At 31.2% G+C, this 112962-nt stretch overlaps 1 protein-coding gene across 1 annotated transcript; it reads right to left on the bottom strand.

Moving 5' to 3' along the window:
• Positions 1 to 2443: 2443 nt before the first annotated feature.
• Antp (homeotic protein antennapedia) lies at positions 2444 to 63593 on the bottom strand. Its single transcript, XM_088235809.1, has 2 exons — positions 62688 to 63593; positions 2444 to 3156 (listed from the first exon to the last, which is right to left on the bottom strand). Exons 1-2 carry the CDS (start codon positions 63355 to 63357, stop codon positions 2906 to 2908), a joined length of 921 nt encoding a protein of 306 aa, XP_088091935.1. The 5' UTR covers positions 63358 to 63593; the 3' UTR covers positions 2444 to 2905.
• Positions 63594 to 112962: the final 49369 nt, after the last annotated feature.

A 112962-nucleotide genomic window follows, 5' to 3' on the forward strand; every position in this document is an offset into this window, starting at 1 on the left:
TGATACATTTTGTCGATAGCTCATAATTCTCAAGTTGAACTATTTCTATTGAAAAAAGTTTTTTGTATACATTTAATTACTATTGAATTGAACGATTTATTGCATTTCATGTTTACTGTGTGATTATGGTAATGTAAAATAAAAAGAGTTTTTTTTTACAATTATATTTTATTTATTTTATTTTATTTATTTATACGACAATATCATATAGGTATTTATAATCTTATTAAAATTAATTATATATATGCAAGTATAAATATTTTTTAAATCGACAGGGTAAAGAAACCAACCTTGAGGTAAATCATTCATTAAAATTAAGAGAAAAAATACATTTTACAGCCTTTTAATATGTAAATACGAATCAAATGAAAAACAGGTATCTATTTTTTTTGTTTTTTTAAATTGAAATTTTGTTTTTGTTTTTTACAGTTAAGTTTAGTACGGATGTCACTATGAAAATGATTATTTTAAAAATTAGCTTGGATAAATTGAAAAAAAAATGATAGCTGTTTTTCACATCAAATCGGTACAGCTGAAAGTAATAACAATACGAATAAATAACTAAACCTAAAAAATGATTTTAGTTCATGTACGTATTAAAAAAATGAAATTAAAGACAATTATCAAATCAACAGCGATTTTCTATACAAAAATATTTTTATTTGAATTGAGTTACAATAATTATGGTTTAAGTTAAGTTAATAAAACTGATTCTTTTACGTATTTTCGTTTCCTTACATTATTCATTTAAATACAAATTATTGATCACACAAAATGGAGTAATCTAACTTTGGTATACATGTAGGTAGTATTTTTTAGTATATCAGCGCACAACTCGAAAATTACGTATTTCGTTTATCTTAATTTATTATCATGGTGTCAGAATATGTATATAAAAATGTATTTCATATATTCTCAAAGAAATTTTAATTTATGACTACTCTCAATGTTTCCGTAGATGTATATAAATACTATGTATTAGATCTAGGGCGAGAAAAGCCCACACAACGGACGCTAAGGCTAAAAACAAATGTACAATTTTATAAAGTACAAAACGTTTGAACTTTTCACTGACCTGACAAACGGTTGTTCTTAGTCCAAATCTTCGTCTTCTCGGTACGCCATAAATCCCAACGATGGCACTTTTTCACAAATATTCTCTTCACAAGCACTGCGTCTTTTATTCACAGGGGATTCATGCGCACCTTTTTACTTAATTTCACTAACTGCAATGTTTTTTCACGCAAATACGACCGCAGAATTAATCGAGACCTTTACGCTGTAAACTATTTAACATTGCACTGCACTGGCCTCAAAATGTATAAAGTTTATAAATAGTGGTGGAAATTATAAGGAGCAAGTCGTAGATTCCAAAACATAATACATTCAAATCTTTACAATACAAATTATGTTTATTTAAGTACCTGTGTTTGGCTCAAACTTAGTTTTACTATTAAATTTAGAATAACGAACGCCTGGGAAAAAGATTACCATTTAAATTTGAATTATACTATTTTATAAAGTATCGTTTCCTGAACCAACGAAAATAGATAAAATTATTACTCGTTATTTGTAATTGCCAATCATTAGAAAATCTAGAAAATCAGAGCCTTACTACATTAAATAAATAGATGTACGTAATATGTACGTATGTATGGGTAATCGTGTAAATACGAATACCAGTACGCGTAGATCAGCGAAATTCGGACGAACAAAAGTGTTAGAATCTACTATCGTTTGGTTTTTAATACGATTTGGACGTAAGCGAATAACACGGTTTGCTACGCTAACGTATTATGAACTGCACTTTTTTCCAGAGGTTACTCGCGTAGTTACAAAAATCATACTAAAAAGATGACGAAAGCGATCATTTTCATTCGTTTGAATCGCGCTGGTTCCAGGCCGGTCTTATTATCTTAAGACAAACACAATTTTGCACGAATGCTTACCATTCGATTATGAAAAAATATTTTACAAAAAGACAAATTTATAATTACAATTATTTTGTAATAATTACATCGTAACTAAGGTAATCAATCGATAATTTGAAAAAAAAACTATAAATTAAATCTGTACAACTTTCTTCGTTCTATTAAAATTATGACGATAAATATATTAAATCAATATTTATTTATAATTAATTTGAAATTAGGTTTACGTAAGAGGTCATTACGGTTATTGTAGAGATATTCAATCGATGAATATTTATGATTTGAGAAAAAGGCCTTAAAAAAATTTAAGAAATCAAAAGAAGCGCGACCGCAAAACCCAACTGCTATTTACAAAGTGTAGGAACATTTCTCGAAAAACTAATTTTTTTATATTTTTCCATTTTTTATTTTATAAAATAAAAACGAGTAGACCTTTTATTAGAAAAGCCGAATAAAGAAATTTTACTTTACTGAACATTAAACTCATGTAAAATATTATATAATATGTATTATTTTGGTATTATTGGTATAAACTGGCGTTCTATTGATAACCAGGTGTATTCAAGGTTTATAATAAAGCGAGACTCGGTTCCGTGACGAATTGTGAACACGTTTTGGAGATTTTAATATGCTGAAATTTTGTTGATTAAAGAAGCCAGTTGCGAATTATTTGTTAAGAATTGTGTTTCTGGCTGAAAAATACAAGAGCAATTTTTAAAATTAGGAATGCATCGATACGCGTTTCTGATGATACGATATTATAGAAAAGTATCGGCGATATCGATACCGTTACGAATAGTGAATTTGAAAAGTGTTAAACACTAAAACATCGCCGATGTATCGATATCGGATGCATCGCTAATCGAATTATTTGATTGGTATGTAATTTGTGGGTATTGATGCTGAGATCACGTCACAACGCCGAGGGTCGCTCGATAAGTTAAATAAATAAATAGCTTGTTTTAATTATTTTCCTATTGCGGTGACGTCGGTGGTGTCATATTATCTGCGTCATCTCCACTTCCCGGTTCCCCTTTCGTCTTGTTCTCCTTCTTCCACTTCATCCTCCGGTTCTGGAACCAGATCTTGATCTGCCTCTCCGTGAGGCACAGCGCGTGCGCGATCTCTATCCTGCGCCTGCGCGTCAGGTAGCGGTTGAAGTGGAACTCCTTCTCCAGTTCCAGGGTCTGGTAACGGGTGTAGGTCTGCCGGCCTCTCTTCCTTTCTGTAAAAAAAGAAAGAAATTTCAATTTAGTCGAGTGAAATAGGTAAAATTTTAAAAACATGTATCGAATTATGAGTTTCAGAAAGAAAAAAACCAACATGCAACATTTTAAAACGGGTAACGAAGAAAAAATACACATAATGTAGGGCATAAAAATCTTAGAATAGGTACTAGTATACCCTTCAGAACCAGTTTTAATCAATCAGTTTGTATCATAATAGTAAAACAAAGGCTAGACAATTATGATAGACGTCAATAAGGTCGATAAAAATAAATGAAATAGCATGTATAGACCAAAAGATGATAAATTTGGTTTCATTGCATCTATTACATAAATGCACAGAGAATTTTCAAGATGTATAATAAAAACTTAGATCGATCACACATGAAAATGGCGTTATCAAATAAACCCTTTTTTTGTTGTAACTAAGCCGGGTACGACTTTTAATGAGATCATGCAAAATGGAGCTGCTGTCAGTTTAAACGCTGATTTCAAGATGGGATAAAATGGCTGGAGTTTACCAACACGCCGTGGTTAATTGAGGCCCAGGTTATCTCTCCCTCTGTTAAGGTCTGCAATAAACCACTCTCTGGTCCACTTACGCGGTATCGGGGACCCTTCTGAAGCAAATTCTATTCACCTCGAGTCGATTATTCAATGTCCATGAGAAGCACGGACCTCTACCCACCTCATATAAGTTCAATATTGTTTATTTATACATTTTTGCTACCGAACCCAATTAAAATAATTTCATCCGCCTACGCGCATTAGTCATTGCCTTCAACCGGGTCTTAGCCAGTTGCAATACTGGATAATATACAGCGTGTTAGAATATTATAATTCTTCATTGTTTGACTTCATGATTATCTGGCAATCATTTTAACAACAACATCAATATTTTCACCTTCTGTTCATCAATTGTCCTTAAAAAATGTGGATCCTTTTTAAAGCGTTATTTTTACTAAAGTGGTGTATTGAATAAACATTAGTGTTCATTATTTGGACGTACGATGAATCTTGCAATGCTGCCTTAAGATTCAAGACGGAAAATACTCCCCTAGGAAACATTTTTTTTGCTTGATGTATTCCATTATATAAAATTCAATTTTGTCATTTACTCTTTAAAGACCACGCTTGAAAAATATATTTGAAAAAATATCAAACAGTGCTGTGAAATCGCGCTACAGTAAGCAAAATATGAGATTTGAAATACAGGTATTAAAAAACATAGAGATATACTGTTAAATAACCTGTTTTCTATAATTTATAAAATTTATACTAGTATTATAAGTCATTTATTTTTTATAAAAATTTAAAAATATATATATTTAAAGAAATAAGAGAGATACAATATCACTATTACATCCCTGTTACTTATTTGACATCATGGCTAGACAAGAATTAATAATTTTCATTTCGCGTAAATGTTTTTTTAATACCGTTTCTTTGAAATGAATGAAAATTAAATCAATTTTATTGGCTTGAATATCGAAATAAACAATCATTAGTATTTTTTAAAGCAGTTTTCTCGGCTTTTATTTCAATATTTCCGTTGAAAGATGACAAAACTGATACTTCATTTTTTAAAATTGTTTGAAGGAGAACTTTGATGGGCTCTAAAAAAACGGAATTTTAGATAAGAAGCCTAGTTTAAGTGTAAGTAGATGTATTGGACATTTGTTCATATAGGATTTTGTTTTGAAAATACTGAAAAACCAGTTGATTTAAATATAACTTAATATGCCTAAAAAGATTTATCATATTTCGTCAGATTTTCATTCAAAAGATTTATATAATAAAAATGTGTAAATAAAAAACATAGAAAACAACATTTATGCAAACAAATACAAAAAATCATTTTTTGGAATTGATTCTTATTACATGTTTAGCATGACACCCTGTGTGTTAGAAAACGTCTGTTCGTTCACCAAATCATAATAAAAGATTCAAACTTTTTATTGCTATGATGAAAAATCGTAACGGGGTATCTTAATGTTCTAAGTCATTAATGTACCTACCTTATAACAGTGACGCTAATGTTCTACTTGTGTTGTTGGTTGTTTATGTAATTCAAGAACTTTTTTTGGCTATTATGGGAGAATAAGTGAGTATACATGCTTTTGGTACATTAACCTTTCTAAGGCCTTCAGCTGATGGGGTTCGGCCGTTATTGAATGAGTTTCACACTGCGATGGATGATTGGTAGAAAGAAAAAGTTGGAACGTTTTAGTTCCGCATGTAGATGAAATTCAATTTCGTACACACGGTATAAAATAACCCGCAGAAAAAAGTTGGAAAAAATATAAATGTAACTATTAATTTGTGTATTTACAGATAATAGATACCAGGACAATATTAGGCATAAGAAAATAGGGAACTGGATGGCTGAAAATAGACTAACACTTAACCCATCTAAAACGGAACAACTATGGATGGCTTCAGCCAGACGACATAATTTGATTCAGGATACGGCACTACCCGATGTAAGAAGTACCGTTTTACCCACCGTTAAACTACTGGGAGTCTTCTTTAATTCTGACCTTTCTCTTGACGCTCAAATTAGTAGAGCGATAAGTTCATGCTTTTTCCAGCTGAGACAGATTAAATGCATACGCAAAAATTTGCCAGTTGATGCCGCCCGTCAATTAATAAATGCGTTTGTAGTGTCTTGAGTCGATTATTGTAATGGTATCTATGCAGGTCTACCAATGAATAAAATGACTCGCTTACAGTCTGCATTGAATGCCGCAGCGAGACTTATTTTTGGAATCTCTAAGTTCAGCCATATCACTCCACTACTTCAGGAATTACACTGGCTACGTTTTCCACAGAGGGTGGAAAACAAACTCTGTCGGCTTATTTAAAAGTCACTGCACAACTCTGCTCAACTCTGCATTCCAGATGAACTAGCTGACAGACGTTTTACGCTTAGATCAGCTACATCTACGTCGAGAGGAAAAGTTATTATACCTCTACGCAAACAGCGCACTATATTCGGCGAACGCACATTTGCGGTCGCCGGCCCTACGGCATGGAATGCTCTCCCAGCAGAGGTCCAAAACTATGAGAGTGAAGTGATGTTTTGAAAGAAACTTAAAACCCACTTGTTCTCTAATTCATTTGAATGAATCCTCGGTATGTGGTGACAAAGTACATTGTTTTTCTTAAATTAAAAAATAAATTAAATTAAATTGATAACTTTACAAAATTACTTTGTAAAGCCCCCTTAAGGTATTATATTACGAAAATGGCGCTATATAAGTTATCCATAATAATATTAATAATAAAAAAGGTGGTTAGATTTCATGACTAGCATCAAAGTCCGAAAACGTACGCCGCAGTTTCCTATAACGAGGGTTGTGAGGGTGCAGCGATGGACCTGGCTTGAAAATTTGCTGCTTATGCCTGAAAAAAGCTTTCACTAAAGTCGCCTCATTTTCATACCTGCGCTTGCGGGCTCCAGCCGTCCCGAAAGACTGTCGATGACGACCTTTAGGCTTTATTCGGTAGAGCTAAGGGACGCGGGATTGATGTGAGAGGAGTCGAAAGTGCTCGATAGCGATAGGGTCTCAGAGAGGGGTTTGGTCCACATGCCCCACCTAAAAGCTGACGTGGAAAAAGAAAAAAGAATAGATGCCACAATGCTCGATTTTCCTTTCAGGACATTGGTAGAATAAAAAAAATAATTTCAATCTATGTTTCAAAAATGTTGACTGAACGATAATCTTTTTTTGTCCAGAGTAAGATGAATAAAGTTTGCACTCAGTTTATAAGTAAAAAAAAATATCACTTCAACAAAAGCATAAATTAATGTAGCGTCCGTCTCGCCATGAACAAATTTTATTTTTCTGATTTTCAAATCATTTAAAAAAGAAGTTCTTTTTTCTATGGTTAAAGAAAATTTATTGTAAAAGAAATTCAAATCGAAGAAAAAAACGTTTTTTTAAAATTATCTAGTATAATTTCGAACTAACCAGCGCTTGTAAGAAGTTTTGGACTTTTTTATCAAAATAATAACAATTATGCAATTTGAAAATAAAAATCTAAATCATGAATATTGTTTTACTATGTGCACATTATTGTGTATGTATGACTTCAGTTTTGCCGTGTAAAATATTTTTCTAAACATACGCGCATTAATAGAGAAATATTTATTTTAGGTAATCAATCGTCATATTGTATTTAACAAAGGTTACCATTCGCATGTAAATCACTGTGCTATCTTGATCAGAAGGTAAAATGTCTAAAAATGATAGGATATAATTAATTCACTAATAGCTTTTCATTTATTGCAGAAGTCAGATAAAGTAAATAATAATCGTTATTTTGATTTCAAATATCAATTTTACCATCATTATCTCCTTTACCGCACTCAGTGGTGCATATGACATCGCATTGGTAAACCAAATACAGTTAAGGTGACCAATCTTATGCTTCAGGTGCCAGCCAAGGTACAATGAAATATTGCGCTTAAAAAAACCTATGCAACAATTCACGACCATCCTGTCAGGAATCGGACCCAGGACTTTAAGAATGGTAGATGAATGCGTCAAACACTACACAAGGAGACAGACTTAGTTCCAGTCAGTTTCTTTATTCAGGATTTTTATCTGAGAAGCCATCGAGTCGAAAACATTCGTCCAGAGTTCTGGTTCTATTTCACACACAGAACTGTGTAACATCATCCACTTGGATGCAGAGAATTAATACTTTATACGAACAGGCGCCAATGACGCAGTTGGTTAAATAGCTAACCACAGTTAGTTAAAACATCCATCGACATTATTTCCTCACAAAAATGACAGAAATCGGTCCCAATACGATACATTTCATTTTATATATCCGGGTTCGATTCCCGCCAGTTACAAAAAAAAAAAATCTTGGAAAGATTTTTTTTCCCATTGATCTCGGTGTTATGGTGTATTATTAATAACTTTCTTCCATATCCTTCCATAAAAAAAAACACCAGAAAGTTATGACACTTCCATTTTTTATATTTTATTGACGAACTGAACTTATACAGTCAACAATGGTAAACACATTTTCTTTTTGAAAATCTTTAAAATTTTAATTGGTTCGAATTCCTTTTCTTTCTGATAAAAATACATAATTAAATTTGTAATGTTTTGCGTCACATTGAAATTAATCGAGAGATTTTGCGATAGTGTTCATTCCGCCTAACAAAAAAATACAATACAATGCACTTGCCAAAATCAACAGGAAATATATTAAATAAAGTGTATCGTATTGGGACGGGTTTCTGTCATTTAGAACATATTTTTGTGAGGAAATAATGCCGATGGATGTTTTTATTTTTAAATTCGTGAGTGATATTTCATTTAAACTTCAAAACTAACATCGTGTCGCAGTAAATTAATTTCTAGACAGTCATAAGGCGGTCGCTTTTCGGGAAGTTGAGCCAAGTAGGTTCATACATGACATACGTAGCTACATATTATTTGTACTTACGTACATGCACGAAAGCTGCTATTGCACACACCTACGTAACAGTGCATAAACCCAGACAGAAACATATGGCTGCCAACAAAAATAAAGATACCAACACATAAGAAAAACGAGAAATTTGTGCCTATATTCGGATTAAGCCAATCAACAGGCTTATAGGAATATATATTATATGATAACACTTAATCTAAACAATCTTATGATCTATTTACAGAGGTATAATTATGGTATAATCTAGGCGAACATAGTACCTAAGTGTGTCATCGCGAATCAGGAGTGACAACACCGCTTGCTTCTTGAATGCTTGCCTTCGCTGTAGGAACACATCGACAGTACCGTTTAATGAGATTTTGTTCACTGTTCTGAGGATCCTTGGCAGAGGAGAGAAGAATCCGATGTTGGTTTTATAATTAATTTCCCACATCAATTAAGTAACCATTAACCTTGCTTTTCATTGAACTATTTTTTCCCCATAATTATAATATATGGACGCAATAAGCATAATACATCAAACTATTATTGTACGTTGACTTGCATAACTGTATATCGACGCTGGAAAGGAAAAAGTTACCGATCGACATGTAGCAACATTACAGATAAGCCAATTTTTTATTTTTTTTTTAATTAAAAAAATCGTACGTATGTATTACTTTGGCGTGATTACTATGTAGAAAAGTTAAAATTTTAATTATGTTATTAAAATAAAAATAAAAATAAGAGATTCTTTATAAATTAAAAAAAAAATTCTTTATTTAGCTCTTTTGCAAATTTGCAACATGTCGCTTGGTAACTTCCTTTCCAGCGTCGATAAATATTTTGAGGTTGTCTAAATTTTTATAGACAAAGACTGGATTCAACTCCATGGGACCTGTTAATAATAGCATATTACAACAAATATGAAGATCAGTAATAAAGAAGTCTTTCGAAGCCTAAAAATGGTAAAATTGTAAATTTGTTTTCCGGCGTTCCTTAGTAGGTGAAATAATTCGATCAAATGAATCTCTTCATAACTATAAAGGTTTCAGCTTTTTAACTTTACTTTCATCAACAGATGGAAGAATCGAAGATATATGGATGTTCAAACATAGGCAAAATGGTGAATGTTACACAGTGTGTAAAGTGGCCACTTGAACCAACCAATGACAGGTCATAAGCCGTGTTGATGCCTGGACTTCTATATCACTTTCTCTTATATGTTCTTCATCTCTGTTGTAATATGTTAATATATTAGTACCTTCAGTCTGCTTCATCTTAAAATTCGTTTGAATATCCCGTAACGAGGCAAAACCAATTAAATATATTTAAATCCGTGTTCGATTTAAATATTAAGATTATAGTCCATGTTTTTCTACAAAATAAATGTAAACTCATTAAATAATTAATAATAATAATGGCTAATAAACATCCCCCGAAACTAGGCAGTAATTTTGATTAGATTTTTTAAATCCTTGAAAAATTACCCCTTTAAGCTATATAATAATATTTTATAGCATATATCTTTGACGGGAAATATCTTTTATCAGGAAAAAATGACGAAATCAGCTTCTGACATCACAGAGACCTGTGTAGATTTATTGTGACTTGTAAGGGCTCTAGTTTATAAATTATCCCTTCACAGACTATTTAAATTTGTACGCAGCATGGCCTAGTGATCAGCGTGTTTGCCTACCATGCGAGAGGTCTCGGGTTTCATTCCCGACATGTTTGTCGTGAAAATTTTTAATGAAAATGAGTTTTTTCGCTGGATTTTTTTTATAGTACTTGGGCTGGCTCCTGCGCGTCCTGGCGGTTGGTGTACCCGATGCACCATTAGAAACTGAAGGGGGACAATGAAGATGAACATACATATCAGTAGTTGAGAAAAAAATGTGGAAAAATTGATGAAAAATGGATGTTAAAACGCTGGCCGCATTGTGGATAAAACTTTGTGTAAAATGATTTTTAAACCAGCTCATGACAGGCAACAAGCTCTGTAAATACCTTAATTTCAAATTTAAATATCTATCAATAACTATTATGATCGACCGCTGAAAGTTTACTAGACAGTTATTTTTATTGAATTTTTCACACCATGTCCCAAAGTGACTAGCAACATTCTAACCGTAATTGAAGGTTAGCGAATAAAGTTAATAAATCATGTTGGCATTTAATTTCCCGTCTGTTCGATTAAGCAATCAGCCCATGCGTTTATTTTACAATTAAAATTTAGAACAAACAAATGACTTTTGAGGTTATATATAACAATAGATGCATTAAATGCATTCGTTTCAGAATGCACACCGACGATTTCGACTTTAGGTTTTCGCAATATTGTTACTTATATGTCCTTCAAATGAAATACTAAACAGTTGTAGTATTTTTACAAATATGACTTATTTTCATAAAGACACTTTTTTCAAAGAACTGACCCGCTAAGCCACTATTTTTAAGGTTAGTCAGCAGGTAGGAAAGAGAAGATATGAAAATAAGTTGTTTAAAATTAACCATAAAACTCAGACCAATTGAGAAAAATGTGTCTTAGATTTTTTTATTGCAACTGGCGGGAATCGAATCTACCAAGCCAGTTTTGCAGTTGGCCGTCTAACTACATGCGATATCAAATTAAAATTGAAAAATTTTTGAAAGTTGATTAGATTTTTCCGTTTAATTAATAACATTTCCGAAGAACCGCAAGCTTGGAAATTTGTGAGATAGAATTTTTGTAAAACAAGTTTTTTTCGCAATTTCAAATAAAACTATTTTTTCTGTAATAGCCACTTTTATCCGTATCATACAATGTACTTACTCTATTATGAATATCTAGATTTTAAAAATCTTTTTTACTGACAACAATTGAAATTAATAATTATTTATCTGTCATATTACATTTTTTAATAAAGTAGTACTAGTTGGGGTTTGAACTGTCAATAATTCAAATGTCAATAATTTGGCGAAAATACAATCAAACTGTCAGTAGGGTCGCACATTTTGCTGGAGGATGCGATTCTATAAAATGCTGCAAACGCCCAGTTACATTCCATCGGCAGCACTACTGACTAGTCCAACTCGTTAGCGTCCACGTCGCGAACCCTGTGCAATGGGATCACACTCATAGTGGTGTGATCGCAGCAGATAACGAGAGGATAAAAGGCGAGTTTTTGGCGCCTCAAAACCAAAACCAACCAGGTAGAAAAGGTAACCCCGACAGAAAAATTCACCAGAGAAGGCAACGGGAAACCACTCTGGTCATCTTTTCTGGTGAGTACATCAATAAGCAGTCGTCCTGGCTGCGAAATATAAAAGTAGCGCAGAACAGATACATATGCTTTCGCAGTAGTGATCGCCAACGTCGGGGGACCCGGCAAGGCACTAAAAGAAGAAGAATAAAGTAGAGTATCACGAACCCTCTCATATCTTAGCAAAACAATCAAAAGTATCTACGTATAATATAATACAGAAACAAAAATATTGAAACTTTATATCGAAATATTTAGGTTAATTTGCTGTGCCAGAATTTTTCAGCTAAAAATCTTATATGTATAAGTTCATATCTACTAGATTTTGTAAAGTTATTTTTAAGGAACGCATCCATTTAGCAATTGCTGTATTTCATCTGGACGTCCAATCTGAGTACTGCATATGTAAATTGTAGGGACATACAACATATTATAATATTTATGTACGTACAATAGATGCAGCGTCTGAGAAAACTATATTTAACCGGGCAGTAAGAAGGTACTTATAATTAATGGACTAAGCGGAGGCTTTCTCGTTTTTTGGACCGTGTTTATTATTAATCAAAGCTTCGGATAGACGTGTTTAAATTCCAGGTAGTGAGTTAGTTCCCGGCGCTAATGAAAACTAATAACTTGTCGTTTCGTACATGATATCTACACGATGTCGCCGCTTGTATCGTTAGTGTAGGACGTTTGGACCAAAGCAGGAGGATTGATATAGAATCATCCATTATCAAAGAGATCCTCGAGTGATTTTTAACCCAGACTATTCTACGGACATGCATAAAAAAAACAGGATTTTAAAAATACATTACGTAGATTATCTTCAAACGTGAACGGGTCTATTTAATTAATGATTGCAAGATATATTAATGTCTTAATCAGTTGGTCTGAGAGGTTAAAACTAACATATAGTATTTGAAATCTACAAAATGTGTCTACATATAAAAATACGCAACCTCTAGTTGTATGAATTTTGCTTGTATACATATAATTTCGATAGTGTGAATGTTTAATGATAATGAATACTTGTTGAACGCTATTTTTATGAATCAATATACACATTTAAAGAACACTATTATACGGTGGTTGTAATTATTCTGGCACTCTAATTATGAACAAACTTTTGAATTTCATAAGCAGTTAAATTGTTGTTTCATGTATTGTCACAATAAAATACATAAGTAGACGGATTGCGAGTTTTTACATACGTGTTTAAGTATATATGTGAAAGTATGAATGTGTATGTATATATGTGTAAATTTGTTCATACAATCTTGCTATTAAGTAAAAATTATTAAATCAGTGTACCCCCCCCCCCCGCACAAACCATGCATATATGTTTTTTTCTTCTGAAGAAAATATTCTGTTTTTTTATTGCAACTTATTAAAAAAATTATACAATAAATGCATTTGTTTTATAATAGATTAATTTCTTACTCAAGGGCAAAATGTCACATAAAAATCGGATTTTTAACATGTCTTAATAAATTACGCAAATCTCGTGATTTTTTTCTATGACGTATTGTTTTTTAAAAATAATAATATTTTTTGCAAGATTCGATTACACAGTACCAATTTTTATAAATTTTTTATAACTTCGCATCACGAGAATAAATAAATAATTTAAGTCAGACTAATGTAAAGTTAAATATTTGAGTATTTCATTTTAGTCTAAGATTATTTTAAACCATTTTAAACCATAATATGGTACAATATCAAACATTGAAATCATGTAGTGCAAAAAGGTTCATATCAAACGAATGATATACTAAATTGGATTCCTACATCCTGGTAACCGTTGCTTAAATTTTCTAGTTCTGCAGAGTGCCTGGTAATTTCCTTTATTCTGACGTCACAATTCATCATGGCGCTGCCACAGACACGTGACTGATGCAAGATGGCTGCGTAAAATGACAGATGACGAATGTGTCTATTTTAAATAAAAAAATACTGTAGATTGTAGCACCCCCCATGGTATGGGTTTCTATATAGATACTCCCATATGTACATGACCCAGGAAAGCGTCCCATGTTACCGAAAACCACACTTTTAATAAAGATGTCTCGATTTGTACACTACTGAAAGCTGACATAGATTACTACGTACGTATTTTTACTTGTGAATTTGAAACTTACTTGATAAGGAAAACATGGTGCCAACATTTGAAAACAATGTGTTACATCGAATACGATTGAATTTATTGAATTTTCAGATAAAGCATTTGGTGAATAGTATTTTCGCTAGAATAACGGTAAAAAATAATCAAAAACATTTTTAGATAAAAAGAGTGCATTTTTAAAATATAAACTCCGTTTCTCATTACCGTTTTTTTCATCCCTTTAGCCGCATCTTTAGTGCATAGGGTACAGTATTAGAATACTAAATATAGCATATTAGGCATTTGAAAAATACATTTATATATATTATCATTATATCTATATTTTTTGCTTCGAAATAGACGAGAAAATCTTACAAAGGCATGGCCTGTGCATGAGTACACATTATTAAATGAAATTATTAAAGGCTTCTGGAATAATATCTACGATAGATATTCTAAAAGATAAAACTGCTAATTTTAAAACATAAATGTTTGGTTATAAATATTATGGTTATTCATTAAAAAAGTAGCTATTTAAATCAGCTTTTATTTATTCATAGATTTAAAAAACAAAAATCAATCAAAACGATTAAAATAATCGATCTGTATTATATTATTTGAATTTTAAGAAATATAGATGACAACATTTTTAAAATTGTTTTTTTTTTGTTATTTATTTTTAGTCTATAAGTAGGGCACACATAAATATATTCTTACGTGTGTTCATATTTTTTTTTAGTATCGTTTGATTTATATATTAAATCAGGTAGCTTGAAAACGTTTTAAAGGTCGTGAGATATGCTTCACGTACGTGATTTCAAATGTATATAGTATGTAATAACGGTGAGTGAAAGAAAACTCATTCTCAAAGAATTACCGCCTCTGTCCAACCGCCGCACCGCTTTGGTACTTTACATTTCCACAATTTTTTTCTGGTATCAAACCCGTAGCGCCTCTGTTCGGCGGATAAATCAAACGTGGAACGAGTCAGCCAAAAATAATTAGGTGTCTCTCAAATCCTCGCGCAGTGATCAATTACTGGGCAGGGGCGGATTATGGAGCGGAGCGGGGGCGATGGGCAGAGCTTTGTATGATTACTTAAGTGTAATAATAGTAATTATAATTATAATCATGGAAGAAAATCATTATTCAACAGTTGCAATAAGTTAAATAGAAAATTTGAATAATACCGTTGATGTTTTACAATTAATTCGAAATTGATTTTCAAATACGATAATAATTTGTCGTTATCAAGTAACTCTTATAAACATTTCGGTTTTCGTCAATTAATTCATTATGTATTCATAATATTTAGATATTTCAATAGATATGAAGCTATTGAGAAAATTGAATACAGATTAAATTAAGCGATTTATTCAAATCTAAAATTTGCTACTGTAGCCATTAAAAAACGTTGCATTTTTACCTGCTAAATTTTGGCATCTTATCTGCTGAATTGTGGTATTTTTTGCTACTATATACAATACAATATTGTAGCATTTTTATTTGTTAAATTGTAGCATTTTTGCTGCAAAATTGTGGATTTTAGGCTGCTAAAATTTTTCTCTCTTATATTTCAGAAGGCAATTATGAAATTACACCCCTTGCTTAATTTCATTTGTTTGAAGAAATAAAAAAAATATGTCCGATCAAACATGGGTAGAATGGTGAATGTAACACAGTGTGTAAAGTGAGTGCTTAAACACGTTATTGCAAAAAGTCAGCCAATGACAATTCATAAGTCGTAAGCTCTGTAAATGACAAAACTCCCATATTCCCTTTTCAAAAATGTTAAATATTTATCTCAATGGAAAAATGATTTAAAATAAAATTAACTTTTGAATTTGGAAATATCAAAATTATGAAGGCCAAACAATAACAATTTGTTGGAGTGTTATTTTCGTTTCTTTTATTTCTGAGACTTAACTCGTTTTTCGAATATTTGATTCGTAACGTGTAATTATCAATCGAATATGAACGAAATGACTTATTTAACATCATCACGATTTTCTAAAGTCAGTTATTGATGATTACCTTACTACGTATATACTTAACTGCTATATATTTCACCTCACGAAGTAATTAATATGGAAGGAATTATTGGAAATTGCTTACCCTCGGGTTTAAGTACAAGTACAAAAAACCATATAACTAAAAATAAAAAAAAGTGTGAACTTTTTTTAAATAAACAAAAAAAGCGGCCTTATGATTTAGCTACAAAAAAAATAATATTTTAGGATCATTTTATTATAGTTGTAAATAACCATGTTAGAAAATTAGAAACAAGTTTTGGTAGAGCGGAATTCAAACTTCGGACCTCACGACTTGAAAGCTCAATGTCCGCCTTGTGATTGTCAGCGCGTTTACCTACCATTCAAGAGGTCTCGGGTTCGATTCGCGACACGGTTGATGAAAAATATTGATTTAATAAGGTGTTTTTACACTATGATATGCCATATTACCGGCCTGGCACCTGAAGCGAAATCTTACCATCATGCATAAAAATATCAAAATACGCTGCAGTTGGTGCTAATGCCTAATGCAGTGCCCTATGTGCCGTTTGATGCGAAAAGTAAACGATCGTTTTTGTGCTTTATCGCAATATTTTACAATAGACACAATAAAAAAGATTTTTTTGTCTAAACTACGAAAACATTGTTTTTTGTAGTAAAGATCAATGTAAATGCAAGCTGTGTCAAAGGCAAAGGGAATTTAAAAAATAGTTTTTCATTAACAACTCGTTAAAAATGGCAACCAAAATTTTAATGTTTTGGTAAAATATAAGAACGCAAATATTTCATTTTATTCAAAAAAAAACTTTTTTTTACAATTTGGCAGAAAACTTTACTTTTTGTATTACATATTTTCTGTGTTGATTTACGTCTTTCAAACCTAATTCAAAGTGCGTTTTTAAAGAAAATAATATTTTGGGATGAAGATGGATTGGCATGGTTTAGCATTGGCTCGAAGTCTTATTTGTTTATCGTGTTTATGCATACCATTATTTTATTGCCCATGTTTGTCTTTGCTCCATAGATTTATATTATTTTTGTACAGTTTCTTGTATACGTATACGTATACGTATGTAAATGTATGTTTCTTCATGTAATTGGCTTAGGCCGTATATATGTATGTTAAATAAAAATATTGCATTCGAAAATCTCATTCGTAAACGGATCCAGTGTAAGTTAGTATTTCTGTAACATAAGGTTTTTTATTTTTATTATAGATATAATACATCTGAATTCTGGTGGTTTAAGTACGTACCACATTGTTCAAGGTGATCTGAGAGAAGAGGCCTTCCTCTGTTATATAAACAAAAGTACACTTATGCAGATTTCCTATATTTATTTTTTCAATGCATAATTATGCTTAAGTTTTATTGACAACATTGAAAACTTTCACATGCAAGTTGCTGCTAATATTTATCGAGTTTTAAATAAAGTATTACAGTTGAAATTTTAAATAACATATATTTGAGTTTAATCCCTTAATATGTATTGAAAACCCTTATGTTTTATAATTTATTGACTTGCGTAGAAAAGGTATAATACATTATTTTATTTTATAAGATGATTCAACTAGATACATATTAGAAAACATACAATTTGAAGGTATTTGTCGACAATTTCACATGCATATAATATATCTTCAATATTGTATCAGTATATATAATACAATATTGTTATAATATTTATATAAGTGTACAATTCGGCCTCGTGGTGTAGTGGTCAGTACGTTAGCCTACCATGCAAGAGGTCTCGGGTTCGATTTACGACATGGTTGACACGAAATACTTATTTGAAATGGTATTTTTACACTACAATATTTCACAGCTCCTGGACTGGCACTTGGAGCGTAAGACTGATTATTTTACTTTCACGTAACAAAAATGATCCAGACACGGAGCGATTGGTGCACCAATGCAGTGCCTTATGTAGTATTAGGTGCGGACAGGGAGTAAAGTGTATAATACAATGAAAAATAAGTTGTACGAGTGAACTTATTGACTAAGATTTATTATCTTATGTCCCAATTGAAAAACAGCTATTCGTTTGAATTAATTAGGTTTTTTATTTTCTGTATGTATCTTTTTGATAAATTCTATTTATTGTATTACAGTACAAAATTCTTCTTTTGTTGGCTGGAAGATATTGCTTTTAGCAACAAGTCCTCCAAAGTACTTCTTTGTACTAGAAGTTTTAAATATTATCGAGTATTGAGGAGCGCCCTTGAGGTGATTTTCACAAAAATGGCGCTGTATAAATTATCCAAACATTATTATTATTATTTGTTGTATTTACTGTGGGCGCTCGGGCGCTTCACTGTACGTTTGTGGATATTTAGTACTTTGAATTAAAATGAACGTAATTTATGCAACAATTAGATTTTTTTATTAATACGTTTAAGAAATAATTAAAACATACAATTTATATTTAAAGCTCTGACTTTGTGGCAATTCTTTACTTAATCAAAATAAAACTCAATATATTTATAATATTATTTTTATTTTCTACTTAAGAACCTTGAATTATATAACTATATAAGGACATTCAATCCATATAATCTTCACATTCGTTTGAAAATGCCCTAACAAGGCAAAACAATTGTCCCGAAGTTTTTATTTTTATATGTTTATATTTGTAAAAATAAAATCAAGTGTTCAGTAGACTCAAATCAGTGATTGATTTCTAATTATAAGTTTAAATATGGAGTTCTACAAAATAAACACCAAATCAATCAATATGATAATATTAACTATTAAATTAAACCTGAGAAAGGAGGTTTATATATCTACAAACCCGGTCGGTAGCAAAAAACATTAAGTGGTTAAAAACACGATGTTTTTATTTTAATTTTAAAAATGTGAATGTTTTTATTTTGATTTAAAAAAATGTGTTTAAAACTGTTACAAAATTTTCCATTAACATGTTAGAAAATATAAAATTTAGAAACTAAATTCTAATGAAATCCTCTCGTATCGTCGTGTCAGCTTTATTTAAATTAAAAAACACAAGAATCTTCACCGTACCCTGCGCAAATATCGCGAGCAGCTTTGGCAGCTTTTCTCTATTCCCTCCATTGAAAGCAAACCCATTTTGAAGGCTCGTAAGCAAATAAAATAATGTATGTAAAGTAAAAGTAATCACAATATTTTGTGGAGTAGAGCTCATTTGTAAATTAGGACAAAAAACTGACACGACTAATGTTTTACACTTACATCTATTTTTATGCATACTCAAACTTTTTTATCTTTGGAATAGTTGAATTGAATATTTAGCTGTATGATTCCTTTCAATAAATAAATAAATATATTTCGCCTGGGGACTTCTAAAAAAATGGACGCTTCGTAATATTCTCTATATATTTTTAAAAGGAGGATTGATTTCTGGGTCAATCTTGTAAGGTCCGCCGTTTTCTAGTTGACTTGCCCTGTTTTAGTCGTGTAATCCATAACGCATACGAACACAAAGTCATAACAAAGACATCAAAGCATGACTCGTGTAGAAGACGGAGACATATTGCCTGGCATTGTGTTCGCCGCGGCGTGGTACAAACTTATAAATGAGAGTGTATTGGAGACAGGGACGCTCAACAAATCTGAATAGGGGAGGATTAAAAAAACATAAATTAAAAAAAAACGTGATCAGTCTTTAAAGTTAACAAAAATGATCAAGACACGCCACGGTTGGTGCATCAATGCAGTGTCCTATGCACCATTAAGTGCTCAACAAAAATAAATAATTATAATAATAAGTAGGTACCTATATGTTTGTACCAAATATGCCGAAAACATGACAGGCTGTGACTTTTTCTTGAAAAAAAAAGTGCAAATATTTAAGTTATGTTCGTACAAATACTTATCATTTCAGATAGACATTTAAATAGAAATAAATAATATTTCTAGGTTATTCGTTTTAATTAACATTTTCATGTCTCAACTTGCTATTCAATAATTGAATTATTCTTAAAAATACTAAATTCTTAAGTGCTTGGCCATAGTGCAGAGCGTTTGTGTTTGCGGCGCGGGCGCGAGCGAGGGACGCAGCGCAGGCCAGGTGCGCAAAATGGTGCGTACCTGATGCGCAAATGGTTTGTTGGTGGTTTGACTTCCCGCAAACCGAGTGGTCAAAATGCGCTCAGCGTCCACGTGCGGATACCTGGCCCAAACGCAAACGCTCTGCACTATTTATTTGTTTAATAAATATATTTTAAAAATCACGTACGGAAAATTAGAATCAAATATTCTACCTAAGCACTAAAGATAAGTCAAACAAGTGAAGTAGTGTGGCATAGAAGAATGCGATAGGATACGTTGCAGCAACATTACAATCCAATATTCTACTTGAGTACAAGTCAAAATTCTAATAACACAACTATCAATGTATAAAAAACAAGTTTTCATTCATAGTTATCCGGTCCAAAACAGAGCACCTACAAAACGAATCGCAGTTAGCCCCACGTCACTTTGACGTCACTCGGCATGTTCACCGAGTGCACTTCAGATATTGCGTACATGTACTCGTATGGCACGGTAACGTAAAACATACAGTTTGTCCCACGGAGCGCCGAACGTCTTGTTTTCAGGTAATTCAAAATATGCGTAATTTAAAGCATTTAATTGTAAATGATTTTTTCAACATTCCAGGAAAAATACTTATTACAATAATAATAATAATAATAATAATAGTAATGTTTGAATAATTTAAATAGCGCCATTTTTGTGAAAATCACCTCAAGGGCGCTGTACAATAAATAAATATCCCAACACGTTTTGCAGCTACAGAGCGCATGGACGGTTGGGATTCAAGTTCCTCGTCTCCAATTATGATATATTACAATTATGATATATATGAGCTAGATAACAGAACGTCTTGCAGCTATAGAGCGCATGGACAATAAGAAATCTAGCCCCTTTTTATATTTTTATTTTTAAAATTTTTATTTGACAATGAAGTTAAGAATTTAAGTGATATTTTAAAAACGAAATAAAAAGCAAATTTATAAAATTAGAATTTATATAACAACAAGTCTTGCAGCTAACGAGCGCATGGACGGTTGAAATTCTAGACCCCATTTACAAAATTTAGATATTTGATAACATTTACATAATATGATAAAAATAATATGATAGCTAACACAAAAAGTCTTACAGCTTCAAAACGCATTGACAAATGGAATTTCAACAACATAAGAATGATTTTGAAAATTGCAATAATAATACATTGAGCAAAGAACTAGTTAGTATGGCAATTAAGTGAACATGTAACAGCACAAAAAGTAAAATATAAAAAAACTTAACAAAGATAGCATTCTTTAACTTACAATACATCGAATATAGTTTTTTTTTTGCTTATTTAAAAAAAATAATTTTTAAAGAACTTCAAGAGACTCTGTTTCAAAATTTGGATGATTATGCAGTAACAGAACTATGTACCAACTTGTAAAAACAATTATACCTCGAATTCATTCATTAGACGTACCTGTAGAAATTATAACGGACTCAGTATTGATGTAGACATTTTTAACTGCACGTTGCATTTGTACAGAAAATTTCTTCATGGGGTCGATTATTTGGGATAGTTGCTGAATGTACATCTTGAGTGGTTTATGCTATGTATATGTGCCGCATGTAATGTATATGTTTGTGTATGTTTTATATGTGCGTTCATGTGTGTGCGTGGATGGCTCGGAGTGTGCATTCGGTATTTTTATTTATTTTAATTTATTACCTCTATGGAAAACGCAAATGTCAACAATTATCCTTTTTTCACTTAAAATTCTTATTTATTTTTTATTTTTTGTCACATTTAATGTTTATATCTTTTTAATTTATGAAAACTTAATTGGTCTTTTTATGTTAAAAAAATGTTGTTTTTAGTACTTATTTTGTATGACTGTATGTTTTCTAAATAAAATAAAATAAAATAAAATAAAAAAATAAAACAGGGCTGATAGTTTATGATCTGTAACTGATGGTTCATATTATGTAATATATTTACCGCTGACCGCGGGCCTTGATTTGTTCTCCCCCACATACGTCACAAGGCATTAGGAGCGGCCATTCATTCCAACGCACCCACCAACAGATTGAGATTTTTACCGAAAACGAACAAATGTAAAAAATGACTTCTCCGTCCATTGTTTGATTCTCACATAATTCCGTGCCGGATTTTAATAATGCCTTTTGTCGTTTTACATATAAAGTATGCATAGACACCCGATAGGGATGGTTCAGTGACGCGAATAAAAGTGACATTTACAGTATATTTTTCAATACAGAATAAGTAAATAATTTTCAAAATTAAGAGATAATTCTGGATCAGTTTGTGGTCCCGTGGTGTTGCGGACCAGAGCACCGAGGTTCGAAACCCAATCTACCCTAAAATTATTATCATTTAAACACCATGTTTACTAGTATGGAAGGGCTAGCTGTTCCTAGATGTTGCAATAAATATGGCAAAAAGACACTGCAATACAGTATACCTAAAATATTTCACATGTTACCAAACAATATTAAAAATACTGAGTTAAATACAGGAGTGAGACGCTTGCTCAAATTATGGTTAATAGAAAAAAGTGATAGTTTTTAATATTTGATAATGTAATATGTAATGTTTTTCAAGTTAAATTATTATTAATGTAGGTAAAGTGTAAACAATCGATGCAATTTATAAGAACCTGCTGACGAGTTGTATGTATGCAACTCAGCAGGACTTTAATTTAAGACTATTTTGTAAATAAAAAATATATATATACATATAATAGAAAAAACTCTTCGGTAATGGCCTCAAAACTAAAATATTTTGATAGACATAAAATCGCTTTATCTTTTTTTTTAAATATGGGTACCAGGCAGCTACGTGTACATGTTTTTAATATGCACTTTCTCCATTTAATAAAAAAAAAGTTTTGGATTTACGATATGTACGCACTTTTATATATAAAAAAATATATATCATTTAAAAAACATTGTTTATTAAGTGGCTGGCGCCGCGACGCAGTTGGTTAGAATAAAAGGAATATTGACATATTACATTATGTTTTGTTGAACGGCTAAAAATATTTACTATACGAATGTTGATGGATATGGAAAACAAAAAAAATCAACAAAGACATGGCATGACCTAATCCAACAAATACTTGAATATGTACATGCCAAAAGACGGAATAATCGGCGTGCATGACAAGACGTAACGAAGAGGAAGCGAGGAAAGTATGCAAAGACAGAATAATAAATATATTTATAAAGTTGGTTAATTTATAAAGCGTCATTTTTGTGAAAATCACCTCAAGGGCGCTATACAATAAATAAATATCCCAGCACGTCTTGCAGCTACAGAGCGCATGGACGGTAAGAAGTCTGGCCCCCATTTACACATTTTTAAAATTGACAAAGAAATTTAGTGTATTACTGAAATAAAAAAAAGTAAATAATAAAAACAGCGTAAGATTACAGCACGTTTGCAGCTACTAAGCGCATGGACGAGTGGAATTCTAGCAACTAAAAATGATATCAATTTTTTTTTTAAAGTAAACATACAGCATAGTAGTTAAATTGACAAGTGTACATGCCAAGTGGTAAGCAATAAGAAAACTAAATAAATAAAGCACTGTTTCAACATTATGCTTAACAAAATATTGATGATGTGGCGTGCGGAGAAACAGCGTAGGGGTTTGTTTGACGTGTAATGTTCATAACTGTAAAATATCTATTTTTAAAATAGATACAGTCAATTCTGCAGTATGGAATTATAGGCTGAGGAGGAGCTTATAGGACAAACTTAAAATCACTCTCTATTATTCAAAAAAAGATTGCAAAAATAATTCTTAAAAAGCCCAGAACTTACCCATCAAAACTAGTATTCGAAGAACTTAATATACCAACAATTGAAGAAATTTTTAATAAAGCCTCTATCTTACAAACTTTTAAAGAAAAAACAATTGAAGTGCAAAATTCAAGTAACTCTAGATTTTCTAATAATTTAATTTTGCACAGATGTAAAACAACAGCAGCGTTAAACCATTATACGTACATAGGTAAAAAAAACTTTAATTAACTTCCGGAAAACTTAAAATCTATAAAAAATTATTAAACTTTTAAAACTAAAATTAAAAAACATTTAAGACTCACCCCTTCCTAGACTCCATTACAAAGAATGTTTATTTTTTATCTTTAATTTACCTTGTTTATTTTTAATTTTAATTTTAATTTACTTTGTCTATAAAAAAAAAAAAAATGTGAAACGAACTCCCTCTCTAAACACAAGTATCTACTTTATTAGAGAGGTAGAAACGTTATATATAAGATGTTCTGTATATTTACCTATTTTGTATTTCAAAAATGTATTTTGTAAAAAAAAAAATATTCAATAAAAAAAATAAAAAAATGTGTATAAATTTGAAAGATTTTACGAGGCGTCAATGAACAAGGGGTGGAACACATAGATGCATATATAAATATTTTTTGTGTACAATAGAGCTAATGATTCTTTTTATAAAACATGATAAAAGAAATGGTCCTGCACATTATTGTATCTACAAACCAAACGTTTCAATCCGAATACAATAAAACTAATTGCATTTTAAAACACGACTTTTTGATTGAGACATTCAGTAAAGAATAGAAAAGTGTTGTAAAACAATTTTAAGGTTAATTTCGTTGATTTATAAACCATAAATAACAAAATTGCAACGTTTGCAAGCAACACGCAGAAAATATAAATTCACTAATTTTATGATTTTGGTGCGATTTTAATTGTTGAGTGAACGGCATTTTACAATAACGCATATACGAATATACATTTGTATGCAAGTAGAGAGTGCTATAAAATTTAGGAACATTTATTTAAACATTTTATAATATACAAGGTTTGATATTTTTAAATTAATTTTGAATTCCCGCGAAAACAGTTCATTGCATCGACCACTCCCCTACGTTACGATTCGGTTGAATTTGGAACTTTTTTGTGATCGTAAATAGTACATCGAATTATGAATCTTGACGTCACAATTGTAAAGGTCAAAAATGACGCGTTTTGTAGACAAATTTTTTGACAATCTTATTTTAGAAGTTATGTATGAAAACATTTTTGTCCAATATCCATTTAAACTTTAAAAATACAACCTTTTTTTTAAAATCCATTTGAAATATTTTTATCTGTATTCGCAGTAGGTATGTCATATTTTTTTATTACACAGAATGTTTGAATTTAGAATTGAAATTAGTAACAGATAGAGCCTTTGCACCTACCTAGATTGGTCCACATTGATTTTTGTGAACTTTAAGAGCTCAAACATTTATTGATGTAGGTGAGATTCATCTGACTAAATGATTAAAATAAACCGATGTACGAGTTGAAGAAATACGGAAGTTCAAATATGGACGGAATAATGTGTAAAACATAGTTTATAAAATGGCCACTTAAAACAGCCAACGTTTCATTTATATTTTTATTTTTATATTTTTATTTTCCTTTATTCAGGAAACATACAGTACAGTTACAAAGTTTAATATTTTACACAATTGGACTTAATTCTAATGGACCAGTGAAGTTTCCATATATTTATATTGAATACCGTTTAAATCGTTGTTTTGTTGCATTATGGATTATTTTAATTTACATTTTATGCTCATGTTAAAATTATTTTGATATTCTATTGATGTAAATATATTATTATTTTTTATGCTGGTTTATGTTTGCGATTGCATGATTTATATTTGATTAGTTTCAAAAGTATTTGATGTTACTTCTTGCATTTGGATTGCTATTTTTTAATTTTTTTACTATGTCATACATAATTATTGTTTATTTAAATGACTTTAATTTATGTTGCTGTTTATTATTATGGTTTAATATGGGCATAGTTTAAAACAGAATAATAGTTTAGTGAATATGTAAACATACAGACAGGTAACAAGCCCTGCAAGTGCCTAGATTTTCATATTCCTTTCTCGAAAGTGTTCTCCATCTCTGTTTTAAAACGTTTATCTGAACTTAAAAAAAAAACAAATATTCCCAAACCCAGAAAACAAAATATTGGAACAAAAACTTTTAAAAATATATTTTGTTATTTTCAAAAAAAAACATTATTGTACACCATTTTGTGAAAAGGACCTAAAGTATATTGTTATGGTATTTGTCACAATCAATATAGTGTAAAGTTTCCGCAAACCAAGTTTTGTAAAATTTCCATTGAAAATAAACGTAAAAATGGCATTTTTCAATAAAAAAATATAAAAGCGCCATCTATGAGTAATTAGATTCACATTTTCGTTTAGAATAACCTCAAATGAGTCTTTTTAGTGAAAAAAATCTAAGTGTCTTTATACGTTTAAAAATCATGAAGTTATAAATATGTTGATGTTATTTGTAGCTATGTAGAACGTGTAACATCTTGCGTTTGAGGGGTGGAAAAGAGGGTTCAAGGGATACAACATTAAGGGTACTAAAGTATGTGACAAAAAACAACACATGTTGGTAAACATCCCTAAATTAATCTCACGGGGATTGAAAATGAAATTCAGCTCACTGAAATGCTTCCATGAAGAATGTTGATGATAATTATTAAAATAATATAATAAATAAACAAACCGTGCAACTTCAACATGCATTTTAATTTTTCTGTGGTGCATAAAGCACTGCGTTGGTAATCCAACTGCAGCAACCATTTGTTTTACCTGTATAGTAAGGAGATATGTGAATAGTCTTACGCTATAAATCAATATTTTGAAACTAGATCCTCAAGCAATGTAGGCCAGTACTCGATGAAGTGAAATAATCTCCACTCAATTTCGTTTTCTGGATTTTTACTTGAGAGTAGCCATAGAGTTGGAAGTACTCGGAGAGTATGAATTGGGTACGGAAATAAATATTTATAAAAAATCTTAATATCATGTTTGTACGTTAACACATCAAAATAGGTAACCGCCACTTATTTAATATAATTTCTTGTTCGTCAATTATACTTTAAGTATAGTATAATTACGTAATTTATTTATTACTTTATTGCCAACATTTTGACTGACACGAGCTTTTTTTCGGATAATTAAACTCATAATTTCACGTCAACGTATCTGAATACATTAAGGCAACGATACAAAACTATATATGCCAATATGCATGATATTTTAAAGCAATTTACTTCATAATTACATGTACACAAATTTGCATATGGTGTAACGATTTTTTTTTCGTAATTTCAGATAAATCTGCATTTTTTATAATAAGCTTACACCATAATTCCACCTGCAAATTGTTATTTTTTTTGTATTTATTTTTATTTAAGAAAGTAAAACATAAACAGAAAAAATATAAAAGGAAAAATAATGAAACCCACTCAACCGTAAAACCGGCTTGTCAGCCGGTTTCTTATTTTGCCTTTACAAAGAAAAGCGCTAGAGAAATTATATAATTTTAAAAAGTAATATAAACATTATTAAAAACTAAAGCATACGTATTTTTACACAAAATGTATCTACAAAGAATTAAATAGATGATTGTTAACATAAAATAATAATCAATATAAAGCCTTGTTACATACGAGCCATTTAATTATTTTTTCCTTAAAAGTTTTATCTACATTTTCTTTTAAGAATTTAAATTTTTAGTAATAGTATAAAAAAGTGTTTTTTGGCCATATTTGTTAACATACCTCGGTACTTACAAGCTTTCACGTTGTGCTAGCCTTGTAATGCGTGTATGTAAAATTAAAAAAACTTTTAAATTTAATGCAAATAAGTTAAGGCTTCATAATTAATTCAAAATGTATACAAATCTCGCTGTTTGGAAAAATCAATTGTGTAATTTTAAAATAAAACACAAGATAGGTGTCTACATATTATTTTCACAAAACAAACAAATAAATGACAGCTTTTTTTAGGAATTTAACCTAAAAAATATAATTTACTTTTCACAAATTGACAAGGAATTCGTTCCTTATGATAATAATTTGAATACCTTTTACAATGCACGATTGATACCACTAGCACCCTCTAGGGTCCTTTTAATGAAACCAACAAACTTTATATTGTGTTTTTATAAACATTTTACTTGAAGTCGTGTATTTTAAGTATTTTATTAATAAGCATAAAATATATCATTTTCAAATATGTGTTAACAGAAATTTTATTGATATCTTGATTTAGCATCTTTTTAACACCCCACTCTTGCTTTTATTCCCATTTTCTTATTGAAAGCAAGTTATGATTTTTATTTTTTTATAAAAAACCTGTTGTCATTTAATTAAGGTATCTGTGTTATAACGGTTTTTTCCCATATAGGTACGGATTGAAAATAAAAAATAAGAAACACTTCATTTTATTGGTTCACTCAAAGAAATGGTCATTTAGAAACAAGCCCGTGAATGTAAACATTTTAACTGTATTCAAAGACAAATTATAATAAAAAAAATTATAAATATTTTATTAATAATTTTAATGGAATTACTTTATAATTTAGTAATACGTGTATGTTTATGTAATTAATAAATAAAACATATTTAGTCGGTACTTCAACTAATCCGTTAAATTTGTGGAAAATATAATTATTTCAAAAATTAAAAACAAGGGCCGAATCTTCTTTTTGGGGCGGTCCTTGTCAAAACCCATCTCAAACAGCTACACTCGCACACGTGTGGGTAATCATCATACTCGCCCGCGCGCGCGTGTGTGCGTGGAAGAGGATAGAACGCCGGGACGAGGAAGGGAGGGCTAAACAAGGGGAAGGCAACACCAGACAGTTATCTGATGAGGGTCAGACAAGACCCCTCTTATCTCTACTCTGCCTCTTCAAACTCCCAAGTTCTGAATCCGAAGGAAGCATTTTTTCCATTCAATTTTTTCGAGGTGTTTCTCCGCCTCTGATTCGTCAGAACCCCGGCGGATGACTAATTTAAAAATCATTAAAGATTTTTTCACGACCGGTTAATGTTCGTGGGCTGTACAAAAAACGCGAGATATATATGTAATTACATCTCTTATTTCACGAAAAAATTGCCTAATACGTTCGCCTATTCCAAAGTCGTTAATGAAAATATAGTAACGGAAAGGAACGGACAATCTAGTATATTACTATCATTAATCACACATATATCACTGTTCTTAATTTGGTAACTCTCTAACAATATAAAAAGTATTCGATAGTGTAATGGATTTATGCGTACTTTTACTAATTTTGATTACTTTTTGCCCACAATCAAGGACATAATTGACATCGTTTTAATATAATTGGCGGCCTCCGTGGTATAGTGGTCAAGACGCTTGACTCACGCACGGAAGGTTCCGGGTTCGATTCCCGGTGAGAACACAAAAATTAAAATGTGATTTTTTTCAAGCCTGGTTGTTCTGTAGTGTAATTCACCACTGTAATTGGGCCTCCTGGCCTGTTGTGGTGCAAAAAAAATGAAACGAAATGAAATGAAAATGAAATAATTTTAGTTTAACGCAAACCAAACATTTTTTTGTATAGTTTAAACTTATAGGGCCTTACTTATAAATCAGGTATAAAGTTAGGCTTGAGAATTTATTTATTTATTTGACACATTACATACATATTATTATTATGGTTAACTCATATAGCGCGTTCAGTTTGAGAAATTTATAAATACATGGACATATTGAATTTTTCAATTTTATCCAAAAGTTAAAACAAAGATTAACAAAATAAAAATATATTTAAAAAAATTAAAACTATACTATGAAGAGAGGAGAGAGGATGGGAAGGAAGGAAAAAGGATAAAGGAACAATTTAAATATTTAGATAGTGACATTTCAATCTTGACTTAAATGTAAATAAAGAAGTGGTCTCTAATATTAGTGGGTAGATTATTCCACAATCGAACGGCTACTACTGTGATTGAGGAGGCAAGAAAATAAGAGCGATGTCATAGTGAGTGTAATGAGAATAGTGGTAGAATGATGATGGTATAGCAAGAAGTATTCATTATAAACCTCGCATAGAGTTAAACTCGGTTTAAATCTGGGATAGCGACCATAGAAACTTATACCTGCACATTACGTGGTATAACGCTGGAATAAGCACGCGATCTGTAAAAAGTCATATTTTTCGGTAATCAAACGGATAGTTCGGTTTTTTTTTCAATTTTAAATAATTTCGAAGTCCTGCGACTTTCTCAATGCGATTCAAGTGATTTTTAATTATTTGTTTAAATAATATCTGAAATGTTATATGTTTGTATCATTGATTGTGTTTTTCTCCATGTTTGTTCTCGATTACACTGACAGTAGTCTCGATTTGACTTTGACGTTTGTTTGTGTTGTTATAAAAGTTACTGCGCACGCGCATATATCAGTGTTGACTGTTTAAAAAAATGAAGCATGAAACAACCTGTGAATTATTATTCCAGTTAATAAATATTTTTATAAGTAAGATTTTCGGTTATAAATAGTTAAACCGGGTATAGTTATTCTTAATATAAACCTGGTATAAGGAAATTTAAAGGTAAGGCCCTTTGTATATAATGCCGATTGTACATTGGTGGGGCTTATTGCCCAATGGCGATTTCTTCCAACCAACTAATAAAATAAAAGTTTTATTTTCAGAATTCAAATTGCTCAATATATTCAATAGAAAATTTTAAAAAATGCTAAAGATATATTTATAAAAATAGAAATAACTGTATTTGCATGTAAATTATCTTAAATCAATACTATTACTCAATGGGAATATGAAAAAAAAGAGGAAAGAAGGAGAAATTTAGGAAGAGAAAGGCCATGTTTTTTCAGACGTGATTTCAACAGAAATACTGTAATCTTTGATGGTGGATGGGAGATGATTCCACAGTCGAGCCGCATGGACACTATATGAATTAGAGAAGAAAGAAGAATTGTGGATGGGTATTAAGAGAGGGCTTTGAAAATTAGAACAAAGAGGTAAACCATAAATTGATAAGCGTTGAAATTTTTCACGCAAGTATATAGGATCGTTAGGACTATGAAATACATTAAAAAGAAGTGAGAGGGAGTGATGCTCTCTCCGCTGTCTAATTTTGAGCCATTTCAGTTGCTTAGATATTTATTTAAATTTTACTAATAAACGCTTAATTTATTTTTTGTTTTTTAAAATAATAATTGACTGTCTTGTATTTTCATTTGTTATTTTAAATACATATTAAATTGCATTTTTATATTTGAAATTCGTTTATAACCTCTGTGTACGTAAAAACCCTATGGTTGTTAATAAATAAATAGTAAAATGACAAAAAATATGACACTACGTAGGCATACTAGGTATATAGTATAATTGGACTTCGTCGGCCGTGGTCAGCGCGTTATCCTACCATGGAAGTGGTCTCGGGCTCGATTACCGACATGGTTGACATGAAATATTCATTTTTAAATGTGTTTTAAAAACTGGAATATTTTATAGCCATTGGAATATTTGGAATATATGGAATATATTGGAATATTTTATATATATTTTATAGCATCTGAACCGCAAGACTGATCATCTTACCTTCATGTATCAAACGTGATCAAGATATGCTGCGATTGGTATACCAATGCAGTGCCCTATGCACCATTGGTTGCAAAAAGAGAATTATTTTGATGATAATTATGAATTATGGTATGTATGTAAATAACGTTTTGAATAAAAAAATATATTCTGATACTTTAAAGTAAATAAATGATTTGGAAATACAATTTGATGTAAAATTTTATTTTTCCTGACGGGTGACTTACTTAAAAAACTAATGCTGATTAAAACTGACAGTGTTTTAAATTTATCGAAATGTTTGTTGACAAGAACTGGATTTAACCCCCTATCGAGAAATATAAAAATAAACATTTTCCCTCTAGCCCTTTCATATTCCCTTCTCATAAATATTCTCGATCAATTTTATATTATGTTATGAAAATTGGTTTTCAAATATTAATTCTGTAAGAGAGAAAATTTTAAGCTTATCAATAAATTATGTGACTTTAAAATAAACGTTGTTTAAAAAAAAAACTTTTCTCTGAAAAAAACACACAGACCAAATAACACTAAGTTGCAGTATTGTAAAAAGGAAAGTTTATTTGTATTTTACCGCTTGTAAAATTTTATTCTTGAGGACTCACCTCTTAATACCAGTAGTAATTAGAACTAAAGATAAACCGTGGCTAGGTAGGTTTTCTTAACATATAGAAATATTATTTGAAAGGGATATTAAGCAATTGAAAAGAGAATAATCTTGATTTGTGCTAAGGAAAATAATCCCATTACCGACACATTTTACATCTTTTAAATTTTGTTAAGATCATTATTTTTAACACTATCATACATATATATATTTTTGGCTATATGCTAATTCCGTTCTAAGTCAGAAGTGAGGCAAGAAAAACCTGTATTTTTTCATTTCGAAATAACTATTTATTTTTATTAATTCAACACTTTATATACATATACAATTTATAAACATATAAGAGCGGACATATTGCCTTAAGGAAATTTAAGTCAGAAGTGAGGCAAGAAAAACCTGTATTTTTTCATTTCGAAATAACTATTTATTTTTATTAATTCAACACTTTATATACATATACAATTTATAAACATATAAGAGCGGACATATTGCCTTAAGGAAATTTCTTCCTACCTACCCAAACCGTTTAGTTTGAGAAAATTACAAGTACATGGACATATTGAATCTGACAATTGTATCCTCCTCCCCCTTCCTTAATCTGCATAGAGTTTGTATTCCTTAGGAATATTTAAAATAACTTTCCTCTATGCGCAGCTGACAGAGAATCCCCTAGGACTGCTGCGGGTCGATGGTGGGCTTAAGAATCTCCCCTCAATGACAATTTTATACAAAAGTTAAAAACAAAGATTTACAAAATAAAAACCTAAAAAAATAAACACTTTACTATGCATATAAAAAAATAATACTATACTATGAAGAAAGGATAGGGAATAGGAAGGAAAGAAGAAGGAAAAAGGAACAATTTAAATATTTAGATTATGACATTTCAATCTTGACTTAAATGTAAATAAAGCAGTTCTATAATGTGAATGATCTACTTACAACTTACAACCACCTATTCGAAAATAGTTAACATTAAATGAAAGAAGTTTTATTTTTGTCTAATAAGAAAAATAATATTTGAAAATGGTATCAACTACCTATAAAATAATATGTTAATGAATCGAAATAGGTTAAAATAGCTTCTCATAATTTTCTTAATTTCAGGAGAATTTTCAGAATGTCGTAAACGACGATGTTAGTAAATGCGAACAGGATTCGAACTTTGGACTTCTTATCCGAAATTTGCGACACTATTACTTAGGTAAATAAAAAACACTATTTTATTTAAGTTTTTTTTTTTTTAGAAAAAGAAATTTTTGCGTTCTTATGATTTACCCAAATATTTAATTTTGAGGGCCAATTGTAAATAACTCACTATTAGAAAATGGAATCAAGTTGGGGTAGAGTGGGATTCGAACCACGGACCTTTGGTCCGTGAGTCCGAGACACTAGCCACGGGACCATAACCCGATAATTTAAAATGTAAAAAAATGAAAAACTTGTAATGTACATTGATAAAGCCTCAAATTACCCAAGAGAGTAAAGTATAATTGAACGTTGTTATGCAGAAAGCAGCCAGTTCACAGTTTAGAAAAAATGAGATATTAATATTATCGGGTGCAGTAAGGTCGATTCTATGTTCTGTTGAAAACAGCCAGACCGTTTTTAAACGAAAAACTGTATTTATTACATTTTGAAAATGGTGTCGACCACAAAAACGACCTTTCTCAATTTGCAGAAAACACCCACAGCACTAGTAAAATCTTATGGTACTTTAAAAATCATTAACACTGGTCAAATACATAATTAAATTCTTGCTTGTAATATAAAAAAAACTAATGTATTCATTGTTTATCGTTTGTCAAAGTCAAAAACATTCCAACCAATGCGTGGATTTGATTATTCATTCTTTTTACAAAGGTGCTATTATCTAAGTTACATTTTTCTATGGCATGCTGCTTTCTGGGTAACAACGTTCAATAATGATAAAAGATAAAAAAAAAGAGTGTAACATAAGACTCTTTGTAGAAGTAACATCCCTTAAATGTGTCCCTGACCGTGTTTTTTTTTATTTTTACGAAAACGGTTAGAGCTAGGAAAAAAATGACAATCATTGTAAAATGATCTACAAAACTGTACTCAGCGCATTTTGATAGGATGTGAGGGATCTTAAATATGACAAACCAACTTTCATCATTTAAAAAAAGTTATATTGAACCATTTTAATTTTTGGGAACGACCGAAGCTGTCACAGAATGGTCCTAAACCGTAATATTTTTTATGTATTTACCAACAAAACAAGACAAAATACTGCCGTCAGGTGAGATCATTGGTTCTCAATTACCATGTTACGGTGATCATACCCATCATGGATCCACCTCCTTTATAGTTAAATACAGTTGTCTTTAAAGATTTGAACACGCTCAAAAAAATATTTATTAAAATGACAGCGGTGATAGAAACCGCTACCTTTGTATAAATGCTCTCACAACGAGAACCGGTCCTGAAGATAAGAACATGGTTTAAAGATTACGGTGTCGGTGTCGGTGTGAGTAATTTGTACTGTCAGTGTTTGTACTCGATTATTGTTGACGCACACAACCACAAGCCGAAATGCGTAACGATGTATTGTACATTTTATTATTATTATACCAGATTTCACTACACTTAATACCATTGCTGCATGGCGCGTAAGTCACGACTCACGATTAAATAAAAAACTAGTTTTATTAATAGAAATCATTCGATGGTTCATTAACTTACAGGCAATAAAATTGTGATTATAACAGTAGCCAGCAAATTAATTTGCATTGTGATTTGGGAATTAATAACAATCTGCTATTTTTAATAATGGCCAATTTACACAGCGTTGTAAGTAATATGGAAATTTAATGCAACAGAGAGGGATAACTATTTTCAGAAAATAATATTGAAGTCTAGACATTTACAGGGCTTATGATTTGTCATTGGGTAATTTAAGTGGTCACTTTACACGCTGTGTAACATTTACCATTTTGCACATATTAACAGATTCGGGTAATGCCAAGTGGGTGAAATAATTCATTCGAAAAAAATTCACATATTAAGTTTTTGGCTTTTTACGTCACATAATTCAACAGATGCAATAGTTAATGAAATGTTGATGATTTAGCATAGGCAGAATGGTAAATGATTAAAAGTTTGTAAAGTGACCACTTAAACTAACCAATGAGAGATCAAGAGCCCTGTAAATGCACGGACTTTCATATCCCCTTCTCAAAAATGTTTTCCCTTTGTTGCAATAAATTTTAACTAAATAATCTTCGTAAATGCACGCATTGCAAAAAATGATTTTCATTTTAATTTTAACAGAATAACCGATTAAAAATTCACTCAGGAGCAAAAAAAATCAATGAGGTTAAATTTTAACAAACGTACCTACGTCTTTTTGTTTGATCACCGTAAATAAAAAACTAACCCACATGTTAGCTATGTGTAGTTCGGATTACCTACTTAAAAAGAAATTACATGCATACGCAGATGCCCAGAATGAATACTGTAGTAACTCCAAACTCCACCACCTACAGATTCTCATTAAAAACAGTCGTACTTAGGAAATAAAGCGTTTTAATTGCACAAGAAGTTTGGTAAGTTGCCTTAACCTATAAAATACATAAATCCATTTACTTTAGTTTGTACATAATGCTTTTATCCCTATGTGGGTGTTCTTTGCAGAACGCCTTAATTCCAAATGAATTATGTTCTTAAAAGTAGTCTACTTTATTTGCATTGTCACCGAGACGGATGACAAATCACAGAAATTAATTAATTACTTTGTCGTGTCAAGGAAAAACACGTTAATCTTTGGGAGGCATTAAATACATTTACTAAATGTTTCGTTGCGTGTTTTAGTTTTAAAAGTTAATACAAGACCTACAAAAATATAAGCGGTAATCTCCGTTATATCTACGAATTAAATAATTAAACAATACATAAGTATTCATGAACATTTTTATAAATTGTAAAATAAAAACTTAAGAATAAAAATTTAACGCTGCCTTCAATCTTCTATATTCAATAACTATTTTCCATTAATTTGATTTATACATTATTTTTATATATGTAACTTTTTTTACTTAGACTCTTCGTTTTTTTAGTTTTTGAAATTTGAAATGTTTGTTACCAATTAAAAAAATATATATTTATTAATTTTTATTTACTTTTTGTCATATATTTTTTTATATATTTTTTAATTTTAATTTTTTAAATTTTTAAACTTGTTTATTAACGTTTTAAGTATTTTATTTTTGTTATTTCTTTATTATTATTACAATGTAGTACTATTATTGTCATTATAATATATAATTATGGTGTATATATATATAATATCTGTATTATAAATGTAGCTTTAGAACAGGTATTTTTGTACCTAGTGAAGCTGCTAGGATTATTTTCTTGCAATTTAATTCAATGTTTTCAAATGGGTTGTGGTCCCGTGGCTAGTGTCCCGGACTCACGGTTCAAAGGTCCGGGGTTCAAATCGCGCTCTACCCCAACTTGATTCCCATTTCCTAATAGTGAGTTATTTACAACTCGTTGAAAATGGCCTTCAAATTTAAATATTTGGGTCAATCATAAGAACGCAAATATATCTTTTAAAAAAAATGTCAAACACTTTTTTGTTTTATTTTGGGTTTCATGTATTGACTTTTATTTTTTGCCAATAAACGCCGTATTTCGGCACTGAACTTGAATCTGAATATATGTTATGTGTGTCCAGACGGATGAAAAATACAGTGTGAAATTGTGTGCGTTAAATAGAACCAGAGCCCTAGAATAACACTTTTGACTTGATGGCTGCTTTCCTGGTCATTTTTTAAAATCAATAACACAATATCCAAAATATGGTAAAATATCCAAAAGCAAAAACTAAGCGTAGAATGACACACACAGGCTTTATGCTTTAAAAACAATTGACATGCTAGGTTTTTAGTAATGATTGTTTACAGTTTTTAGAAATTTGCACAAAGTTGATAAATACTAAAAAGATATGATTTTTGCAAAAAACTGCCTTTTTGCTAGTGACAAAATTACAGGAATCTTTTTAGGAACAATAAAATATTGCAGTGTCGAACCACTTTCAAATCCCATTTTCCACTCTCACCTTGTCATTAATTGAACCTAGGACCTCAAACATGTTTGGCGAACGCGCTAACTTTACGCAGACTTATCTCTTCTAAATTTCCATTTTCAGATTTTCTTACTGAGAGTTGCGATCGAATTGAAAACACTCGTTTCGGATTCTGGTTATATTTTCCACACATAACTGTATTATTCATCCTCCCGGACGCACACAAAAAAATCAGTAGAGGATTTGTATATTTTTCTATGCAGTTTGAATTCTGAAATCGTTCCTGGATCAGTTTAAAGTTAGACGTTAGATCAAGTCTGGAATATGTACGGCATAATGAGCCGTAAAGGAATCAGGTTTCTCAGGCGGTACGAGATGAAACGGGATGAAATAAAATGAGAAGAAAGGAAGAAGGAGGAACGAATGATTTGTGAGGCGTTTATTCTCCGATTACCGTTGTTACTGCAATGGATATTATTAGTGGCAGCCTCACATTTAAAAATAATTTTAAAATTAAAAGCAATACGTCAAGTAATTGGAATTTCGAAAAAAAAACACTAAGACAAAAAATGCTAAATATACTTTACACATAAAACAAACCACATTTTACACACATCACTGCATAAGCCATACTCCACATTTCACAACAAGTGAGATACCAAAACAAATAGAGTCATGTGTTATATATATTATTCTCATTACATTTTGTTGTCCTGTTCAGAAATTGTTCTTATATATTTTGTTGTGTACGTCATAGGATCTTCCCCCTAGAGTAAAACCTAATAGAGCGTCCCCATACGAAGAAATAACATTTTATGATTATTGACCATGAACTTAGTTACATATTACAGCAATACAACGGGCAACGATTTTCAGCTTTTCCATTATACTATTTTATTTTTTACTATTTTTATTCGAGATTTTAACAGAATACGTTATATGTTGGATATTATTATATGGGACGGGGTGAAAATCAGAAAATATTGTTTGAAAATCGAACACGATATTTCCCTCGTAAAATTTATTATCTATCTCAGTCTCTCTACGCAGCGGAGAGGGAGAAAAAAGATGATATAATTCACTTCAAAGAGCTAAGCTTTAGCGTGACGTGATTTTGAGTAGGGTCCAACGAGATTGTTTTATAATAATTTTCCTTAGAATTAAACTTGCCTAAAACCAGAAAAATCTAATATACCTAAAACGCGGGATCAAAACAAAAATATTTCATAAAAATGATAAAAATCAACCGAACTCGTGTTAAACTGGGCACATTAATAACAGCGTCTTTTTTACATTTTGTTTTGCTTAAATTTTCAAACGATTTTTTTGGAACGAACCTTCATATCATTAAACTCCGTTCGCCCAAGGCTACATTTCGATTTCATATTTTTTGTATTCCTTTTTTAACAAACGAGTTTTTAATGAGTTGGAGCGAGATGGAGACAAGTATGTAATTTTCTCTTTAATTGGTATTTCTCTGCATGACATTGATTGGCATTGGTAAATGCCCTTATATTTCTATCTCACCGTATTTTCTGGGAACTGAAAGAGACGGAGTATGTTTTTTATGTCCGGGTAACAAAAGTAATTATTGCATTTACATTTTCAAATTTTAAGTGTTGCCAGGGTCGATAAATAGTTGGCGAGAAATGATTTGGCACTTTTTAGGTAATTTTCATGGTGTTGTATAGAACAGGCACACATACATATTATTACCGTGATTAAATTCGGTTGGTCTAATGGCTGGTAATCATTTTTACATTAGCAGAGAGTGATTTTTTTTTAAATCACCGGCGTATTTTTTCAGCTGTTTGTATTACCAATGCGGAAGATGATTTTCTAAATCATTATTATTTGGAAAAAATGCATTTCACTTTTGAAAGAGATATAATTCACCTGCTAGTTCTGCAAATGAAATTGCACCTGAGTGATAAAAATGACAAGTTTGAAATTGACGTTTTTGAGTTATGTATCCGAAAATTTTCTGAATCACATACAGAATCCACATAAACAAAATAAATTAGAAATGAATTCCAATTTATTTAGACCAAAAGCCCTGTGTTGAGTTATGATATAACGGATTGGAATAAAATTAGCTTTGCACTTTTACCCTTTTTACTGGATCTAAAATTATTTTTATTATTATTATTATATTACTACGGTACGGAAAGATGACTTGGGAGGATGTACAGGAGCTGCTAGCCGAAAGAGTCCTGGAGGCTGTTTGTGGACACCATATGCTTCAACTTGGAAACGGAGATGGAAAAATGATGATGGTGAAAGCGCACTTGAGGTGAATTTTCACCAAAACGACGTATTTTAGTAATTTATCAACACAATTTTGAGTTTGTTCAGATGATTTCCTTCCCTAGGTGTTATTAAAATTTAAATATTTGAACGTAGATGGATATATGGGTGTTGATGTATTTACGGGATTATGACATCATTGGCAGGTCTAAGTGGCAACTTTACACACTGTGTAATAAAAGAAACATGGATGTTCAAACGTAGGCCGAATAGTAAATGTTACACAGTGGGTAAAGTGGCCACATAAACCAGCCGATGACACGTCATAAGCCCTGTAAATGCATATGCTTCCATATTTTCTTCTATAAAATGATGTCCATGTCTATGTTAATTAGTAATTGGGCAACACGTATTCTTGTTTAAACTGTTATTTTTTATGAATCAATTTTTGAAGTACTTATTTATTTTTATTGTGTAACCAATTAAAAAATAAAATATTTTTCCATGTATTTTTACATATTATGCTGACATAAGTTTTTGTATCAAATTATAAATGAAAATTTTATAGTTATTTTTTCTTTTAAATTGTTATATAAAATTAAAAGATTCTGTTGAAATATGTCCATGTACCTACTTGTAATTTTCTCAAATTGAACGGTTTGGGTAGGTAGGAAGAAATTGCCTTAAGGCAATATGCCCGCCCTTATATGTTTATAAATTGTAGATGTTTATAAAGTGTAAAATAAATAAATAAGTACTGTATATTGTGTTTTTTGAATAGAAAAAAAACATGAACACGAGCAGGGGAACGTACGCTAGTTATACAGTCGAAACAACTTTATATACAATGTTTTGAGTTTGTCGAAATTTTTGTAGATATGAACTGGAATTAACCTTTAAAAGAGCTGTTGATATTAACACACTGCAACAGAGATGAAGATATAGGCAGAATGTTGAATGTTACACAGTATGAAAAGTGGCCACTTAAACCAGCCGATGACAGGTTATAAATAAGCCTTGTAGATGACTAGACTTCTATATTTTTTTCTCTAAAATGTTCTTTATCTCTGTCGTAGTATGTCAAATTTATATAATAAACATTTTTATACATTGGTGGCCTCCGTGATGTAGTGGTCAAGACGTTTGACGTACACACGGAAGGTTCCGGGTTCGATTCCCGGTGAGAATACAAAAATTTAATTGTAATTTTTCTCAAGCCTTTGGCCTCCTGGCCTGTTGTGGAGCAAAAAAAAAATAATATACATATATATATTTGTATATATATATATATATATCGGTAGTCAGATGGCAGAAGGCACCATTTTTGTCTATGTTTAAGTTTTCAAAAGTTTTAATTAATATTTAAGTAAATACACGCAGAAAAAAATCCAAAGATCAGCATCTTTTAGAATGGTAATTGATTATTAAAAAGCAACACTAAAATATTTTAGTTTGTGGATTTGAAATTTGGATTTGACTCTCCTGAACATTTTTGAAAATTACAGATGGTCCCTTCTGCCATCTAACTACCGATATATACAATACAATTGATCACCCTGCAATGTAATACATTATGAATACATCACTGGTGTTTTAGATGTAAGTATAATTTAGTATATTTTAAGATGATAAAAATAGTATTATCTATCTCCTGAATAAAATAAAATAAACTAAATAATACTATAAATACATCAAGATAAATAAATTTATGATAAAATGCTTTGTAAATACCGCTGAGAATTTTATGCAAGTACACTTATTTAGCACCTGTATTCACAGCATTACCTAAACTTTCACAGTAATTTTAAGTGTTGAAACGGGGATAACGAATTGGCAGGTAGGTAATTTACAAAATTACTTCGTGTAATGGCTGTATTATGTATTAATCTTCGAAATTGGCCGCCATGACGGAACGGATTGTTGTAAAGATCGTAACTACGTGTAGTACTATTACTATTATTATTATTTCAGCGGTCGCTAAACCTCCAATCAACCTGATGATGCCAATAAAAATGGTGGTTACCGCTATAAATCAAAATGACAAATGGTTGTTTAAACAAACAGTAAAATCAGCGATTCTATTTAATTTTTTTGTTGTTGTAATTTTAACATTTTTTTGTTTTATTTATTTACAATTTTAAAAAAGTCGTTGTAGTGTTTAAGTCCATTATGTAGTATTTTTGACTGTCTTGTGTTTGTCTTTGCTTTTTCAATATGATAGTGTTGTTGTTGTCTGGTGTTATATTTGTATATGTCAGCATTTTTGACTAATATTATGTCGTCGTCTTGTATGTTTCCCAGTGTTATTTTGTGCACAATTTTTAAGTTCTCAATTTTAGTCAAGTAGTTTATGTCAAACTGGTGTGTTTTTTTGTACAGTTCAGTCGTAGAGGTCAGGTAGGGTAGGTTGTGTGTTAGTTTAAGAATTTTATTTTTTTGTCTTTGTATTCTTGTTATGTCTGTCTTGTTGCCAGTTCCCCAGAAGGCGATCATGTAACTCAATTTACTTTTGACATAGGCTTCGTACATCATAATTTTTTCCTTTCTTGGTATAAAATCTTTAATTTTGTAGAAGAGGCTATGTAGTGATGCCATTACTTTAGTGAGTCCGTCTATGTGTTTTGTCCATTTTATTAACATTAAACCATGGAGTTAAAATTAGAAAAAAAGGGCGTCGTAAAAATAAAGGTTCTACCTAATAAATAGAACGTACTTTAATAGTACATTTTTTTCAGTAAATACAAGTAAACAATAGGGAAATATTATATACCGCGAATAACGATAAAATTATCTGAAATGGATTTAGAATATTTAATTGTATTTTCACAATCAATATGGATATTGTGGAGAAATGTTTTCATACATAAATGTAAAAAAGAAATTACGTTGCTAGAAAAATGCGACAAGTGTGGCCTTGGTTGTTGTAACGTCAAGATTTGTGATAATGTTCTTAACAAATTTCAAAAGCCAGGAATAAATAAACATGAATCGTGACGTATTAGGGGCGTGGCCAATGGAATATAAAATTATCGCTTTATTTCCAGTATTTAACTCACTTCCACTCTTTATTCTTGTGTGAATTTATTTCACGTTCAATTATCTTGGAAAGTAGCGTCGAATTTTATTAAACAGAAATGTTGATCATGTGAACTGTCATCAGATGCCATAATTAGTTAACACATCAAAATTGACTTCCTTCCTCTACATCTTATGCCTTTCAATTGTCTGTACCTGTTTATTGTATGAAATTATTATTTTGTTATTAATTATTGAATTTTCGTAATATCCTCAAGGGCGTTTTACAAAGTGATTATATAAATAAATTAATTTAATTTGATTTTTTTTAAAGTTTCCGAACTACCATGAGAATCTCATATAATATTTATTGTCACCGGAATTCGAACGCAAAAACAAAATAAAAGTAACACACATGTGTGTTAACAGCTCACAATAATACTTAAGTGTATTTTCATATTTTTTCTATCGTCTTTATGTTTTTATAATCGCAATAAAATAAGTCAAGCGCATTTTTTATCGCGATTTTAAAAGCAGCATAAAATACTAAGGAAACTAAAATTACCGCGCGACTTTACCAGGAATTAAACCCAGATAATCGTCTGCGAGGTAAGCGTTTTAGTCCTTACAGCGCGGGACGGTCAATAAAATGTTCTTTTATCGAATCTTTTGTTTACGTAACATTATTTTATTTAAATATTAATTGATTTTAAGTATTAAGACCCAAAATAATAATATTATCATAAATTATTTAATTATCGCTTGATGTACAAACGTAAAAACTTTTATAAGACTAAAAAGTCATAAAATAAATTACTACTGTGATAAAAGTGAATTGAATTCTAATGAAATATATCTACATTATTTGGTAACGAATTATTTTTAATTGTTTTCTATTGTATTGCGCTATCTAGATGAATTCATTTGATAAATTTCCGGATCAAAAAATGGCATGTTTCCTCTTTATTATAATTTCGCCAAGTTGTTTTTTAGCGCAATCGTAATAGTAATAATCATTACATTAAAAACTGAACAAATTAATTGAAATAAATATTTCTACTTTATTTAATATGTTCTCAAAAGTAAATTTTATGAATGAAAATAGTTAAGTATAATTAATTGCAAAAACGATGTGTACATAATTTATTATTAAATATCTAAATCGCCCTCGAATAAAAATAATAAAATTTATATAATTGAACATTAATATTTCGAGTATGGAATAATCATTAAATATAGACGTTTAAGCATAGGCAAAGTGTTGAATATTACATAGCGTAAAGTGGCCTCGTAAACCGAGGAGTAACAGATCATAAACCCAGTAAACGTCTAAATGTCCATATTCTCTTCTTAAAAATGTTTTTCCTCTCTGTTGCAATAAACTTTAATATTACTGAATTAATTCATAATTATTAATAATCACCCAGGTACGAAATGTTTTTGTGATGCTCATTTGTTGTTTTTCTAATTTTTATTATGTTTTTGTTCGTATCTGAATTATTACGTTTTTTTGTTTAAATAATCGCAATTTAAACTTCAAAGATAGATTTCCTAAAAAAAAACGGAACTTTTCCATTGTTTTTACTAATAATTATCATACATTTTACTTTTTAAAATGCATCACGCGCTTCATTGTCTATAAGCCAACAAATATTTTTTTGTGAACATATTTTATTTACGATTTCAAAAGAAAAAAGTATTTATCGTATAAACGTATGTACGTAGCGTTTTTGTAATAAATCACATCTAAAGTGATTTATTTAATTCTTTTGAGCTTTAATTTTTAGTCTAGTAGAAAAATCTTTTTTTGAGTGTTGAAACTAGGTAGAGAGTAATAATATTTATTCTATAAATAAATTAAAATATCAACGTGATTTTTCTAGTCAATAAGACAATTAAAGCAAAAAACATTATTTTCATTCAAAAGTGTGATGTAACTATCTATAACAAATATTTTCAACCGAATGTGCAAAACATGTAATATTACTCTCGACCTTACTCACTTTCAAGGACAATATCACAATTAATCAAAACTAATTGATAAAATGATACACGTTCCTAAAAAAAATATTCCCATCTATTAATTTTGTAGAATGATTTGTTGCTTTATTTATATTGACAATCAACTAACGTTTGTATTGACAAACGTAATATACAGTTGCTAATAAATGTATGTTTTCTGTATAACTGATCAATAAATTACTACGCATGCTTATAAGACAAACTAAATTATAGGTAATCAATAAAATTACAATTTGGTAGCAACGATATATTTTTTTAAATATAAAACTTAACGCTACCGACATCTGTGGGTCCTGCGAGTAAGTTTTATGAAAAATTAATGAACAGTGTCGTAGGGTGATCCATACATTAAAAAACTTGTTTTTTTTAATGTTTAAATTTTATCGATTTGCTGACTGCCATTTTTTATTTAATTTGGATTTTAAATATTGAATGGTGTTAAAATTCGCCAATTTACCCTGCAACATTTTACGGTCCTTGAACTGGCAAGACTAATGTAAATCATTTGCTAACGTAACAAATCATCAAGATGCTGTAAAACTCAAATTATCCAGATAATCGAGGGCCAGAGACGCTATGCAAAAATCTGGATGGCCGAATTATAAAATTGGGCAATGTTTTGAAAGAAAATACAAAATACTCTAAGATAACTTTTTTATTACTTTTGAAATAATACAGTGAATTGGAATAACGTATTTTTTTATTTAAACGTATCTAGATAAGTTATTTGCTCTCACAAATAAACTCGTTTACTTCTGTTATGACATCTCCTTTATTTTTTATATCCTGATAACGATCCGAATATTTGGCAAACCGGATGACTGGAATTCAGACAAACGGAGTTATACTGTATGTATTTTTTGATTGGTGTACCGATATATCGTATACTAGTCAACTTTTTAAGTACAAACCTACAATAAACCTCTGAATTCCTAGAAAAAAATATTAAGGTTGGTCATTCCTAATACTTATTTCAATTTGATTTACTCTGACAGTCACGTAACAAGTTTAAAATCAACTCTAAAATGAACACAAAAATTAAAAGCACATTCTTATTATTTTTTCAAACGCTTCACTTAACAGCTTATTTCTATTACTATTGCATCGTTAATATACTTATTTCGAAAAGATTTTTTTTTTCGAGACGTCACTGCTCGTGGATCAGATATTCGAGAGGGGGTAAGAGGGAGCGAGAAGGACAGGTAGATATAAACTTTAGAAGTTAAAAAGAGAGGTGCTGACTCGTAATCGTCAGGTGGGTGGGGTGGTGTGTAGGGGAGTTGAGGGGGTAGCAACAGGAAGTATACTGATGTTCAGCCATTTTTAACTTTTAACCTACACGTATGGTCTTTAAACCCCGCTGATTCCGGGGAGATGGAATTCATGAGAATTTGCCAAGTAAAAATAATATATGTTTAAGTCCGGCGTAGGTGCGTTGGAAGAATGGGTTCATATGCTATTTTATACATTAATGTTAGTAAATATTAGTATATAACCACTTACCTACTTTTTGTGTCTACCGGTTTCGAGACGCACCCGTCTCTTCGTCAGGTCATTCACAAAACCAACATGCAAATGCTAAAATACACTTTCACCTTTACCATCACCGTAGTATACATAGTATTTACAATTTAAATTAAATTTTGATTTATTTATTTATTACAAAAAAAATAATTACGCATCCCTAACTCCTCATAGAGTAGAGTAGCCCTCATGGGCAATATGTAAATACTACGTATGGGTGAAAGTTGATTTTAGTATTTGCAAAGTTGAAAGTGTATTTTAGTATTTGCGTGTTGGTGTAGTAAGTGTCTTGATGAAGAGACGGATACGTCTCGAAACCGGTAGACATAAAAAGTGAGTCTGTGATATTCAGTAGTATTACTGTTTTTTTTTATTTATTTACATATAAGTAGTTTATTACACATTTTTGAGACATGCAATGCTTTTAAGATAAATAATAACTTCACACAACTTGAATTTACAACATGCAAAATAAAAAAATGAGATCATATTGGTGTAGTATGACACACTGTAAAGTGGCAAATAAAACAAGCCAATGCCATGTTACATGGCCTGTAAATGCCTTAAATTCCATATTTTTTTCATCAACATTTTATCCATTTCTGTTGGAATATATTTGATGTTCTAATGATTTAGGCAAATATTTTATTTTTAGAGGCTTTTTCAAAACGTTGTTAAAAACTCACGATTAGAAAATGGAAATTAAGATGTGTTAGAAAAGAATTCAAACATCAGACCTCTTATCCATGACCCTACCACGGAATTACAATCGATTTAATAAGGCAGTAGCTTATTAAGTTATTTTACATTATTGCGAAGCGCTAAGATGCTTTTTTTATATGAAAACGGCGCTATATACTACTTAAATCATTTTATAAATAATTTTATTTCATTATCAGTATTGTTATTTCATAAATCTTGTAATCTATAATCAAAAATATTTGTCTGTACTTCAGAGGCAGACGGATGCAAATCAAGAATTTGATGAAATGACATTTCGATTTTCGTATCCAGTTTATGAGCGTGTTCATTGATTTAAAAAAAATGCACGTCTTATAATGAAAGAACCAATGTATTAAGATACTAAAATGTTATAAATGATTAGAAATCACTTAGAGAAAGTAGATTCTTTAGGCTTGTGTTGAACATTTGACGTTTGGATTTGCATCCGTCTGCCTCTGAGGTACAGCTATATTTTCATTGAAAAAAGGATTTATTTTCGTTTTTTTTGTTTACATTTTAGTGGCTACATTTTTAATATAACATATTATATCATCATGTTTATCAAAAGAAAAAAATCCCACATGGACATGGCCTGTGCTGGGTATAATTAAATCTAAAATATAATTTATTATGAACTCTATGGGCTAAAAGTGAAATCGAGACATGAAAAAAAAAAAAAAAGCTACATTCATGTTTAAAAAAAAAAGGCATTATTTGGTTGAAAGCGTATAATTTTTAATATTTCCTTTACGTAACGAATTAACCAGATACTTTTTAATGTAGTACGCCATGCACCGTTTCTTTTGTACGTATTCACACGTGGGAATATTAAGTGCATGTACAAAATAAATAAATAATAATATTCCGCAGCTTCGGAGAAATAAAGAAGTTTAGAGATGTGTATAGGTTGGAATAATGTGCAAGGGGTATGCAGTCGAGAACGACATTATGTGCCAGAGACGATTCATCAGGAAAGAGGTTCAAGTCCCAAGAGTTCTCCAGTGGCAGTGACTAATGTCCCGAGCTTTCTTATTTGGATATAGAAGATTCCAGAAATGCGGGGTAAGACGGATAAACAAAAAGTGTTTTCAATGTTAGAATAAATTAATAAATTCATTCTGGTTACGGACACAGGGGTCCGTAATAAATTAGTCAAGATAACGTCAAAAATACATACCTACACCTAGGTATATTTGATTAACAATATTTGTTGAAATTTACTGCAAAAAAGAGGAAACAAAAATAAACGGGAATTAGGAAGTCTACCCACGGGGCTTAACTGTCATTGGCGTTTTATTTTTTTAATTAATTTATTTGCTTTACAGAAACATACAGTCAGCAACGATTACATTTCATAATAAAGATAAGGTTAACCTGCAAAGTTTCTAATCAAAAATCGAACATATTAAATTATGGTACATTTTTGGAGGCCTCGTGGTGAAATGGCCGGCGCGTTTGCCTGCCGTGCAAGAGGTCTCGGGTTTGATTCCCGACATGGTCGATACGAAAAATCTTCAAATGAAAAAAAAAGAACTGAAGAAATATCTTCGAGATACTTTATAGTGCCTGTTTATAAATAAATCTGTAAAATACAAATAAAATAAATGTAATATAAACCTGTCTTTAAAAAAAAATATGTTTCCCACCGAAAAGTCTTTAGACTTAGTGGGTAACAAATTCTTATATGTATTTTTTTAAATTATAAAATAAACGCTGCTCTGCAGCACTGAAACTGAAAAAAATATTAATTTCAAAAGGTGTTTTTTTTATATCAGAATATTTCATAGTTCCTAGTCTAGTACCTGAAGCGTAAGACTGATCATCTTACTTTCATGTAACAAAAATGATCAAAATACGCTGCGATTGGTGCACTAATTCAGTGCCCTATGCATCATTAGGTGCGGAAAGGGAATGATGATGATGCTGACAACATTAAATATATATTTATATACTTAAATACAAATGCACACAAACACACCCTTTTACATATTTATATATATTTATATGTAAAAAGCTGTGTTTGTGTGTATTTGTGTGAAGGACATATTAAAAAGCAAGTAGGAGCGTATCGCAGCCAGATAGAATGAGTCAAAAAAAAAATATGTTAAAATAAATTAAGGGGCATGTTAAATATATAGATAGATGAAAAAAAAAATATTTTAGTTTGAGCAGGACGATAGAGGAAAGAGTGTTGTGCAAAGTTAGTTCTACAGTATGGCAGATGGAATAAATATTTTTTTCTTGCCACGCAAAAGGGGACATTAAAATAAATTTTGGAAAGTAGGTTTAAAAAGTCTTCAAAAATATTTTATAATTTTTATAAATAGCGTAATTCAGAAACAGCGGGTCTATTTTTAAGGGTAAAAAAATAACTTTGATTGGTAGATTGGCTGTAAGTGCAAAGCGCTTTATTGTTTTTATGAGACCTAGATAGGTATTTTTTTAATTTTTGTTGAACGTTTTCAATCCTTTCTATGTATGTATGTTATGTATTGTGGGCTACACACAAACATACACAAACTCCAAGTTACTGCGTATATAAGTGTTGTAAAGAGTTTTTAATGTATTAGGTTTTTAGGGTTTAGAAATTCTTAAAATAAAGCTCAGCATTTGGTAAGCTTTTTCAACGATAAAATTGATGTAAGACCCAAAAAATTTATTTTATTGTTTAGTTTGTAAGTTTCTATTTAGTATATTCTGAAAAAAAAATTGTACGTAATATTACAACCACAGATATATGAAATCAGATTCAACAATTTTTAGTTTGCGCCGTAATTGAGGGGGGTTATGGCGCGTCACAACAACACACCACAATTATGTTTTTCTAGAAACGTCTCTTTTACGTATCGAGTCACTGTTCACAGCTACGCAAGCATGATAAGCAAGCTAAGCAAACACGATAAATGATCAATAAAAACGACAGAAAAGCCCTCAACACACCATTACCCGACACAATGAAATGCTGCCTTAATTCGTCTTTACGACCGACCAGAATTCAACACAACACAACACAACAGTGTAATCCTACTTTAAGTGGGTATCACGAATAATATTGTTTGATATCTAACTATTTTAAAAGTTAAATTTATACATTAATAATACTGATCACAGTAAAGTACGATTTTAGTTCGCGTGTCGATGATTAATTAGATAAAATGGAATAAAAGAAAAAAACATTATTAGACTATTACGATTACATTCATTCAATGATTGTAGATTTGGTAATAGATATGAAATGAAATGTTGGGTTTTGTATGAGAATACAAAAGGGTAAAATGCACCCCTATTACAGATATCTGATCGAATTTCTCCGACAATAGAACCACCCTTAAACTGGATAAGTTCCGAGTTCTAAACATTGGACATGTATATACAGAAAGGTGTAGGAGTATAAGGGTTAGTGTGATTGAATTTCTGTTCCTTAATTCTGATATCTTACAGTAACAATCGAGACAAAGATATATAATAGAATATAATATTTTAATGATACAATAACTATATATGTTAGCAATTGAAAATACTTGCTTCACTTCCACTTATTTATTTGACCAATTAGCGCTTTCAACTTAGAATGGGCATCTGCAGACTGGTAAATATTATATTGTACAAGGATACTTTATAAAAAAACCTTATATTTAAAAAAAGAAGTCGAAAGAGATACATAATATTTCAAGTCCTCTTTTAAAAATATTCCCGCTATGATTCACATTATGCTCTTTTTCTCTTCTTCTTTCATTCTTATGTTTCTTTCATATTTTATAAAACAAATATTAACACGAGTGATTCTAAATTTGTGCTAAAGTCCTGATGATGGGAAAGTAACTTAAAAACCGGTCGACGCATAACTCTAAAGTTAACGTGGTTTATACAACTTTATAAATAAATCCGTGCGAAAAGAAATAATTAATTTATCATCCATTCGTTATTTGATCAAGACGTTGACGAAACCTTGGCCATTTTTCAGATTTTTCCTCTATTCAATTCCTTTCTTCGCGAATCTTACCCATTCCCCCGATAAGGAACTTTTCTTCCCCTCTCGGGGAATAATAGACAGAAAATGGCTTTTAGTTTCCCGCTGATTGAGCCCAAAGTCGCCATATTTTTATTCCCGAGTTGAAAGGAAAGACGGAGTAGCGGGTATTTGGAAAGACATTTGAGGAATCCATTTTTTACTGCAGACAAGCAGAGCGGAGGTTCGAGGTTTGCCAAGAGGAATGTGGAAGAAAGATTTGCGACTAATGGTGTCGGAGACAGGGGTGTTCAAACAAGTTTTCATTAAATGTCCCTGGCTACCGCACCCGTCACACATCGAGCTCTCTATTTCATGTGCCAGCAGTTCGTACAAACGAATATAATAATAATAATATTATTTGGCTGATTTATATAGCGCCATTTTTGTGAAAAATCACCTCAAGAGCGCTTTACGATTGTATACCTAAACTTACGTTCTAACTTAACAAAAGTGACATAATATATTTTCAGATTTAAAATTGAGGGTATGATAGTCTAAAGAAGTGGGATTTTAGTTGGGATCTAAACTGACTGGGACTGTCGATGATTCGTAAGTTTGAAGGCAATTGGTTCCAGGCAGAGGGGCCGGCAACGGCAAAAACACGATCTCCAAATCTAGTGTTTATGTTAAGAACTCTCCACTTATACATAATTTGAACATTCCCTTTATTGATCCCTTTAGTCATAATAAATTAACATTTAAAATGCGCATTTTAAAACACAAATTTTCTCTTGTACTAAGTAGCTCTTCCATTTCATATAAATAGAATTTTATTGTTATCAAATCTTTCATATTTTATACCTTTTTCACACTTGTGCAATAGTAAACACATACACATCCACCCTTATTACATTATAAAACCCACTCACCCACCCTCTCACACATTTAGTTGATGTTTATAGTTTTACATTGAGTTACATAACTTATAAACATAAGTTATGTAACTCATCGTGTTTTTGCCGTTGCCGTCCCCTCTGCCTGGAACCAATTGCTTTAAAACTAACGAATCATCGACAGTTCCAGTCAGTTTAGATCCCAACTAAAATCCCACTTCTTTAGACTATCATACCCTCAATTTTAAATCTGAAAATATATTATGTCACTTTTGTTAAGTTAGAACGTAAATTTAGGTATACAATTGTAAAGCGCTCTTAAGGTGATTTTTCACAAAAATGGCAAGAATTTTGATTTTTCGCAAAAACGGCAAGAATTAATTAATTATTTACGCAATAAGCAAAAAATTTCATAATGACGCATTGATTTACAGAGTGCACATTTTTAGTGCATCAATGAGGAAGTTAAGTGCTATTAAAAATAAGATACACAAAATTAGAGCATTAAATTACACGGCAAAGTTCCTTAAAAAAGGATGAAAAAGATAATAAAGTTATTTCAATCAAAACGAACTGCATTGAACGACGTCACTTGTTTGTCCTAATCAACTAATGATAGAGTGTTGTGATAGATTTCCGTTTCACGGGAAGCCAATTCACTAATCATTATAACACACCAAATAGAACTTGTGTACATAAAAATATATTTTTTTTAATTGGCTTAGTTTGATAGTCTATCAACAAATAATAATTTTAAAAAGTGCTGTGGCTTTGTGACTAACTTTATTAGTATCGTACAATATGGAACAAGAGCGAAATACGACATTTTGACTGCGATAGAGTGAGATGTATGTATGACGAACGATCGAACTTACGAAACGAAATTGTGACAGAATAAGCCTGCTGAACCTCATCGCTATCGTTCGGGGCGCAAAAATATTTATTATGTATTTTTCTTTTTTAGATAATGTTGGAAACCCCTGGCACATCATCAGTACATAAGTCGGAGGTGTAACCAGGGAGAGAGATCAGAATTCAAGGCGTTTCCTATCGTCTGTTGATGTCTCCAATGATTAATGTTCTCTGTATATATATTGGTATGTTCCATATACCAAGTACATTCTCGTTATACCTAGAGTTATTTGAAAAAATGGTCACTGAAAAAGCGTTAATATATGTTTAAATTAATAAATTGTATTGTATCTCTAATGTTTTGTTGATAGTCATGTTATTTTCCTTCTAGCTGCATGGCAGATTTAAAAAATATTGCTTCGTCCTCAACAATTAAAACAAAGGATGGCAAATCACATTACGCATACAAAACAAAAAAAAAATAAGGAAAGAGATAGATTTTTTAAAAGTTATTTTTAAAATGGTTTAACATATATTTTTTATTCGCTCACTTATATTTTTTTAATGTTAAACAAAACTTATATCTGAGCACCCGATGGCAAACTATTCGTTCATAGTTTATTGGGACAATTTATTATTGTTAAGTATTTTATATTTTATAATGTAAAATAATATTGTAATGTGGCATAGGGAATTTTTTGAATGAAGACTCAAGAAGAATAATAAAAGCAGTTTCTCTACCTTTTACATGGATATTAAAAAATAAAATAAAAAATCGTTTGTAACACATTGCATTCAGTTAACAATTATAAACGATGATAGGTAAACGAATATTATATGTCTTGTGTATTATTTATGTATGTATGTCTAGTTACCTGTTATTGTTCCTTAATTAAACATAAATTATAAAAAGAAATAGACAAGTTAATTATATATAGTAAATATTAATTAGTAGGATATATGTAATTATTATATTTTTTTTTTACTATTATGTCTTAACACAGGCACAGCCTAAAAATTCAAAATTAGTTAGAGAGTGTGTAAATAAAAATATGATCAAACATGTTTCTGTAAATCTAAAAAAATAATGTAATTTGAAATGAATAAAAAAAATAAATTGTAACACGTTTTCTTCATTCGTATTTTTTTGAACTCTTAACTATAGCTACGACGTGACACTAGCTCTCATGGTTATTTTGTATGTAAATTGAAATTTAAAAGACCTCTTGCATGGTAGGCAAACGCGCTGACCATGAGCGGACTAAATATAACCTTCATAATGAAATTGAATTATCGTCATCATCATTATCATTCTTATTTCCGCACCCAGTGATGCATAGGGAACTGCATTGATAAACCAAATGCAGTATGTTTTGATCAAATGTTACTTTGATGCAAAGTGATTAGTCTTACGCTTCAGGTGCTAGTCAAAGCAACAATAAAATATTTCAGTTAAAACAACCTTCAAAATCAATATTTCATGTCCATCCTGATAGGAATAGAACATAGGATCTCGAAAAAAGTCCAGGGTTCTGATTTTATTTTACACACAGAACTGTATTCTTCATACGCCTGGACGCAGATATTTTTTTGTTAGGTTTTTGGTGGGGGAATCAAAAACATAAGGGCCCAAAGTTTGTATCAGAGCTTCGTTTATATAAATAACTAAGCACGCTAATAATGACAGTGAATTATTTCATATAATTAATATTATTTATTTAGGTACAGGTTCCCATAAATAGCTTTTCCCCTATTATAAAATCATTAAAATCCCATAAGGGTGAAATTACCTTAACATCCATCATTTCGCAGTCAGCAAATTGTGCTCGTGCCGTAATGAATACGTGCGATTTGATTGCACACGATCTTAAGCTTTATTGAGCGTCCTCCACGTTTGAGAAAAACGCTGGTTTGGACTTTGAAAGCTCCATGTTTATTATTCTGACTGAATATTAAGAATATATTAAGCAAAAGGTACACATTAAAAAAAAAACCTTTGAAAAACTTATGTATGCAATAAGCATGAATCTTGTTCTTGTAAATCAAAAGATATTAAAATATTTTTTCTAAATAAAATCACCGAGAAATTATTATTATGATAAATCATGGCTTAAATGCTTCAATTGCAGCGTATCTAAATCACTTTTGTTTTATGGAAGGTAACGTTAGTCTTACGATGAATTGTTGGAAACCAGATATTTGCATTAGCTGCTGCAAGACGTGGTGGGATTTTTCTAATACTATACATCGTCCTTGAGATGATTTTCACAAGAATAATTATCCCTTATAATAAAAAGTAGGTTTCTGTAGGTTTAGAAGCTGAGATAAGAATTATCGACTAAGTTAAGAAAGGGGTGCTGTGTTGGTGTAGACATCTAGAGCGAATGGACAGTGAAAGAATGGCTAAAATAATTTTACGATGCAAATATCAATGGATCTAGAAAACCAGTAAGGCCAAGAAAGACATGACATGATCAAATCCAACAAATACTTGAAGGCTGGCAATATGGATACGTCAACAGTTGAAATGTAGAAAAAGCGAGGTCTGTATGCATACACAGAGTAATGTGGCGTTCTATCTATTCTGACTACTTCTATGGGGAAATAGCGTGATAATATAGTTGGGTATTTTAAAATACTTATACGTATTTAATTACGTAACTCTATTTATGTGAAAATCACCTCAAGGGCGCTGTATAATAAATAGCCAACGCGTCTTGTAGCTACACAGCGCAAGAGTGGTTGAGATTCTAGCTTCTCCTTTTCAATTATGATTGATTTCAATAACAGATAGGATCTAGATTACAACACATCTTGCTGCTACAGGGCGCATAGATGGTAAGAAATCAAGCCCCCATTTTATTTTTTGTAGTTGACTGAAGTGTTTTTATAAAAATAAAAATATTTATTATTTTTAAAAATGGTTATAAAACAAATATTATAAGGTCTAGTCATTTTATGCCTCGTCTGGTTAGCAAAGTCAGCATGCGCCTTTTTAGATTGATTTTAATTTTGTATCTGGTGTAATTATTCAAGTGGTAAGTTAGTCATTGTAGTGTTTGTGTAGTATTTTTGACTATGCTATGTTTGTCTTTACTTTTTTAGTGTTTTTTTTGTCTGCTATTATATTTGTGTATGTCAGCATTCTTGATTAATGTTATGTCATCGTCTTGTATATTTTCCAGTGCAATTTGTGCCAAATTTTTATCGTTTTGATAAATTTTCGTAATGTATTTTTATCAAACTGGTGAATTTTTTCTTACAGTTTAGTCGTAGGGGCCAGGTAGGTAGTTTACAAAAATAGAAGCTAGATCTCAATTCGGCTGCAGCTACAAAGCGCGTTGTCGGTTGTATTTCTTAACGCTATTTACAAAATTAAGGTAAGAGATAATTTTATTGTTTGTTCGATTTGATTTGAGAAAAACTTTCTTTATTAAAAAAATTCCTTCGAAAAGATTATGATTTCTATCATCTATCTTATCTTAGATACATCTATCTTAGACAAAAGGCATAAAATGTGTAGTATGCAATTAATGTGTAACTATCAATGTTAATTATTCATTCGTTATAGTTCGAAAATATATTTTAAATCTGTCATAATTCAGACTGTTGGTTGAAAATTTTTTTTTCAATTATTTTTTAATTTTATTTTATTTATTAGTTTGTCATATATTTTTCTATTTTACGTTTTTTTTTCTTATGTTTGTTTTAAATTTGTTTTTTTTTTTCATGAATGTTTTAAGTACTGTATTTTTATAATTTCTTCACGTTTATTACAATATAGTACTATTATTGTCGTTACAATACATAATTAGTATATATTTATAATATATCGTGGCTATACTGATAGAATGCATTAAGTCAACCGTCTTTAAATATTTGAAATATATGTGTAAGACGTTAATTAAAAAAATGATGCTATGACTAGAATAAAGATTACCATTTCGGAGCTTTAAAAAAAAAAGAAAATTGTGGGAGAAAAAATGCGTTGAAAGAATAAAAAAGCTTTAAATGGAATTATCTCGGAGCTTTTTTAATGATCTAATGCATTCTGTCAGTACAGCCTCGATATGTAGTTTTAGAACAGGTATTTTAGTATCTAGTGAAGCTGCTAGGATTATTTTCTTGCAATTTTCATAAGTCAAATACATATTTTGTATTACAAGTATATTATTGAAATTTTTTGCCAATAACCGCCGTATATCAGCACTGAACTGAAATGAATTACGTAGGTGTATGTTTCAAAGGGTGTTAAATATTAAAACTGCCACATGTATGTGTGGTATGTTTGCGAGTTGCAATCTTAAATAGAGTAATGAATATAACGAGGTGACGGTTATAATAATATCTAAGTGGGTTCATATATTGTAATATATTATACAAGTGCAGGTTCCAACACTAGAAATGCGTTGTTGCGCATGTTACTAGGTATATTTATTAATCTATTAGGAACTCACTAGGCTTATGGTACGCCATTATTTTAAGTACTGCAGGGAACCTAATTGTATGGAGAAACACGTTTAAGTAACGTAGAATGAAATGCTGCGATCAAATATGTATCGTGAATATTAATTATTTTAATTCTTGCGTGGTATGATTATGACACGAATCAATAAATGAAATGTTGTACTAGCATTAAAAATATTATTTATGGATTTACGCTTATGGGGCCTTACAAAAAAAATTTTGAGAAATTTAGATATAAACATGACTATGATAAAAATAATAACTAAACTTTGTTTTTAACCACTTATATATTTTTTCTTTCAACCGGTTTCAAAGCTACACAAGCTTTTTTATAAAGGTATAATTTACTCATGAATTTTATCATATTTTATTTCAACAGTGACTAATATGGAGCAAATAAGTCTATTTTTTGTTGTTGTTTTATTTTTACTTTTATTATAATGAATAACAACAAAGTTAGTGCTTCAAATATGATTTTTATTAAAAATGTTTATGGACAAGGACTATATTTAAATATCATCGGACATTATTTTTGAGAATCGAATATTAGGACCTGTGAAAAACCGGCGAAATTCACTTTAAAATCAATTAATTGTACATTAATACTAATACTTATCAAAAATCTTTTATTCAGTGTAATTTAACATAATGATATTTTTTTTTATTTATTACAAATGTACATTTTTAATAAAATCTTATAACATATTTGGTATTGTCATTTTGAATACGTGATTACCGAGAAAAAAAAATTTTTTTTCTCTCATGTTGCATTTCCGTTTTACACGGGTTTTTTTTTTACCTAAAGAGCTGAAATTGTCATGATAGTAAAACATCGACCCATGTGATTTTCTTCAATTTTAGATTAGAAAGGTGTACATTTTATTTTGACACTTAATGTCATAACATGAAAAGCATATCATTTGATACTTGGGTTAGAGATATATATTGTATTTCTTTTAAACCTGGAATTTGAAGCCCTTGTAAAACCAGTTCAACATCAAATATAAAAAAGATATTTAAAAAGATTTTTTTATATTAAAAAAATATATATTTAAAAAACAGTAGCGTAGTAGATAAGACGCTTGACTCACACACGGAAGGTTCCGGGTTCGATTACCGGTGAAAATACAAAAAAACTGATAATTCTCAAGTCTGGGTGTTCTGCGCTCACCGCCCACCACTGTAATTGTACTTCCTAGCATGTTGTTGTACAAAAAAATATGAATGTGTTATAGCTGTAATTAAAAAAGAAAAACAAGCATACGAAGTTTAAAATTTTTTCACTTTGTTTATATCGTAATTCATCCCCTTCACTACCTCACCCCTTGCTCTTATCTGTTGTACGGTTTACCCGCTAACACACCCCAACCCCCAACCCTCAAACCTCCCTAAAGTTAGGGGTAGAACACTTGTTTGATTCAAATTTATGGTCCGTCCCCCACGTTTTGGGTTCTCGTGGACTACGGGTACTGAAAATTAAGTGTTTAGTTAAAGATTATCAACAACCCACGTGGGGGTAAACGTGTACACGTGATTTTTTTGACAAAGTACGAAACAAATCCATAAAATAAAATAAAATTATAAAAACGAACCACACTTAGCGCCCATCTCAGGGCGAAACAAAAAGGCTTAATAAACCCTATACGAGTGTTATTATTATTTCCCTTGTCAGGAAGGAAAAAAGAATAGTAATCGAAATATTTTTAATTATTATATATAACATTGTCATATACTATTATTATACTATTGTATTAGGTGCTAACATAAGTTGTGTTGGGTTTTATTGAAATTCAAAAATCAGCACAAAAAGCAAAATAAAATGGTGAGTCATTCGAAGGAAAATTTTCTGCCGTACAATAAATATAATTTTCTTTTCATTCATTATTTCCTGTCCGCACCTAATGGTGAATAGGGCACTGAATCGATACACCAATCACAGCGAAATTTGATCATTTTTTGTAACATGAAGGAAAGATGATAAGTCTTACGCTTCATGTGCCAGTCCAGGGACTATGAAACATTCTAGTGTAAAAATACTTTTTAAAATAAATATTACATGTAACCATGTCGGGAATCGAACCCGAGACCTCTTGCATGGTAGATAAGCGTGCTGACCACTACACCACGGGGCTGTTGAAAAATAAAATAGTAAATAAATTTTGCTCTTCAAGAAATTGTATTTTTTTTACGTTACATAAATTATTTTATTTTATTACAAGCTATCAAAATGGTATGTCAAGTTAACGAAATAAAGCACTTTCTATACTTCCTCATCGATGAATAAAGCTGCTCGCGATATTTGCGCAGTGTACGGTAAAGATGCTATAAATAAAAGGACAGCTCGTTGATTTTTTCATGTTTTAAAGACGTTAGGACAATTTAAAATGACAGTATATAGTCATGTGACTACAATTCATCTGCTCAGACAATTCTACGGTGGTTTGAAGAGGACATTCATATATATAATGGTTTAAGCAGTCCTCATTAAAGTCCACAGGACGTCCGGGATGCTCCATATCTTTCAGGTCGAAATTACCGTTTTGTTTCATTTTTGGTGCTCATTTAAAAATTTTGTAAAAATGTTAAAACAACTAATGTTAAAACCTAAAAATATACAAGTAATGTTGTTTTAAACATTTTTAAGTAAAATAAAACTTACGTTTCAAAACTGTAAAACAGATGTCAATTCTTTGTAAAACTTCACGAAACTCAACAAATGGAAGATTGAAGAAACATGTTTCTTACATAGTGTGTAAGAAATCTCTGTTGTAAATATCTCACAGTTAACTGATCAAAAATCATCAGAATAACTTTTAAAATTCACTCGAATTATGAAACCCAAAAACAAAGCTCTACTGTACGCACTAACTTCACCAACGATAGTAAAAATATAACTAACTAAAAGTAAAAGTATTTTCAAAATTCTACAATTGCGTGTAACACAATTTAAATAATATTTATGAGGTAGATAACAAAAGTCCTTCAAACAAAGGACCGCCGTAAAATTAGTCCTTAAAGATATAGTGCGTCAAATGCTCAAGAAGGTCCAAACAGAAGGTGTTTTCTTTTGTGCGTGCAAACGCAGCATCTGCCATACTTTTTGCATAAATTACAGAAAACTTTCACTACCCACGTTTTTCTTTCATCCCCAAGGCAAACGGTAGCATTGTATTTAGCGAACAATGCAGTTACGATTGCACAAACGTTTTTTTTTATCTGCAAGTAATATTCAAATCTCTTATCCATAGAAAGTAATAAATTACAAATGGACCTACGGAGAAATATGTAAAATATTTCATAAATACTATGGATCTCTAATAAGACAAATATTTTCTTGAACAGGGAATAAAAAGGTCTGACACAGAGCTTTTTTTACTCTTTATTAAATAAATGTTTACATTTCTAGGTTTTTCGGGCGGATGACACAGTTCTGTTTGTGTAAAAATGAACCATAACCTTAAACGAGTGTTTTCGACTCGATGGCTAATCTAAAGTAAATATCTTGAAAGACGAAATTTAGTGAAGATCTGTCCGCCTCGTAGCGAATTTTTCGGCTGGCGTATTTTTCTACCATGCTTAAGGTTATGGTTTCGATTCCTGGCAGGGTCAACGTAAATTGTTTATTTTAAACTGTCCATTGTCCCTGTCCATAAACCCACCCTCACACCCATATACACTCACACACATATTCATATACCTACTTAAACCACACTCCATTCACTTACCCAGGCATCCTCACACACAAAAACTCGCACACATGAACGTCTACACATATTAATATCTATTTGAACTGGATACTTATAATTGTGTTTATGTGGAAAACTTATTTGGCTTTATTTTATAGTGTAAACAAAATAAATAAATAAACGTTATTACACTTCAATATTTTACTGTCCTCAAACTGGCACCTAAAGCGTAAGATTCACCTAACTTTTACATAGCAGTGCCCTATACACTACTTCGTGCAAATAGAAAATGGTGATGATCATGTTTTGACACAAAATAAAAACAATTATTGCCTGTTTGAACATCCATATACCCGTATCTCAGATTTGTATGTTATTTTTTTTATTTATTATTATTTATTTAGTCAGCCTCGTAGTGTAATGGTCAGCGCATTTGCCTACCATGCAAGAGATCTTGGGTTCGATTCCTGACATGGTTGATATGAAATATGATTGAAAAGGGTGTTTTTACACTAGAATATTTCATAGTCCCTAGACTGGTACCTGAAGCGTAAGACTGATCACCTTACCTTCATGTAACCAAAATGATCAAGACACGCTGCGATTGGTATACCAATGCAGTGCTCCATCAGGAGAGAATGAAATGAAAGAGAATGATGATAATGATTATTTATTATTTGTTTTCATTTATTTATTTTATTTTATAACCCGTTAAGTCTATAGGAGGCTTGTCAGTAGGTAGGAGAGAGAGGATATCGAAGAATGGTATGAAAAAACACCACAACACCCGGACTAATTAAGAAATAAATATTTCTTAGATTTCATTATATTATTTACTAAAATAAAAATCTTCGCCACGGTTGAGATATTGTCTATATAGTCTACATGAAGGCAATTCGGGAAACGTCTTCCCGTAATGTAGTGATTAGCATATTTGTCTACCATGCATCGGTTTCCGGATCTGGGCCTCGATAACAGACGATTTCTTATAAAGTAAAATCGACATTTATTAACTAAAAGGGTATATTTGTATGAAATTGTTCAGTTTTTTTAAATATGAAAACTTACATTTACTTTCTACATAAAATTAAAGACAAAGTTAAACGGGCCCTGGATTTCCAAAAGCATCGATTTATATATTGTGATAATTAATTATTTCCTGTGCTGTATCTTTTACAAAAAGTATCTTGGTTGACACCTGAGAAGTTTGAGAATTTACCAAGATTATTGACGTACTGAAAATTTGATTTGAATCCTGCATTTCAAATAAAAAAATGTAAAATATTGAAAATTAAGAATATGCTATATCTTGTTTGTGGGGCTCTAAAATAAATACCCCCAAACACATCTGCATAAGATGCCTACCAGTGTTTGTCTCCGAAGCTTTCGTCTTTTGTAAAGATGACGTCATTATTGACCAGCGTCATAAATATCAAACACAAAAAAACAATGGGGATGACAAGAAACCTGGGTGACTAAAGATTCGTCCACCACCTTTCAGTTTAACATAATACCTGTCAACTACCAACCTTTCATATTGAAGGCCGTATTGTTATCTTTGTGTATATAAGTACATCAAAAAATTTCAGAGCTTCTTTATTTAAGATGCTTATTTAAAATTCCTACTAAAACTAAATTAATTTCGTAGACTTTGTATTTCTTCTTAAATGTATAAAAAACATTAATTGAATGTTTTTTGTTGATGGTCATCACGTCATAAATAAAATAAAGAACTGGTATATTTTCTGTTAACCAAGTGCCATATAAATCAATGATGATTAATCGTATTGCTTCAACCTATATACATTTTTAAGAATTATATGATTTAAGCTTGTTTCTTGAAAATCGAAACGTCCATGTTAGATATGATTGGATTCAGTTCTTGCGTAAAATTCTTTTATTAAATTAAAATTTGCAAAATTATGTTTGCCATAAGTTGATTTTTTTTCCATATAGGTAGATATTCAGATTTGTTCTGAACCAGGAGTCTTTAAGGAGGGTCTTAGCAAGTTCAACCACTTTGATTATTTCTGACGAGCTTGAATATGATCAGCGCCGGATTTCACGGGATCTGGCGCCCCGTCCCTTTTTGAAAAGGGATGGGAATACACACTTTGTAAATTAATACGAGCATAATATTCTCCCCTCCCTTGTAAGCGAGTGTCTGTTTTTTTGTGCCAACTAAACTAATGAAACATTAAATTGTTTGAAAAAATAGATAATATCTTACCGAATTGGCTCCTCATCCAGGGGTAAAGAGGGCTGGGGAGGGAGGCGGCCGCGGAAGGAGGCGGTTGTTGCTGGTGGATGGGAGGCTGTTGGTGCGGGGGCTGCTGGTGGAGGGGCATCTGGGTCTGCTGCGGAGGCATCTCCTCCACGCCGCCCGCGTACATCATGTGGTGCTGTTGCTGCTGCTGCTGCATCTGGTGCGGAACCATGTGGTGCGCGGGGTGGCCGAGGTGCGGCTGCAGGTGCCCCATGTGCTGGCCCATGGAGGCCTGCTGGCTCTGGTCGAGCGGCGGGCTGCCCGGGTGGCCGGCGGCCGCCTGCAGCTTGCAGCTGGCGTACACCACGGGCGCCTGGTGCCCGTTGGGCGGCCCGTACGCGTCCTTCTGCATGTGCATACCCGGGCTGTCGGGGCGGTAGCCGTTCTGCTCCATCTGGCCGTAGTAGCGCGGGTCCATGCGATCGTAGGGCGGGAAGCGCGGGTAGGGCGGCTGCCCGGGCTGGCTGGGCGGCCCGTAGTGGTGCGGCGCGGCGGGGCGCAGCGCCGACGGGTCGCAGCCGCCCTCGGGCAGCTCGGCGCCGCCCGCGTACTGCTGCGGGTGCTCGTGCCGCATATCCGGCATGTACGAGTTGGCGAAGTACGACGACATGCTGTCGCAATTGTTCGCGCTCATGATGATCCACGCGGAGCGCTCGATCGGAACTAAACCAGTGGCATCGACGTGCCACCACTAGAATCTAACTCGACACTCGTTCCTAGAATCTTACTGGGAACTGGCACCTTTCGATAAACTAGATCACAATCCCACTGACACAATAATCTTACCACTAATACGTATTGTAGTTATCACTTTTCACTCCGATCACTTGGGAAGCTTCACCGTAGTGATTCTGTTTGATTTCCTGAAACAAAAAAAAAACACTTCTTAATAAAAAGCACTTCATCAAAAGGAATCAGGAAATTAGACGCCGAACAAAGGTTATTGATATCGCAGAAAAAATGGGAACACAAAATTGGTAGTGGGAGATAAGAAATTTATAGGTGGACCCTAAGAATACTGAATGGAGACTGAAAAGGAAGGTAGTGAGATAACAAAGAAGATGGCCCAATATCGAAATTGAGCTCGTAGGACATGGGTAGAAACACAGTGCCCGGGACAGAGAAACATGGAAAATATGGAAGAGGCTTATATTCAGCAGTGGAAACAAACGGGCTGTAGAGAAGGAAGAAGAAGAAGACTAACTATCAATCCAAAAATAAATACGTAGAATAAATTTAGGCGGATTTTTGAAAATCCTCTATAGTTGAATTCACACCATTTCGCGTGCGATCTGAACAATACAGAAGTCACCAGAATGAGTGACATCGGTGCACTAACACGTGTTCGTGTTCGAGGACTTTTCGATAGTCTTGTCATACACATCTCAAGTAGAACACACACATTAAAGTTATTACCGACCATTTATTCCAACAACCTGACCTGTGCGATTTTCGAGGACATTTTTTCCCGTCTTTGTCTATTCCGTCGAAACTATTGAGGTATAAGGGGGACAACATGTTACCATGTTTGTGCAATTAGAAGCACGTGGTTAGTCATTTCGCCGAAGTTTTTCCCTAGAAATGTGACAGTTGATGAAGCGTGAGAGACTGGAGAATGATGCCTCATCATAACATTAAACATACGTTACTGCATGACGTAAAATATTCTTCAAAACGAGATGACGTAGGCATGCATCTACAAAACTCAATTTCTATACAACGTAACTAAATATTATTTTCATACTTTAAACAAATTTTGCTTTTTATTGGTATTATGAAACACATTTTTCCCGTAATAGGATCCAGATTTAAAATTATGTATGTATAGTTTTTTTGAAAGTATACATTTTGAATTATTTTAATTTTTAAAAACTATTTAATTTTTTTTATCCTTCCTAACCTTTTGTTCCTTAAGAAAATATTTGCACGTCAGAAAAAGTTAAGTTTTAATTTTATTTTTATTTTATAGTACCTACAAAATGATTTTTTGTTAATTTCAATTTATTTATTTAATACGTCTATGTAAATTACAAAAATATACTCAAGGCATACATACACAAAAAAGCAATTTGAATGTGATAAAATGTGAAAACGAAATTACCCAATAATTAGATTAAAAGAAAGCCATCCTCTCTGAACTTTCTTTCAGTAACACGAAAGATGTCGATATCCGAAGAGATATTATATTTTATCTGTTGGGTTTCCTTGTTAAAAGTAAAAAAACAATTAATCAAAATAAAAAAAAACGATAATAAAATGTACCTCTAAATTATTTTTCATAAATTAGCGTAAGTATAATTAAGCATCTGTACCTATCTTTATATATATACATCTATATATATATATATATATACATATATAATTCTTCTGTACGTGTGATGTCACTGAACTCCTTCTTAACGGCTAAATCGATTTACGTGCGATTTTCAGCGAAATGTAGATATTTGCGCTGTGCATGTTCGTAGATATTAAAATTTTCAATCGAATCTGTTGAAAAAAGATTATAAGCATAAAGACAAAAAAGCGACTTGTCAAACTTTAAGCTACTCTTCCGATCAATTACAAATTATGTCATTAGCACGTTTGTCTTCTAGACCATCGATATAATATACGAACGAGAATATAGTAAGGTTTGATTTTTAGTATTCATAAACGCTCATTTTGACGCACATCCAAAGAACTAAAATATCATGGATTCATATTTTCAATTATGGAATATTTTAGAAGCCATTTAGCAAAGTATTCATTTTGCATACATTTTAGGGTTCCGACCGAAACTCGAACCCCAAACCACACAAGACTGCCGAAGGGCTACGCATCATTAGCGAAAAATAATGAACAAATGAGGAACTGTGATTGGCTGCTGAAACGAAAAAAATGGCCGCCTTTTCCATAAATACATAAATAGAAATGACAAGAAATAAGTTTTGAAATATTTTTTTAAGGAATAAATCTTTATAAATACAGATTTTTGTCCGCTACGCATTACTATTAATTAGCGCATTTTAGTACCATAGTAAAAAATAAAAATAATGTATGTAAGAATAATTTCTTTCATAACCGAGAAAAAAACATATACGTACAATAAATGAAGCAATCAAAACGATTTTAAATAATGTTTTGTAAAACAGTTTTGTTTATAAGTAAAAAGCTTGTTTATTTCTTGTTAAATTGGATCTTTTATTTATTTTGTTCATTTTTATTGCTTTTATTTTTTCTACACAATTTTAAAATTACGAATATTAAGCGTCAAACAGTACATTTTCATTCCATATTTATAATTTGCTTGTCCGCATTTGTGTTTAGTCTGTTTATTTATATGTAATAAAAACAAATAATAAAATAAAAACGAGCATTTATGTCTTTCCTGTCCCGGTAATAAATCTGTTAATGTTTGAATTCAATTTGTCTTTTTTTGAAAAATATAGTCTGTTATGTTTTGCCGACATTTTTATTTTTAAACTGGAACGATATTTGGAATTCGCAACTCTTTTGTTTAATTTTATTTTCTCTGGTTTTGACACAAAGACTGCTGCGCTCTGGCGGTGGCGAGGCACATTACTCAATTTCAAAATTAGAACGCGGTAACCCACACTAACACACACGTATGTAAATATATACACTATTGTACACATTCCCTTTAATATTTCTGTTTAAAAAATATATTTTTTTTAATCTCTCATAGTATAGCGGTTAGCGCATTTGAATATTGTGAAAAAGGTTCCGGATTCAAATCCTGACAAGATAATATATTTCATGTACGAGTATTTGTATTATTTTATTGTATTCTCTGAATTACAATTTGAATTGTAAACTTTCATTGGATAGCAACAGAATGAACGGAGCACTAAGTACAGTAATTGCCAATAAAATATGTCAATCGAAGCTAGACTGGCAGTGCACAATGGAGTTTTAGTCCCAAAATTTATATACGGAAGTGAAACATGGAACTGGCAGAAGAAGGATGAAAGCAGAGTGAATGCGATCTCTAAGACGAATGTATGGGAAATATATATTTATTTAATTCGATTCAATTCAATTAAATTAATTAATTTAAAAATAATATGTGCATTACAAATATACATTCAAGACATACAAATTATAAAAAAAGAAAAAAGGTACATGAAAAAGACTCATGTCATAGTAGTAAAAGAATCCTGCTCCGGAAAACTCATTCGTATACATGGAACAGATATATCCAGAGCGATGTTGTTCAGCATAGCGGTAGCCTTTCCAACAGGCATAACCATCAGCAAATCGGTCCTGTATCTCGGAATATGAAACAATCTATGCCAAAGCTGTCTTAGGTAATTATCAGGAACATACAACTGATGCTTGCCATAATCTCAGGATAATCGACCATAACGCGCAACAATAGATGAACATGTGTAGTCAAATACACATTCCTTCTAGTCTCTAAACAGTTGCAGCCAAGCATACCCTGGAGAAACTTGGTCGGGTAGAGCCAAGGGTTACGAATGATGAAATCAGGCGAGAGTGGAAATCAGAGTCAGGTATAATTGATAAGATTAAGAAAGGGTCTCTGAGATGGTTTGGTCACGTAGAACGAATGGATGACGGAAGAATGGTAAAACAGGTAGATATATACAGCGAGGGTTAATGGTAACGTGATACGCGGACGACCGAGGAAGACGTGGCATGATTCGATTAACCAAAATCTTAGGTCTGGTCGTGACAAAAGCAGGTAGAACCGAAAGGCATGTATGACAAAATGTATGAATGTGGAAGAAGCTAGGAATGTATGCCAGGACGCGTGTAACGGTTCATACTTTCTGCCTACTTTTAAACAAATTAAAAGTCTACAATAACACGTTTTTTTGCAATGAATCCTAATGCACTCATTATATTTTCTCTCATAGTAGGAACATTCATGAAATTTAAATGGCATATAACACCCCGTTTTCGTTACAGGGGTGAAACTTTTAATTTAATCAGAAGTATTTTTACATTACCATTTCTCTACGGAGTAAACTTTTGCACCGAATCCACGGGGGTTACTTTGCAACGAGATTCAATTTTTGCATTTACAGACTTAAATGCAGCGGACATAATTTTTAGGTAATATATATTTAAAAAGGGTGAGTTGTAAAAAAGGTGATGTTTTATAATACTATAGGACTGAGACGAACACATTTAACTAATTAACTGAAAACGACCCATGTTCTCGTGGAAGTGTCATGCACTCTAGATGAGGGGGTCTTAAGTTTCCTTATTTTTGTTTTAGTCAGCCTCGTGGTGTAATGGTCAGCACGTTTGACTATCGTGCAAGAGGTCTCGGGTTCTGAAGACTGATCATTTTACCTTCACGTATCAAAAATTATCAAGATACGCTGCAATTGGTGTACCAATGCAGTGCAATATTAGGTGCGGAAAAGGAATGATCGTGATGATACTTAATTATTTATTTAATTATTTTTTATTATATTATAAACAATATAAGTAATCAAAATTATCTGTCCTCAATTTACCCATGCCGAGGACCCTTAACAACAGAGATGAAAATAATCGAATAAATTTGCTGATCGAATGAATTTACTAATCGAATATATTTATTTATCGAATGAATTTACTAATCGAATGAATTTACCAATCGAATGAATTTACTAATCGAATGAATTTACTAATCGAAAGAATTTACTAATCGAATGGTTTCAGTCTTTCCTTCGAATGAATTTAGTAACTGAATGCACTCGATTATTCTTATTTGAATGAATCATCTCTACTTAACAACTTTTTTTTTTGCATTTGAGAACATACGGAAAGCAATTAAGGCAGTTTTAAAGACAACAAATTTATGATATTATTTAATTTCTGTAAACCTGCATTATTTATCTTATGTAAACGTAAAATAAAATAACAAAAACATATTATAAACCATACGTTTAGGAAGCAGGTATTTCAATATTGGTTTGGGCGAATGAGAAATTTCATTTTACTTCTAACCACCTCTACTATCCATTTTTTATAGCCGTTTTGAACGTTTTCTCGTTACTAATTGTTTTAATGAACCGTGGGTTATAAATTTGAATTGTATAATATCTAAAGTCGCTTTGTCCGAAAGTGGCGTGAGTTTGTATTTGTATTATTAAGTGGGAAAAGGCGATCATGTGAATTCTGTTTGTAATGAGTTAAAAATCCTTAATAACTTTTCAAATATTAAGGTTGGTTGTTTCATGTAAATCAAATGTTTGGCTTCGTTACTTTTTTTATATTGATAAAGGTATGCTGTATGTTATTTTGATGATGTTATTTTTTTGTATAAAATCATTGTTGCACCATATTACTGTAGTACATTATTCGTCCCAACTCAACACAGAACTTTGGTCCTATGGAGTTGAGACTTGTGTCTTAACAATTGGATAGAATATTAATGGATCTTCTTATTTTATCGCTGCTTTGTCAGGTCCCCCCAACGTTGGCAATCACTACAGTGAAATCATCTCAGTCCTGCGCTACTTTTATATTCTGCAGCCAGGACCACTGCCCACAGCTTATTGGATGTACTCGCCATAGTGATTCCTGGGAAAAGATGACCAGAGTGGTTTCTCGTTGCCTTCTCTGATGGAATTTTCGGTCGGGATTACCTCCCCTAGCTGGTTGATTCTGGTTCGGAGGCCCCAGAAACTAATCTTTCTTCCTCTCGATATCTGCTATGATCACACCGTTATAAGTGTGATCCCATTGCCCAGTGTTCGTGACGTGGACGTTAACGAGTTGGATTAGTCATAAATTTATAAAGTTTATTAATCCTGATGCTGAGATTTAAATTTAGGAACCCTTCGATAAAATCAAGAATGTTTTTAATCATTCGTTTGATGGTAATAGAATAAATTTTAATAAATGGTTAGAAATGCAATTATATATGGACGAAAAATAAATAAACCAGCTTATGCTAGATCATATTTATCATTCTTTATCTCTATTGTAATACATATGTTAATATTAACAGCTTTTGAGGGTTTTATATCGAGTCCTTGATTAAATTTTGATCTTCAATCAATACTAGTATTGCAATCTACGGAGAAAATTGAAAGGCACAAATGAAAATCTGTTTTATCTGCCCATAGCAACAACATCAAACTTAAATTTGACAAAACTTGGGATTCATTACATTGGTCAACATGATTTTTGTCTCACGAGTACCAATAAATGCACTTAATGCAGTTTTTATCTAGTTTTCAAATACGTATTCGGAATTTCTCCAAACCATGGACAACACTCCAGGTTTCATGTACGTAAAACAGACGTTTCCTAAAATGAGTAATGAAAAAATTAAATACGGATTATTTGTGGGTCCACAAATACAATCACTAATGCATGATGAAAAGTTTGAGGAACTATTCAGTCCATTGGAGAATGGAGCTTGACAAGCATTCAAAAATGTTACTCGCAGTTTCTAGGTAAGTATGAATGTTCAAATATCGTGCAATTAAGAATAGAGAAAATATTAAAATATTTGAAATTATAAATGCCTGTGTCTTGGAAAACTTGAGCGATGGGAAAAATTCTATCAGAATCACATATTTCTCTTTTTGAGATAAAAAAAGCTTTTTATTGTTGCCCAGTGTTGTGTCTTGTCTTACCCATCCAAATGTAAATTTAATTAAATTTTATAAATGTTTTCTGCCTACATTGACAATAGACATGATTTGAAAATACATATACTTGTATGAATAGATATGTACACGAAATTCCTTTGTGGACGTCCTGCGTCATGCAGCATCCAAGGATCAAGAGATATCTAACCCTGTCGACCATTGTATGATTGTCAGTCGAATACTACAAATACTATGCACTATGACGAACAGTGGTGTAGCGTGAGATTGACGTTGGTAATATTTATTTATTTATTTCATGAGAACTTACGGCTTATTAAATAAACACATTGTTTAAATATCGCAATTCCAATAAAACGCAGTAGCCATTTACATTTACAGTATTTAAAAGTAATACTTAATACGATGAAAATATTATCGACAAAAAACATAATATTGACTTGTTACTATTTATTCATTCATAAAATTTATAGCCTCAGCCAATTATCCGTGGTCTGGTCTCCATTCTATGTCAATCGCATAAATCACATTGAATCAGTCCAACATCGCTTGCTTCAAAAAATAGCGTGGATGCTTGGACTAGAGAGAGATAATTATTCTTATGCGGAAATTGAGTCAATGTTAGATATTTCTAGTCTACAAAAACGTAGAACTAATATTGACTCCGTATATATGTTTGGCATACTAAATGGTATAATCGATGTTCCATCATTACTGGGACAAGTAAAATTCAATATTCCGACTCGTAGATTGAGAAACAATGAAGTACTGTTCATCGATCTGCATAGAACAAACTATGGCCCTAATTCTCCAATGACCCGTTTTTGTTGTATTGTTAACTCAAGACAAGATCTGACTTTTTTGGTTTTAGTTTACAACGATTTAAACGAGCACTAAGTAAATAGTCCAGATCTTGTCTCGATGTCCCTTATGTTTGTCAATGCTTCTTTTCTTTTTTAAATGTTTTAAACTATTCTTTTATTGTAAATAAACCCTTTAAATTGTAAACATGGATAATGTCCATTAATAAATAAATAAATAACAGTTACATGGAGAAACCTATATATGCAAGAAACTGAACAAAAAGAACTTAAACTTTGGAGCAAAGACAAACAAGGGCAATAAAATAATGGAATTCGATTTTTTCACAAACCTGATTAACATATAAAACTTTAGTCAAACCATGCCATTTCATCTTTATTCCACACTATTTTAGTTGCGAAGAGATCTAATAAAAGCCGGAGGATCTATCCCAAAGTATTAATAGCTTTATTTTATTTAGTTGGGACTTATGTCTCAAATAATGTGTAATAAACTACACGTATGTAAATAATTAAATAAATAAATGTATTGAAAGCGCGGAAATTGTCATTTTTGCGGTAGATTATTCAGGCTTAAGATGCATTTTTCTACTTATTTAATGATTTTAAAACTCTTTAAAGTTTGATTAAGCGCATGTTACGAGTTTATTGTTTTGTGTTTAATGTGTATTTTATTGGTATTGCATGCAATTGATGAAAAATATCAATATGTGTCTTTTTTTGGGAATCCCGAGTAAGTAAGATTCGTCCTGACGTTTCGAATATCACTGTAGGAGCTAAGCTCAAAGTAAACTGTGTGTTTTATTAGGAAAATATACGTTTAATTATTAGTCATTTGTACCGTGTCGCAGTCGGCAGTGCGCACATTTTTGTAATGTGTAGTGCCGGGAACTATAGTGAGTTTGTGAAAATCTACGCACCTAATAAAAAATATGTTTATATCATTTTGAATGCGAGTACTTTTGTTTTTGAGTAAAATTTTTCATTGTCAACTATCAAAATAAATTAATTAATCTTACTACTCAGTTAAAATGTAGGTAGATAGTTGAAATCAAACAATTCTTAAAATACTTAGTTTTTTGTAAGGTTTGTTTAATTTTGGGCGCATACATTCTTTATTTTTAAGTAATTTTCTATATAAAAACACAGGTAATATGTTGAGATGAAATTACATATTTTGAAAGATGTGTGCAGAAAGTATTGCTCTTCTTCAAAATGCTTTTAATCCCCGTTTTTCATGGATGTGTAAAATAAATTCATTCATTATTCCATGTCCGCTCACTAGTTGGGGCATATGATGTCTACAAAGATCCTCCAAGCATCTCTGTCGGCTGCCAGCTCCTGTACATCCTCTCAAGTCATGTTCGCGTTCCGTAGTTCTGACATGAACTGCCGACGAAGTGGACATCCAGGACGTCAAGAACCTGATGCCTTGTAAAGTAGGCAAGGCGTGGTTAAGGCTCTTAGGAGGCATCTGTAGCACATGGCCAAGCCAACCGTATCGCCTCCGCTTGGTGACAGTTGTCATCGGAGTTTGCTGCGTCCGTTCTCTTATTACTTCATTCCGCACAAAGCCAAACCACCGCACACCCAATATTCTTCTAAGACACCTATTTTCAAAACTCAAAATTTTGCTGCTTTGGGCCCTAGTGAGGTGCCACGATTCGCATCCGCAGAGTACAGGTGTTATGCAGGCGTTATACTATATAGGCGGCATTTGGTTTTCACTGAGTAAATATTTGATCTCTAGACAGCCTCCATACGATTGAATGTGGCGTCTGCTATTCCTAGCCGCCCTCCCAGTTCTTTTTGAAATATGCCATTTTCCGTAACATATACTCCCAGGTATTTGAAACTCTCGACCCCTTCGATGACTTGGTTTGATTGTCAGGGGATTTAGGGCATCAAGGCATGAACTTACACAGTACATGGGTTTTGGGTGTAAAAGTAAAAAAAACATAATATGTGCACGAAAAAGTTACAATTAAGGAAAAACGAGGTGTTGGTCACAAAAAAAGATGGGTCGACGACATTGCCTCAATGACTAGTAGAGCATGGATAAAACAATCGAGGACAAAAAGGAGTGAAAAACGTTTGGAAAAAGGCCTATATCCAGCAGTGAAGAGAATAAGGCTGAAGAAGAAAGAAAATGAATAAAGTTAAGAAACTAGTTTAAACAAAATACTTATTGTCTAAGCTTGTGCATTTGTAATTAAATGTTTATAACAAATTTCTATAACTCGTTAATTGTAAATTTTATAAAATGTTTTCATTTTGATTTTCACTGTGGCTACACCCTTGTCCCCCCCTCTATACCTCCCCCCGATGAGTACACCCAACCAACCTTTATGCGCGTTTAATTAACATTGCAGTGATAGCGGCTAATTGTTATATCGCCCGGCAAACTGATTTATTGGCGCATTAATCTGCGAACACCTCTGTAATTGGTACATTTCTCTGGTTCCTAAACTGTTAGCTGACCAAAGCGACGAAACGTTTTGACAAGCACTGGAAAATTGAAATATAAGAAAAAAATCGTGACTTTTAAAATATAGTCATTAAAGGGGGAACCCAGCGCGATTATTTTGATTGGTGGCTCTTTCTGCCTTAATTTTGATTCAAATCACTTATTAAAAATATTCAAAAATATCATCATCATTATTCTTCTTTCTGTACCCAGTAGTGCATAAAGCAATGTATTTGTGAACCAAATACAGCGTACTTCCAATCGTCTGTTACATGAAGCTTAGGCGATCAGTCCTATGTTTTCAGGTGCCAGTCCAAGAACAGCCTGCCCACTACACACCGCACACCGCCTATGATGACATTAGTCTCTTTGGCGGTGCCCACTTACACGGAAAAATTGCTCCTGGCTGAACGAGAAAAGTTGACAAAAGACGCTCTCTGTAATCTGGTAGCTAAGCATCTTTGTGCTGAAAGAAGGTAATCAAGAAGTTCATAATATGCACTTCATTGGATTGAGAAAAGAAGGAAGTGAACTTTAATTGGCTCTTCTGAAAAGTTGTACATGTCACTGGGTATCTTTTTTTTCGGTGTTTATTTATTGTATTTTTATTTGGGAAATCAACAGTTCTACATACATATTTATAGTAAACAAACAGATACAGCGTATTAAACTCAGTAACTAATAACAGATTTCCACAAAGTTAGTAAAGAAAATATATTACATATTAAATAAATATATATTTATATAAATAATGATTTAACCTTTGTGATAAAATCCATTCTGTCTTCCATTTAAATTTGTATTTTTTGTGTATTAAAGAAACATTTTTTGAAGTAGGTTAAATTTTTTTCAAGAAAATTAGCGTTCTTATAATTTACTCAAATATTACAATTTTGGTGGCCATTTTCAACGAGTTGTAAAATAACTCACTCTTAGAAATGTAAATCAAGTTGGGTTCGAACCTCGGACCTCTGATCCGTGAGTTCGCAACACTAGCCACGGGACCACAACCCGATTCTAATTTAAAGATAATAATTACTTAATAAATAAACAACAACAATAAACAAATACTGCTACATCCCAAGAAAAAACAAAATTATTTTTACTAAAAACGTTTTTACTTTTTTTGGTGTAGAGGCGAATGAATCCACTGTCATAGTACAAAACGCTAGGGGTAAAAAAAAATTGTTTGAGATCTCACCGGGAAACAAATCCGGAACTCCCATGCGCGAATCAAGCGTCTTAACCATTATTGAAAACATTTATTTATTTATTACCAGTATACAAACGCAGAAACTATAATTTATTTAAGCATTTAAATTCCTAACAATGTTTGTCTATTTTATATTAATGTTTTAAATACCTCTTCTCTGTTTGTTCCAGTAGAGTATTCTTTTCAATAGCAGCCGCGAGCGGAGGGGGGGAAACGTATTGGGTAAAGGGGGTTATTTTCAACGGGGGAGTATCGCAGATTGTTTAAAACACCCCTAGGATTTGAATTCCATTCACACCACCCCCACTGTGCGTACGAACCGTTAAATAATAATTTATAAACACACAACATAAGTAGATACACACGCACACTGCGTCGAATGTTTAATAAGCCTATGTTAATGTGTTCGTGCCTGTCGGTGAACCAAGTACACATTCCATTTTGCTTGTGTAACCATGCACATAAAAATGATTTAGATAAAAACTTTTTGTTACACACATAGAAGCTAAGTCATTGAGTATTTAAACGGACTGAACCTAAATTTATAAATTAATAAAATTGATTGTGAGTTGATTCAAAAATTTAAAAAGCCATTTTGTAATTTTTTTCAAACTTTTAACGGTTCAAAGTATTCTTGGTACGATTGGACCTAATATGAGTTTAATATCAATAATCAATCAACAAAATAAAAAAATTTTAACGTGTTTCCAAGCAGTTTTTGGCAAATAACTCATTCACAAACAAAACCAGCAAACCACCATGCCGTTTTCCCTTAAGGGTAGGCAGTGAGGATAGAACGCCATATAACTCTCTCTTGCTCACAAATCTTGTTTTCTCTAGATTCATCCATCTTCCCTCTTTAAGCATTTGTTGAATTCGGTCGTGCCATGCCTTTCTTGGTCTTCCCTCGTGTTCTGCATTAATCAACATTCACATAACGTATCTTTTATGCCGTTCTTTCGCCTTTAATTCGCTCTACATGTCCAATCCACCGCAAAACTCATTTCTTGATTTTGTGGATAATGCTGGTCTCAGCCTTACATAATGTAGTGATCTCAACATTTGTGCATCTATCATACATAGTTTCACCACAAATTCTCCTGTGAGGTTCTATTTCGCAGCATTCAGCTTACTTTCATCGTTATTTTTCCGATGCCATACTTCGCTCCCATACATAAGGTTCGGCACCAGAACCTCCACTGTGAACTGCTAATTTTGCTTCCTGATTTTCTATCGATCTGTTAATATTATACCTAAGGTACCTTAACCAAATAAGGCCTGAAGCCCGAAAAGGCCCATTCGATAGATTTTCTATTAAAAAAAAAGTATACAAAAAGGCATTACACGAGAATGAGGAGCAGATTTACAATTCATTTGAAACAATACTTTTTGATTTTTGAAACATTAAACATGAATTTAAATAGTCAAGACATATTTTATCACTTTATATAATAGGTATAGAAGAAAATTAACCACCTTGATTCAGAATAACAGGGAATAGACGTTTTGTCGTTTTTTAACTTTTTTTGTTCTTAATTTCTTGTCATCAAATCAGATGTTATTTTACACTCCTACTTTCCTTCATTCATCCTCCACCACTTCTCATCACTTTGTCATTTTTTCCTCGTTGTTTTGTCCCTATTTTAATTTATATTAATAACCTTGTTTCAAGAACTTACCATTTTAGTTTTTACTATTTATATACATATTTAATATTTTCTATGTTTAGATTTTAGCCTGTACATCTGTTTGTATTCTAAATAAATTAAATAAAAATAAACGAAAAAAATTAACATGTTTTGTTGACGTTGTTTTGAAATTTTTATACGAATATAAATACCTTTAGTTATTTTAAAAACATAATCTTATTTTCAATTAATCAAAATAAATTAGGTTCGCCGATTTCTGAAATAATTCTAACTATTTACTTTTTTTCGTATTTTAGGCAATTTTTCTTGTTAAAGGGGAATTAATTTCCAGGCGGAAAAGGAAGTTTGATTTCAGGAAGGGAGTTTCCAGTTTGTACGAATCGACAAGCCTATACCGCCGTCTAGCATTGATGTATTGTTTTCTCATGTTACATTAGGCACTGCCGCCGGTGGTCGGGGAGGGGGTGGCGGTATAGTGGTGGGGGTGGCGGCCGGCAATTGTTTTAGACTTGGGGTTGGTAGGTGATGAATCGTCTAAGCCGCAAGTAATTTAAGTTTGGCGAAGGAAGAAAATTTAAAACAATTTTAGAGTATATTACGAATCCAAAAGTTTTAACGATTTTGTATAGACACATACCTAACCACAACTTGAATAAAAAATAAAAAAGTGTAAAAATAGAGTTTTCTATTAAGGGCGCCCCAAATTTAAGTTTGAGTAAAACAAATTTTGTATGAGATATAATGTGAATGAAACGTGACATCAGTCATCATCTTCCAGGAATTAGCAAGCAGCGCGTTTGTCACATATGTGACAGAAACTACCTATAATCTACGAAAGCTACCCTTCGGATATTTTTCTTTATTTTGGCAACCTTAGCAGTTTTAAAATGGTGCTTTATTAATCAATTTTAAATTGGTTACTTTTTAGCATGAACAATTGACAAATTGCTATTTGGCTCAATATTTTATTTTTGTATATTTATTGATATATTTTAAGTTGCAATAGTTACATTAGAATTTGTTCCAACGGAGAGGGAACACACCTTTTAGAAGGGAGAATGGAAGTCTAGGCATTTACAGGGCTTATGACCTGTCATCAGCTGGTTAAGGTGGCATCTTTACTCACTGTGTAACATTCACCATTCTTCTTATGTTCGTACGAGCACATTTCCTTAACTCTTCCATCTATTGACTTTTGTGAAGTAAAAGAGCTGAAACCTTTATCATGTTGGGCATTTTTTTTTTTTTTATTTATTAAGGAAAAACAACAGTTGTTATTTAAGAATATAAAATATAAAAAATAGAAAATACATCCAGTTAAAGTTTTTCACAAATATAATGAGAGAACATGTTACACAGTAAAGAGAAAAATAATATATTATATAAGACATGAGAAAAAAAAGAGCTCTTAAGAAGGTTAAGGAATGAGGAAATAGAGTGGAGAAGTGGAGGAGAGGAATTTTCATAATACAGTTGACCAATTAAAAATTTTGATATTGCAATAAAATAAACATAATTAAAGGAACATAAACTTATTATTAGGTCATAAGCCATGTAAATGCCTAGACTTCCATTTTCCCTCGTCAAAGGCATTTTTCCTCTCTGTTGCAACAAATGCAAATATGAACCGCGCCCTAAGGACATACTCAAAACATTGTTGAAATAATTAACTTAATTAAATAAACTGGCCTACGTTCGCAATTCCGTCCATTCTAGTCATGTTATCGTAAAACACTGTTTTATTCAAAAACGATTTCCGAAAAAGCTCGTGTCACTACTATCTGCCAGCCCCTCCCACCCCCCGCAGTGTCATCATCCCTCTCACTTCGTGGGGGTGAATAGATTTATAGGCATTTGATATCGTTGCAGAATGTTAAATGTTGAAAATAGATTCGGAATGTTTCGCCCAGCAAATTTTGAATGTCCACAAATGAATGCAATTCCATTGTGGCCAAGTACTACTACCATCGAGCAAATATGGTTGATTTATATAACATATTTTATTCAACATATTTTATGTATGTGAAATAGAATCAGAATCCTGGAGGAGTGTTTTCAATTCGATTGCTGCTCTCAGGTAAAAGTCCAGTCTTTTAACTTAAATATTGCAGAGTAAAATAAGATTATTTAATATCAATATTTCACGTCTACCTAATGCAGGCATGTAGCTCAATCACAAATAACTATCGACGTGCTAATAAGCGACGTGATAACAATTTCTCACCATGGTTGTTTATCGTATTCGCGATAACAATGGAACATTCGTAAACACTTAATATTTAAATGTCAAAATATTTACGTTTTGCGACGTATAATCCTGCTGCGCAATCATATATTTAAATTTCCACTGGTGTAAATATGGAAAACATTCCAAACTGCTATTTTTAATATTTATTTATTATTTATCAGGCTACTTATTGCATTTAGCCGGCGGTTAGAAAGCCAAAATGTCAAGAAAAAGCAGTCTCCATAGTGCATGTAAATTAATTTTTATTTTTTGTATTAGATACTGCTTATTATTTTGCAAATGCAATATATTGTACTTTTTTTTAGAGTAAATGCCGATTTTTTGGCAATGAACTGTATTTATTTACGATAAACAAACCGACACGAGACACACGCATTGACTTATGACTGCAATAACTTAAGTCTGTTCATTATTGTTCATTGCGATCGCTCAAATGCTTAGCTCGTTTTTAAGCACGTCAATAGTTATTTGTGATTGAGCTGATTTGTGTAGGCGAACGCGCCACCCATTGCACCACGAGGCAGTTTTATCTCCACCCAATTTCCTTTTCTGGATTTTTACCCTAGAAAAGTCAACGTCAAATTTCTGTATTTTTCATTGAAGATGTGAAAATTGATACTTTGTAAGCATTTTTATACAAATTGTAATTATAAAATAACAAGTGAATTCCTAAAAATGCAACACCTGCCAACGACATTTATCTAGCGATTTTAATTTAAAATAGAAAACTAGAATACCAACCTCCTATGTACAAGACGTTTTTGGATGTTCACTGTACCGCGCTTTTAGATGACTTTCACCAAATAGTGCTATGTATATTAACCACCCATTATTATTTATTAATAAATCATTAATAAACGAGTGATCTGTAGGTGTTATGGTCTAAATACCAAAATAATTATTGATATATGTAGCTAATTTAGTATTTTGTTTATTTATTATATTTGTGTTTTATTAACGTGTGAAAAATGCTAAAGTCTCATTCAAACTGTCAGTAGGGTCGCAGTGAGCCACATTTTGCTGGAGGATGTGATTCTATAAAATGCTGCGAACGCCCAGTTGCATTTCACCGGCAACACTACTGACTAGTCCCACTCGTTTGCGTCCACGTCGCAAACCCCGGGCAATAGGATCACACTCATAACGGTGTGATCACAGCAGATAACGAGAGGATGAAAGGCAGGTTTCTGGTGCCCCCAAACCAGAACTATCCAGCTAAGGGAAGGTAACCCCGATAAAAAAATCGATCAGATAAGGCGACGGGAAACCACTCTAGTCATCTTTTCCCAGGAATCTTTATGGCGAGTATATCCAATAAGCAGTTTTCCTGGGTGCGGAATATAAGAGTAGCGCAGGACCAAGATGCTTTCGCTGTAGCGATCGACAACGTCAGGGGGACCTGACAAGGCACCGCAAGAAGAAGATAAAAATTCGTGTAAAAAAGTAAACTTTCTCGTAACTAAGCCTTGTTCTTTTATTATTATAAAGAGAAGAACCGATATAAAAGTTTCTTTAAATTTTATTATTTTGTTTTGTATTCGTGCAGTTTTTTGAGGGAAAGAAAAAAGTACGGAAAATGAAAACTGGGGAACAATTTATTTTAAAAGTTAAGTCTGTCTGTCCAGACAAATGAAGAAGACAATTGCAAATGTGAAATAGACCCAGAATTCCGAAAGAGAATTTTTTATTCGATTGCGATTCTGAGGTAAAAATTCTGTAAAAGAAAATCAAGGGTAGAAATGTCCGCCTCGTGATAAAGTTGTTGACGTGTTTGCCTACCATATCCAAGATACGATTCCTGGCAGAGAGAACGTGAAATATTGGTTTTAAAAGTGGTTGCAATATTTCATTGTTCCTAGGCTGACACCTAAAGTGTAATACAAGAAGATTTAGATACGCGGTGATTGCAATGCCCTATTCGCCACTGGATGGGAAAGGGGCAACGGTGATGACGATGAATTAATCAAATGTTTGTAATTGCGTTTGTGGTAAATTATTATTTCGTGCTATCCAATATGAATTCCTTAAATATATCGAACTGGAAACTAGCACAAAACTCGAAATACTTCATCTGGTTGGAATTCCACACCATCGACTAGTAATGGAATTCCACTAAAATTGACATAACCACATACAAAATTGGAGTGTGCATCGCTACATAGACACGGAAATTTATCTGCATTTGAAATTAAATATTTTGGCATGAAAATGGCGTCCACTGGAACAACCTGTCCACAGGGATATAAATTAATTTATTACAATGCATAAATGCATAGTAAGTGCGTGAAAAGTTGAACAGGTCCATTTAAAAAAGAACATATAGGTATGTATGTTTTGTTACCAATTATATTTATTTATTTTATTTTACAAATCAGTTACAAATACAGTTAAATATACATACATGTAAGTATAATTATAAGTAATACAGAGAATTTAAAACTAAATTATTATTTTACATATTAAGAAAGTCTAAAAAAGATAAACAATATTAAAAAAATATTACCAGTGATAAAATATTGAAAAAATAATAATTTGGTATTAAAAATACTATGAGGCAGTAAAAAAAAACTAAGAAATTTTTTTTGAATATAATTGAACGATAAAAAAATATATATTTATTATTATTTAAAACTTAAACTTAGGTAAATAGTTTATACATATTTATGTATAAAAATATAGAATTGTGTAAAAAAAATATAAAGAGAAATATTTTGTACTTATAAATAAAATCAAGAAAATAAAAGAAGAAAAACAAAAAAAGTTGAAACAATTTTGAACCATACTAAATGGTAAAAAAAAAGTGATCTAGAACTATTAGGTAACTACTAGCTTCTTCCACTTATGAAATACAGGAGAAGAGCCGTTTTATATATATTTACTAAATTTCACGTGCAATTTATAATGCATTTTTATGAAGAATTTATAAAAACAAAATACAAAACGGTCGTAAATATAAAACAAATAAAAATTATTATTTTATCAATTGTATTATGTTATCACTTTTTTATTGCAGACAAGAGTTTTAAATTCAAACGTATTTACTCATAAAAGATTTCATGTATAATCGAACGAATTCTCGTACATTTTCATGAAAATATTAACAAAACATTGGGTATTGGAGCTCCGGAAACGGGTTCGCCACAGCCATATTGATTATGGCATTATCTGCCGGCACTTCCGCATACAAAACCGGAAACTGAGAGCTTTTGACGTAAACATCACAACGGAAGCTTTCCATAGATACAGTGGCCAAAAAGCTCCGAGCTTTCAGCGAATTCAACAAAAACAGGATTGCATTTAGTATGAATGGACGCATATTTGTAAATTTACGAGTTTTATGAATATTGGTAATAATATTATGAAATAACAACGTTTAATAAACTTGGGTATATTATTTTATGCTCATGTCAAAAATAAAACAAACTAAGATCAATAAATACGAAATATTGATAATATGCCTTAAAAAAATAAACATTCGTTGCTTTGATATTGAAGCTTTTATTAAAACGCAATCAACTAATACCTACATAAAAAACTTTTTATTTAATATAGGTACGCATCAAAACGAAAGATTTGTCTTTGCGGCTTGCGTGTTATCATAAATTAAAAAATGAGAGCTTTAATCAAATTAATATGAAATAAAACTATTTTTTTATTTGTAGCTTCTAAAATGATAATCTGAAACAGTGCTTCGTAATTAAAATAAAAAATGCCCGAGTTCATTTCTTGACAAGCTTTTTTTGTCGAGAAAATTCAATTCAAATACAGTTCAACGACAATTAAAGCTATTTTAATATTTTCAAAAAAAAACAAACGAAATAAAAATTCAGAAAATAAAAATTAAACGAAAGCTTTCAGTTATAAAAAAATAACCAACTTAAAAAAATTGATCGAAAATCCAAAAAAATAAATAATGGAATAAAAGTCCAATCCCTCTCTCGCAATTAATGTTTATGGTCAAATGCTGTCCTCTGAATAACCCGCTTGTTCCTGTGATGTAACCGGCGTTGCAAATTGCATTAATTAAGTTATAGTTATAGTTATCATGTTTTCATAATATCAGCATAAGTTAATTTTTTTTTTCTCTTCTTTTTCTTTTTATGGTAATGTCATACCATATTTATATGCTATAAACTTATTAATAATTAAAAAAGGAATGGCCCACGCTCAGACGCTTAAGTCTTTGTGGGCATTTTTTCAAATTTATGTTATAGCTTAATTTTAAAATGTATTTTTGTATGGTGTATTTTTGTAATTATTTTTCTATGTAAATATTTGTATGGAAAATAAACAAATAAAAAAAAATAGTAAAAAATATCTCGGCAACTACTACGAATATTACAAGTATTCTTTTTTGAAATCCTCAAATTAATTTTGATACACAAAAAAAACATTTCACGTATTTACGTATACATATTATATAATTTGAAATAAAATATTTTGTCCATCTAGATCTCCAAAAATGACAAAATCTCGAGTACCCTGAGGCAAATACATAAAAAATTAAATTGAGAAAAAGAGATGTAATCTGATTAGATCACTAAGCAAGACACACACATAATTTTAATCGGATTATCCGGCGATCATTTCTTAACCTCAGCTTTACCACTCAGTGACTCGAGGAAATCTTTTACGCAGTGCGTTGTAATGAAAACCACACATAAATATTTTTAATTAGAATTTACTTAAAAGTTTTCCTCTACCTTCATACGAAACCAACAAATAACTTAGAAAGATGATTGAAAAAAAAGTATAGTCTATATAATATCCCACTTCTCTCTCTAAAATTGTTTAATATTTTGTTGTTTGGTCTTGTATTCTAAAGTTGTGGATTTAAGTGTTTGTGTTTTTTTTCTTTGTTTGCCAATTTATTTGTTTGTTTGTTTTGTTTATGAACACAAGTGTTTTGAATTTGGTTTTCATGAAAATATTTTTAAACATTGTTAAAAGCATAAGCCGTAAAAATTATATACATAAAAAAAAAATATTTTCCAATTATTTTAACTCATTCTCGCAATCCATTCTCAATAGATACACATATACATATTGAAATCAGGAATCATTTAAAATATATTATACTCAACTTAATTGTTTGGCATTATTATAACCAAGTGCCAGCCCTGATTAGATCGTCCGTTCTGCTTCAGTCAAACTAGAGTTTTTTATTTGGTTGTACCTTTTCACAAGCGCTCACTGCCACCAGAGTTGGGTAGTGAGGGAGGGGGGAGGGGGAGAGCCAATGAATAATTGCGTGGTAACGTCAAATTAATTGTTTGTTCGAATTTCGAATCGTATTTTAAAAACAGTTGAAATTCGCAAACCTCATTTTTTTCGGCGAATTTAAATTCAAACGTAAAATAAAATTTGAAGCAGAATAAGAAATTTCGGAAAACCGTAGTTTAATCTAATATATTATTGTCACTAAATGGATATAATATTATATTCTTCCCTCATATTGAAATATAATTATAATTTTGACTGTTGTAAATTTCTGGTACGTACTCAGCTTTTTAATTTTAACAAGTACAGAAAAATAATTTGAGCGCTCGCTTTGTAATTTAGCTTGTTTAATTGCATTGACTTAAATACATATTACAATTTAATAATGGCTTTATTCTTAAGAGAAAATATAAATATAAATATACACCCATTTAAAAGTAATCAATTGAGTATTTAAATTACTGTTAACTATCCCGTAACTAAAGTCGCGTTTTTTGATAATAATAAATTGAGTAAAACTATTATTATTCAAAAGTTTTGAAATATATTTTTTTTTACTTATTTTATTCATTATTTAATTTTCATTAACATTAGTTATTTTTATAAAAATGTTTGTTTCATTTTAATTTATTTATATCCATTTATTTACTGATTTTATTTTAAAATTATTTTGTTTTATCATAATTTGTTATTTCATTAACATAATGCATTTTAATGCAGTTTTTGGGTAAAAAAAAATAACTGAAGCAAAATCTATAAATATTTTTGTTTTGGGTTTTAAACTGTGTCCATTAAAGTTTTATTTTAAATAAATAAACTAACTGTATTTAATCTGCGTCTAGGCGGCTGAAGAATACAGTTCCGTGGGTAAAATAGACCCACGGCCTTGTATAAGTGTTTTCGACGCGATGACTACTCTCAGGTAGCAATCATGAATAAGAAAATCTAGTGGGGATAAGTGCATCGCGTTGAGAAATAGTTGACGCGTTCGCCTACCATTATTAAGGTCCTGGATTCGGTTTCTGGCAGGGAGGACGTGTAATATTGATATTCTGAAAATTGTTCAGAATACAGTATTTCATAGTTGCTGGACTGGCACCTGAAGCGTAAGACTGATTACTTTACCTTCACGTAAGAGGGGATCGAAACAAGCTAGATTTGTTTTACCAATGCAGTGCACTATGCACTAAGGTACGGAAAAGCGAATGATGATGATAATTAAAATAGGAATTTCCAAACCCTTTAAAAAACCAAGCACATTGAAAACATAATTCAACACTTTTGTACGCAGTAACTTGGAGTTTTGCATCCGTTGTGTGGAGCCCACAATACATAACAAACATAGAAAGGATTGAAAATGTTCTAATTTTTTTTTCAAAAACCTAGATTGTAAAAACAATAAAACGCTTTGCACTTACAGACAATCTGCTGAACAAAATGGATTTTTTACCATTGAAAATAGACACATTATATCTAAATTATGCTATTTATATAAATTATTAAATAATAAAGTAGACTCTTAACCTACTCTCCAAAATTAATCCTAATGTCCCCCCCCTTTCACGCGACAAGAAATAAATATTTATTCCATCTGCCAGTCTGTAGCACTAACTATCAATACTCTTTCCTCTATCGTTCTTGCTCTAACTATAATGCTTTTTTTCATCTATTGATATATTTAACACGCCCCTTAATTTATTTAAAAATAAATTAAGACTGATTCTTTCTGGCTGCGATACGATCTCACTTGCTATTTAATGATGCTTACACTTACAAACACCTGAACACTTACTCCCACATACACACAAACACACCTATACTTTTATTCTCATACAAATACACATAAACACACCTTTTTGTTGTACCACAATTTAATATGTATGATTTTTATTTAGAAACTTCGCTGGTCTGTCTTTAAACTGTATCTTTTTTATGTTATTATATCATTGTCGACTGTTTGTTTCTGTAAAATAAATGAATACAAAAAAAACTCAGAAATGTTGTTTTCTGTTATTTGATTCACGAATGCAATAAATAAATTAATTAACAATTTACTTGTTGTTAAAAATGTCTTTCTAATTTGAGATAATGGAGGCTTTTTACCATAATACCGCAAAGAGTTAGCAATTGGTTTTTAGAATGGGGGTGAGGGGTGGAGGTGGGTTCTAACACCATAACAGAAAACGGGGATTCAGGTCATAAATCACCATGACGAAAATCAATATCGCTTCCACTAAGCGATAGAGCCTTTATGCAAAATGCCAACATAAAAGCCTTGCAGGTTTGGTTTCGTGAATGAGTTTGTTTGAAAAGAGGTATGGTTAAATTAGAACCAAATGGCAAATATTTTAGCTCAGCTAAATTTAAAAAAAAAATAAAAACCATGATCTGTAACCGTTTTATAGTACAAATTAATATATATTAGAAAAACTGGTTTCAGTGATAAATGTGACATTTCTGTTTTAAAAGACCCATATTAATCAACGATAAGCGTGCACTTTTAATTTTAAAAATATAATTATTTCCCTCCCTCATTTATGACATTGATAAAAAAAAGAACGAAAAAGCTTCCTAAATTATGATATGAAGCGAAAAATTTATACGTGATGTAAAAATAATGTGTTGAATTAATACAAAATATTTCGCCGTCAGAAATTTTAAACGCTGTAAAAGACAAACCGCGACCTATTTTATAAAATATTAAATCTACCTGTTAGTACGTAAGTAATATATAAGTAAAAACAATATTTTACACATTGTTAAAAAAAGAATGTTTTTTTTGTACTTTTCTTTAGCAATTTAGGTACACTTTAATTTTGACATGCATTAATAATTAAAAATTTCAATTCACGTAAACACTTTAATATTATTGTGGTGTTTTATTTTCATTTTGTTATAAATATTTTTAAATTATTGATTATTTATTTAGTCCCATCTAGGTGCACGCGGCTGAACTAAATGCACTGCGGGTCAAGACATTGAAGTTTAAAGCAACGCGATAGAGACCTCTAGGTCAAACTATCGAAACTAAAATTCAAAGTACTTTTCTACTCATTGAGAGATGGCATGAGTGAATATTATTTTGATTTGGTTTTTGTGCTGAAAATTAAAATAAACGGAATATAAAAAAGAGTAAGTATAAAATAAATATAACAAAACATTTTTTTTAAAACGAGGTTCAACTACATAACTTTGAACACAAAAATTGTATTATTTTAGATTCTTATTAGAAATTATGGTTTTTACTCTGGTTGGAATAATATCATATAATATTTTAAAGATATTTTCAGTAGGTATCAGAGACTCTTTCATTGGCTTATTTGTAAATCCACACTTTATTACTCTTATAATTTTTGTTTTATTTATTTTATAAGGTACTTCATAGTTACTATTGTTTACAATTAATACATATATATATATAATTTTAAAAATTAATTGAAATTATCTTATACATTTTTATAAAATATCTGCAATATAAAACCAAACAAAAAAAAACAAAAATCATATTAAAATATTTTTAAAAAATCAAGTAATTGTATTTATTATTACATACAAGCAAATTTCATTTTATTTATTATTAATTGCAAATTAATAACATTATTTAACGTATGAAAAAATTGAGTTGACATTTTTAAAGTCTAGGTACCTACTTAAGTCCAGAACTATTTAATTTATTTATTTGTGTCATGTCATAGGTAAAAATGCGATTAGTAAATAATCGTCCATACAATAAAAACGGTCAAATATGAAATAATTTTTGCCTTGATCGACTATTAATCAAAATATTGTAATCGGGTGCACAAATGTGGTAATCTGAATCTTCTCCACCCCCCTCTAGAGAGTTAATTTAGGGATTTTTGTTTTTTAAATGGGACGACACTTTGCTTCATACAATGGCTAAACGGTGATTAAATGTCAAATTATGTATATAGAAGACGTTATATTCTTGGACGAATGTGTGAAAATCAATGAACGACAGGGTTCCGAATGATGAAATCAGGCGAGAGTGTAAATCTAAGTCAAGTATAATTGATAAGATTAAGAAAGGGTCTCTGAGATGGTTTTGTCACGTAGAACGAATGGACGACGAAAGAATAGTAAAACAAGTATCTATATATGATGAAAATGAACGGTTACGTGAGACGAGGACGATCAAGGAAAACGCGGCATGATCAAATAAAACAAAATCTTAAGTCTGGTCATGTCAAAAGCAGACAGAACCGAAGGGCATGTATGACAAGATGTATGAATGTGGAAGAAGCTAGGAATATATACCAGGATGGACGTGTGTGGCGGTCCATTCTCTCTGCCTGCACCTACGGGGAAATGGCGTGATGATAGTAGTGGTGATTTATAAAACTGTGTAAAAAATGAAAAAAAACTAATACGGGCATGGTCAATTCAATAAGTGTTTTAGATAACGAAACGATCTAAATGAAAATCATCATGTTTGATTTCACGTATTCATATTTATTTGACGTTAAATCATCAGTGTGGCCAGATATGAAGCAAAGTGTAAACGCATGCAAAAAATAAAAATCTTCACTCTCAAGGAGTTAGACAAGATTTAAAATATCACCCCAGGCATTTGTTTCTAATGTAACAAGATACAAAACATAAAATTATAAATTAATATTTTTACCATTTCAGCATGAAAACAAAATAGTATAAAAAAATATTTTCTTACAAAAATGTTGCCAATTATTATTTATTTTTCATTTTCTTTTATTCAGGGAACATACATTACGGTTACATAGTTTTATATTTTACACAGTTAGACTTAAATCTAATGGACCAGTGAAGTTTTCATATTATGTAAGGTTATCAATGAAAGTACAAAAAAGAGAAGAAAAAAAAAACGTAATTGGAAGTTGTTTAAAAATTGAAATTAAAGTACAAAAAGTTATTTAAAAGTTTGTAGTAAGTATTTTTAAATGGAAATAATATTCAAAATGAAAAAAAAAATTGTAAAAGAATTAAAATGAAGGGTGAAAAACATGTTCAGATACAAAAAATTAAAAAAAAACATTTTCAAAAAGGAAAAACGTAAATATACACATACATATTTTATGGGAGTCGAAACGAAATTCTTATATAAAAAACTTGAAACCTCTTGATGAGGGGGACTAATTTCCTTTTCGCTATTCCCAGTTGGGACCAATATTAGGGGTGGAGCGTTATTTGTACGTTTGACAAGGGTAAAGTATTTTGATTGAAAGTAAGGAGTGGCCTTTACAAGCCCAGACCAGATCCAACATGGCGGCTCTTCGTCAGCTGTTGTCTGACACTATTATTATCCTATCAACTGACAGCCGTTTAAATTGTCCGTTCGGCAGAACTCCTAAAGCGTAGGACGAACGGAGACTTACACTTACAAGGATCTAACATTTTTTACCTTTGTGTTTTGAATCTACTTAACTTGCTCGCCTAATGGTTTTTTAAAAGCTTTGAAATAACGCGTGTAAAAAATTATCAGTAAATGTTTTTTGAAAACTAATGGCTCTATTAGAAGGACCGTTTTTTGTGCATTGTTTAAGCACATAGATAGGTATAAGTTATAAAAACAATAAAAAACATAATTTTTAAAAAAATGACGTAAAATATAAAACGCGCGTTTAAAGTTAATCAATAAAACTCGTAAAATACCTTAATTTACGTCATTATAACATTAATGTATCATTATCTTAAATTGATAATAGTAATCATCATCATCATTTTCGGAATCTCTAAGTTCAGTCATATCACTCCACTACTTCGGTAACTACACTGGCTACGTTTTCCACAGATGGTCGAATACAAACTCTGTTGGCTTATGTATAAGTCACTGCACAACTCTGCTCCGAAATATCTAAGGGAACTATGCATTCCAGATGAACTAGCTGACAGGCGTCTCACGCTTAGATCAACTAGGTCTACGGCGAGAGGAAAAGTTATTATACCTCTACGCAAACAGCGCACTAAATTTAGTGAACGCGCATTTGCGGTCGCAGGCCCTATGCATGGAATGCTCTCCCAGGCTGTGAAAGTGAAGTGATGTTTCGGAAAAAACTCAAAACCCACTTGTTCTCTAAATCATTTGAATAAATCCGTAGCATGTGACAACAAAATAAATTGTTTTAATTAAATTACTAATTTAAAAGCTTCAATTAAATTAATTTAACAATAGAATCACTATGTAAAGCGCCCTTGAGGTATTTTATTACGAAAATGATAAGTTATCCATAATAATGATAATTATAATCACATCCATATCCGCACCTAATGGTGCATAAGGCATTGTTACACTGAGCGCAGCGTATCTTGCGGTCATTTTTGTGGTATGAAGGGAAGATTATTAGGCATACGCTTAAGGTGACGGGCGGGAGACAATGAAATATTCTTAAATACGCATGTTTAAAGAAAGGTTGCAATCGAACCGTATGCAAACGCGCCGACCATTAGACCACGAGGCGGAAAAGCGTTTTCGACGCAATTTTTTTAAAAGTATAAAAATACGACAATGGGACCCTTGGGTAAAAAAAGTAGTTTAAACTTGATATTCCTAAGTTTTTTTTACTTATATTGGTTAAAAAACTGTTCCATCAAGATATTTAATACCTATATTAAATTTAAAAATGTATGTTAGGTATTAAAAGCAGTGCCGTTTTTTTCTAAATTTAAAAATGAGCACCAAAAGAAAAATAAAACGGTAAAGATTATCCATCTTTCCAAAGAAAATTTTCTACTCTAAAAGATATTGCGTTTGCTTTTATGATACATATACGTATCACTTTATGCGATTACAAGCCTTCAAAATGGAATGTCAAGTAGACGAATATAAGAGTTTTCGATACCTCCTTCCGTTCGCGCTCAATCGAGAGAATAACAGAGAAAACAAATAAAGAAAATAAAGAGGATACCTAATTGACTAACTTTTTGTATTTTGTGTCTCTTTGTTCTCTTCATTTGGGAAAAAAACGGATCGAACTTTTACTAACATACAATAAATAAAAAAGGTAAGTAGTGTGTATTTTATAATTTCTGAAAGTTTGTACTAATATGGCGATTTCTTTTACTACGAAATTATTCAATGCAATTGTATCCATGTAATGCCTACATATTACGTTGGAAAGGTATGTGGTAGGTATGATTCTATTTTTGAAAAGAAAAAATAATTCTTTAATCTGTTTTACCGACCGAAACCCCGCTTCCGTCGGTAAATTACCACAAGCGAAACAAAATATCAGAAAAAAACCATTTCGCGTGCAAGAAAGATGAAAAGTTTTTGCTTTTGGAAATAATACGAGTACATTTATCTTATTTATATTCAAGTTAAAAATAAGTTATTTTGTATAACATTTGAATTAGTCAGTCTTTGTAAAAAAAAATCTACGTAGTTACTAAAATCATTTGTAGATATCCTCAGGCCCTGAGTTCAATAAAAAGCATACAACACTTATTTGAGGCGATATTTCGCAACAGCAATTGAGTATTTGATAGTTGTTTTCAAGCGATAAACCTGCCCCCAAATAATAAATATTTCTGTAACTTTAATGACAATTCAGTCTAACGGTAGGTATGCAAAATTAACGTAAGAAATAGGTTCCTGAAAGAAAATTGTTAGTTAGCCAACGACCTATGCGCTTTATTGCACATTAAAATTGCCCTAGAAAAATTATCCTAATTTATAATTGCAAGCTTAAATCCTTAATATCAATTAAAATATGTAACATTTAACGGAAAAAAAATAAAGAGGGATTTATTAATGATGTTAAAAAATTAGCGGGGACAAAACATATCAATGCAGTCATATAAAAACTACGTCCGATTATTGGAATAATGAGAAGAACAGAAGTCTTTGATTAAAGTACAAAATTAATGATATACAATGCTTTTATACTTCCACACTTTGTATATGGATTAATAATATGGTCGCAATGTAGTAAGCAGATGCAAGGATCAATACAAAGAACAATGAATAAAGCACTTAAAGTAACATTTAATTTTAATAAATATACTAGAACCACAGATTTATATAGAATGACCAAAATGCTCAATCTAAAGGAATTGATCCACACAGAAAAAATAAAAATGATATTTAAGATAAAAAAGAATAAAATAAAGACAAATATTAAATTAAACTTTAACTACAAAATACATAAAATAAATACAAGAGCATCAAATAATTTAACTTGCAAACAACCTAGGACCAACAGAAAAAGAAACAGTTTTTTGTATACAGCAATGAAATTTTACAATTCACTTTCTAATGATCTAAAAAATATATAAAACATATAGATACTTAAAAAACACCTAAATAAAACAGTTCTTACAGCCCGTGTGATATGTGATTTTATTTTATCGACTTTTTATTTAAACTATTGTGTTATTATATATAATATCCCCTCATACCAGCACTTTTGCTGTTTGGGAATATGTAATATAATGTAATATGTAAAGTTTAAAAACCTTGTATTTTGTTATAAATAAAACAAAACAAATAAAACTATGTTAACACATTTGTTTAATTACAATATTTGAGTTTGTTCAAATGTTCGTAGACAAAAGACTGGACTTCACTTAAATCAACGAATGAAAGAATTGAAGAAATATGGATGTTCAAACATAGGCAAAATGGTGAATGTTACACAGTGTGTAAAGTGGCAACTTAAACCAGCCAATGACACGTCATAAGCCCTGTGAATGCATAGACTTCCATATTCCCTTATTCAAAATGTTCTCCATCCCTGTTAACATGTGTTTAAAATGATGCGCATAATTAGGTAGGTATGTGATGCAAATATAAATTGCGAGTTTAAAATAAATATGCCAAGATACGTATTTCCTTAAAAATATAATTGTTATTTTTTAACATAGGGAAAACTATTCAATTAAGTCATTTGAATGTGTGAAATTCACACGGAGTAGGACAAATTTCGTAAGATTTATTTCCTTCCTATCTTAATCATAAGATAAGTCATTAATAAAACACATTTCACTGTTAGCGCCTAAATATGCCATTAAATTTAATGTAGCATGAGTGTTATAATGATAATATCATCATATTTCAGTAGATACTGCAATTATGTTGGGAGTTCTCAACAACCATTCATTTGTAATAATTTGTGTGGGTTTTATTATACAACTTAAAGACCCACTTTGCTAGATTGTAAATTAAATTATATATATAATTATCTGTAATAATCATGTTTACAATGTGATTTTAAATGTAACATTTTTGTTGAGGTATGCCCGTCTGTATGCGTTTTTTGTGATTGTTTTATTAGTTGCAACATAAAAATGATAATATAAATATGTTTATTATTTTAAAAAATATGAATATTAGGTACTTAAGCGTATTAAAACATTTTGTTTGCATTAATAATAATGATAATAATATTTATCTGATTTATAGAGCGCCATTTTTGTGAAAAATCACCTCAAGGGCGCTTTACAATTGTATACTTAAACTTACATTCTAACGAAGCTAAAGTGACATAATTTATACTCTGATTTAAAATTGAGGGTATGATAAACTAAAGAAGTGAGATTTTAGTTGGGATCTGAACTGACTGGGACTGTTGATGATTCGTAAGTTTGAAGGCAATTGGTTCCAGGCAGAGGGGCCGGAAACGGCAAAAGCACGATCTCCGGATTTAGTTTTTGGGGAGCGCCGGATTTCAACAAGTTTTCCTCTTCCTGAATCAAATGCTGGCCTAAGAGTAGTTTTTTTTGACATGTATTTTCCCTAATGCAAAGGTCTAATCTTGGAGCCATTTCATGAAGGGATTTAAATACTGTCCAACAAAGCTTTTTTTTATCTCCGAGCTTTTTTAAATAATATTTTTAAAGTTTTGTTTATGATATTTTTATTTTATTGTTTTTGCAAAGTAGACAGGTTTTTTGTTTTATGTGCCGACTAGCTAGGAATTTCCTATGTCGAGGTAGAACCATTTTTTTATGTTTTCATTGAATGGTACCTATGACAATTAAAATTAGTACTCAATACTTTATAATTGAAATTTAAACAGAAATTACTATATAGGCTTAATTTTTTTTTAAACCAGATTCAATTAAAACAGAAATTTTTTTTAAAGAAGAAACCAAAATATCTAAGGAAGGTAAAGGATATTAAATTAATTATAATATTTGTTTTGGCAACGAAATTGAGTTAAATAAATAATTACATAGTAAACTATAATAACTTTTTTTTGTACCACAACAGGCCAATAAACCCTATTACAGTACAGTTCACCCAAGCTTGAGTTAAATCACATTTTAATTACTGCCATCTCCGGAAATCGAACCCGAAACCCTACGTGTATGAACCATGCGACTTAATCATTACACCACAAGGGCCGCCTAGCAAAAACTAACATCTTCATTATATTATGGGATGTAATTCAAATTACTTTTAAAAAAAAACGTTTTTAAGAAATAAAATAAAAAAATAATTTTATCACAAAGGTAAAATATATTTCTATAGATAATATATTGTTTTGACTTTTTTATTGCAGACATTTTTTTGTTATATAACTATGATGTACAACTTAAAGAACTATGCAAATATTGTGAAAAATATGTGCTAATTAATTAATCAATAATTTATTCCAACAAAAACATAAATGAATACAGAATAATAACGAAACTTCCTTCCTGGGCCGCGATTATGAACGACTATCTTCATCGGTATATACTGAGACGGTATAAACTAATATCGATTTTTTGTACAAAAGTGTGTATTTTTGTATTAAAATTTAAAGTATCTTCGTCGGTAACCAGTAATTGAACATGTTTGGAAAAAAAATGTGTACATATTCTGTTTTTTATACAGAAAACTTAATTTTACTTTGTAGATAAACTTGAAGAAAAATTGTATATTCCCATCATAATCGAGGCCCTGCACAGAGTATAGGTATTATTTTTTTGATAGTTGTTTTTAATTTTTTGTTGACGTTATATTTAATTATTGTGTAATAATGCAAAAGTATTGTACGTGTGGAACAATGTATTGTGTTGTGCTGTGTGCGTGTTACGATGGCGTATCTATCCACTGTGCGGCCCGCCCCCAACACAGAGTAACCAACCTTATTACTGTTATTAGGCGGGCAAAGTAACGCCACTGTGCACGATACCGCTACGCACTGTGGCACATAGGTCTTGGCAGGGGGCTATAATAGGCAAATATAAATAATAAAAAAACAATTTATAATTTCCAAAAAAGTTTAACAGAAGAAAGCTAGTGATCAAAAAGCACCAGAGTTGATAAAAATAGGTACATAATTTGACTTGACTAACTTACTACTCTACTAATGTATGTTTTCTTTATTTGAATCATTGACATAAACGATTAAATAATTTCAAACTTAAAATTCACTAAAAGGGTTTAGAATTCCAACCTTCTATGCGCTCTGTAGCCGCAGGATATGTTGTAATCTAGCTCTTATTTGTAAACGATTTTGAAAAATTAATCAGAAAAACATAAATTCAATTTTTAAAGAATGTAAATGGGGGCTAGGCTTCATACTGTCCATGCACTCTGTAGCAGAAAGACTTGATGTAATCTATATCCTATTTGTTATCTTTTATTAAATTAAATTATAATTTTAAACGAGGAACTAGAATCCCAACCGTCTATGCGCTCTGTAGCTGCAAGACGTGCTGGGATATTTATTTATTGTACAGCGCCCTTGAGGTGATTTTCACAAAAATGGCGCTATATAAATTATCCAAACATGTACACACATATATATATATATATATATATATAAAATACACGAAATGCATTTTATCGATAATCATTAAAATTATGTTTACACTAGTTTTTAAAGTATATTTTTAAAGTTTGTAAACCTAGTTTTAGCTACATAAACAAGCACTATCTGTCGACCGAAAAAAAGAACTCTAAAACCTTTAAGTAAAAACATTGACTTAATTTGTAAACTTAAACTTACACCAGTCTGTTTTTATTGTTTGAAGCGAAAAATCCGCAAGTATACCTACAAAACGTTGAAATAAATAAATACCAATACTTTTTTAATTGATATATCCTAATTAATAAAAATATTACAGTACCCGGCATTAAATAAAGTACATCGATCTTAAGAAAGAGACCGCAGGTTTATCGGCTAACTCCGGCTTTGTAGAACATTGTTTTTGTCATTCATCCATGTTACAGATACCGTGCGACAGAGACGACGCTCTACAATGTCGGCAGTCTCTTTTTTAAACCCGATATACTTTATTAACTGCCGGGTACTGTTCACACCTAGACAGCTTTTAACTACGATTGAAAAATACATTATAACATGTAGGATTAAAATACGGAAAATTCCAACGGTTTTGAAACAGTTTTAAAGTAAGACTGTATTTTTTTAGTATTATTACACAAGAAAAGTAGAATAAATAAATATATGTGTAAAAAAATATGTCATAAGGTGGAGGAGGCAACGGAGAAGACAATGCGCGGCCAACCTCTAGGAAGACGACCCCGGGCAGACCACGAAAGAGAAGGATCAACTGTAGGATTCGACAACGTAAGAGGCTAATATCTAATATAAAGTTTATATTTGAAGCACTAACTTTGTGGTAATTCATTGTAATAAAACAACTTTGTTTTTAACCACTAATTTTTATTTTTCACCGACCGGTTTCAAAGCAAACAAGCTTCTTTGTAAAGGTTTACGTAACTAATGAATTGATTCATTTTTATTTTATTTCTATCATGTTCACTAAATACTACTCGTGGACCCAATAAATCAAGTGGTTTTTTCTTACACGGGTGGTAACTAATTAGTTACGTAAACCTTGACAAAGAAGCTTGTTTGCTTTGAAACCGGTCGGTGAAAAATAAAAATTAGTGGTTAAAAACAAAGTAATTTTATTTATTTTATTATTTTATTAGGCCAATATCTCTTTAAAAACAGGCCACAAGACCTGCATTAAGAAAAGTAATAAAAGAAGAGCCGTTGGATATTTAATTTGAGTTTCGAAAAAGTCGGTAGTGTTTATATTTTTATTATTTAATATTAATAAGGTTTGTCTGAAGTTTCGGCACACCCAGCCTTAACAGGAAGAACCGCCAGGTTGCAGCCGAGCGCTTCTGCAATCACTCCGCGAGTCAGACTACATCAGCTGATTCGCTGGCGGACTAACTACCAATAGGCATGCGATCCAAACCCACCAATGGGGTGACCACTCAATCTAATTATAGCCAACTGTGAAGTACAAAAATAAAACAGTAAAACATATTGCACAATCAATTTCTTATAGAAAATGTTTTTGGCATAAAATAACATTAAAAAATATGTAAGTATTTTAGTTATAATTTTATCGGAATATTTTAGTATCCATTTCAATACCTGTAATGAGTGCCGTGTAAAATAATATTTAACATAGAAAGGTGTTAACCGCATAACTCGCATTTTTAATTAAATATTAAATAATCCGAATAATTATTTAAAAAAATATGTAACTGTATAAAGTTTTTAGACATTAATTTAATTATTAAAATTCAATTTTGATTCGAGTATACTAATTTCGACAGTGCAAAAAAAAACGAAAAATCGGACAATGTAACTGAATACAAAGATTTTTAGTATACTTAGTATTTACATTCGTTTAAAAATACCCCAATAAAGCAAAACGATTTTCAGATTTAAAAAAAACAAATAAAATAAATGACGTTAGTTTACTCAAATCAGGGTTCAATTAAAATATGGATGTCTACACAATAAAAACAAACTCAATATATATTTTAATATAAGACCTATCATAATTTTTCTGTTTAAATTATTTCATTTAATAAATAAAATTAAAATACGTATGGGTGAAAAAAAACATTAGGTGAACCTATTATTACTATTATGGATAACTTATATAGCGTTATTTTCGTAATAAAGTACCTCGAGGGCGCTTTACAGAGTGATTATTTTCCATCTCCTCTCCTCTCTTCATAGTAAAGTGTTAATTTTTCATACATTTTCATTTTGTTAATGTTTGTTTTTAATTTTTGTAAAAAATTGAAAGATAATTTTCTCAAACTGAACGGTTTGGGTAGGTAGGAAGAAACTGCATTAAGGCAATATGCCCGCCCCTATATGTATATGTATTTAAAGTGTTAAATAAATATCTTTTATAAAGAAATACATTTTTTAATTCGTAATTTAAGCAAAACAATTTACTTTGTTATCACTTGCTACGGATTAATTCAAATGACTTGAAGAACAAATAGGATTTAAGTTTTTTCCGAAACAAAACTTAGTATTTACAGTTTCGCACCGTGGTTTAGTTTCGTTCCATGCCGTGGGGCCTGCAACCGCAAATGCGCGTCCGCCGAATTTAGTGCGCTGTTTGCATAGATGTAGGTATAATAACTTTTCCTATTGACGTAGATGTAGCTGATCTTAGCGTAAGACGTCTGTCAGCTAGTTCATCTGGAATGCAAAGTTTCCTTAGGTATTCTGGAGCAGAGTTGTGCAGTGACTTGTTCATAAGCCAACAGAGTTTGTATTCCACCCTCTGTGGAAAACGTAGCTGTAACGTAACGTGAAATTATAACTACTGGTATAAGATTAGTTGCCGAAATTCAAAACATACATATTAAACGTAAATAAATATAATAGTAATTAAGAATTAGCCTGTAGATGGACCTTTTTTTTATTAAGTATAATATACAGCTCCATTAAAGTGATTACTGACGAAAGCGGCGTTATAAAAAATTACTAAATTTATTATAATTATTACTATCGTAACTTTAGGTAGAACTAATGATTCGAGGCTTCATTAAGGAAATACTAAGGTTTACCTTTTAAATCTTGTAATGCCCCTGTTTTTTCTTTTAAAAAACATTTTATTGACGTTAAGCATAATTTAATTGGGTTATTTTGCAAATAAAAAACGCCTTTTATTTATTGAGTAACATAATTTTAAATATTACGCTTTTATTAATTAAAACATCAAACATAAAGGAAATCATAACAGAAATCATAAAGGTGAAATAAAAATAAATGTTTTAACTTGTTGACTTTCAAAATCTCTTTCGTTGAAATCTCCAAAAACAATCAATCACAAGTCATACCTCGCCAAAATATTTGTCCGCCATAGTTTATGCGCAACCAATGGGAAGCGTTGCGAGATTCTGATTGGATATTCAATAAACATGGCTACCGTCTCTAACTGACAGCTGACGTTCGTTGAAATACAAGTAGATATTTTAATTTATTCAAACAATATAAAGTTAGATAAAAATAATGTAATATTTTAAAAATAAAAAGTTTTTAAGATAGTCTTACATTCCCTTACATATTTTTTTAAATGTAAACGAAAGTAAAAAAATGTTGGTATTATGTACCTTAAATGCGTTTTTCGTTATTCCAATTAAGTATTTTATAATTAACAAGAGTCTAATTAAAGTCAGCAGGGATAATTTATTTCAGAAGGACATTATCAAATATTGAATATATTTTGAAAATTTTTGACTTAAATTGAAGTAAAACAGTTAAAATATGAACGTAGAAAAATATTTATCAAAAAGCGAAGAGAATTTTATCGATTTGCCTATATTTATTTTTATAGTCACACAAACGTCAAAGATAAAGTAATAACATTACACAGGTCCCGAATATGAAAACGGTGCAACTCGTAAATTTTTATGTGTCCAGGTGGATGAAGAATACATCTATATGTGAAATAGAACAAGAACAAGAACAAGAAAAACAAAGAAAAGAATTGTACAGCGCCCTTGAGGTGATTTTCACAAAAATGGCGCTTTATAAATTATCCAACTATATATATATATATAACCCTAGACGAGTGTTTTTTAACCCGATAGCTATTCTCAGGTAAAAACCGCGAACAAGCAAAACAACTGGGAATAAGTCCGTCTTTTTATGTAGTGGTTGACGTGTTTGCCTACCATTCTTGAGCTACTGGATTGGATTCCTAACAGGGCGGACGTGAAATATTGATTCTAAAGGTTTTTTAACGTCAGTATTCACTTGGTATTTTCCGTGTGCACTACGGTGCTACCCTACGGGGTGCAAATAGAGATATGATGATTATAATGACTCATAATTTTATGATATAAATGCATGTCTAGTTTATTCACTTTACCCAGGTAATTTTGATTATTATTTTGATGCACATTTTTGTTTGTTTATATACTGTATGTGATTAAATATTTTGACATGTTTCAATAATATTTAGGAGAGCATGGTCACCCTAAGCGATCAAGATCAATTTAAAATGCTATCAGTATTGTAAGTTACCTTTATTTCAAGAATTATTTATTTTTGTTGAATAATTTGATGGTAAGATATAGAATTATTGTGCAAATGTGCATGCAGTTTGCACAAGAACAGCCTTGAAAGCAATTGGTAAAAAACGGTAAAAACAGCAAAACTATTTGTAATATGAAGTAATTAAAAACAGTAATATATATATATTTTTAAAACTCATCGATTTTGCATTAAACTGATTCACTTTAAGGTGTGCAAAGATAAAATATTATAAAGTTACGCATATTCAAAGACTCTTTTAAAAGTGAACAGCAAAACATCTTTAAAAATATGAAATCGTTTTAAGAGTTATCAATGATTTTTTTAAAGTATTAAAACATATTTCAAACAATTAAAGGTATTCCTGTATAATAATTACGTAAGTAAAAATAAATTAACCAAAAAAACAGATGTGTGGAACTCCAGGGCATATATTACAATGGAAATTTAACATAGATCTTTACTTGTCTACATAGTTCAATTATGTGAAAGATTGAATAATCTTAAAAATTAATTTTTAAAACATGTTCAACTACAGGTTACCGATAAAGATGCTTCAAATATAAATGTAAATATATCCATTTTAAGGCAGTAAATTTGGTTTTTACTAATGGATAATTTTTCTTTTTTTCTTTTTATTTATATGGGAGTTGCTTTATTATTTACCTTGCTTATAATATACAAGGTTTATATTTCAAAAAGTGGATTTTTCTGCTATTAAATATCTTAAAAACTAATGGATAGTTAAAGATATCTGTTATAACTTCCCATTGTAATCGTGGACCAGAAAACACTGTTTTCCCGATTTAAAATTGTTGACTAATGCGGGTCAAAATAGCTAGTTTAAATAAATTTAAGGTTTAAATTTTTTATTCATTTGTGTTTATTGTTAGATTGATTTTACCCGTATGAAATATACGGATTTTGAAATTGTTTGCGTCCGTATGAAAAAATCTCCGCGGTTTTTCTTAGATTCGATGACTAACGTCTAGTTTCTATCAACACTATGTAAGAAATATTTATACGTATGTACCTACACATATTTGTGTATGTTAGTGTTGGCGTTTATGATTTATCGGAGCAATAAATAATTTGACCGTGGGTCAATCATTTCATTTTAAAAAAGGCATTCTCCTTGTCCCTCTCCGACGTGCTCCACACCCACAGTGCAAGACAGGGAAGATATAATTTTATGTTTCCCTCTGCAGCGGTAATGATAGCGTTGCGATCCAATTTGTAAAACTGGAAATATTATTAAAAAACGGTTTTCGATTGAGTTTATTTTTTTTTATTTTGACAGCAGAAGATATGTGCTTGAGAAAAAACGAAATAAAATATTTGTACCATCGTCAGTTGAATATTTAAAAATAATATTTCTCATCATCTTACCCCTTGTCTATACCTAATAGTGGATAGGGCATAGTTTTGGTACACTAAATGCAGCGTATATTGATCATCTGTTATATAAATGTAGCGTTATTTGCCCCACGTGTGCAAGTCCCACCGGTTCAATCACAAATAACTATCAACGTGCTAATAAGCGAAGTGATAGCAATTTCTCACCATGGTTGTTTATCGTATTCGCGATCACAATGGAACATCCGTTAACACCTGATATTAAATGTCAAAATATTCACGTTCCGCGACTTATAATCCCGCTGCACAATCACATATTTGAATTTCACCACTGTAAATATGGACAATATTCCAAAACTACTATTTTTATTTATTTATCATGCTATTTATTGCATTTAGCTGGCGGTTAGCAAGCTAAATGTCAAGAAAAGCAGTCGCCATCCAAATTGTAATTTAATTTTTACTTTTTTGAATTAGATACTCCTTACTGTTTTGCAAACGCAATATATTGTTTTATTTTTTATAGTAAACGTCGATTTTTTCGCCAGTGAACTGTATTTATTTACGAGGAAAACAAACTGACACGAGTGTTGATTCTGAGATTACACAGGCATTGACTTATGACTGCGATAACTTAAGCATGTTCATTATTGTTCATTGTGATCGCTCAAATGCTTAGCATGTTTTTAAGCACGTCGATGGTTATTTGCGATTGAGCTAATGAAATAGAACCACCTTTCTAAAAAATATGTCATGTGAACCTTTCCAGGAATCCACTTTTTGCCGCCGCGAAGTTATAAATGAAGAAATTATATATGTTTATATGCATATTTTTGTTTAATTTATATAGCGCCATTTTCGTGTAAATCACCCCAAGGGCACTGTACAATAAATAAATATCCCAGCACGTCTTGCAGCTATAGAGCGCATGGACGGTTGAGATTCTAGTTCCTCGTCTCCAATTATGATATATAACAATTATGATATATATGAGCTAGATAACCGAACGTCTTGCAGCTACAGAGCGCATGGACAATAAGAAATCTAGCCCCTATTTACATTTTTATTTTTAAAAAAAATATTTGACAATGAAGTTTAGAGTTTAAGGGAGATTTTAAAAAACGTAATAAAAAACAAATTTATCGCAATAAGCTATTTTACACGTGAATAAAACACCAAAGTGCACTTTCGTTATAAAATGTTTTTTTAAGTTGAAATAAAAATGAAGTCCACATTGTTCTAATGCAGAAAAATGCCAGTAGTCCCAGATATGCTATTTTTATATGTAAATAATCATCATTTCACATTAAAATTTCTTTATAAATTGAAATTATCTCATTTGGTTTAAATGTTATGATGTTTTGGAAATTGCTCGATCACGAAATCTTGTTTCATGAACATTTCGTTCAATGTGACTCCCGTAGTTTATCTTTTAAGGTACAGATATAACGTACAATGTGCATATGTTAGAGCCTGTCCGTGAACCAAGTAATCATTCATTATTTGTTTTAGGAATACTTTTTTAGGATTTTTTTTTGTTTTAACGGCACACATTCACAAAAACTTGATTCAAATGGGTTGTACGGATTCGGAATGGATCAAATCACAGGTAAAATAAATATCACAACCTTTTGTGTAAAAAACAAAGGGTCAGTTGCTCAGGGCATAGGTAGGCAGATAAATTATATAAGAGTAGGTTTGGTAGAAGATAAGTATAATATCCTCTAAGAACTTATACCAAATCGGTCAATCTTCGGCGTTCACCCTTCTATTCGATTATCAATGATAAATCGTTACTATTAATTTTAAATTACATCTTTCTGACATGTAAATATTAGCTGGGATACAAAGTAACCACCACCTACACACATAATAATTAACATTTGTACGTGTGTTTTAAGTACAGGTAAATACTTGTAGTTATATTGTATACAACACATACTTATTTTATATTTATTAGGAAAAACAATAGGAATTGTATAAATTAATAAGTTTAAGCAAACATATTTAGATGTTGTAGATGTCTGTTTGTGTCCCAGATTTACATCTTTTGATTTCATTATTTGTAACTCTGTCATACATCGATTTCCTATACATTTAAGTGTTGGGACTAAACTCCGCCGTGCGCTACCAGTTAAGCATTTATTGTCATTTTTTATGAGCAATTACTATGCATAGTGCACTATTAATTTTGTTGCTGCATTCAAATTCCTTTCAATATGTTTATCTAGTCTTTTATCTCTTTGAAACTTGTTTTCCATATACGCAAAATTCTTCTACTTGTTCAAGATATTTTTTATTAACATTTATTATACCTTCACTTAATCCTCTTATTGTCAATGGTACCAATATTCAATACAGGAAATCCGTAAAAAATCATGGAGTACAAATGGATGAACATCTCTGCTGGCGAGCTCATACTAATGAATTAAGCCGCAAAATATTTTTCAGTCTTCACTCACTTAGAAGGTTGCAAAAATTCTTACCCATTAGTACTAAATGCACTCTTGTACAAGCATTACTACTACCCATTCTAGATTACGCTGATGTTTCCATGACTGATTTAAGCTGTGAGCAACTCGATAAACTTGAACGACTTCAGAATACATGCATAACGTACATGTTTGGTCTTAGGAAATATGACCACATTTCTGATTATCGTAGGCAACTGAAATGGCTCAAAATTAGACAGCGGAGAGACTATCACTCCCTCTCACTTCTGTTCAATGTACTTCATAGCCCTAACGCTCCTATATACCTGCGTGAAAATTTTAAACGCTTATCAGTTCATGGTTTACCTCTTCGTTCTCATTCTCAAGGCACTCTCTTAATACCCATACACAATTCCTCTTTCTTCTCTAACTCATATAGTGTCCATGCGGCTCGACTGTGGAATCATCTCCCATCCACCATCAAAGATGTTACTACATTATCTCTGTTTAAATCACGTCTGAAGAAACATCTCCTTTCTCTTCCTTAATCTCTCCTCCTTTCTTTTTTCCTCTTTCCTCTTTTTTCCCTTTTCCCATTGAGTAATAGTTTTGATTTAAGGTAATTTATAAAGAAATACATTTATTTCTATTTTTATATATTTTTAACTTTTTAATCTTTTTTTTTTCTATTGAATATGTTCTGTAACTTGAATTATAAAAATAAAACTTTTATTTTAAAGGTTGGTTGGAAGAAATTGCCATTTGGCAATAAGCCCGCCAATGTACAAATAACATTATGTACAAAAAGTTAAATAAATAAATTATGCAATCAGTAACTAAACTTCCCTTTTCAAATCTCATTACTTTTGACATACTTTCGTTGATCTAAAATTTGCTCTCCAGGCACACACTATACATTTAATAGACTATCCGTAGCAAATTATTCTTGCTGCTTTCTATTTAAGCATCATTAGCGTACAAAAAACCACCAACTGCAAAATTATCCATTTTAGCTCCAACACCCATACATTCTATGTCTTTCACACAGTTGCCCATGAAAAGATTAAACAACCATGGTGGCATTACACCTCCCTAAATTTGGAATTCACTTATAATAAATAATATGAACATATGAAAATGTACACAAATAATTATATTTCGATGAATATTTCATTTTAACGTGCTTTAAAAAGTTTTTTTTGCAGTCATAAAATTTCGTTAAAATATCTAAATAAGAGCAGAGATTGTTAAACTTGAAGCAGCTACGATGAAAAAATGAGTTTATAACGTCGTTTTTTTTTGCGTAATGGATTGTGAAAAAATAAAACCAAAAGTCTGAAAGGCTATGACAACCTACGAACATGAAAAAATATTTCAATAGATTACTCGTCAATGAGTTTTATTTAAATAAGCAAAATTTTAAAATTTGTATGCGATTGAAAAATTGAATAATTAAATACAATAAATATTTACGACCTAATTAATCGTAATCGTCTGCAGGTCCTATTCTCAAAGGATTTAATAACACAGGGGTAAATTTATAATCAATGTAGACTGTAGTAGGTATTAGACCTTTATCAAATCTAATCAAAAAGGTTTCATTGATTTGGTTCGATACAGCATTTAATAAAAGATTCACGGAAAAAGACTAATCGATGTAATATTTCCAACGTATAATCTACTAAGCAAAATACCCTCTGGCGGAATTATTGAGAACCGTTTAAGACACACAAAAAATCTCACAACAAGATTTGAAACACCTTGTCCCGAATATTTAGTAGGTACGAAACTGCAGGGTGATGAAAAACTTTTAACACTAATATCGTAATTGATAAAAATAAAACAAGAATTCATCTATTCGTTAACCTGCCCGTTCCTCTAAAGTAACCAGGGTTTCAAATAGCACTTCATTGATTAATATCTCAGCAACTATTATAAATAAAACGACGGTTTTTTGAAATCACCAAGAAAACATTAACACACAAGAAAAAAATATATCACACATATACATATAGGTATATAAGATAATTTTAAATAAAATATTTTGTCTATTAGGATCTCCGAAAATGACAAAATATCGATAATCATGAGACAAATGTATCAAACATTTATTTTCACTTCATTCACAAAATACAAACTTTGCTAGACAGTATTCGAATCCCTTCATAAAATGGCTCCAAAATACCTATCGGACCTTTATATTAGGGAAACTATATGTCTAAGAAAATCTACTCTCAGGCCAGCATTTGATTCAGACAGAGGAAAACTTGTCGAAAACCGGCGCTCCCCAAACACTAGATTCGGATATCGTGCTTTTGCCGTTGCCGGCCTCTCTGTCGGGAACCAATTGCCTTCAAATTTATGAATCATTGACAGTCCGAGTCAATTCAAATCCCAACTAAAATCTCACTTCTTTAGTTTATCATATCCTCAATTTTAAAGCAGAAAATATAATACGTCACTTTAGCTTAGTTAGAATGTAAATTTAAGTATACAATTGTAAAGCGCCCCTGAGGTGACGTTTCACAAAAATATCGCTTTATAAATCAGCCAAATACTATTAATTTTTTTTTTCTGAGAGAAAGATATGTAATCTTATTTGATCTTTAAGCATATAATTATAATTATATGAAAAGGTAGAGTGATTATGAGGTGATCATTTTCTAACCTCGGGTTACCACGCAGAGGCTCGAGGGAGTTTTTTCACACATTATGTTAAAGGTTAAGACCACGTTACAAACTATGAACCTTTACAGTTCTAGATACATTTTTTATATACGCTATTAGCTATTAAGGTGGTGCTTATAAATCTAAAGTAGTGTGTTTAAAGCATATAAAATATAAACGAAAAACATAAATTTATGTGTTCGTCCAGGCAAATTTTAAACACATTGACCCAGCGTTCAATCACTTTTTCAGGAAGGCAATTCTATTGCTCCATAACTCAGTTTGTTAGAAAGTTTTTCTTTGGGTTGGATGTGAAGGAGGTAATGTTTTATTTCATTAAATTCCTCTGAGATAATGTATAAAACATAATGTTTAAAAAAGATGCGAAAAAAAATCTGGATGTGACGACTACCAGATTTTTTTTCGCATCTTTTTTAAATATTATTTTTTATAAATAGCATCCTTAGGCCAACTGTAGGCATATTAAATTGTATCCCAAATATATTTCAATTAGGTAGTAAACTTTAAATCTGGTTTTTCACAGACATTTTTTGTATCTCGGTTTACATCAAATAAAGTATGCAGATAAAAAAATATTGACAAAAAACTTTTTTTGTTATTTAATGCATGTTTAATGCATGCACAAAATAACACTTTAAAATAGATAAATGAAAACTGTAATAATTGAAATTTTTAAAATCAGATTTTTTATTTTAAACGTATTTTTTTTTAATCACACTGTATCAACCTACGAAGGTTTGTTCTACAGTGCATGCATAAATTAATTACCACCTAGATTTTTAAGAAACCATTCACGTCGAGCATAGGAGATTAATCTCTAATAATTAATACACATGTTATCGAGATTATTATGACAGATTTCATAGTCGGTAAATAGAATTTCAAGCAAATGGAGCACAAAAAAGCATAATATGCGTATGAACGTATTATATAGAAAACCATATATGCACATAAGTGGTGGGAACTTTTATCCATTAAACAATTTCATTTAAAAAGAATAGAGTGGTTTTGTTTCTGTGATAAAAAATGGAATATTTATTTAGCGATATTTACGTAACACTGACCTAAAGGGCTCTGTATAAATATATTGACAGTTGTGATTCTAATTATGTATAGTTAACAAATTATGAATTTACTAAAATTCCGTTTGTGTTTAAAGGCACCTCTTTTTTGTCGCACCGACTGTTGGGTATTTTGCTAGAGCATATTAGGCTCTTAATTAAAATGTATTTATTAAAAAAAAATGTTCAAGACTGGATTTTCTTAACTCTCGTGTGGCTGTGATGTCACACTAGTCGACATAGGATACAAGATTTGATATATCTCTCTTATTTTTTAAATGATGAATTCGTATTTTTTGTAATCTTTAAATGGACGTTTTCACACCCGATTTGGAAAGTAAAATTTATATCACTATGCTATATGTAAATAGAAAAAATGTTTAACCTTGCTACGCGAAGCATGAGTGTCCGCTAATTCAGCAACACATATATACAGATACCTTATACAAGACAGAGCACGAAGATAGAAGTCATAACTAGGAAAACTGAGACGCTGTTCTGCGGTGGGTGTCATCTAAAACAGATTTAGTCTTCAGTCGGTTAATGACAATGATGGGGACGCACGCGCGTAACATGAGCGGCGTATTTGTGATTTTCAATTTATTTTGCAATAACAGGATTGAATTATGTTTATTCCCATAAATTATGGAAAAGGAGTTATTAAACAGTAGTCTCCATGTTTTCCATTTTTTTCAAATGTCTGAACTTTAGAATATTCCGTCTTTTACTAGTGGTAACACGATGTTACATCCCCGCGCGCAAAGGGATTATTTACCACAGTCTTTTAAGAGTTAAAGGGGAGAGATTTGAGTTGATAATTCGTTGATAATTTTTAATTTACGTAGACCCATTTTTATGAAAGTCACCTCAAGGGCATGTACAATAAGTAACCCAACATGCTTTTTTATACCAAAACAGGCCAGGAATCCCAATCACAGTGGTGAATTACATCACAGAACACCCTGGCACAAAACTGTTCGATGCATGCGTAGGTATTCCCCGTGCTCTCCTATGGGCTTGAAACTTCACTTATTATGAAAAAATCCTACACAAGCTTAAGGTGACGCAAACAGTGATGGAAATATAAATGTTAAACGTCTCGCTCAGGGATCACAAAACAAATCAATGGCCCAGGGAAAGTACAAAAAAAAGGATGCGGGTAAAGCTGACAGAGTTGCGGAGGTCCGAACGTGAGAGCTTTGTTGTACATTGGATTCAAGAAGAAGGCTGAGTAAGCAAGTAAATAACGCCCAGGCTTGAGAAGAATCACATTTATATTTTGTGTTTTTATTAGGAATCAAACCCGGAATCTTCCGTGCGCGAGTTAGCCCACTTTGCAGCTACAAGTGGTCGTTAATTTGATATAAATTAAATATTTATTGTCTTTGTTATTTTTATATTATATTCATGTATCGTTAAGATTTTGATTATTTTTATCATAAACCCTACCTTTATCTAGGTGACTTTTTAGTCTCGAAAGCGATTGCAGTAAGGTAAGTGAGTCTGATTTTGCAATAATCAGGGACATTTTTTATGCGGTTAGTTCAGTGATCTTTCATGCATTAAGTCTGCTGTTCCATTTGAGTTAACAGAATAAACTGTTTTCTTTGTCAAAACACAAAAGTGCAATGGATTAAAGTAGACGATAAGCAAGTACGATCAGAAAGAGCAAAGGTAATCATAAAAAAAAAAACTTTTGCCAAGCTTTTCAATGTATTTATTGAACGTTGTCCCTAAAAATCACCAAAAATTAACATTTAGATAATATCAAAACAATAAAAAAACAAATAAAATAAATTATTCTGATTTATAAGAAAATAAGAATCAAATATAGATGATTACGAATTGACGGTTTAAAAAAGATCCAGATAGTTGACGGCTTCGTAGAAACCTAACAGTTGATTTAAAATTACTGAGGGTCAGTTACACCACAAAAACACAAGTTGAACCTTGAAACAACAACAATAACAAACCTTCATTACCTGCATATCTCTATTTCTCTACATTCATACACATTCTTATACACGCACGCATGTCGATTATTTCAAATTTTGGCATGTCTATCTTCAGTATTGTTGGAACTGGTAAAGCCAAGTATTACTCGGTTTTTCTAGTTTTCTAGTTTTCTTTATCCGTCAACATTTGCGTCTTAAATCCTTTTAGCCGTCCATTCGCTTTACAATATACGAACCAACATAATACACGTATCGCGACATTTGTGCGCCGGTTAAATCGCATTTCGACAGCATTCAGCCTAATTTTATCCTTATTTTCCAATTCCATAATGTGCTCCATACATAAGAGTCTTTACCAGGACTCCATTTTTGTTAACTGCTAATTTTACCTCCTGCGACAAACATTTGTTGTGTTTTTGCCAAAATGTGTAAATGGGTTGTTTTATTTTACGTTTTACAAGTAACAAACCGTTTTTTAAATGAAATGTTATAAAACATATTTTATTCTGATGAAACATGTCACTTTTATACATTTTTAAAAAATCAATTGATTTATTCTGAATGAAAAGCAAAAACAAAAATACATACTGGCGTGAATAAATAATGTTGTTTTTATATTTTGAAAATTGCGTTGTAATTATTTGCATTTAATGCCGTTAAATTGAAAATAAACACCAACATATTATATTTTAATATAATTGCTTTAATGGTTCCAAGGTAAACCTATTATTATATAGTCAATAAAATTGTAATTGAGTATAATTTATTATGAGGTACCACCACTGCGTACGTTTTTTTTATACAAGTTGTCTTGTTAACATTTTTTTAACAAAATAATTGCTAATTCATTTAGTATTTATAATTTTTTTTCATTTAAAATAAAACCGTTGAGTCTTTTCACGTAAATTTTTTTTGAAAAGAACAATATTTAACGTGATGGTAATGATACTATTATTTTTTCCATGCAAGGTCGGATAAATTTTCGACAACGGATTAAAATACGCATATTGTAAATTACCTGAAAACGAGATGTTTCGCGCCCCACGGGACAGACGGCACGTGAAAGTACATTCTTCCACATACCCAAAACCGTTTTAAAAACCGTGGGTCTTCCGGCTTCACTGATACAAAAAAGCAATGTCACAACAAATCAATAAACTAGTAAATCTTTTTCAATTTCATATATCGCGATTTTTGTAAGTATGTGTATAATATTATAACAAAAAACGATTTTTTATGTAAATTTAATATGTACATTTATATTTTCGTTTCCCAATAGGTAAAAGAAAAAAATGAATTATTGTTTTCAAAAAGGGAAATGACGTCTAACATTTTTTTTAATTTTTGATTGGTAAAGGTTTTAAATTTAAAATATAAGTTACAAAAAATATGTTTTAATATATAGTTGGATAATTTATATGGCGCCATTTTTGTGAAAATCACCTCAAGGGTTTACTGTATTGATCTCCACTACTTTCACAGTCTCTTTCGCTGAGAGTTTGGTGAATTGGCAAATTCCAATTTTAAGTTTTTCTGTTCAAGGTGTTAGACTTTGGAACGAACTACCTCTTCATGTAAAAAATGCACCTATTCTGGTTAGCCAGAAAACATTACTATATATCCTTAAAATCCTTGCCTTGCTTCTTTTTTCCGGTTTTTAAAAAAATATGTATATATTCCATTTCTTTCCCGATTCTTCTTCCTCTTTTCTTTCCAACTCTTTACCTGATTTTACATTCCTCATATTTTAATGTGTTTAACATAATGTATGTAATGTATGTACTAATAAAGTTTATATGTGCAAGCCTCATTTTTCTATTAAAATACAGTTGTTAATTTTAATTAGTTAGGATTTTTCACGTACTTGTCGTGTGATGCATATTTTGTTTTTTATTAAAAAAAAATTGACCAACTCTTCTTTTCATCAAACTGTTTTTTGGTTACCTGAAAGATATTGCTTTCAGCAATAAGTCCGCCAAAGTACTTATTCATTGTTGATTTATAAAAATATTAATTTCAAAGGTTGCGTCAACTGCAAGATTTTAAAGTTTCTGGACTGGCATCTGAAGCATAAGTGTAACAGATGATTTAAATACGATGTATTTGATTTGTCAACGCAGTGTCTTTTGCACCAATAGATATGGAAAAGGGAAACATGACAAAATTAATTTGAAATATTATCAAACGTTAGTTTCATCCCCATAGGATCACAAATAAACCCATAAAACGGTAGTTAGGTAGGTCAAATAATTGATCGGAATAAATTTATTCATTAAATACTTATATCCAATGTTGCTATTAAAGAACATTAATCAAAATGCTTAAATCGTTATGCTAATTTATTCTCCCATACACTTAATTACAGTAAATATTGTATAAATTGAAATTTTGCTGCAAAAAATTAATGAAGTACTCGAGTATAAAAATATGAGTACTTGATACATTCACGCAACCGGTTTATGCATATATATGGTGGTATTAAATTAATTAGAGCCGTTATTTAATTAGACGTTTGGAGAAATTAATACATTTGTCAAAAAAAAAGAAAAATGCGTAGCAGTCTACATAAGTTTTATACAGTTGTCAAGGTAAGATTGTCAAATTAAAAATACCGAAATTTTAAAAATTATTTACTGTGTTTTCGAATGCTTAATAATCCCATGAAAATGTGTTAGTACCTGTCGGTGAACCAAGTAAACATCAAAGTTTTGCTTGTACTGTATAAGCACGCACATTTAAATAATTTATGTAAAAACTTTTTTTAACGCACATATAAGCAAATTTTATTTAATATATTAATAGACTACACATACATAAAGTTGATCGTAATCTATAGGTGTGAAAGCACTAAAATAAATTAAATAAATAATAAACGTATAACTATAATTTATCCCAAGAAATCAAACCAGAAAACTTCGTGTGTAAGGCAAACATCTTAGCCGTATCACTGCGCAACCTGAATTCGGGAAAGAATTTTAAAGGGGATAATATTAATGAGTTTGTACAAGACAAACAAGTTTATTTTTATAGTTACTGTGTGTACAAGGCGTCTTTTAGGGTTTTTATGCCTTACATAAATGAGCAGAATAGTGAATGTTACACAGTGTGTAAAGTGGCCACGTAAGCCAGCCATTGACAGGTCATAAGCCCTGTAGATGCCTAGACTTCTATATTACCTTCTCTTAAATGTTCTTCATCTCTGTTGTAATATGTTAATATAAACAGCTCCCCAGGGAGTTGAATCCAGTTCTTGCCTACAAAAATTTGGACAAACTCAAAATATTGTTACATAAATG

The sequence above is a fragment of the Micrasema longulum genome, unplaced genomic scaffold (genome assembly GCF_059751315.1).
Source record: "Micrasema longulum isolate JH-2025_06_02 unplaced genomic scaffold, ASM5975131v1 h1tg001447l, whole genome shotgun sequence".
NCBI classification, from domain to species: Eukaryota; Metazoa; Arthropoda; class Insecta; order Trichoptera; family Brachycentridae; genus Micrasema; species Micrasema longulum.

Excerpts from the sequence above, each read along its gene's own strand:
- Antp (XM_088235809.1), bottom strand. The coding sequence starts at position 63,357 with ATGAGCGCGAACAATTGCGACAGCATGTCGTCGTACTTCGCCAACTCG. Across the intron at positions 3,157-62,687 it reads CTGGATGAGGAGCCAATTCG|AAAGGAAGAGAGGCCGGCAG; the intron begins GTAAGATATTAT and ends CTTTTTTTACAG.